The 144,179-nt window shown below is 40.6% G+C and overlaps 1 protein-coding gene and 1 long non-coding RNA gene across 3 annotated transcripts in view; one reads left to right on the top strand and one right to left on the bottom strand.

The window, feature by feature from the left end:
- LOC141961936 (uncharacterized) overlaps window positions 1–10,295 on the top strand; it is a 22,056-nt gene extending 11,761 nt beyond the window's left edge. The window contains exons 2-3 of the long non-coding RNA XR_012633844.1: window positions 7,789–7,913; window positions 10,204–10,295. This is a non-coding gene — a long non-coding RNA (uncharacterized LOC141961936). The remainder of the gene's footprint in view (window positions 1–7,788; window positions 7,914–10,203) is intronic.
- A 36,611-nt stretch (window positions 10,296–46,906) lies between these two features.
- Window positions 46,907–133,221, bottom strand: NCK2 (NCK adaptor protein 2). Of its 2 annotated transcripts, XM_074909306.1 has the most exons (6): window positions 132,936–133,221; window positions 128,123–128,204; window positions 100,442–100,513; window positions 79,227–79,468; window positions 58,029–58,750; window positions 46,907–48,280 (listed from the first exon to the last, which is right to left on the bottom strand). In XM_074909306.1, exons 4-6 carry the CDS (start codon window positions 79,450–79,452, stop codon window positions 48,086–48,088), a joined length of 1,143 nt encoding a protein of 380 aa, XP_074765407.1. In that variant the 5' UTR covers window positions 79,453–79,468; window positions 100,442–100,513; window positions 128,123–128,204; window positions 132,936–133,221; the 3' UTR covers window positions 46,907–48,085. The 2 variants fall into 2 exon arrangements, with proteins under 2 accessions (XP_074765407.1, XP_074765398.1); XM_074909297.1 differs by lacking the exon at window positions 128,123–128,204.
- Window positions 133,222–144,179: the final 10,958 nt, after the last annotated feature.

Raw genomic sequence — 144,179 nt, 5'->3', positions numbered from 1 at the left:
GAGAAGCAGCTGTATGCAGTCCATAAGGGCCCAGATACTCCACGCAGGGCTTACCTCCAGACAACTAGCCACACGTCCACATTCGGGTACTGAGAAGCGAGACTGTATTTACTGCCGCCACTTGGAAATAACATGATCATGCAGACCTCAGAAATACCACTACTGTGGTTTTCTGTTTACTGTGCAAAATTCAGTCCACCTAGCCTAGGCAATTAAGCCTAAAGGAACAGGAACCTGGAAGCCTCCAAAAGCTTTTCTTTTCCTTTGCTGACTCCACAGGAAATGTCAGTGCTTGCTCATCATAATAAGCATGTATGCAGCACTTACTCCCATGAATACAGCCACAGAGCGATCTAAATCAGGGAAGGGGGTTTGGCTGCAAGTACCCTATGGGAGAAAAGAGAAACAACTTCCCCATCACTTCATCTGATCTCCTGATCCACCCTGTAACTGACTGGATGAGCGGACAGGAGGGCACAAGGCAAGGATGAGGACCAAGTTAGATGAGATTGAGTCACCCTGATGTTTCACCACCACAAACACCCTCTCTTCTTCCTTCATCCCTTCCAGGAGCTGCTCTCACTAAGCAGTGACACACAGGTTCCAACAGCATGTCTCTTCACCCAGCCAGTTTAGCTCACTAAACCAGAAGAATAATCCAGCAGAATACTAACCCAGCAGCAACAGAGGTGGGCTGCTCTCCTAGCTGGCTTTGTGAGCCAAGCACAGTGACGTTTCCAACAAGCATATGACATGGGACTAGGGAGGTACCATGGAAATGGGCAGCTGAACTCATGTGACAGGGCTCTCCTTTGAACAACAGCAAGGGGTGAGATTGTTCCAGCTGCCCGGCAGAACATTATCCCGAGCAAAAGAGGCAACTGAGGAAACATTGCCACTCAGCATGGCGGTGTAGCTATGGCAGCAGCTAAGGACAGTGAAATCAGGCAGACTGTATTTATCCCTAATTTAATTGTGTGGTGCCAGCAGCCAGACACTTCATGATAAGGGCTGTACGAACACATAGGGAGGCATGATGCCTCTTGCTCATAGGTACTCCTTAAGCTCTCATGACTCTTCTGCCTGGTTTGCTGAAAAATGAAGTCTCTGCAGAGATACCTGCTCAAAAGCCATTTGATGCCAGCTTCTCCACTATTGTGTCCTGCAAGAGCTTTAAAATCTGTGTCCCTCTGTCCTGCCCAAATGTCTTGTCCCTTGTGAGTCACTTCCTTGCAGCAGGTGAAGGGCTGACAACCAGAGACATTTCAGGAGAAACATACAGTCCTCATGAAGCTTTTGGGCTGGGCGGAAAAGAGACAAATCTGCCACTAGCATCAGTGGGAACAAAAAGGGACTCCAGTGGCTTGGTTGCTTTTAATCATCTTGCTAACTCCGACTTTTGAGGCAAGAAGATAGTGCATGTCCCTGCATGTCCCCATGTGCTAATCTTCATGCAGGTTTCTGTCTTCGCGCACCTTGCTGGGTATTTAGAGAGTGAAGCATGTGCCAAGGGGTTCCCCTTGTGGTACCTTATGGCAACACGCAAGAGACACTGACCCTTATTGCCCGTGTGCCACAGAGCAGGGGATGCTGAGGGCACCCAACCCTTTGCCTCAGGCCCTCACAGATAACTGGTTATGCTGATGCGACTGAAGGCCTCTCCTGGGGGAGCTTCATGGCTCCCTCCTCCCAGCTGCCACGTCCTGCGGCACTGTCCCCTGGCCAGAAGAGCCTGACGGTGGGCACCTCGGTGTGCCACAGCCGAGGGGGGGTGGTGAAATGGCTTGCAGGGGCCAGCTGCATTGGAAAGACAGCACAGCGAACCTCGCAAGTGAGAATGGTCCCAGCGTATGGCCTGATCCAGGCTCCTTCCACAGGCTGCGTTCCCCAGCCTGAACATTAGGCACGTGGATGATACAATGAGTTGCCTATCAGACAGAAACCTAATTCCCTGCCTGTCTGGATAAAACACATGTAGGTAGCAACTCTGGGAGAAACCTTCCATAATACAGAAGCTGCAATTTCAGCTAAGCAAAAACTCTGCAGAGAATGATTTATGATTTTGTAGGCAGCCGACTTTCTTATTGTCTGTGACTATAACTGAATGTTTTGTAATCAAAACTTTCCTGCATAGGTCCAGAGTCCAGGAGAACAGCTCTTAAGCAATACTCCAATTTAGAAGTACAAATCTTTGAACAGTACAACCAGTTGCTCAGATGTTTTTTTCCTAATAACTAATAAAATAGGGATTATAAACCAGTCATGAGACAAATCAGGTAAGACTGGGTGAGAATTTTGCCTCAGTAGATAGCCTTGTGTTATTAAGCCAATAACTGGAGCAGAAAGCTACTTCTAGACAGATGCAAAAGGAAGAAAAAAAAAAAGGGGGGGTGGTGGGGGGTGGTGACTAGTCATTAGTCTGAATTACTGGAAAATGGGCAGCAAACTGACAGGTAGCTTCCAGCAAATTTCTACATAAAGGTTTAGTAGAACCTTCTCAACTAAAGCTTTGGGAGGAATTTCATTCCTAATCACTAAGAAAGGCTTAGACATTAGCCTGAGGAAGCTTCAATATTTAGAAATCTGATGATGCAACTGTGATGGGAAAATGTCAGCAGAAGGTGGCTGCTTTTAGCACCACAGGAGATGGACAAGAAAGGAAGGAAAACAAATCCTGTTCATGAAGATATTTTATTTCAGATTTCTTGACCCATATTATTTAAATAGCATGTCAGCCCAAATCAGAAAGAGAGACAGTTTCTTTTTTTACATTTGTGATTTTGCTTCATGTTGCCTATAATAGTGGTAAACAAATCCTGCAGTTACTGAACTACACAGTAATTAAATCAGATATTTTGGGGAAATTCTTCCTGTTCTCCTGTGTACTCTGTCTCTTTTGGCAGCTCCCCCTGCCTTCTCACATTCCAGCCACAGCTCTGTTTATATGCCTGTATTTCACAGTACCAGAAACTCAGATTGGAACACATTTGTACCTCTCTCCCTTTCACTAACGGACCACAATATGAACAGCCCCTTCTGTGGGGACATGCGCGAGCTCTCAGACCCGAGCAGCATTTTGTTGAAGGCATCAGCACACAGGTACCTTGCTGCCAGCTTTATTCCATAAATAACTACAGCAGTGTTGGTTTTTTTTTTTCAGGGGGAGAAACCCACAGTACCCCCTTGTCCCAGTTAAATGAGTAAATTCCATCAAAATCCTCCTCCCCTTCAGACTTCAACACTTGTCTAAAGCAGATGGCCACATAAATAATACATCCTAGGAAACATGATCAGCCACCTCTGGGATATGCTTGAGCTCCTGTCTCTCATCATATCATCACTAGATTAGCCCTGGGAATTCTTTTAATTTAATCCTTTTAACAGGTCATGCGCACAAGAAGCAATGACTGGGAAATTAGACACGTTTAGTTGGGCTACATTGTCAGTAGTCTGGAGCTGGCAGGTCCCTGCTCACTGTTTTTGGGGGCTTTCACCATCACGCTCAGCTGCTGAGCCTGAGGCCAGGGAGCCCAGGCTGATGTGGCTGAACGTGGAGAGGCTGGAAAAGAGGGGCCAGGGGACAGAGTATCTGAGCAGCACTGTCACATGCGGCCAGAGCACTCGGCAAGGAATACCGTCCTTTGAGCAGGGAGGTACTTGCTGCCTTCTCTGGGAGTGAAAAACGTCACATTTATTTTAGAATGTAAGACAGAAATCTATAAATTCCATTTTCTTTGTCTTTAGTATCCCCTGCTTTTTTCAACTGACTGGATTTTAGCAGGTGCTCAGAGAGGTCCCACAGGATTTATTCCCATCAATCTCACTCCAGGCACCTGGGCAGAAATACCAAGTACCAGTGATGAGGTGGGTTCTTCTCACAGTTCCCCCCACGGTGATGCCAGCCTCAGGGCTTCCCATCCACCTCCCCTCCCTCCCCTGCTACAGCCTGAACTCCAGGCACCTTGGCAAAATGGGCATCAGGGCAGCCCCAGCTTGGCCAGTCAGGTCCTCTGTAAGCTGAATGTCACCTCCCCAACATCCACTGTGCTGGGAAACATGTTTACAGCACTGCTCTGTGAACAGATTCACCAAAATGACCCCAAGTAAAACACCCCAAACCTTCCTCAAAGCAAAGCAAGCAAAGAAAACCCTCCATTTACTATTTTTAAGCTAGAGCTTCCCAAGGACTCAGTGGACAGAGCTGCTGCCCAGTTTTATCCGCAGAATTCAGGCAGCAGCAAACTGTGATGCAGATGGAGAAACGGGACCCTTCTGAATTATTTTCTTGCCAACAAAATTGCATTACAGACCTACACCCTGACACTGCACTCCAGGCACGCAGTTTATGCTTCTAGCATGGGAAACACAAAACAGCCCCCTCCCCTCAACTTCCCCTACCACTCATTCCCTGCCTCCTGGTTCCTCCCAGGCACCAGGGAACGGACACAGCTGAAGCCCTGGCCAAGTTTGAGCCACTTCATTGCACGCATCTGCAAGGATGAATGTGCAGGATGAAGGCAGGGGAGGAAGCACGTCTGTAGGTGCAGGGAGGAGAGGCGAGCTCAGGGACTGCTTTTCATACCTCCGTGTCTGTGGGGCCACAGCCCGGTCCCTGCAGTCACTCAGGCTGCAGCGGGCGACATCATAGACCCATTTCCAAAGAAAGGGTTTAGAAGCCACTCTGCTTCTTTAAAATATGGGACCGGAAAACAAAAGTTGAGCTTGAGTCCTATGGAAATGCCTGCAGGGTGCAAATATTTGAAAGTAGCACTGCTAAACCAGAATGGCTTTTAAATCATAACAAATCATATCTTGCCTTTCTGTAATGTCTTTCATCCTATGTTCTCTTCACAAACATAAACACATGAAGTTCAACAACGCATCTGGCGAAGTATTGTGTTGTGTGGGAACTTTCACATCCCAGTTCAGTAGAAGAGCAGACATGTGGGGTCGGTAGTGACCCTCCACCCCGTGTCAGACAGGATGTATGCGGCAGTAGTTGGAACGTGACCATGATCTCCTGACCACCAGCCCTGTGTTCATGTTGGGAGATATCTTGCCCTGATACCCCTGCAAATTTATTTGTCAAGAGACTGGGTCACAGATCCAGAAAATAAAATTTTGAGGGGGTTAGGCTGCAAGGGATGAAACAAACTCAACTTTTCCTCTTACCATTTTTGAGATATTTAGTGTCTACCCAATGCATTGGCAATGCAGAGATGTCACCCCATTTATGTTTCTGTCTCCTGCATGCCCGGGTGGTATTCTACTGGAAACCAATTATCAAGAGACACATTACTGTGTGGCGAATCAGAATTTGTTATTATCACCACCCCATTAATTTCCACACACATCTGCTGGAGTACTTGTTTCTGCCTGTGTCTCACATTTATCTTCATCTAATCCACTTTTTACTGCCCTTGTCTTAGTGCCAGCAACTATCATGAGGCACTGTAAGCACTTGTTAGTTAACTATTTGCAATCGCCAGCTCTTCAAACTCCACATTACACTAGTCGTTGGAGTTTAGCAAGTTTAAGTTCTGTGATATTCCACTTATTTAACTACATTATGAAATAAGTCACAAGCAAGCACCCTGAGTTGGTCCCAGCCCCCCAGGGGCAGGAGGGGGAGGAAGTTTGGGAGGTTCAGGAGCTAAGGAGCTCAGTTCCTCCTAGATGTCAGAGGGGCTGTGCTGTGCTCAGCCTGTGCCAGCTTCTTCTAGAAAGCTCGGCCAAAATCCTTTGATAAGGAAATAAGTCAAGACATGCATGTCCTAAGCCTCCTTCTGGTCCAACACCAACCTAAATGTGCCCCAGCAGACTGCTGCCACCCCTTTGATGCAGCAGGAAGGTGGAGTGCTGCTAGCTGGTACAAAACCTCAGCCTCAGCAGCCTTTCATCTCCTGCCTTTTGGCCACTGTCCAAATAGGGCACATCCCAAGTGGAGGAGAAATGTTGCTGAAAAGACAACGCATCCCGCTCTCAGTCATGCTGGCTTCCTATCTGCACCTACTGCCTACAGGACACCTCAGGTTAACATGTTTTCTGCTGAATCAAAAGGAGTTTCTCCCATACTACTTGACAGACTCTTTTTCTCTGTCATATGTAATGAGTTTCCTCTAATTAAAGGGCTGCAGACAGGCTCAGCAGGAAGCCGGAAGAGCTCAGTCCCCAACCAACAGCTTCTCATTTCTGCTCAGTGTTCAGGCAGCCGAAGGCCAGGAAGCTCATGCTGACCCCTCCATGGCACCACATCACGTTGGCCATCTCCTCTTTGGAGACACAAGCAAAGCCTGAGCTCCAGCAGCCAAGGGAGGAGGCTGTGCTTCTGCCAGGCAGGGGTGGCTGGCAGGAGATGGCATGGCCTGGAGCCTGTGGAACACCATGCTGGCAGGCGGTCTGTGCTCACCATGGTGGACACTAGCAGATGTTACCCAAAGGTTTCTTCTGATCTAATTCTGCATCTGGTAATAGGCTAAATAAAAGGTAAAAGAGGTCTAGATACCGTCTCCCAGCACCAAATGATTGCCTTGGTGTGCTGTGATCTATCCTGTTCCAATTTATTGTGCCCAGTTGGAGTTAAATTTCTTCTTTCTGCCTTTGTCTGAAATGCATATCCAATAGGCATGCATTGACAGGACAAACATATTCCCCCAGAGCCCCTCGGACAGCTGCACGAAGCCTGTATGCAGGAAGGTTGGTTGTACTAATGGCCTCAGCAGTACAGGCTAGCACTACCCAGCCACAGAGGCCCAGCTTCTCTGTGGAGCAAAGAGACAACAGACAGGGGAAACACCATCTTTTCATCTGTGCAACCATCCGCAGCAGTGCAAATAATATGAATGTGTCTGTGCCAGAATCTCCTCTGCCTCAAATTCACTTCTGCACCTGATATCCTGCAGCTTGCACCCTCTTGCCTCCTGGCCCCTCCATGACTTTGTACAGATTATGTGCAGTTGATTTTAAGAGAGCAGCATTTTGTAAAGAGCATGTGTTATCATAAACTGACAGAGGTGCCTAGTGTAGTTGTGAATGGACCTGACTTCCTTCCCTGTTCAGGCACTCCAACATCCCATTAACTTTAGCAGTAGGAAATTACATCTTGTGTCAAGGTTGAAATCATCTGACTTCAATTTCTACTCGCCAGATCTTGTTATTCTCTTGTCTGCAACTTCATAACACCCCACTGTTCTCTTATCAGATAGGTTTTTCTGTGTCTAAAAACATAAGTCACCATCCAGCTTCCTCCTTGGTAAGAAAACCAGCCTGTCTACCTGAAGTCACACCTGGGAAGGCTTGGTGTCCAGGCTGAGGAGGGTCACCTGACTGTCCTCCCGTGGACTCTCCACAGTACTTCCGCATCCTCTGTGCAGCATGGACCCCATAACTGGGCATCTCACCCCAGAAGTAGTTTTGCACGTGCTGCATAGAGGCATGGCAACATGCCTACTTCTATTTGATGCCCCTCTTCTCGTGCAGCATTGCCCTGGAAAGTCATGTCGACAAGCTTATTCATAACCACAGACTCTTCTGCCTTATAGGTACTCCCGATATTTTCCAAGCTACGATTTGACTCTATTTTAGAAATATGTAAACATATTTTGGATGGTGATTATTAACCATACATTATCCATTCTCAGTCAGTTGTCATTATCACCATAGTTTTGTCCACTAACTTTCCCACAGTGCATTTTATTTTACAGCACATGTTGATCATAACACTTAATGATTTAAATATTAGATGAAATTTTGCTGGTTAAAATTCTTGAATTGTTTTTTCTTCTACAGGTCTTCGTGACTATAGTCTTCAAATCTTTCTGGTGGTGCCTTGAACTATAATTCTGGCTGTCATAATGATGCCCCAGGCTCTTGCAGTGTAGAAGACAAGAACACTGTTGATCTCCATGCCAAAGGTAAATCCCAGCAGCATATTCAGAAGCAATTTAGCTTCTAAAGTTAAAGTTTAATTACTGAAGTACCTGAACATTTACCAGGTTAATTAGACAGGATCAGCAAAATCTCATTCAGATATAGTGGTTTCCTTATTTCCATTTAGATATAGATCTGTTTCGGCTTCAGTGGAGTCTGCTGTGAACCTTCATATCCAAGTCAGCAAAAATACGTGCAGCCTTTCTTCTCTTCTCGCTTCCCCTTTTTCTTTCCAGTTTTTGTCAGTGTTGATTACACAGTGGCACTCTGCTTCACTCCAAATGTATAGTTCTATCTGCAACTCACCAAAGCTGATGAAAGTCCTCCACTGGTCTCAGAAGGCCCTATCCAAGGCTCATAATCTACGCCTTACCTCAGCTGTAAGCATCTGAGGTACAAAAAAGAATATAATCTCTTTCTATCATGTCTTCTTTTTGTTCTTTTCTTTCAAACATGCCATACAAGCTGTTAATGGAGCAAATGACATGGAAACATAATCTGTATTCCTGCAGGTTTTGTGGCGGTGCTTGCTGCTTATTCCTTATCACCCAAAGCGATAAAACCATGTTGGTGATACCATAATTGAGTTTAGTGGAAGTGATTTATCAGGTTGCTAACAGAATGAAAACTTCAGGGGGGAGAACAAGCAGCAGGAGAATATGAACTTTTCAGAAGCAAGAATCTTGTTTTTTATGCAAATGGTTGTGTTAATGAAAACCAAGGGGAAAAAAATATAGTCACAACAATTTTGCTTAGAGAGCAGGTGAGAGCTTACCTAAGGAAAAAGGATTTCAAAGTTCTTCCTGAAATGTCATCTGGGTTTCATTATCTCCCCAATAACACCTAGTGTGTAGGATCTGTTCTTCACTCCTCGCTGTTAACTGGTTAGGAATAAGTCTATAATTACTCATTATGCAGAGAAAGTGTGGAAGAGTCTCATACTTGAACGCAGGAACAACAAACATACTTCTAGTGTTTTTTTCATGGGAAAGAATAATTTTTCTCAAGAGCCAAATCAAAGTCCTAACGGGTCCAAAAGAAAAACTTCACTGATTTCAACAGAGTTTGAACCAAGCTTTTGTTTAGTTTATTTTCCTGTTCTTATTTTTATGAATCTAATATTTGCATTGTAGGAGTACTCAAAAGCCCCAGACTTGGGGTCCCATAGTGCTGAGCTCCAGATAAGCATCCATGAATATATCAGGTTTTGTAAGTGAATATGCACCTAGTGGCTGCTGGAGCTTGTGAAATGGCAGAGCCCTGTAGTCATCCTCGGTAGCCTCAGGCCCAGTGGCTCCACTTTGCTGGGGTAGGGAAGGAGAAAAGTCACATCTCCCAGCAGGGGCTGCTGCGGGGACCATGACCTCCTGAGGGTGACATCAACGTTCAAAGGGGGCAGCTGGTCAGATGTCCAATACCTGCTGCCACATGTTTGGTGAAACTGCACTTCAGCTGTTAATCAGTGAGCCAACAAGTTCAAAATTAAGCTGGTGCTTCAAGGTGTTGCTGAACGTTTAGGAAAAAGTGCTAAGACCTGGCACTGATAATTTAGCAACGCTCCAGATTGAGAGCTGATACATTTTCTGGGCACTGATATCTGTGTATGCTGCCTACCTTTTGAGCTCACCAACTTCCTCACCAAGCCCAAAATAAATCCATTACCACGATAGGTTCAATCTTATTTGTTTGGGGAGTCATCATTTTGGAGAAATTCTCCCTTTTGTTTAATTTGTTGTTTTGTTTTTCTCTCTAAAGGTAGAGGAACTGTGAAACAGCCCTATCAAGAATTTCTAATTTTGATAAATTAATCATCTCCCTGTAGAGTGATCAATTACAGGAGATGCTGGAAAATGCGCTTGCACATTTCAGAATGTCTCAAATTCATTAGCTATTCCACTTGCGTTATGAATTAGTGAGCAAGATGAAAAAAATGCCTTTGGAATAACTCTTTGCAGCTCCTGTGTTTTTAAATAGGCAGCTAACAATTTATCATTCCCTGCTTCTCAGTTGTTTGTTTTACTTTTCATACAAAAGAGAATGTAATCAGCTATTTTATTAAATAAAAAGATGAGGATAAAATTCCTATTGTTAAATCATGTCTACCATCATCTCCTTATCTCTACATAACAATTGTTATTTTCTAGATCTTCTATTTCCCATTATCCTGTGTGCATTTAGTTGCTGCTTTTTCTACCAAGATTTCTCTAAGGCAGGCCTCTAAAATTGCTGTAACAACATTTTGCCTCATATTTTCTTCTCTTGTTTTGTATGCAGGGGTGGCTTCCTTGCTTATAACAACTCATTCCAGAAGTTAAGCAGGGCTCATTACCATGGGACCAGTGTGGATCATTCCATCTTCTGTAGACCGTCCATGGAGCTGCCTTGAGAAGCCTGTACCAGAGTCACCTGTGTTGTCCCCTTCAGAAAAGCCACTGAGGTGCTCAGAGGCACTGGGGGTGCCATGCAGTAGGCACATCTGGTCTGTCATAGTTAATGCTGCATTCAGACCCTTAGGCCATGTGAATCCATGATGATGTCTTGAAGAGCTGCTTGGATACCTTTGCTTCAGCCCCTGCATCTACCCTGATCATTTGCTCTCCATTTCCCGTGCCAGGGTAATACCTCCTGGCTGGGATGGTAATGCAGCCATGCAGATTCATTAAATGTCTGTGGGGTGAGGATGCTACACCCATAGCCTCTACACGTCCACTGTCTGAGAGACTGTATGATCCCACTTGATGAAAGAGACGTGACAAACAGATGAGCAGGAGCAAGGAGGTGGAGATAAGAACAACTGTGCAGAGGCGTCCAAAAGCCCAGAAGAAAAGGCGTGAAGGAGTCATCCTGCAACAAGTTCAGCAGCAAACTGGTACACTGAATAAGGAGGGGACTGGGTCTGCAGGATTGCTGTGTCTGTCAAAAGTCTTTCCTCTTGGTTCTTGAACTATTGTTTCATGATTAAGGCATCCAGAGCCCTCAGGCAAGTTTAGGACTGTGATATGCAAGGAGACTCCATTGCTGCATGGCGAATGAGAAAGCCTTTCTCTAAAAAAGCAACTTCAGAAGAAGAGTACGGGATTCAAAGTCAAAGGGCTTCAAATCAATGAAGGCTGTGGACTTCAAGCAGTAGACTGCTCCCCTAAGCTCCTTCCTCTGGGTAACTCGTGACTTTCAGAGTTCATTACAAGAGTACTACTTCCAACCCAAGCCTGAATGCAAGCAAAGCATGGTCAGGACAATAGTCCAGATTCTCCTATGAGCTCAGCCTGAACAACTAGTATAAGTAACGCAACTGAAAGAAGCCTGTTGAGTTATTAAATCCAATCTTTGGCAGTCATAGGCAACCATATAATGGAAGGATCCACACCCCTTCTTTGCTTCGCTGCAAAACACTTCATTAATCCATGACAAACTTAATTCTTCTTTGATGCAGAAATAAAGCACACAACAGCTACCTCGAAGGACCAGAGGAATGTAGCAAAAAGGGTCCTAATGTCCTAGGACCATGACAGAGTAAGAAGTCTGTCAGAGGGAAAAGCCCAGGTGATCTTCCAGGGTGGACTGCACCCTGTGTTACCTCAGGAGGCAAAATCCCCATTAACTCTTGATTTGACTCTCGTTACTAACCTGGAGATCATCTCAGTTCTGAGTCTGAGGACCAGGGAGATGACCCCAACACTCACGAGGTTGCTCAGTTCTACACAGATCAGCTTTGCCTCTTGTCCACCTTTTTCTGTCCTGCTGTAGCCAATTTCTGACCTCCAGAAGGAGGAGTAATACCAAGCATGGCATCTTCTCCAAACCTTCCCTATTCCCCACAGCTAAACTAAGCATCAAGAGAAGACATGATGTGCCCTGGGTGCTCCAAAGGACCATCAGCAGCATGGAATTAATAAATCTTTATCCCAACTTGGCAGGGGTCACAATCAACAGAGGATGTTGCCAGCGAATCTGTGGCTGAGAATCTAGTTATATTTTCATGATTAACCCTTATTTGGAAGTTTAAATCTTGAGCCATTGCTGATCATCTCATATTGAAACATGAAAGTTCTAGGAAGTTATACCATGCTAGCAAGGGACATGATAGGTAGGAGGCCTATTGCCTGCCAAATTAATTTATTCAGGGAAACACAGTTCAAATCAGAATTTAAGAAAATAAAAAATAAAAATCAGAGCACCTTTAAAAGTTCCTCAGCTCCTGCTGTTATTTTCCTGAATGACGTAATGTTCTTCTATTTTTGAGATGATAAACACTTCCACAGCAACAATTTTGATGTCACAAACAGAAAATAATTATTCGAGGAGAGAGACGAATGAGGAGCAGATGACCTCTTTAAAGTTAATAATAATCCTCTTTTCCTGCAAGCACCATTGGTGACAAAAAGCTAGAAGAAAAGAAATACAAAAATGAAGTGATACACAAGCCCCAGAACTGTCACTGAAGATATGGTTTGTTTTAAAGCCTCCAGACAAGACATAACTGGGTCTTTTACCCTGTAGCTATTGCTGCCCCCTCCCCTCAAAGCCAAAACAAAATAAAAATGCTCTTTTTTCTATTGTGGAATTATATCTAGAACATGGTCTTAAGCACCACAGCAGTGCAGTTCCCACAGAAGACAAGGTCAGAGTTTGACCTTTCACTTTATTTTTAAACACAATTTTGCATTTGAACATGTAAGTAGCAGCAGTTTAAGAGAAAAAAAAAAAAAAGTTCAGATTCTTGATGAAATGTCAGCAAGGAATCAGTTGATTCTGCTTCCAGTTGATACTTTTAATGTCCTTATTGCAGTGGTAGACCACCATAGTTTACTTTCAGAGGGATGAACATAACCCAGTAGATGCTTTATATAGTTACTTTAGGGTGAAATAAATGTCTCAGAAAATGGCAGAATTGAAAGAAAAGGAAAAACACCAGATCGTAAATTAGGGCAAATTTATGATCTGCTTCTAGTCAAGAGAATACCTCAGGGAGAATAGAAGGATGCTAAGTGCAGTTCTGAAGGTGGGCAAGAGATGACTTCCATTGAAGTGCCTTGAAAGAAAGGGAGACTTTGGAAAGGAAAGCTTCTTAAACATCAAAAGATAAAGGACATCAATCAAGCTTAGCAAGTTAGTCTTTGAAATGCAGTACCAACTTCCAAGTCAGCAAAACGTGTATGATTTAAGTGTAACAGCACAATGTTCTCTCGTACTTCTGAAAAGTTACTTTCACAAATGAGATTGCATGTCTCTATTAACAAAATTCCCTTTTCTGCAGTCTGTGTGTTCAAAAATAAACCAGTAGAGCAGAAAATCCTCATGTTGAGAGAAATCGAGAGGACTGCCTAAGCTGACTATTTAAAATCTTTCCCAAAGTAGGGTGCATCCACTCGCTGACATATGCCAGTGCACATCTAACCACTGCAGATGACAATCCAATTGCAGTACGTTATTCAGACACTTTTGCAGCCCAGATTGAGTACATCAGATTGAATGCGGAGCACCTTCCCGCAGTTGCTTTCAGTCTCCTGTTGGGAGGATATTTGAGCACTAAAATGGCAGAGCCAGGTTAAAGGAGAAAGCAGGGGACAGCTGCAGTGCTGGTTTTCTAGCTCAGCCGCTGAGTATATAGCAACCAAAGAGGCGACATTTAAAACAACCACACCCATCCAGGCACACACACATCTGTATTATTGGCTTCCATGAGATAAAATGAGACATAGAAAGTACAGTTTCATTTCCAGCTTGCAAAAGATGATTGCAGACAACTTGGAGAACAACAGGACCACTGAAGTGTTGAAGCTTATTTTCCAAAGGTGCTGCAATACAGCCAGCAGAAAGAAAAAACACACTGAACTTTGTAAGAGCTGGACATAAGCAACATATGTATATTACTGGATAAATGCAATTTCTGAGGGACTTTCCCCCCACTTCAGCAGGGAAGTTTGCCATCATCCCTGTGCTGCATACAAGGCAGTGAAGAGCAGTGCTTCCTCAAGCTGCCCCATGGGATGGGACAAGCACGGCCGCTTCCCCTTCTGGGGAGACTTCTCAAGGAAAAACTTCCACAAATTCAAGGGACCAAGACAGCAAGGCCCATTCTCTATTTTAAAAAAATATTATTATCATTTTGTTCTGGTCCTGCAAAGGAAGCCTGAATAAAGGAGACAGAAGGCAGATATTTACCTATTAAAAATAAATGTTTCAGACATTAATTTTTGAGACTTGCACCATATGGCTGGCAAATTTCTCAGGGAAAAAAAAATCCTCCTGAGATTGAAATTCCTTTTGATAGGAACTTGAGCAAGGGTGTGCTCACTGGGGGCCTTTAAACACTTCTTGTTAAAGCAGATGCCTGGCTGCTTACCTGTGGCAGCGACACATGGCTCTTCCTTTCATCAGGGGTTTGGTTTATCTTTGAGCAGTTGGGTTTACAGTGCTTCAAGGACTTTAAAAAAATATGACTCGTCGATTCTCTTCCTATATACTGCTCCTTCAAGCAAAGACTAGACAGCATGCAAACCACATGTTAAATAATATTTAAATGCATGTGCTCTTTAGCACCACTGGTTTTGGGTGGCAGCTCTGTGCTGGGCTGACCTCCTCAAAGTGCACTGGGCAGACTGGGGAGGGGCTGGGGGAGATTTGGGCCAGTTTATAGTGAGCTTGAGACTGAAATTATTAGGGTAAAACACAGACAGGCCAGGTAGGCTGCATCCTGGGATTCAGGATCAGACAGGGAGAGCCTCAACCTTTCTCTCACCTGCACACTGGGGATCAGGCAGTACATTGACTGCAGTGTCCCTTTTACTCCATCCTTTGGATGTGGAGGGCTGTGCAGGATGCACCAAGGGAGATGGGAGGAACAAAAACTCGGACCTGTGTGGGATTTTGGCTCGGACATCACACTGGTGTTTTATCACCTCTATGATGAGGTGGGGAGTGAAGAAGGCAAAGCTCTTTGTCTCCCAGACAAGGGATAAGACCTGCTGAGGAGAGACAGGTTCTGCCACTCACTCCTTGCAAAGAACAGGTTAACATCATGTGATAGACAAGGTCAATATACTTTTTTTGTCATTTATTGCTTGAATCCTGAAGTGTCAAGGTGCTGGTCAGACAGAGGGACTGCAGAATAACAGGGGAAAACATCTTTGGGAGAAAGCTGTAGGGCTTTGCTGGGACTAGTGCCAGGGAAGAGGCTATGGCCCCTGTATGTCAGTGATACAGGAGGTGAGGGGCCACAGGAGCACCCCAGCAGCTGTAACACAGCTGATGCAGATCTGGCAGTTGATGGAGAGACCAGCTACCATGCGGTAGCTGCTTTGACCTCTGGAGGGCTGTACACATCCTGTGCAGTGCTCTTTGGCCTTCTGGCTCTCATGCCTAGAGTGGCTCATGGAGCTGAGAGCAAGTTAATGATTTTTCAAAGACAGCGAAGCCTGGGGTGAAGGAGGGCAGTATGAAGCCCTCTGGCCACACGATGTTGTTATGCCCCGATTCTTTACAAAGCAAAGATAGATGAGGGGTCTTAGCCCAGGTCAAACTATCATAATGCGGTCTCTTGGGGATTGCAATTAATCAGTAATTGGCACACATGCACAAAAAAAGGCCAGAGGAGGAGGGGGAGTGAAGAGCATCCCTGCAGACTTAGATCTAGCCCTGGTTTATGTTGCCCCTCCCTGGATGCAGGCCTTGCAGCTATGCCAGATCTCCCACTGCTGCCCTGACACCCAGACAAGATGGGGGCTGCACTTCCTGGCCTCTGGCCACACTCACCAGCTTTTGTTTCACAGGAGCAGCTCCCCGCTGCTCCCCTGCTTGCTGCAGGAGCCTGGAGGATTTTGGTGCAGCATTACATCTTTTGGCTGCTTTCCCTGCCCCTAGCCCACTGCTGCTTTTTAAGGCAGTTTCTGAAAGGAGGGTCCATCTCCCAGGATGGCCAGTACATTCCCAGGAGCCCAGGAGAATTGATGTGACTGCTTGGCTGGTGAGCTGCCGTGTCCTGGGGGTACAGGCACAACCCCGCAGTTCAAGGACATGCAGAGAGTTGTGGAGCCTGGATTTGTTTACATACCTTATATGAAGCTGTACATACAGCACTAGGGCCCTCACAAGGGTGGACACGTCCCGCCATGCAATGCTTAGCTCTCTCCTGCTGCCCCCAAAGCCTGATCTTGTTGCTATTTTCAGCATTAGGACAACAGCGCCTTTTGTCTGGGTTTGCTTTGGTCAGCCGGGCCTCTGCAATATGAATGCACGTATTTTCCCCCTTCCTTCTCCTTCTCCCCTTCTCAACAGGCTCAGATGAAGTGCTCGTGTAACAGATTGTGCCTCTGGAAGTTGGGTGCTTTCCTTTTCTTTTCTTGTAATACCACTTCATTCCTCCCGCCATACCAAGGCACCTCTGCTTTGTTGTCACAGAGCTACAGGCAGAACAGGACTCTTTCAGACAGTAATTGCAGGTTATGAAGTAATATCTGCATTGCGTCGTTGTTTTGATGAACACATGGTGATTGGGTCACTGTTGCCATCTCTCTTTCTCTCCCTGTGGCAGGTGACAGCGGTATCCGTGTCCCCAGCGCAGTCAGGCCTTGCCAGTGCCTGTAACCACCACTGAGAGTCCCTCAGGTGACACTTTCCATTTTCTTCTGCTTCTGTCAGCAAAAACATGAACGTTGCTTTTGCTGCTCCTTCCTTTCACTCAGCTCTGCCTTTCTGCCAATGTGTTTTTGTCACGCAGGACTCCCCCCGCTCCCCCAAATGGCAAACTTTGTTAGTACAGATTGAGCTGCAAGCAAACCTCAGCACTGCCGAACCTGTAACGGGGCCTTTTGCACTTACCTAGGTTGCTACAAGCTATTAGTTGGGTACCTGAATGTATTGGGCTACGCAGAAAGATCATCGCTTCATTTTCTATTTGCTTCTTCTCCTCTGCCAGCTTTCTGTCATAGCAGTCAGACACCAAACTCCTACCCATCACTTAATTTTCAGTATGGATGCCTAGCAAGCAAGAAGCTAGATTGGAAACCCTTCTTCACTGCTGCATGTGGTAAACATTATCAGCTAGGGGTCTGCGAGCTTTGATTCAGGTCAGCTGGCATCAAAGGAGACTCAGGAGTGTTTGCTTTCAATTCCAAGAGTGAACAAAATAATCTGTTCTAAAGCTCAGGCCTCCACCTCCCCTTCATCAGGGGTCTTGTTATATGGGGGGAAACAGGAGAGAGGAAAAATGGTGTGCTGAGCAAAAGTCTCCGCTTTGTTCTTCTGTGTTATGGCCGACGTCAGCAGACCTCTGAAAGAGGGAGGTAACCGTGCTACCACTTGTTCAAATATTTTGAATAATAAAGTCATTAGTTCAATAAAACTCCCAGAGGAGGAAGAGTTGCCCTAGTTCAGCATTTTCCCCTTTGAGCCTGAAGTAGCTGTGACCAATGGTTAGTGATCTGAGAGTGGGGACAAAAGGGAGATGAAGATCAAGATTTAGCTTTTGTAAGAGGTTTCTTTTGGTTTTGATTTTGGACACGACAGTCACTACTGCCATTTCTTCTCCATCTGCTGCCTCCTTAAATCCAGAGTGGTGATGGGCAAAGCTGGAAAAACATTAATTTCCCCAGCTCAGTCTCCACCTTTGCCCCAGCCATTTACCTTCCTGATTAGGCAAATTCTTCATCTGTAAATATGAATAATTTTCAGCACCTTTGCATATTCTTTCCTTCTGGTCATTTCCTTACATTTTAAATTTATTTTGTGCAAAAGGAATTATTCGTCCTGATTTCTGAGCATCAGCTGCAGTCCCTCTCAGACAGAGCTGTAACCCTTCACTCCTGGTTCTGATGGAGAGGAAAAAGAAGTGTTTTGCAGGCACAGCAGTCTGCGACTCCAGTGATCCAGATTTGCTTCCTCTGTGTCCTTCTGCGTCACCTGTGGAGAACAGGGCCAGCAAATCTCCTGCCCCCTCAGAGGCACAAGAAGAAAAAACTGATCAGAAAAACGGTCAGATTCCAATGTGATCCATGCACCTGTCAACAGCAAATCATTATTATTATTACTACTACTACTACTATTATTTTTATTATTGCAATTGCCTTATATTTGCTCTTTTTTTTCTCTAGCCAAGTGATTACTGAAGTGGAGCAGCTTCAAGAGGAAGGTGTGAGAGATACGTCCTGGGAGCCTGAGGGAGAGAGGAGGAAGCTAACCTGTATCTACCACATCCTGCACTAATGCTGGTGCTTTCTGAGGGGAGGGGGGCCTCTTTTTCCTCCTGCTGTATTTTTGAGAAAGGCTTGGTAAATGCATTTAATCCAGTGCATAGCCCTCAGGCATTGCAAAGGGACTCCGAGCTGGGGAACAGGGCATGCAACAAGGCACTTCCCCAACATTGAATGCAAACCCCCTCAGAGGAGCCATGGGAAGCAACGGTCACATACTCCTGGAAGAATAAAATACCTCCATGCAGCCAGCCATTTCCCAGGCTCAAGAGATTTCCTTGGGCTTTCTGGATGTCATCCCAAATCCTGTGAGCAGAGATGACCATCATATAAAGCATGTTTTCAGCTTGCTGCGTGAATGGTGGTCATATAAGTCCTTCATGCCTCCTGCTGAAAGGGCATTTTCGAAGCTTCCTAACAATTAAAAGTAATGCAGCAGGACAACAAGACCTCTGGGCATACTCCTGATTTCTGTACTGAGAATGAGCATGTTGCTTGTTGTGGATACACAATTGAATAAACTCAACCTCTCTTCTATTCTAGAAAAAATATTCCTCAGATTAATTTGGTCCTGTGAGCAGGTTGTGATCTTCTGTAAGCTTTTGAGAATGCTGTTAACCAAAATACGTCACAACAACTGTTGGCAAACTGTTGTTTCTGCTGCTTCCTCATCTATTTCTCTCTGCTCTGCATGACCTCTGACTCAGGTTTGATGACACTGTGGGAAGACCAGCTGAAGCCTCAGCTGAAGCACAGCTGAGGCATCCCCTCCTGCCCATTCACACTACCTCAACACCCATTCAAAAAAATGCTCTTTTTAGCTCTTTTTATGTTTTATTTTCTCCCCTAGCTGCTTCTTTCAAGCTCTGATCTGGTGGCACAGCCCCATCCCCAGGGACAGGGGAACTCTGTCCTGTAGCACTGCTGTAGAATTTACTGCTTCATCAGATCACAGCCTACTTGTTAATTCACTTAAATCACATGAAAAAGGGTTCTGGCTGTGGTGAAAGGATTTGGAATAAATAATATATCTTCCTCCAAAGTGTTATTTCTTCTAAAACGCAGTACATTTCAGGACACAACAGTTTGATGAATAAGCCTTCCGTCATTGACCTAGCAAGCAAATTAAATGGTCAGATACGCGCCAGGGCTGAAGATTTACAGCTTTCCAATACCCTGCCAACTGCTTACCCGTGAGCCCACTCCACCATTAATTTCTCCCCTCAGCACCTTGCCTGACACCATCTCTTACAGCTGGAGAGTCCTTTGGCAACTCCAGACTCATCAACTCCCCCCTTAGACCCTGCTCCTTTTGTGCTGCCTGTTAAATTGCATGACAGCAGCCCTGTGGTGGGCAAGGCATGGTTTCAGTGTGCTGTGCCAAGGGCAGCTCTTCCATCCTTAGTTCACCCTGCCTTTCCCCTCTTCTCTTACCTGAATATCCATGTATCCCTCTGGCTCTTAGCTTCAAGGAGCTGGAAAGGTGAACATCCAGCAAAACAAATTTTGTCTTTTATTTTTTAAATTACGACACATAGATTGGTTTGGTTTTTTTTTTTTTTTTAGTGATTTGCTCTACTTTTGGGTAGAGAGTTACTGCCAGCATCACCACAACAATCTTTTGTGTGGGTCGTGGCTGTATCAGCTTGGAGTTGTTCACATCCATGTAACCTTTTCTGCTAGATGTGTGGGGATCCAGTCCCACTGATGCAACTACATCCATGCAGCAGGCTGTCCCGATTTAATTGTTACAGATGGAGCTAAAGCACTACCGAAACCACATAGGTAAGCTCTTGTACATCATGTGAAAGTACAGCAGGGCTCTCGCTGCTGAATGAGGATGCTCAATGTAGTCTATTACTTTCCACCCTACAATAACCCATGAGTAAGGTTTGGGCAGTTATCATTCATCAGCACTTGACCTGGTATTCACCTACAGAAATCCTTAATACAGCAATTTTCTTTCATATCAGTGACTCTTTCCATTTTCCCAACAATTTTCAGTCATCCTCCCTTCCTGGCCTCGCACTCTTAAGCTTTCTGAAAACACAATTGCACGTGCACGTTGACCTTGATTTCCACTGCACTAGACTAAATTAGATCCTAAAACTTTGAGTTGTGGTTCGGATTAGGGACTCAGAGCCTTAGATGCAGTTGAGCTGATCTCAAAGATCAGGTTTCCGTTTTGCTAAGGATCTGAGAAGCTGCAGGAGATAACCCTCATTGGGGGCTATCTGAAATATTAATCACCAGAGGGCACACCACTGGGCAAGGATCTGTTAACATTCACTGTTTCATTTTTCCAGACACATGGCTCATTTCTTTTCCCAATGGAAAATATTTCTCTGCCTGCTTGCTTTCTCCTTTTGGCTACCCAACACCATCTCCCTGGGTCTCTTTATTCAGGATGATAGGTATCCCCTCACAGCCCCAGAGTTTGAGCCTGGGAATATATGACATTGCTTGCAGAGGTGCATAAGATTTTGTGATTTGTTTGTATGGGAGAGGAGCACTCTGGTTGCGGGGAACATCGTGGAGAAATGGTCTCCTGAGCTGGCATGGATGACAACTCACAAACAGACCTGCTGGGGCTGACAGCTCCTGCCTACCAGCGTGCTCTACCTCAGAAAGGCCCAAACTCCTTCACAGCCCAGCTACCTATGAGCACGGGGGTGATTTTGGTCTGTGTTTAAAAATAACCTACTAGTGCATTATGCTTTGAGCCCTCCCATGTGGATGTGGTGGCTATAGTTCTGGGGCAGATGGGTGCTGAGGCTTCTGTACATGCCCTGGGGGTGGATGCCCCAGACTTCCTAGAATTATACAGAGGAGATCTAGAGGCCCCCAGCTGGACTCCTGTGACTTGAACATATGAGAACATGTTGTACCAGGAGATACAGAAAATAACCTCTCTCATAATATGGGAAGCCTTTTATTTTATTAAGTTACTTTCCAGCATGGGCACACACAAGAGGGGGAAAGGGAAATTTCTTGCAGGATTCAGATGGCAGGGATCCATGGCTTGCTCCAGCTGATGGGTGGGAGACACTATGTGAAAATAAACACGTGGTCTTCCTCTCAGCTCCGCTGGCAGGAACAGCAAGAGCCGGATGCAAAAGAACAGGGAGCTGGCTTGATCCTTCTGTTCTGTCCAGCTGGATGCCAGGGGAGAGACTTTGAAGGGCGGGGGGGAAACGGTGCTTGGCCTGCACCAGAACAGGCAGGAAGATACTTGGTGTCTGAATAGTCCGTGTTGACATCACTTCATCACGCAGCCGTACCAGTCCACACATGCTAGCGGACAAATGCACTCATTTCACAAGGATGTTGTCTGGTCTTCCATCCTCCCCATAATTAATCACAGACACGACAGTGCTACCTAGCAGAGGATTTTATTTTTTTTTTTAATTAGAGAGGAAGAACTATAAATAGTGCTTACAAACACACTAGCAACTCATGGCTCTGTTAATCTTTAATTGTGCTGTGCCTAGCTGTGGCACTAAAAAAAGAGTCAAAAGGAACACAGGCCTTAAAAAGTGAGTCACTATAGCTAGAAGGAAGGCTAGACATTGTCAGCATCTCACCACTGGAACAACCCAGTTATCCCTTGAATACTCCAGTTTAGGGATAGGATTAAAATTAAAATTCAGGATACAGTAACATTAATGGTTGGGAACAGGACAAAGCCTAAAGCTCCAGTTGGCACTGGACTGCCAAAGCAATGCGTAAGCCGAAAAAAAATGTATCCTTTGACAACTTTTTCCTCTGGGCCATGGATGTAGGACTTCGGCCGTAGATGAGCTGAGGTAAGAGTCAGGGGTAGGGTTAGAGTTGGGACAGGAACAGGGAGAGAGTTGGAAGAAGCTTCCAAAGTAAGGAGGAGGCAGCAAAAATATTTCTCCCCAACAACATTTTCATTTAAATGGTGGCTGGGGGTCTGGGCCCAAGGGTCATTCCATGCTTAGGATTAGGGTTAAGGTATGGGTTACCTGAAAGATTGTTCCTCCAACATCTTCATTGGGACCATGGCTGGCTGTCCCTAGTTGTAGTTACTCAAGGCCAGGCTTCTGCTTCAAAACGGAGAGAAACCCTGAAGCTTCAGTTGATGTTTTGTTTCCCACAGGCTGCCAAAAGAAGTAGCAGTCTCCTAAAAGATCATTCCTTTGACAATGCTTGATTTAGGCTTTGGGCCCTCGGCAAAGGGTTCATCCCATGCACAGTGTCAGAGTTGGGTTTAGTGTTGGGAAAGGGACAAAGCCTAAAGCTCCAGTTAGTGTGGCACTGGTGATGGGCTTCTGTAGGAAAGTGTGGGCCACTGAAAGATTTCTCCTCTGATTGCTTTTTCATCTGGACCATTGCTCTGCGTGTCTGGCTAAGGATCAGCTGTGCTCAGACTTTAGGGCTAGGGATGGACAAGAGACAAAGCCTAGAGCTTCAGCTGGCATGAGTCTGAAAAGGGCTTGGAAAAGGCTGGAATGAAGAGCAAAAAACTTACCCCCTGCTAAATTCTGTCTCAGCCAGTGGGTGAGTGTTCCCATCTATGGAGCAGCCCACACCTCACTTCAGGGTTACAGTGAGGACACTTACAGGTCCTATAGCTCCAGCTGGCATGGGGTTGTTAATGCACTGCCAAAGGAAAGGAGAGGCTGCAAAGAACTTTCTCTCCTCAAAACTTCTTTATTTTGGCCATGGCTTGGCCTCTATTGGCAGATGCTCAGCTCACACACAGGGTTTAAGGTTAGGTTCAGGAGAATGTCAAAGCCTAGAGCTCCATGTGATGTGGAGCTGCCAAGGAACTCCGTCCGAGGGAGGGACTGGCTTCCTTAGGATTTTGCCTCTGAAAACTTCCTCACTGGTGTGGCTTGTGCTACTTGGTGATAGTCCAGCCAAGGCCAGTGTTTAGAGTTAGCATTAGAAGAGGAAAAATCCTCAAACTCCAGTCAGGTTGTGACTGAAAAGGGAGAACGCAAAAATATTTCTTCCCTGATAGCTTCTTGATTTCTGCTATAGCTTGCAGTCCTTGGAAAAGGGCTTAGCCCATGCCTAGGCTTAGGGTTTGAGTTGGGAGAGGAGCAAAGCTTAGAGTTTCCATCAGCTTGGGGCTGTCAAAAGACAGGACAGGCTGCAAAAATACTTCTCTGGGAACTTCTTCATCTGGGTCCATGGCTTCATGTCCTTGGTTAAGCCTCAGTCAAGTCAATTTGTCAAGGGATGTCAGCAGATATTTTTCTAAGTCAGTGGGAGTGAAAATCAAGCCTTATTTAGATGTTACATAGAAGTCCTTTGAAATAATGATCCCACCCAAATCTCACAATCATTGGGCTGCATCCAATGATTGCCCACAGTGCTCAAAAGGAGGAAAATATCACTGACGTGATATAGACACCATAAATAACTCCATGGGGGACACACTTCTTGTCTGTTCAAACCAGAGGATATGATCTTCAGACGAATTCATAATTTTCTTAAGGTGGATAGAAATCTACCAGAACTTGCTCATGAGCAGATTCTGGTCATAACTTCATACGTGCAAGCCTGTTGACATTTCCACTTAAGTAGCACCAAGTAAGTCCTTCCTAGGACATGGCCAATTCAACACTGTATTACTACAACAATTGAGCTCTTCAGTGGGCAGTCATACGTGAACAGTTTCAGCCAAACAGGTCACAGTATGCATCAAGAAAATTTCTAGCCTTCAATTTTTCTCTTTTGCTCAACAGGATCAGTGGGAGGGTTCACTAGCTCCAAAACCTGAACAATACCTACTAAATGTGTTCTTCAACCAGAGACTGGAAGGAATTAAAGTAATGGTATACTTTTACAACCTGCTTCTGCTAAGAAGATGATGGGAAGGGCAGGGCTTACTTTGGGGAACTGCAATTTGAGTACAGCAAAGAAACAGAAAAGCACTTGAAGCTAAATAAATTCTTCCTGGCAGAAAAACTTGGATTAATGAGAAATGGGGAAATAATAAGAAGCGTGAAATTATGAGGAAAGGAATCAGTGGGTAAAGAAAAGGCCAAGGGCTCCTGTTAAGCGGAAAGAGTAGTGATTAGAGTGGGTGTCATATACAGGAGACCCTTCAGAGCTAATTCTCACCTACATTTGCAACAGTAAAGGGGCCAAGCAGCAAGTCTCTCAAGCTAACAGTCAATGGCTCAGGAGTGTGAGTGGCCTAGTGGGATAAGAAAGGATGCTTATGTACTGGCACTCATGCCTGGCACTCATCTGATGCAGGATGGAGGCAGAAATAGACCTGACATCTCATGTAAGTGGTTCAGCTTTTTCTGTTACTTAGATGTGGCTATTAGCCACCAGCTAATAGCCAGACATAAGTAACAGGGAAAAAAAAAAAAAAAAAAGTGATTCATAGGAAACCCTGTGGAAAAATATTCAACATCCTCTAGTGTTTCATGGATGGCAATCTCCATGACACCGCCACCTGCACCTGCCACCGACTACTTGCACAGCGTGGATCACTGATGGTGCAAGTGTTGCGGGTGGCCTTGCATGACCAGCCAACCTGTGCTCAGACAACTGCATTCATGGAACAACGAGACACAGGAGGGTCTGCCACGCTGCCCAGCTGACACATCAAGCCCAGCAAAACTGCTCTCAAAGTGCCGCAGGTTAACTCCCAGCATCTATACCCATCTTTGGAGGTCAGAGAAAGCAATTAAGGTCTTGTATTTAATATGGTATTTCTTGGTTTGCCACCCTGAGCTTGGTGCTATGGAAAGATTTTCATACTTGGCACTAACAAAGTCTGGGACTGGCAGGGGCAGGTGGGTGCAGAGGTTGTCTTGTGTTTTTTTATTCATTGAAAATACAGTTTAGCACACAGTGAGACGTGCTAGTAGGTCCCACCACGTGCCTGCACCTGCATGCAGTTAAACAGCTTGTTGGATCAAGGCCACAAGGAAAACATTTGCTGGGATGGAAGAAGAGAAGGACAAACCCCACAAGATCAAAACAACGCACTTGGCACTAGTATCAAGGACCTGATTTGGTGCCACAAGGATCTCGGCTCCTCCCAAAGGCATACAGGGATCAGGGCACAACCTGTTTCAGGTCGCGCTGCAATCTCAGCCGTGTTACAGGTCTGCAAGCGCCAGACGAAGCGTCAGTTTTTAGAAGCATGGATGCAAAGCTAACATGAACTGAAAGTAAGTTGTTTATGCCCTAGCTCAAAAACATGACATTCAAATCCTATTCAGAATTAGCCCTGCAAAATTCAAGCAAACTTAATAGCTCATATCAAAGTTGGCCTCACTTCAGGAAAATTTCTGTTGCCTTTGTAAACACAGCTGAGTCTCCATTTTTCTCTTTCCTATTGGCAACGTACTTCACTTGCTAAATAAAGATATCTAAACAATCTCTCTTTGTACAATAATTTTTATGCTTTCCCCATCAGTTTATTTCAGTCAGCTGCCCCTACTCTGTGCACTACAGTGCAAAGCAGCATTCACAGTATGCATTAAAAACGTCTGGGGTTTTGGTCAAGATACTAACAGGAAAAACCAAAATTTTCTGGATGTAAATAGAGGGTGACAGAAAGTCCCTCTTTCATCACATTCCTCTACAAGACAATGCCCTACTACTGTTCCCATTAAGAAAATTTCATTTTTCTGGACAGAACTAATGGTACAAATTTATTCCAGTGTAAAATCTAGTATTCAGAATCTACCCAAAAATCTTTTCCATGTATAAAATATTTAATTCATCCGTTATATATCCTAAAATCACTATTGCTCAAAAACCATTAGTTATCTCTGCAACATAAACACTTACTTTATAATGCAACTGCTTTTATTTTTGCCTTCCCTTGGAACTCCCTATAACTAATTTCCATTTATCCTCACCCCCAGGGGGGAGTTATCCTGAGCAGAAGTATCTGCTCAAAGAGAACTAGAAACCGATAGCTTTTTCTATCCAGTCATTTTAGACTTTATGCCAATGAGCAGAAATCACTGTTCAGCAGACTACCACTGACTTTAACAGCCTTTTGGGTTGAGGGCAATCCCAGCAGCAGTTACTCAAAAATACCCCACCCAGGCGGTTATCTGAAACAACTTACCAGCTTCCCCAGCAACCCAGCAGCCAATGATGGTGCATACTGGAGCAGCAAACCTCCCTGCACCTTCGGCTGCAAACAGCAGCATTGCTGCACCCAGCCTGAATTTCTGCCAGATATTAATCCTAAAAAGCAAGAGCAGCATTAGCTTTGAATGCAGATGGGCCACGCCAGACTCTCCATGCACTCCAGCCTTAGCCTAGTGACTTCCCACATGTCAATCCAACCCCAGTGTTTTTCTAAAGATCATCCTTAGAGGAGGAGGAACCCCTGGGAAACAAACTGTTATGCTGGTGGCGTAGTCTGGTCCCTATTAAAATAAAATAGGGGATGCTGATGATGATGAGAGGTCACACACATTACTAGGTCAAGAGGGAAGAAAACTGTGTGCTTACCAGTGGCATCATCTGGACAGCGGTGTGGTCTCTGTAACTGATACATGACATTTTAAGCACGCGTGAGTCCTCCTCACATGCTGCAGGGAAAAAGCAACTCCCCCGAGATTGGGAAGAAGAATTTACTTGCCTCTCTATGTCTCAGCTTATGAGTGGGCTCCATTAATTTGGTTTTAAATGACTCTGAAGACAGTGCACAGTTATCATCCAATCTACTCAAATAAATTATTTGGTTAAAAAAAAAAAAAAAAAGCCGTTGTCATCTCCATCTGAGAGCGAGCGCTTCTCACTTACCAGCTGCACAGGCAGAGCTTTGTTCAATAACCCCTACGCGCATTTCACAGAGGGACAGATTGTGCCTGGCAGAGAGAGAATGGGTGTGGAGAGCGTCCCACCGGTGTGCCGGCCTGGTGGCTAACCACAGCTGGGATGGGGGGCAGAGAAACTGTGCCAGTCTGTTCGAGCTGCCAGATTTCCTTAAAGGAGATGGTTTTCCTTAACTCCTGTTAGGAAGTTTTGGTCCCTTGAGAATGTGCCCTGTGGCCACTTGTTGCCCAGCTGTTGCAGGGCTTATAATTTAGCTCCATGCCTCGATCACTGTGAAAGAGGTGAGAGAGAAGAGACGCACAGAGAGGAACATTGATTTTTAAATGGCATTTTGTTTCAGAGTAACACTCAATCAGAAGAGATTGAAACATCTCCCATTAGGCTTCTGGAAAATAAACCTCCCCTGGGTTTTGATCACAACAGGCACAGGCGAGGGCCATTCGCCCTGGCACTGCATGTTGTGCTCATGTGAGGGGCAGCCTGCACCAGCTCCCGCCTGGGACCGGTGCAAGACGGGGACCCAGCCCTGCCATAGGGATGAGCACAGATCCTCATGGAAACTGCTTGTTCCACAGGCTGGGGCTGGGATAAGCCCCTTCTTGGGGTCCTGCATAGAAAAGACAGCTATCGTCTGTCTCCAGCCCTGCACATAGGAGCCTCGATCCCAGTGTTACACATTTGGCATCCTACACATGCCACTGTCCCCACAGAGAAGATGGCGAGTGTCAGGATAGAGGAAGATGAAAGGCCTGCCTAATTTTTGCATCATGCTCAGCTTCAAAAGGGCATCAGAAAGACTTTTTTCCCCCATGAGAAGACAGAGCCTAGAAATAAGCACCAATTTTTGGCTCCATCTGCACTCATATTGCTGGAAATAATTTTGAACTACAAAAGTATGAAAGGCACCTTGTGCTTGTATAGAAGCAGCACCATCCATGGAGTGATTCAAAAGGAAAAGGTTTGGTTTAGCCTCCAAGTTGCACTCATCGCTTAATCTGTCATGATCCAAGCTTCCCGCTCACTTTTTTTTTTTTTTTTAATGCAAATAAAAGAAAATAAAACTGCACAAGGTTTAAGATTAGACAACAGGATTTTTTCTCAGCACAGATGTTACTGAAGTCCAGTGGATCCGTAAAATAGGAAACTTGCTATGAACAGGGGTGAGGAGGCAAGGTTTTATAACCAGTGAGGACAGGGATGGAAGACCAGCAATACCACCAGTCAGTTCAGTCAGCTGCGTGCTTCTGCACCATAAAAGTTCATGCTTGTACTGAAAACACAATTGCTAACTTTCTCTGCTGGCATGAAGGTTTCTTCAGATCAGATCAGAGGTGCTCAAGCAAAATTAAAGTGGCAGTTTAATTCTGCTGCTGTACAGCACCTGCTTTATGAACAGACAGCATCTACATCTGGAACTGTCAATCCAAACCCTTTAATTTACTTCAGAACTGAAAGCATAAAATTTTATAAAGAAGGAAAAAAAGAAGGGGTGTAAGAATACCACATGGCAATGCCTCACGTTACAAACACGTATCTGCAAAATTATAATAAGAATGCCTCAATCACAACGCTGATTTTACACAAAAGTAGAATGGCTCCAGAAATGAAACAGAACAACCTCCTTTTTTGGTCTTTGTCTGGCTCTTCTAGTTGCATTAGACATGCAAACTACATATATTTGCTTTTTCAGACAAACACATGGGAGACAATGAAGCAATCTTGTCCGTGGCAGGAGCTGGATGCCTGCTTAACACATTTTACTAAACTTCCCAAGTCAGCGTTTCAGCTGAGCCAGGAGAGTAAACATGGTATCAAGCCCGGGTTCATGAACTTTGGTTGATGCCACCTCGCCAGACACTCTGTAACACCGGAACCTTGGTGCTCACTGCTCACCTCTTCTCTCAGCCAGAGCAGGGACAATGTTGAGCACTGACAACTGTCTGCTTGGGTGAAAAGCCCTGGAAGGAGTGAGTGGCTGCCAGCAGAGGCAGATCCTCCAGTTCTTGCCGTGCCTCCAGTACAGAAACTTGGGGTGTGTGGAGTAAGATGTGCTTTTGCAGCACCATGAGAAGGGGCTGTTCAGCTGCAGCATTGGTTAAAAACTTTAGAGTAGGATGAGACACAGAGAGATTGAGGCTGTTTGTAGCCTGGGTAAGAGCTGGAGTCAGGGAAGAGAGGAAGATCTGAGACTTCCCAAAGCATCTCAGACCCCAGACTAAAGAAAGGACAATCAATAAAAGGAAATTCTTATAAGCACATCAACTCAACAGTTTCTGCCTTAGACTGTATGTTTCAAGAGCCTGCCAAGTAATAAAAATGAGCTGGTTTTAGAATCCCTTCCCAAGTGGCTGGTTAATAACTCAACAAACAACCCTGCATTTGTGAGGTCACCCCTGGCTGTGCACGGAGTGGCTCCACACACAGCTACAAGAAAGCCCCACGCTTTCAGCTTTGTTTGGTGTTAAGAGACACTAAACTGATTACGCCTGTTTGTACTTCCAAAACGTGCTCATAGAGTGACTTAATTCCTGTTATTAGCACTTGACATGACAGACTGGTTCTCTGGACACAATGGCAGCTCCACTCAGTGCTCAGGCAATCCCCTGAAGAGGAATCCCGAGGCGTTCCTGCAGCTCAGCCACACCTGGGTGAGCTGGGTCTCACCTCTGGAAGGATCAATACCAATGACTGAAAGACGTACAGCACTCTCAGCTGTGCAAGTACCGTGCAGCATCCCCGATGCTAGCCAGCTCATGAAATTGTTGGCATTTATCTGCTCACCCGTCACTTGCATTAGCTTTCTCACTGCCAACTGCTAGGACGATCCAGTTCTAAAAGGCTCCACCGCTGCATTGTACATCCTAAATTATACATACAGTGCATTGCCATAGGAGAAGAGCAATCAAAGTGACTTATTTCTGGGTGAACAGAAAATGTCCCCTTTCTCTCAAAACAGTAATTACCACAGGCCACATTCCGATGCTAGCCTTAGTCACAGCAGAAGTTATGAGAACAGAGATTATTTGTGAACTAAGGTATTTCTCAGCAGGTATCAGGATGTTCGGTTTTCAGCCCTAAAGCATCTACGTTAAATACCACACCTTTAATTATTTCAATTTATCTTTAATCAAACGATGTGTAACTCCAGCGCCTCCCTTTCTCTTTGCTGATAGCTGCTTCCATAGATACACAGAAAAGCATTTAATTAGTGCAAATTTTAGACCAGAAATAGCCATGCAGATATCTGTGAAGATGCTAAAAATGTCAGGAGAAAAGCAAGATAAATGTCAATGTTATTAAAAAGAAATGCCTGCTTAATGTAACATTTACCTAAATGTTTTCCAGGAAAACAGTAAATACAGAATTTAAATCCTGATGTAGCACAATTACATACAGACTCAAAGGGTAAACTCCACCCCTACACTGAAAGGCAGCCGGAGATGAAAATCTCATTCCAAGCCTTGATATCATCTGTGCTACTCCTCTGCACAAAAGTGGATTTTATCCAACATACTTTGTAAACAACCCACTTCCTTTTACCAATAATGAATTTAGTTTTCTAGTGTTTCCTTCCACATCCACAACGGTGCCTTATCAAACCCCACACCCTGGCAGAGTGTCAGGATTTATACTCCCTCTTCCATCCATTGGGGCCTCTCAGTCGCTGCTCTGCAGGACCAAAGCCTCAGGCCCCTGCAAGACCTCCTGCCTTGAGCTCTAAAGCCCCAGTATTGGGCAAATAATAAATGAATGTTTCTTACATTCTCCCAGTTTATCAAATAATGCAGATGGCTATTCCAGTGAGCTGACTTATCAATCACCTCAGCAGTCTCCAGTCTGCATACACATCTGCAAACATTATCAGTAATGATTTTATGTTTTCTAGCAAGCTACTGAAACAAGTGTTAAACAGTGAAAGGCCAGCATAGAATCCGCCAGGAACCCCGCTATACACACACCAGCTCAGAGATGATTCCCTCCATTCATCTCCATTTAGAGATCTGTCGGTGTCAAAAACATTTTCTCTTGGACATTGTTCATTTTGTCTCTGGATCAAGATGTGAGGGAGGCCTGCTCAGAAGACTACTGCATCTTTTATCAGACAAGCTTGTAATCTTGGTAAGGTAAAATACATCAAGCTGATTTGACAAGATCTGTTTTCTTTAGGCTCATAGATAGATAGATGCTAACAAAGTGGTCCTTCCTTAATCCATTATTAAAGGATTCCTATTTCAGTTGTTCTATTATTTTGCTTTGGATCAGTGTCAAGGTGACAGACCTATACTTACCACCAGCACTCGATTTTCATAGCTTGTTAACAATACGCTTTTTTCCACTCACTAAAAAGCAACATATAGAGGTCAACAGAGCTCCTCTCTTCAGCTCTTTAAAAATTCTCAGATATGAATATCTTAGATTTAATGATTCTAAAATGTTCAGAGTCAGCAGCTGTCCTATGTAACCTTCTCTAGCTGCTGTCTCAATGGAAAATACTTCAATTTCATATTCTGTGATAAAGCTACATCTCCTGTTTGCTAGGCCAGGCAAAACTCTGTGCATTAATACTGGCTTGAACACCAATCTCAACAGAAACCTTCAAAACTGAGCCAGTCTCCAGGTTGAACATTCAAAGCTTCCACCTGAAAATATCCTGGAAGCCAGTTTGAGCTCTACGCAAGCTTATCCTCTCAGCTTCATAAGTTCTTTTTTAGAACACTGAAACAAAAAAATTGACTCAGCAGTAAAGTTTTTTTACTCTTAAGCAGGTATTCTTTATTAGCAGTTCTGGGGTTGCCCTGGGGATTCCCCACCATAAGGGCTCCCAAGAATTAGCAAGGGACATCAGTTTATATATAAACAAATTTTATATATATATATTTATTAGATTTTCTGGAAAGGGGTGTCTTATGATAATGAGTTCCTGGAATTCATTTACATAGTCCGAGCATACGTAGTAAAAGCAGAGTGAGGGTCTTCAGTGGCTGAAGGAAGAAGTAGTCTTCTTCACGGTGTTCACTAGTTGACTTTTCTGGAGCATGCACTGTGAAGTAAAGTCTGGGTACCTTCTTCCTAAATCAGCAAAATCATCCCCCCTATAATAGGGTCTCTGTGTCCTTTTATTCAAGTCCCCCTTATCTTAGTTTTCCCATTCTGGGAGTTGTCCAAGTGTCCACTGAAGGTCTTGAGTCTCTGCTATCAGTGATTTAAGTAGGGAGAGTTTTAATCTTGTCTAAACAGACAAAGAGCCCTAGGGAAACAGTTAAGGAGTCAGGCAGGAGTCCTTGGGAAACAAATGAAGCAAAACACAAGCAAAACTTAGAAACAAACAAAGCAAAACACAAGCAAAGCTTTCATGCATCATAGTTTAGTCTTAATCAATAATTGTCAGAAATTCATTTGCTTGAGCCCTTTCAACATATTTAAACATTTCTGGTTGAGCTATAACAATTCCTTTGACACTTGTGTGATGGATTAGGAGGGAGTATAGAGGGCTTCATACTGAAGAGTTAAACCTTTTCTAAACTAGAATAAAATAAAAGCTTTGTTCTACTTAGTGCGGGTTATGAGCAAGACCTTGGATCTCTTCCTAATTTGACCAGACTGACCTATTCCCCCCAAAAAGCCATGCTGGAAGGATCACCCTAACATCAGGGTAACACTCAACTTCATACACATGACAAGAACAGTGACAGAAATCAGCACACATCCTCACGTGCACTGGCAGCTCCTAAACCTGCAGGAGCTGGACTGCCTGACGGGGAGAAAGCTGGGTCCTTGACACTGTTCAGACTAATAAGCACATGCTTGAGAAAGATCTGAACAGCGGTTGTAATTTCCATTTGCATTATTTGCCTCTGTCGCATATAAACAGTGGCTGCCCCACATTTCTCAAGTATTCAAGGAGGAAATTCAAGATGTTAGTATGTGCTTCCCCCTCACAGGCTGGGGGTCAGAGTACACAAGTTATCTGCTTCTTCACACACCACCCCCTTGGCTCTGTTGGATCACTTCTGACAACGTAACGCTGCAGCTTGAATGTCTGTGAAGTTTTGAGCAAGCTGTAAAAAATTATCTTCCTCGTGGAGGGCAGAAGGAGGTATTTGCAGACTATAAAAATTGCATTTGCATTGCCCAGATATTATCAGTTAATATAGAAACATAATACTACTTCTTAGTAACCCAGTAATACCTAACTCATCCTAATTTCCTGTTGTTTCTTTCAGGAGACAGCACGTCAGAACAGCTGTGGCAGCAAATACACCCTTCAACAAGCTGGAGATGTCGCACAGAGTGCTCCTTGCACTCACACCACAGGAGTTTTCGTGGAATGGCACCCATTAGATGCCTGTTATCAATCCTTTCCATTGCTTCAGCTTACTCCAGCTGCTTGATGCACAACAGCAGCCACAGTCTACGGCCAGACAAAGTGAACAACGTAGTTCTGCTTAAGAAGTACGTACCGTCAAAGATACAGCTCTTCATCTCCCTCAGAGAAAAACTGCCCCCTCCCCAATAATATTTTAAAATATCCATTGCAGAATTTACTGGAACTGCTTTCAGTGACAGAAACCATGCTGTCGGTATGAAAGACAAAACTGCAACGTAACGAAGAATGAATGCCCACTTTTGTGCAAAAGCGCAATCCTAGAAAGCTATGAAAACATTTGAAAACAACAGCTCTTTTATTTGGCCATAATACTGCCCTCGTGTTCAATTCAGTTCACCAAATAAGACAACCCCGTATCATCAAAGATGATCTCATCGAAAAGCAGATCTTAGGAAGTTTTCTTGCATAGGAGGCTTTAACCGCCAGCCCTGATGCAGCCCAAGTAGAAGCGGTGTTTGCTCAGCACATTCTGGTGGTTTCAGAGACAAAGCCAGCATTCCCAAGGCTCAAGATAATCAAGCAGATGAAGTCATGCACTCTGGCTGCTCCAGAAAGAGAAATGGATTTGGAGGGGGAGGGGGGAGGTGTGGAGGGAAACGGGACGGACCACATTTAGCATTACCACATGGAAAAGGAGAGGGGAAAAAATGTTCCCCTTTTAATGATATTCTACACGCATAACACGCTGGCATTACCAAGAAATAGTATTAGAAGGGATGAACAATTTAGTCCCAGTAGAAGTCAGACTCCTAGGCAGCTTGTCTAAACACAGGCACTGCAATGGAGCATCTATGTCTATGTGCTGCTCCCAAGGACAAAGATCTCCAGTGGCTACAGAGGGAGCTTAAGGACAGTGACTTATTTTATGGATCTCAATTAAGCATCACCTTGTTATCTTCCCCATCTCTGGAGGAAGACACTGCTAATGCCAGTCAACAACACAGAGAAACAAAAGTTGAACCACGTGCTTACAATAAACCCTTCAATTTTGAAGCCTGCTTAGGAAGCAGGCTAGGGCAGAGGAGGAGCACAGAGCAGCTCTCGGTAGCAATATTTAAAGGCAGCTGAAGGTTGGGAAGCAGGCAGAGATTAGATATTGATAACCACAAACATTTTTGAAAGCACCTGGGGTTTTAAGAGCCCTTGGGTTTTGGAGTTCAACTCCAACTGCTTAAGGGAAATAGATTTTCAGTCCTTTCTAGAAAATCCTGTACTGGCTGCTTAAAAACTGAAATAATTGTATTGACCTATCCCTGAACTCCTGTGCCTTCCTTTTATATTCATCTCTGCCTGCAAGCCCTCCAGGGAGGGATCTGGCCTCACACTGCAGCATACTTCTGGGGCTTACATTGCTATTATTATAATGGACAGGTTTCTTCTTAGACTGGGGGAAGAGTTTGGTGAAAATCCTTTCCATTCACGTGTTTTCAATCATTTTTTCCTCCTTACTACACACACATATCTTTCCAATTCAAAAATACGTAATTTCCCTGCAGATAGCACAGCTGGATGGGTACAGCTCATTACTTTCTTAGAAGCTTCTTTTCTTCCAAATTCTTTATTTTTATCTTAACTCACTTTATTCTTTCTTCCACCTGGATACAGATTGTAAGCACGGTGTCTGCTGCTGGATGGAAGTGTACTATATTCCAGTTATCCACTGCATATTAGATACAGACACCTCAGGGCAAACTGGAAAACTCCTGAAGGAGCATCTTTGGAAGGAAAGCCCATGCCAGGTACCATGCCGGAATTTCTCTTTGTACGAGACAGGCAGCTGCAGTCGGGCTCAATTCACTCCGACTGCCACTGAAATGGCAGCATCAAACTTTAACAGTGAAAACAGTTTACACTTAGGCATTCCAGCCATGGATAAAACATAGTTAGCATCTCTGTTGTCAAACATCCCGCCGTCTCTCGCCACATTGATTTCACTTCATGCTGAGTCTAGTGGCAAAATCCCAACACTAATGAAGTTAATGGGAGCTGCACCACTGGATTCAAGAGGGCTGGGATTTCACACAGACTCTTCAGTCACAAAATTCCTTCCGTTCACCTCTGAGCTTAAAGACACTGCCGGTTAGACCCAGCATGGAGGATCTGGGGCTGATCCAATATCCTTTTAAGTTAATGGAAAGGCTCCCACTAACTTTAATGAGGACTGAGATAGATGATTAGAGGATGAGAGAGGAAGATATTGTTCTACAGCCACTTACATTGTCTTTTTAACCCCTCATGTACTTTTTTTGTGCTTCTCTTATCCCCCATGTTGATCTCAGTTGCTCCCAATAACGATTTTGCAAGAGTCGGGGAAAGGAGCCTCCCATTATAGTTGTTCAGGTTTTTACTCTTCCCTCCTCCTCCTATTTAATGTGAGCAGTAACTATTGAGGAAGTCTAAATATCAACAGAAGCATTCTGGAGAAAATATATAGCTGTAAGAATACATTAGAAAAATAAAAATCTGCGTAACTGTGGTTGAGACTATGGCATGGCCTCAGTTATGCCTGCAGCTTACAGCAACCTCTCTGCATTAAGGTAATGTCTTTTGTTGGGAGGAGACATTAGTAAGCAAACAGCTGTTGTGCTTAAGGGAAAAGTATTACTTTTGTACCGATGCCAATCAACAGATCTAAGTTAATGCTCTTCCCTTTCTGTGTGAGTATCAGTGGAGACTCATTCCTCCTCCTGATCTTTCTTGTCACCCCCTTATCCTTCTTGCTGAATCAAAAACTCACACTTGGGTACCTCGGCTTTCTCTTGTTCTACCCCACGCTCAGTTTTTCTTCAAACACCATTCTACAGGGCACCTCCTTAAAAAAGGGTTACTTACATCTCTTACTACTGCCCATTTGTTTTAAATCCCAGTCCTACAACTGGGAAGCAGTTTCTTTTATCCTAGATGAAGTAAGACACACGAGAAGAGGTTGTGCTGATAATCCAGGTAAACTAGGTCTGATCCAAGTCTCTGAGCCTGTAAGAGGACTCCAGATGTCGGTGAGAGCTGGGTGACACAAATGCCCATGTAAACACTGTGCAAACCTTCACTGTATTTTCGCCAAACCACTGGTATGAAACAGGGCTTTTTGTGGTATTTCACACGTTTATTTTCATTGCTCTCTTTAAGCCCTACCCTCGGTATTACGGCATGCTTGAAAGCTAAGCATAAATTTGGAGTGTCACGTGCAGGGCTGAAATGAGTCACAGGTACCCGAAGCATCAGCCAAGGGGTCTTAATTCTGTGCCACTGGAGGGAAACACATTTCAGTCCTGGCTTTCCCACTCTCAAGCACTCACATATTTTTGGATCCCAAGTGTATTCTCAGAGCAATGTATTCAAATGGAAATGAATAATCACCAGCTTAACAAAAGTCATTAATCCCCTGTAAGCACGCTTCTGCATGAATCTATTAATTCTCATTTCCAGGTTTTCAGAATTAAAATAAGTGTTTGATATAGTACATGCTACCTATTCTTTTTAATTAAACAACCTCCCACTCTTGAAGTGGGTGAAATATTTCATCAGTCAACAGCATGTACAGCCATCAAGAAGAAAGTTTCCAGGCTTGCCTGACACACAATAAAACACTGAACATCACCTGAAGCTTCTCGGCTCACGTTAAATCCCATTTGTGGCAGAAGCAGCAAGTGAATTAATTCCCTGACATCTTTACAGCATGTACCTTAAAAGAGAATTGCACAGTTCAGATCTATATTGAATATCCTCTGCACCCTTCTTGATCTAAGCGTGGCTTAGATCAACAGCAAAAATAAATGATTAATAACATTGCTAATCACCTGAATGACAATAAATCAGTGACCTATAGGAAAGTTTTGCAGCATCAATGCAATTTCAAGTGAATGAACATCCATTCACTAGTGTGATCCGCCACTTGGCAACTCTGGCAAGGAATCTGAGTGGCAGAGGGATACACTGTCTAAGCAGCGCTGAAAAAGGAAGAGACTAACTCTATATTTCTCAGTGCTGCTAAGCATGTGGAAGAAATGGGAGCTCTAACAAAGTGATGGCAGAAAAATATACAGTACCATTTATTCTTCTAATTCATTTTTTAATTATCTCTGTTCTGGGGTGATGGGTGGTGTCTACAAAGAGCGTGTACGGTGTACAGAAATAAACTTGTGGTATTTTGTGATTTGTTATAGTTCTCAAACAGAAAATGGAAACACAGCACTCTGTCAAGATGGACTTCCACACATCTGAGACAAGCAGAAGTCTATCGAGGCTTTTTAATGGTGTTTCATAAGCAGGCCCCAAGGTTGTGCCTTTGTTCTATGCTTTTAGTTCTAGATTTTAGAAATCTCACGCACTAAGCACAAAGCTACAAGAGAAGGACACAACAGTGAAAGCACTGAGGCAGTATAGACATGGTGGGTAATTTGACATGTGTGCCTCATGTCCATGTGGGACTGTGACCCTGCTTGCACAAAGGAGTTTAGGACTAGTGAGCAGGAGAGCTGAGCAAATAGCAGACTCACCCAAAAGAGCACAGGCACTGCAGTAACTCATGTTTTGGGGCCCAGAACTGATTGCTTTGAGACTTTTAAGCTTTTAGGTCACTTTGAACAAGTTTCCTTTAAGTGTGTGCAATGCAAGCCATTCCCCAAAGTCCCAGAGGCCTAACACCATCCCCTTGACAGAATCAGATTACAAGGAAAACTTGGGTCAACCAAGAAACATCATCTAATAACAAAGTCATCTCTAGCAGTCCCAGTGGACTGCAGTGTAGGAGGCTGTGAATCACTGAAGACGTGGGAAAATGGCAGCAAGAGAAAGAAAAAAAGACCAGCTTGCAACAGATAAACAGGTGTAACCTTGCTAAATCCTTCCGCAAGCAGTTGTCAGAACCTGATCCCTGCTTGGAAACTCACTTCTCTTTTCTTTAAATAGCCAAGCACTGATACTAAACATCTTATTATGAATTCCAGAGTAATTACTGCAATGTTAAGCTTGTGAATCCAGTCAGCTCCAGCCAGTAAAGAAAGGAACATCACTAAGCAGCAAGAACTGAGAAGCTGAAACAATGAGAACCCAAGAGGGATAAACTGCCAAACTTTATCTAAAGTTTGTGTTATATCACTCTACCATCACAAAGATAAACATCAGAACCCATGAGATGAACGAACTGAAAACAACCATTCATAATCTATGCTTTGAGCTCGTTCACATACTGATAAAGTTTTCACTACAATGATGCAATAAGTGACTATCTCAAAAACAAGTCCTGAAACTGGGAATATGCCGGGGGACTGTCTGCTCTATAATTCCAGAGGACTGAGGGAAAGCATGTTTCCACACCCAGAGTTTATTTCTCAATGCTGGCTTCTAATAGATGAACAAAACATGCAAAAACCCTATGGGTTGGGAATGTAAGGTCCAAGAGCACAGGCACAGTAATGCCATAGCATTCATTAGAGAAATGGAACGTTATTTGAAAGGTGAAATAGAACCAAACAAGAAAGCAATAGCACCCTTTTCTTCTCCAATCTGAGGCTTCTAAGTCCAGAAGAAGTATAATATTTAAATTCTTAGTAGTAAGAAGGTTTTGTCTATTAAAAATGTATCTATCAGTTAAACCACTTTCCTCTAGCTAGGATAAAATGACATTAAGAAAGGGAACTCTGGAGTTGGAGGGCTGAATTTTAATAACTAGAAAATCTGGGAAAAGCCATATTCTATAGCAGAAAACTTAGGACGTCAGGTTCAGTTAAAGAACAGTGCAATAGCTCATATCAAAGTAAGCATGAAATCCTCTTTCATATGACAGTTTCTTTGCAGATTTGGCACCATCTCCACTTTTTATCGTTTTTGCAAGATTGGTAAAGTAAGTATGCTTTGCCTATAATAGTTTACAAAACACAGATGTATAATTCAGTCAGCTGCTCTAGAACAGAAGTTAACATTTCTGATCCCCTCTATCCTCTAAAATCAGGTCTCTTAAAATCATAAGGGCAAGTGCGTTAATACTTTGAGATATCAAACAAAAGCCAGTAAGAAATGAATTGTATTAGAGTTTGATCCAAATCCAAGTCTAGTCACTTTGATCTTTCCATTAAATTTCTGCCTGCCTTGGTATAAGCCCTTAGAAAACATGCAGAGTAAATGCTGATGCTCTTTGTGGTTATTGTGCAATGTTGTAAGGATCTTTGCAAATGATTTTCTCTTTCTGCACCTCAGTTCATGGCCACTGCCCATTAAAAACTGAAGCATTATCAATCAGGGTGCCAGATAAAGGACATGAATCTGCATGCAGTATCTAGTGATAGAAAGCAGCCGTGTACACAAGGGATCAACTATAAGTCTACAAAAACATGTAAAAAAATAAGTAAGCACTATCATGTTCTAAAACCTAAAAAAAAAATGTGAAAAAAAAATATATATGCAGCAACATATGTGGGGTTACCAGTACAGGCAGCATCACAGCAGCTCAGGGATTTTATGTCTGTGCTTGCATAATTACCTAAGAACTTTGCTGAATTATGCTAAAAAGTCTGTATATTCAACATGTGGAAAGTCTAAACTGTAAGCATTTACCAGAAGCCACTACCAAGACTGGCCAGTTTGCTGAGTTCTAGGGCAAGAAATTAGGAGGGGAGGAAGCAGTGTCACACTCTATCAGCTGGAAAGGCCAAGGCTTACAGGAGGGGTGAACGACATTCAGAGAAAGAAGCATCTTCATTAACTCTGCCTATTTTTGCAGTACCTGACTATCTGTCATCTTAGATGAGCATGAAAATCTCTAGCTGTCTAGATCACATTTTATCATAGCTTAATTTCAAAAGACTTCTTCCTTGTTTCTGCTGGCACAGATCTAAGCTTTTGGGAAAATATCTTTGCTTTCTTTTTCAGGCCAGTAAATTATGGATGTGGTTTTCATCATCGGGAAGCATGGCAGTTCAAAGCCCAGGGAAGGATTAGTTCAGGGCACTATGCTAAAAGTTCATAACTCACTTCTATCTATCCTGCCTGGGAGGAGATGAGTCCCATCCAGAAGTGCTGCTGGGTCCCCCCAAGAACTGGTGGGAAACCAGCAAAGAAACTAGGTCAGTCAATACCACTAACAAGAAAGGTCTATTTTAGTCTAGATTCACTGCTTTTGCAACAATTATGCTCTCCTGCTTTAGAAACTGAAGCACCACAGTGTATTTCAGTGCTTCTCAGGCCTTGCATCACCCTAACATATGTGTACTAGTAAGTCTACTATCATAACTGTATGGTTATAGGAGGGTCAGCACAGCCATGAAGACCTCTGCACTGAAAAGAACCAATTCAGAACAGACACACACCATATTTCACCTCTTCTCATCAAGTTTTACACATCATCAGCTTCTGATCCAACTCATATCTATGCGGATGTGGAATGACAGGCTTGACATAGAGCCCTGTACTGCTCTTCCACTGGTGATGAAGCAATCCTTGATTTTCTGGATGATGATGACAGGCAACACGTTATGGCAGTGGACAACCAGGTTCCCTGGCTGGCATATGTACAACTATACAAGTGCAGTCATTCTTCATATTCAGTGGGAAAGGCTGGTGTGAGGAGAAGCAGGCTCAAGAGAATTTTAAGTATCCGATTTAAAATTGGAATGAACTTGAACAAGTATTGGGGCTGCAAAAAACAGACTGCAGAAGCCAAAGGGATATGCATCCCCAAGCAATCAGCATGGTGGGGAAGGTGGAAGAGTAGAGAACTTCTAATGCAATTGTGGGCAAAACTAAAATTGTTCAAACACGGGCTCTCCCTTCAGAGAACACTGAGCTCATCAAGGATTAGTCACCCATGTACAGTCTAGGGCAAGTCTGCACTCATGTTCAAATGTAATCAAACCTTTCCCCAGCCATCACCCTGCTATGGAAAGGTGTGCACCGACTCTGAAAGGATAAGCAAGCTAGTTCTGGAACAAATCAAATTTGAAGAAGTCTTTTAAATGGAGGGACAGTAAACACATGCACACACGCATCTGTCTGGGACAAAGGGGGTTTCTTAGATGTCTTCATTTCCTGCCGCAGAAGCAGAAGCTGACTGCTTATTCTAGTTCATTGCTGTTTATACCCTGTCTCTGCATCTTGAGAGAAAAAGAACTGCTTCAGAATGAAACTGAAGTTCCTCTGGCCCAGGCCTGCCAAGCCTGGGCCTTTAGCAAACGCCTTGTGCAATCATTCTGAACTTCCCTCCTACTCACTGGTGCCAACATATGTATCATCACATTCATGTGGGTGAGCACGCTCCTAATAGCAGTATCTGTCACCAGTCCTTTTATGATGCTTCATTTCCATGGCTCCTTGGTGTATGCTCTTTGTCTGCTCTCCGTCAGCATTGTACAGTACACAGAAATTACTTTGGCTGCTCTCTTCAGTTTGAGCTGTTCCTTCCTTTTGTATGTGGGCTGGAGGAGGTTGGGTTTTTTTGTTTTTTTTTTTTTTTTAATTAAAGGGCTTTGTTTACAGTATCAGGTTTTTGAATGAAGATTTATAGCAGACCCCATAATTATAACAGTCCCAATAAACAGTACGAACTGTCATTTCCAGCTACAACCTGTTATAATTATATGCCAGCATAACATCTCTGAGATGTCAGCCTAACTATATATCAACTCTGTGCTTAGCCCAAGCCACATGCACAAGAGCCTTGACTATGTTATGGAAACGTCTTCTAACACAGTCACAGTTACCCTGTCTTCAGTAGACACAGGCTATGCCAGCACAAAGACAGGCTGATGGCAGTGCAAAATCAAGTAACATGGAGGAGTATCCCACTTTTCACTGGGATATAAACCTCGAAGGATTTTTCAGTAGGAAAGCTGCCACAAACACCAGTACTCTTCACTTTTCTTAGGGCCTCAACTCCCACTTTCCCTCCTGCAGTGGTAATTCCGGGAATTTATTTCTGAATAAACAGACTGCACAACAAAAAAGGGTTAAGTTTCACTCTACAAATTAGCTATGCCTATTAAAATGAAAATAAACATCCTAATTCTCCAGAGAAACCATCAGATACTTGCTTCATGATCCCAGGAGCCTGTTCTCTCTGCCTGTCTGCTGGTGCCCTTACCCACGATACTTTATGGCTGTATTATCATCATCATCTATGGACTTAGTATTCCAAACATACCAGCTGCCCACAACTGAAGGGCTTCTTTGCATTACAAATTATAATTGCACTGAATGCACTACTGGTTCTGTGACATAAAAAGGAAAAAAAAAAAAAAAATCATCAAGCTTACTTTAACTTGACAGAGTTGAACCCAGGTGAAAAGCTAAGTCAGTAACCCACAGAACCCACTAATTAATTACCATATAGATGTATGTATCCAATCTAATGAAGATCAAAATTGGAAAAAAAAAAGAAAAAAGTAACCCATTATTCACCACCACAGTTTCAATTACAGCTGGGAGAATAATTACAGTTAACATATTCTCTGTGGCCTGGCTCACACCCAAAGCGGTGCTTCTCAAGGAGAAGCTCTGAAGTAAAATTTGGCTTGAAAACTGGAGCAAGACACCTCTTCTGAAATCTTCCCTAAAAAATCAAAACAAAAAAACCCACCACCAACAAAGTAGTCCCCAAAAATCACAGTTCTCCCCTTTTGAAGGTGACTACTATTTTCTAGAGTAGGACTCTGAGGTTAACAATTTTATCCATCCATTCTTCCATTAAGCCAGACCAAGTCAGCATTAATTTGTAACCTATGTAATACTTAACACACTAGTGCCATATGTCAAGCTAAATACCAAACTAAATTCAGTTAAGAAAATAGAAATGAACATTTCTTACCTGTTACTTTCCTCATAACTGTGGACTCCCACTGCTGAATATAATCTGTCAAGTGCCTTCTTTTTTCTTTTTTTTTTAACTTCCACTCCTAAAACATTTAGTATTACTACATATGAAAGAAAATGCAAGGAAAAACTCGTCTAATCTGTCAATGGTTATGTGGAACTTCTGTTAGTCAGCTTCCATATGAGCTTGGGTAGATATTTCAAATAACTGGGGAAACAAGCTGTTTTATAACAAGAAAAGAAATGCCAAGAATATGCCAGGAAAACTTGCATTTTAAAATTCCAGAGGCATGCAAAGGACCACAAAATATTACAGTTTTAAGTATACTATATATAGGTTATATTTCACGTTAAGCCAATTTAGGTCAAAAAACATTCTGTGTGTTAGATTTTTCAACAAACTGTAACTATACCAACAGCTATGGATATGAATACCCATGTAAAAAAAAAAGAGTAAGCTACTGGTTCTGCAAGGCACGAACATACACATATTAAGCGCTGTTATTATATACTAAAGTTGGTGCACATTTGGGTTGCAATTGCAGTAAGTTTTCTAGAATAGTATTGCACAACTGATTTATTTGTTACTTAAAAGCCTACCCCACCTAGGAGCAACTAGTGAATGAACAGCAGCATTTACCTGCATCCTCCTTTTACCCTCAAACCTTTCATTCATATGGCCCAGGTGATCAACAACACTGTTCAGGACTGCATCCTGTACTCTTGCTCATTTAAACTGTTCCATTTCTTAAAAAAGGCACTGAATATTGGATGTACTGAAGAGAAAGGAATAAAAGATTCACAGTTTCAAGTGCATTTTAAGAGGTGAGAGTTCCTTTAGCAATGCACCTTTCATAGCTTATCAGTATAAATATGTTCACAAGTTTCCATTTAAAAATGAGTCATCCCATCCCACTGGAGTAAGAAAACAGAACTCACCAAATGTAGATTCTGTACAGGTTTCATTTACTTCTGAATCACTGAATTAAACTAGTTTAAGACCAAGAAGGAACAAAAGTCCTTGCAGTTATCTTGCCAAGTAAATTGCCAGACCTAATCCAAAAGAAGTGTGATCCTTTTTCTAGTTTTTGATTTATAATTAAGTCGAAATCTGACTCATTTTTATATGTAAAATTGTACAGGGGCATTCTAAAAGTACTTCAACTTTGTGTTATAACAAAAGTTATCATTCTAAGTGTGGAAGATCTCTATTTCCCTTTAGTGAAACCACTGAACCAGGCAGCAAACTACAGGATAGAAAAGCTACAATAAAGGCTTGGAAGAACAGCTGTAAACTTTAAGGATTTAATATAAATTTATGAGATAAAAGTATCTGAATAGAGAACACTAAACAGAATCATTCAAGAGTGGGACTTTACAGTCCATTCATATAGTCCATACTCATGTTAATTACCCAACTGCACATCTTTATTGCCTCTTCTCTCCCCAAAAGCAAAGACTAAGCAACCCCCTTTTTTTTATAATACAGTAGATCTATGTGAGTTTCCCTGGCATGTTCTTGGTTCACTCTTAGATTAATCCTTTAACAATTTGTCCCCACCTAATACATGACTACCCTCAATACTAGATCAGGTCAGCTGTGACTACTTGGTACCCAACTGTGCGGTATTTTGCTGACAGACACTCCAAGCCAGCTGAACACTGCACAGCTGTGTTAAGAGTTTCTGCTGTACTTTTCTGTCTTTTTTGTGCCTACTCAAGGTAGGGCTATTTGGTGATACCACAAACGGTTAGATAACTGAAAGAGGGAGCTCGTGAACAAGCTCCCAGAGTTAGAATTGAAAACACAGATCTCAAATTCCTGACTGCACGGAAAGTACAGCAACTGCTATGGTTTCAGACAACTCATTCGCATTCCTGTGTAAACACCAGCAAGGCAAGAAAACATTAACAGCTGTACAGGAATAATACTTAAAAGTACAACTTATGCACCTATATGAACCAGGTATGATGGGAAAAAAAAAAGAAAAATCACCACTTCTACTACATCAGAAATTATGAGAATCTTTAATAAAAACTGCAGGTGAACTCTGGTCACCGCAATCCTTCTCATCTTAAAAACCCCCCATACTCCCAAAACTCCAAGGTTTGACAAAGAAGCTTTAAATAAAGCCTCAAAGAGGCTCAAAAAAATACGGGTGAGGTTTTGTCAAACAACAGAAAGGTATGTATAAAATAGGAAAATAAAAATAAAATCTGTGTCTATTGCCTCTTTATTAAGCAGTTAGTACTGAAGACTGTTAATGCTTAGGCCCAATCCAGCAAATGAGGTCAAAAAAGCAACAAAACTTGCATAAACTTATCTCAGTTGGTAAAGATGGGAAGAACTAAAGAACTATTAATGAGCTTGTTGAGTGGAGAGCATCTTGATTAAATACAGTGTGGGCAAAACCAAGATGAGGCTTGTTTCAAAAAAAACCAAACCACCCCACAAAAAACTTGAGCTACTCATTCACACTGCTCGGTCATAAATTAACTGCTTCCAAAACAAAATACTTTAACAATTCACACCTCAATACACAGAAGCTGTCTATGGAGGATGACGTAATGAAAAAAAAATATTTATAAATCCATTAACAAAAAGCATACGGTAAAAATGTCACTCGTATGTCTATTTGATTTAGTTCTAAGCTACTAAGACTAGAAAGGGGTTAGGAACTAACAGAGCTTGTAAAAAGGGACTATTAAAAAAAAGTGAAAAAAAGGATTGCAAGAGGCATATGAAGGCCCCTGGAACAGGAAACATGGGGAACATTTCAGCAAAATGAACAAGGGGCATGAAAGAGTAATTGCAGTAATCAGTTTATGAAAGGAAAACCATCCCCATATATCATTTTTCCAAATGCTACAAAGAGTCAATGAGACTGAAAAGCAATTCAATCAAACCTGAAAACACTCATAGAACATATAGTTGACTTTCTTAACGTCACTGCCACACTTGGTACACACTTAGACTCACCTAAAGAAAGAACTAGGTATTATAAGGCAAAAACCTACATTCTCTGCAGAATTCACATATGAAGTTTAAGAAGCAGCCCACTGTGGAGTCCTTCTGTAGGTAGATTGTAAACAACTGGTACTTCTCACCAACTTCCTAAGGAAAGCTTATATTCTTAGAAGACAGTCATGGATCGGTGCTCTTCAGGGTAATGCATGACCATTCTGGATTGCCCTGAATCACTGCCTTCCACCAGTAAGCTGGATCAAGCAGAAGTGTCACTGCCCAATTTTTAGTTAATGCAGATACAGAAACCACAGTTGATAATTCAAATACAGTTGTCAATTCAGATAACTGTATAGAAATAAGATTTCAAGAGTGGTGGGAAAATAGCACATGCCTCTTGGGTGTGAGCAAGACTGCAATTCATTCACAGATGTACCAGTGCAGTCTCCAGGCAGTGGTATGATTTACACCAAAGCAAGTCAGACAGCACTGGTGTCTACTTAACCTACACTAGAGTTACACACAGAGGTAGTTTTACTACTACTGGCTGGAATACAGAATAAATAGGTAAGGAACATGCTTTAATAGCAAAAAGGTACCAGGAAACAGCTCCATCTTGAAGTTTTCATTAAAGCTATGAACAGACTTACTTATCACAGAAACAAGTAAATCGGAGCTCATGAGACACTGTTCATATCTAACTGGCCTCTGCAGTCACAGAAGTTTTCTTTTTAGGCCAAATAAATTCCAAGACAAACAAATTAATTATTCACTCTATTTCACCTTGCTAAAGCAACACCAGGATTACCACCCAAGGATAAATCCAGTACTCCATCATGACATAATACCTTTTTTATTACAATATCCAAAAAACCAAGTATGCAAGATTTTGAGATCTCATGATCTCTTCTTCAATCTCAGGAATGTGCCATCTAAAGACTGTATATTTAAACCATAAAGGAGTTTAAATGTAAAGAAAAGAGAAAAATGCATTTTCTTCATAAACATTCTGTGTGTCTCTTCCTACCAACCACACCATCCTCTGTAAAACCCGAAGATTTCTTTCTGTAAAGCAAATATATATATAGTGTTGGTAGCCCACCCCACCCCATCCCAAGATCAGTTTTTATTAATCTTCTGTATTAGTGTCAACAATCAGCTACAGATACATATTACTTTGAGAATTAAATACATAATCGTTTAATTCAAACAAGCAGAAGGGCAAGAGGAAAAAGCATTATGTGGATGGCACATTTGGTTGTAGATTACCAAAACATTCAGCCTTTACAATTCAATGATTCTTTCTCTAGTAATCAACTTTCAAATAAAATTTCTCTTTGTTGCAATTACAGACCAAAATACACTAGATAGTTTTCTTTACTACAATCTTACCATAGTAGTTTAAGAAGTACTATTACAAAATGCTTTTAATTAGTGTACTCTTTACAAAGAGTCAGAGAGGCAATGTAATAGCAGAGTACAGTGTAAAGAGTGCTTCTAGGAACTAGGAGTTTTTGTCATATACTACTCGGTAAGCGATATAGCTACAGAACTCACAGCCACAACTGTTATGTCTACTCTCTCTCACTTAAGTAGCTGCAGTTTCAGTGCATTCAAACTGTGCCCGATGTCTCTGAATGGAGAGTTCTGCCTGCATGAGCAATCTGAACAGATTAACACTGGTTTGAATTGAAAACACCCCTCTTTGATCTGAGCTAACTATGTAAACGTACACAGGAGAGGGGAGTTTTGAACTCATCCAGGAAGGTGAGTGCTCACCATGGCCACTCAAGGGAAACTCTCAACCTGAAGAGAGGTGGTCAGAGATTAACAGAACTGGAACACAAAAAGAGGCAAACAAAAAAAAAGGACAAACAGCAACCAACAGAGCAAACACTTTAGAAAGAGCCTATTCCTTAAGCCTGCTTCAGATATTGCTCTGCTCTATAAAAGTGAATTTAGGACCTAAGGCTTGTAAGTTATAAGAGGCCCAGGCGGCCAAGTCCATCTTCAACGTCACTGAAGTGCTTTCACAAGATATAGCTTTTCCCCGTGTTCACTGGTGAAGATGGGAGCCTTTTTGTAGTGTTCCACCAACTCATCCATAGTATTAAAGCGACGCTGCCCAATACAATAGACATTGTCCACGAGCTGCACCTTGAAATGTTTGTTCTTCCCCGATGCCTTTAGAGATACTGAGAAGTCACTGGGCTGTTGAGAAGAATTCAAAAAGAAAAAAAAAAGAATTACATAAAAGTGAACACAATGAAGGCGTAATTTTGCGGTTTCAGGAACAAGCTGTGTCATACAGTTGATGGTAATTTATGCTAGTCTTTGTTCCACAGCTCAGTGCTTTAGCTACTTAAGAAACCCAATAGTCTATTATTCAATAAATAATTGCCATCATTATTAATGTGCACAGTTAAGTCAGTTAAGTGAAAGCTCCCCAAATCCACAGTCTGAAGTTGCCAATTACATGACTAAATTGCAAATATTATCTTAGTTGCTCAATCTAGAAGCACCAGAATGTCAAGAAGAAGGGAAAAACTTTCAGAATGTACAGTCTCCTTGCTAGAGAGTCCTGGAGAAAGCAATTATTGCAATATTGCTTGGGTAAGATGAAGAAAATTCTCCATATGGCTTTTTTTTAGATCCGTGACCACTAGAGGGCCGTTCTTGCTTTGCATTGCAAAAGACAAAAAAAACATTCACCTTTTATCTTCATTACCACGTGTGTGGGGAGTAATTCCTCCTATTGAGAACACCTTTTTTGTAAAAAATGATAAAGCTATGGAATAAAAACACAGTACAAATCTCACCATCAAACCACCACCCACAAAAGACAAAATATAAACACTAATTAAGTTATTCAGGATAGAAAAATTTCACATGATAAATCTCTTCATCTTGGCAATCAGAAGAGACCGTTGCCATCCAAACAGCCAGAATGAGACCATTCCACTTTCTGCACCACATGTCGCCTGCCGTAGGAGGGTAGAAAGGACACACTGTCTCTCGCTTCCAGCTGAACTCTGTCTCTAGCCATTCACCACTCCTAGCTGGCCGTAGAGATGGGAGTACAGGCTTTTGTGGGTGTCACCAGCCAGAAGGAAAATGGAAAAATAGAACAATAAAAAGCACACACCAGAGTTTGTAGCAAGCACTTAACCGAAATAAGTAACCCCTGATGTGACTCTGGAGGTACTGCTGCAGGGACTCTGCCTGCTGAAGGCATAACTTCAGGCAGAAACCATTGAAGGTACGTGCCAGACTTCAGACACAGCCATCCTGCAGTCCCTTGATGCTCCCTCCACCACTGCTGCTTCGGTCAGGCCAGCGCTGTGAACCTGAACTCGTCCAGGCTAAACAAAACCACAAGGGACTATCTGGTTCACAGCATCACCTTACAAACAACCACGAACAGAGCTGCGGCACAGCACAGGACCAAGCAGCGGGGAGAGGGAGACCTTAGCTATTACTGCTGTCATCAGACTGCAGTTCATGAAACCACAGGCTTCCTGCAGTCCTCTACACTGCGTTGCGGGGTCAGATGCGTACCCAAGTAAGCTGAAGAACAGCATTTTTTCAGCCATGCTGTCTTTTCTTGCAATGATGTGGGTCTCTGCCCCATGTATCCCCCATGTTCTGCCTATTCCCAAATCTCATCCGTTGCATCAACCTCTCACCTGTTTTAGCATCAATGCCTTCTCTGCCTTCCCTTCTGACTAGATGTGTCCTACCCAGACCAAAGCAAGCTCTGGCCATGCTTGTTGAACTGGCTCTGACCCAACTCCCCAGGCTTGCACCTTAGCTTTGGGGAGCAGCTCTTCCCCTCTTGCGCTGCTTAAGCCAGCAGCTAGCTCCCTACACCCCTGGACTAACCCTCTTCTACCTCAAGCCACTACGTTTCAGGCCCACAAGCATCACTTCTTTAAAAATTAATTTCTGTAACACCCATAGGAGAATTAATTCTTCCATCTACAATCCAGTGCCACCGGACCTTAGCCAGGTCAGTGCAGGCTGGATCAGGAAGGCTGCTTCTGGTATCAAACAGCTCCAAAGCCACCAGCTCAAAATACATGCAGCACCCCCTGTAACTGCCAAGGAGAGAGCTGGGAAGGGTGGGGGAAATGTATGGAAAGAAATGTGTGTAAGAGTATATCTTCGGGGTTTCCAGTGCTCCACCCAAGATACATTTTGTGCGCTGTCATCCATCCCTAGCTCCAAGTTTGAAAACCACTATTTTAAGCCAGCTAGCTCTGGTATTAAACCCCTGCCTCAGGAGCACTGCAAACTGGCTGCACAGAGCTCACATCAAGACTGACCTATCTCCAACACCCACCCCACTAGGTTAAAGCTAACCTGGCTGCACCAACACTGTGCTGTGGTTAAGGCCCTGAATGCAGTGTGGACAAACCCTCCGGCAGCCATAACCATGCAGGCCTAGGACCTGTTTCAGTAGGTATCTCCACAGCCCGATGCAGCAGCCATTGAACAGTAACAAAGGGCAGGCGCGCACGGAGCTCTGCAGAACCTCTGGGACTCTGGGCTTACGGAGCAGAAATTCAGGGTATGGGCTGTGGGCGGCACACTTATCGCTGTGCTCTAAACACAGGCTACCCAGGCAAGCCCACAAGGTCTCTTCAAGGACGGCACTGAGGGAAGCACTTACAGACTAGCTGCTTAGGATTCCAAAACACAACATCAAGTCTTGCTGACTAAGTTCTGCTGCTTCCATGGGCAATGCCTACACCAAATAAAAACCAGTAACCAAGAGGCCCTCATTTAAAATAGAAGACCTACGAACGGGAAGTTCATAATCTGAACCAAACATATTTTTTTTGCTTTAGGAACAGGAACAGGTTTCGAAATAAGTGAAATAATCACTTTGTGCTTAGGAAATTTTTAATATTTTCTGACAAAGCACAGTTGTTTTTTGCACATCAAAACTATTGAGTTTTCAAAGCTCCTTGTATCTGCTAAGAATCTTTAAATTATCTTTAGACCAGAAAGGATGTGCTAATGACACACAGAACGGTGCTGAAATGGATCTTCAGACCTCTGGTCTCCTGACCTGTGTCCCAGGCACTGGCCAGACTTAGATCTTTGTGAGGTGATCTACACAATATCTACAAATAAATACTCTTCCCTGCCGTTTTAATTACAACTTTAATGAATGAACATTCTCCTGAATTATTCTTCTTCCATCTATTCTTCCCTGCCTCAGAGCTGCTAATTAGATTAACGCATAAATAGAAGGCATTATCGCTTATTTTCTCCAGAATATGTTATAAAGTTTATTCTTTTTGTGATCTGATTTAATTAAAAAAAAAATAGCGGAAAGGCTGATCTAACTCTTTTGAGAGCCATCATCCGGTGTGAAGAAATGGAAGAGCTTGAACAGCTGTTGCAAAAATCCTGAAACCCTTTATTGGCCTCAGCATAGCAACTTCTACAGGATTTAAGAAGAAATAGCAAAAGCAACTGAACTTGCATTTGTTTTTATTTTGGTTCTTTCCCACTCTAATCAACACATAAAATTGTTAAAAGGACTATTTAAAAAAAAAAATCTCTAGATAAACTACTGCTCTTAACATTACCATTTCAAAGTATGTTGGTTCGATGCAGCTTGAATTGGTTCCCTGCTGTCCTCCTTGGATTTGCTCCAAATCTGTTTATTTTATTTACTGTTCAAGCTATTTTGTTTCAACTGCTGGCCAATTTTTCTCCCTTCGCCCTCTTAAATTAATTGCTACATTTGGATGTTTGCACACTAACTTTTCCAGGAATAAAAGCCTCGCATACACCAAATAAAGGCACATCGGAAGTAAGCTTTAATCCCTAAAATCTATAGACAAGTTGATGACTCTGCAACAGAATTTCAGAGCATAGCTTCATGGTAGGGAACCTGTGAATATTTCTGTACTATCATAACTGGGAAAACCTAAACCTGAAGTTAAATCAATTCCAAAGACAGAAAATTGAGGATGAGCTGTTATGCATCCACAGGTCTTCAGTCCTGCTGTAGCATTTCTTTGAATTGTTTCAGATTCCTTTAACTGATGATTATGACTAAGATGACCACAGGCTAGCCGGTGCCTACAGCATGTGAAAGACAACAAGTAGGGAAGACATTCCTTTAATTCTACTACTTTGGTAAGGAACTTCACAGTTGTTTCAAAAAAGATGGAAAACTTCATCATGAAGACAAGTTAAAGTGATATAGGGGAAAACAACTGAAATCGGGAAAGAAGGTTCCCTCATTACAATCCCCATTTGAGAATGGAAGAAGACAATTTTATCATAAATGGCAATGTTGGGAAAAATAACTCCCCTCTGAAAGCCTTTTAACTTGATGCTGTAACTTAGGTTTTTTCCTTTCAATCCACTTCCACTTGGCAATGCCTTTCCTCCATGGAAGATATTCTCATGCACTCATTCTTCAGACTATTCTAGAACCTTCAAGCTCCCATCCTGTGAGCCTGCCCTGGAGCTCCACAACTCCTTCCACTCCCATACCCAAGTTCTCGCTCACTCCTCCTCGTACTGAGTCACCTAGCCAAAAAAACAAGTCATAGCTTGAAGGTCTAAGGTCAGGCTGGACAGAACATCTGGGAGGGTTGAAAATTCCTTTTTCTACCCCTTACACCTCATTTAGATATAAACAAATGCCCTTCCTCTCTATGTAATGTTCATCATGTTCCAAAATCAGCATCATGCAGGTCAGAAACATGAATTGGCTCCATTGATCTTCAAATACAGCTCTAATAAGATTTCTATTCTTCCATTTAAAATAAACCACCAGGATATTTCCTTAAGCTCATTTTTAAAGATAAACTTTCTCCTCCTCTCTGCTGTACTCAATCACAGCATGTCAGAGAACATGACAAATACTTCAGTTTTTGAACAGTTGCCACATTTCATTGCTTCTATCCAACACTTGCAGGATTAAAACCCCAGAAAAATATAGGACACCCTGAATGCTGCAGAATTAGCACCTCAAAAAGCACACAAACTCTCTCAGTCTGTGCGTCCTCTCTCTCTGCTATCGCTATTGCTGGACAAAGAGCACAGAAGTTAAACACCATCTCAAAGAACTGATGCAAATCCAGTCATGTCTACAATCCTCAATATCATCTCAATACATCTGCAATCATCAGTATCATCTTAATACTATACCCTGCAACCCCATTTAGGATCAGATATTATAATTTGATAACTGTGACTATTGTCAGAAGGTAGCCATCACTTTCTAATGAATAATTGCACCTGAAATTGTTCAAAAAATTGCATAGTTCATTCATGCTAATAAACAGAATTGGTATGAGAAAAATAACATCATCTCTGCTTCACTGGAAGACACTGTAGGGTTATGAAGCAGTGGTGTTTGTCTGATAAAAGTTTTGCACCCACACACACAGCAAAGTGCAAGGCGACTGAAAGTCCTGACAGAAGCTCCCGTTGAAGCCTAAGGGTGTCCGTGGCAGAGACTACTCAGAAGCTAGAGCTGTGGCGTGGTTGTCCTCTCTCGTCACCGGTCACAACCTATTACTTCCTGTTAGCTACAGCACTAGCAAGCACAGTTTCCTGGGGTGAAACTGAACAGAAACTCCTCTTCCTTCCAAATTTTCTCCTCTCTTCAGTGGAATCTTAGATCTTCAAAGCATGATGATCACCCACCCAATCCAGGCCAAAGATGTCAGACAAGACTTGTTTGTCTTGTGTTAGGTACTACACAGAGAGGAAGAAAAATCTGACTGCTGAAGAGCCTGCAATTCAAAAAGGGCAAGAAGTGGCTGTACAGAGACTGCATAGATTAAATCTGCATTATTTGTTCAGGAGTGCTACTTAAATGAGACCACAAACTTCAGTTTTTATCAACTGAGCAGCCTGCAACAAAAGACAAATCAAGCAGTGCTCCTAACTAGGTATGTTCCACTTCAATCTCCTCTACATCTCTGAAACTAAGGTGACATTACCTAGGTATAACAGAGTTGGCAAAAATGTTACGAGTAAGTAACTCAGCTTGTTACCTATACTATGGGCTTAAATGGTTCAAACAAGTTTATGGTTCTAATAACGTATTCCACAATTAATGAAGATAATCAGGCTCCTAGCTACCTGACTGAGCTCATCTCAGGATATTCTCCACTATGGCAGCATCCCTTAGATCTAAATGTAACTGAAGAGAATATTTTTGGCTAAAGGAATCTAGCTGTGAGACAAACATCTGGTAAGTTAAAACTAGAGAAACATTTTAAAATCTTGCAACTACTAAAATTTGAAATGGAAAAACATGACAGTCTCATCAAGTCAATACAGAGTAATACAAACCTTCATCTTTCCAAGGAGAGCTTTTCATAGCTCAGTAAGAAGAGCAAAACTCAAAGAAATCTAAGGAAAAAATTTATACAGATTACTTTTCTAACTATGGTGATGGAAGGCTATAGAAAATCCTAACACAGGTCAAAAATCAGGCATGGGATTAGCAGGATGACTCACAGTTTTATCTATGGGATTTTTTAGAAAGGAATAACCCCTGGATCCACAGCTTTAATAGGTGGGTCATAGAACAACGTAATGGGAAGGGTTGGTCTGGTGGAAAGATGAGCAAACTGGAGAGTTGACAACTTCGTTCTGTTCAGTCTGGTCTCTCTAATCAAGATCTTTCACTCTGATCGTGAGCACACTCCTGGTGACTTTTTGCCACAGCGTGCACAGCCTCTGTAGTCACACATGTGAAAAGTGGCAACTGTCAAGAATTTAAGAGTTATTTCTAAAATCTTTTTTTGTTCTATACATAGTGAACTTGAAATAAATCTTTTATGATCTTTTTCCCAATGCTATCAAGCATGCCCATTTGTTTATTATATATATCACTCCTGGCACTTTAGAAAAAACAAACCCAACCAAACACCAAACCAAACTAGCAATCCCAACGTTTTTATAATTCACACAACACAAACAAATTATATGATGGTATGATATATAAAGACTAGGACAGACAAAAGTTTGAGATGTAATAAAATATTTCTTTAAACCTAATAAAAACTAAAACTCTTAAGTAGTTCTAAGACAAAGGAGGCATTTACATGCATAACCATAGTTTTTCTCACTGCTCAAAAAAAAACCCCAAATACAGGATCTGAGAGACCAGATCAGGATTAGAAAGAGAGAAAAAAAAAAAGTTCCTCAATTCAGCACTTTTTTTTTTAAATGTTTTCAAAAAACTTGCTGCAATATGAATTGAGTAAATTTTCTGGGATTCCAGTAGAAGTGTTAGATGCTGGAAACGACCTGAAAACCACATTCTGAATGAATCTTTTTGTGCTCCACAAGCAACAATTTCCCCAGCAACAATGCAGGCAGCAAATCTGAAACTGCTTTGAATACAAGTGTGTTTAGTGTTGCAATGTCATATTAAATTAAAAGGTTACTGTGTCCTGTCAAGGAAATTAGTTTACTCCAGAGGCAGACTCTTAAGAGTAAAGAAATGAGCTGTAGCACAGTGGTCACTGTGACATGGCATGCGCTGAGAAATGGCTGCGCATTTTTGTATTTTAAGTAACATATTTATTTTCAAACTCTCCTTCTGGCACTTTCTCAAAAGACGGAAGGAAATTGATAGCTGTCTCAGGATAACCCAAAATACAGCATCAATCTCTGAAAGTGAGCTTCTATCTGCTGGAGGGACACACCAAGGGTATGCTGCACCCAGTACACCTGCCTGCCCCTGTCAGAAAGGATGCCACCTTGAAGAGACAGCTGAACTACTGTAATTTAATGATTACCATAATCCTCTAGAAGACTGTATACCCCACCCTCAGTCTTTTCTTCTGTTGACCAAACAAACTTGATTCCTCCCAGCCTCTGTAAGTCAGTCATGTTTTCTACATCTCTTTTTCTTCCTGTTCTCCTCTGGTTTATTTGCATTTGCCTTAGTTTAGTGCAAAACCAGCACAGAGCTTCAGAGAAAAGGTAGTTTGACAGCTTTTGTGCCTTCTGCAAAAAAAGATTCATCAAGGGAAGATGCCTGAAATTTAATCAGACAATACTACATTCAGCAAAAAAAAAATATTCGGGACTACTACAGAACTATATTTTGTCAGTAACGTTACACAAAATGTAAAAATTTCAGGGAATAGCAAGAGTCCTAACTTCAATAATAGTAATAATAAGCTACTAATGTTTTCCAAAAATTAGAATGCAAATTTTTATTTGGATTTAGAAAATCATATAGAATAGCAATTGCCTTGTCTTTCAGCTGTTGTGCTGCTGTCACTAGACGCCTCTGTTCATCTCCCTCACCAAGAGCCAACATGCCATCTAATCCCAAATTTTAGTACTGCCTATGAGGAACACATGAAAAGTCAAACTGAAGGCTGAAATATTTAGTGCTTGTTCACTAAAGAGTATCCTTTAGTATGCACTACCGAGCAAATCTGCCTCAATACTACTTCAGATTTTGACTTCATTTTGGGACCTCTTCTGAGTAGCTGAAATTGTAATTTAAGAAGAATAGAATCAGCAAGTGAAATGTGAAACATACTTCCAAAAAAGTATCAGGAGCTAAAAGGATCTTACTTCCAGATTTGAGCTCAAGCATAATTCTCCTCCTTACTGAAAGCAAGTTCTTTGTTTTCCAGCACACAGTCATGTCAATACCTACTACTGACTAGTTACTGAAATCCTTTACACGAGGAATAGTATATGGGAAAAGTTTCCCCCCAGTTTAGAGATAATTATGATAACACATATAACAAGTTCTAACCAGAAGTGATATATGCAATCAACACAGCTTTCTGAAGACATTAGTTAGAGTCAAGGAATCTTTTAAAAACCATATTATGGCTCAACCTATATGCAGTTGATACTGCTTTAGTTTTTATTTGCAATCTGCTATAAACCAGGATAGCCCACAATACAGGCACAGTGAAACCTTATACAAATATGGCATATAGACAGATGTCTGTAGCTGTATAAGGTGTACTTATTTTAGTAGTACCGTATGCTCAAATTAGAAGACTGAGCTAATATAACTATATTAATTTTGAATTTATACATGAAGTAACAAAATACTCAGATAGAGACATTTACTAAACAACAATTTGTCTTCATGAAATGGCCCTACAACTTAAGCAATAATTGCAGAAAAGCCCTAATCACAAATTCAGATTTTTTTTTTTAATGGTATCTTTTGAATGAAGTATTAGGGAATTATGAAAATCTGCCATCTTTCAAAAAAATCACAGTCAAGGGATAATTAAATTTTGAGTGCTTTAACTATGAATTCTCTGGCCTCGGCACACATGAAAGGCCTTTCAGTGTAATTTTAAATTTGGACTTTCAGAATTACAACGATCCCTAATCAGCATTACTCATATCCCTCTGACATCATCAACACTCAATTTACAAAGCATATGAGCTGCTGATTTGACCCTCTTTGTCAAGCTAAATAATCTAAGTAGAGCATAAATACATTAAAATGGGATTTTAACCTGTAGTTTAAAGAACCTATGTTGTTATTCAATTAAAAGCAGAATAAAACTGACCAATGCAGAGATCCCATTTTAAATTAGCTTTAAAATCAACGTAACAACTGAATTTGCAATTCACAAGAATTATTTCATCTTGTAGTGCTGTACATTTGAGGAGGATCGCATATGAGGAACACATAAAAAGTCAAATTGAAACCTGAAATATTTACTTGCTTGTCCACTAATTAAAAAACCCTGGATAACACAGACCACAGCAGTTAAACTTCAGTGTAAATGTCACTGCATTTCAGTAGCAGACCAATTCTCACAAGCAGTAAGCGTCTGGGTGGGTAACACTGAAGCGCTGCTTGCTTCTTTAAGGGTGAAAAGCCCTTTACTACAGTTAGGGAAGCTATTAACTGTCACGCTTGCTAACCCAAGCATCAGGAATTACAAAGCCTGCCGGGCTAAGAACCACTTACCGAAGATTCACTATCTCTAACAAGGAAGTCTCCTTCCACTCCCCTTTCGTTCAGGGCACATTCTGCTTGGTGTCGGGTAACATTCCCATAATACCACTCTCTTCCAGCAAACCGTCCGGTAGAAGAAGGTCCCGTGTAGCTTATCTGGGGCGGATGGGAAGTGTTAATGGTAGGACCATCGCTCATGATTACTACATAGTTTTTAGGAACAAGACCAATTTGCCCTCTGGAATTTTTACATTTCCACCACTCTGGGTCATTCTCTGGCTTTTCAATGACTTCCATTGTTTCCCCTTTTTCAAAATTGAGCTCTTCTTCTGTGACGGAGCTGAATGGGTACAGTGTCTGAACAACATGGAGTACTTTGGTGACCTGGCCGTTACTCATGGAAGCACCTTTCCTTAAGCTGAGAAAGCTGGGTGAATCGGCAGTTGCCTCCTCAACCTCCTCTACCACATAGTTCGAAGGAAACCAGCCGATCTGTCCATTGTAGCTACCTCTCCACCAGCCGTCGCTGCACTTCTCCATGACAATCACTCGGGATCCTTTAACGAGGGACAGTTCATCCTCCCTCTCCGCAACGTAGGCAAATTTCACGTAGGCTGGAATGTTAAGATCGTAAATCCGGTCAGCGCTGCTGCCGTTGGACGGGTATTCTGCGTCTGTGCTAGGAGTGGGTGAGGCGTCTCTCGCGCTCGTCTTTCTCTTGGTTTTTCCCAAACCTGTTAAAGAGAGAAACACGAAGTGGTCACTCGGAATGCTTGTCCGCAGACTGCAAACGCTGTTATTTAACAACACTGCTAAATGGAAATCTCTTCTGTAACACTACGTTGTCAGGAAACATAACACCTTTAAGAGATTATCCTTAACATCCAACTAATGCACCATTAGGTAAGGAGCAATTTGCATTATAATGGCTCTCTTCCCTTCCCAGAAGTACCAGAGTTTTAACACACTTAAAAATAGTGGTTTCTTCACTGTGAGAACAGCTAACCACTGGAACGGTTGCACAGCTTGCTGTTATGTCTCTTAAAAATCCAGCCAAACGATCATGCCTTTTAATTTTAGTGATGACTTTAATTTAGCTCAAGCAAAACATAAAAGAAAATCTACAAAAATAAACGAGCACAGCAATAAAAGCTTAAGTTTCCCTGCAGATTACGTTTTGCTCTCTTCATTCTTCAGTCAGTCCCCAGGCAGCTACAGCTGCAACTCCTTCCAACTACAAACCGTCTTTTGAAATGCACACCTCTCATCTACATTACATCACGTCAACCTGACAGTGAGGAAGACTATTTGCATACATTCCCCTATAATCTGTAAATTCTGATGTACTGTTGTGGCTTTAATTATAGCATGAAATACAATGTACAGAAGAAACAACAATAACATTAAAGAGGTAAGTTGGTTTTTTTTTTCTTAATTAGAAGAACCATGATAATGTCTGTTTTAAATATAGAAGAAAAACCGCACAACACAGTGTGCTTTTCAAACTTTTGCAGCAAGGACTGCTTAAGCTTTATATATAAACAGAAAGCTAAAGTGAACAAGTAGCCCTCTCTTGTGAAATTCATTTAGAAAAGTACTGAAGAGAAAACAAAGTGAAGTCTCAGTATAGCACAAACCAAGCAACATGCAGAATGTCATGCGGGGGACAGAAAGCAAAAACCAACAGAGAAATAGGAGACTGTACTTTTCTCCATGATAGAGCCTTGCTGGCAGGTGAGAGATTCCTTGAGAAACAATGAGTGCATGCCGATTATGGCAGATTGAATGGAACAAAACATTAAATAGGACTTCGGTTTTGTTTCTTTAGATAATCGGATAGGAGACGCATGCTATTTCATTTTTAACAATTCAGGACTATTTAATCTGGCTGCTACACTGCTGAAGAGTGTGTTCATTTTTTAAATATATATGTACACACATATACAATTAATATAATACAATACAGCAAACCTGTTTGTTCAGTGCAAAAATACCAGGTTTATTTCACAGGGTTAGCTGTACAGCATAGGCAAACAACACACACATGACCACGCAGGAATTGCTAACTATAAGGGTTAAATACAAAATACAGTCTTAAGGTCTCAGAAGACAGCAGAAAATTCCAATGATCCTAAAGTGTTTCCTGACCTTCCTCAGGAGCTCCTTGCTTCCTGCTGAAACCTGCTTACATCCTAATGTCATTCTAACTACATCATTTCAGCCAAGGGCTGGTGACTACACTTTCAGGCAAAATGAGGGAGAGCAGTTTACTGTACTAAAGGAGACAATTGCAGGAAAAGCGCTATTCAGAATCTGGCCAGGCTCTGATCTCTGCCAAGACTGGAAATTTTCATCAGTTTAGAGAGCATTTTCAACCAAAAGACAAAGATGCATCAGAACTAAGGAGCATTAAATCAAGGTGATATAAACAAACTCAACTTAAGGGTCATTCTGTTATGAAAGGGGAGGAATTACCTGTTATAACTTCATGGAAAACAAACAACTGTATTTCAGTAGATTCACTCTACACTGAGATGAACCTTCCAGATTAAAATCTTAGGTTTTGATGTGCTTTGTAATGGAGATATGCAGCATCACTTCTTAGAGTTACAGCAGAAAAAAATAATAAAAAAAGTCAACAGATGATGAAGCAGCTGGCCAGGAGGAAACTAGTTGAAAATCAGAGTGCAGAGATAACTGTGAGATATGGGGATGTAGTGTGATAAGAGAATGCCATAAACAAGTATCTACAGAAAAAATTGTTGACAAACAGGTAAAGGAAACAAATCTAAAAAAAATAATTCTGAAGTCTGATAATAGTGTCTAAACATTTAGCAAAAGGTTATCATCCAAGCACTTTCTTTCATTTGGAGTTTCAGTAAGTTGCATCTTCTTCCATAAGCCTTCCAATGCTGTGTCTGACGTTTTAAATGTTCCTTTCTATCCTCCCCATTCAACATAACCATAACAACATAGGAAAAAACTGGAAACTTAATTTTATTTTTTCTTCATCAATAAAGGCACTCAGAGCTCTTCAGTTTAAACAACATTTAATGTATCAAAATTTTTTAAGGCGGATAGCATGGTAATGATTAGCCTTTTGCAATAGCAGTGGTGTACACCAAAGACTGTGTTTCCAGCTGGTTTGACCAAGGTAACTATGCAGAGACCCATCTGCAGCCAAGCACAGTGAAGGGCATGCACAACATTATCTAACACTCATTTTTTTTCTGTGAGGTTACAATATTCATAACTGTGTCTATGACAGAAGAGGAAACAAGTTGTTCCATGAGCAGAACGAAGGAAATCTGTTCCTGTTTTTCTCCTTATACCTCCTGCCACATTACTCCTCCTCTGCCTCCCCCATCTCCTGCAGGATCCACAATAAGCCCCCTTACCATATGACTGCCTTTACATCACCAGGTCCTTCTCATACCTCCATCTCCCCACTGCAATCTCCAAACTGCCTTCAAAGTATACTCCATCTCCCCTGGTGTTGTCCTCCCTACCTTTGTTGGGCTGGCCAGCCAAGCACAGTGCCTGGCACCCCGCTGTCTTTCAGCCCTTCCTGGACTGAGCAAAGATCTGGGATTGCTCTGGCTTCTCCTCCAGTGAGGGACAACAGCAATGACCCTCCCAGGCACTGAGTTGGACAAAACTACTTCGTTTATCTCTGCCAGTCTGTCAAGTTTGCTTAAAATTGGCTGAGTTATCAAGAGTGGACAGATGGACGGACGATGACAGCTGACTGTGACAGCATGACTAGTGTAAGCTTCACTTCCTTAGGAAACAAGTGTAAAAAGATAATTTAGTAGGATGGCTGGTTACAGCTAAGCAAGAATAAAGTTAGGATGATTATAAGCTTCATATGCATCTATGACAAAAATCACAACTCTGTTTAAAAAAAGTACATTCTACATGAGTCATCTCTGGAAAAATAAACACTGCCATTACTCGCTACTAACAGAAATGTTCACTTACTACTATTTGCAAGGGTATCCCCATTCTTATATCCAAATGGAATCAAAGCCACGCAAGGAACTCCAGGGAAAGTGAAACATGCAAGCACTTTGGGAGCCACATTTGGACGAGTCAAATATACTTGTCATTGTGGTCATAATTTTGGCATTTTTACTGCCTTCGTTTTAATGAAATCTGCTAGTGAAATACAGCTATATTTTCCCATTCTGACTCATTGGTTACAGTTCACCTGAAGCTGTAATCCTTTGTAATACAACTAGTTGTTGTAAGGAGGAGCCTAAAGCAATGGATTAGCTTTCAAGAACAGGGGAAAAGAGTGGGAGCAAAACCACTGCAAAGCAAGAGAAAGCCTGTTTTATGTTATGGCATCTCATAGGAAGTAACACTGTTTACGACCTACAACTGACCCACACTAAACCAGTTCTCATACAAACAAGTTACCAAGTGATGTGAGTAGGTTTAATTTTTTAGGTGGATATATTGCTGAGATAAAAAATAAATGGTTAGCATAAATTCCAGAGAAGGGATCCACTGCAAATCCTCCTCTCCAGAGTGAAAGAAATCTTCTGGCCCCGAGGTTAGTCCGAGGGAGACTTTAATGTGCCTTCAATGGTATTTTGTGCTCTCTTCCTTTCCTCACTCAGTTGAGACTCTAAAGAATAGCTTGTTTTGCGAGCAGCAGGCCGAAGGAAGACCAGTTTCCTATGAATTTGCTTCCTGCCTCTTAAGTCTCCATTGTGCAAACCCCAGCTTTGCACCCTTTCGTAACCAGCTTGTCCCCACGATGGCCTTCCTAGTGTATCCCCAGGTGCTCTGGCTCACGCCTCCAACTCACTCTCCCTGCAGCACTTCCAGCCTTCCCACCTCATGCTTCTCCAAGTTCCCCCAGAAAACATCTTGATCTCCCCCCAACCCCAAATCTCAAAGTGGTGGAATTTTCTTTTGGTCACTCCCCTTTGGCGTGATGCTGTGACAGTGCCAGTTCCCCTACCCATACCTATGTATTCTGCCATGCTGGCCATGCTCCTGGCCCAAAGACTGGCCACCTGTCAGCACAGATGCCCCAACTGCCCAGCCTTCTCCTACTAAATCCAAAAGAAGGATTTCTCTCTTCTTCTGTCTCCAGTGAAGGCACTGAAACAAAGCTGCAGAGCTACGATCTTTATGAAAATTGGTGCTTAGGATAAACAAGTTTAATTATCTTTAAAACTTTATCTTAATATATACATAACACTTGTATAGAAAAGGATTTTTTTGCCACTAGTAAAAATTCATATTCCATTACTAATTATGATTTATATTACATACCACCTTTACTAGAAAAAGCCCATTAACAAACCAGGTATCTTTTCCTAAGTTTAGGAAAATTTATTTGATGAGTCCTTCCATGCTTCTGCGAGCTTGTGTCCTTGCCTGAAACTGATGAGTGACCACATTTTATATTCTAACCAATTTTGCTCATCCCCAGAGGTGAAAGGACAGATTCACCGATGTGGCTATACAATGCATCTCCGCAGGCTTATCCATACTCATATGTGTTCTATTCAAAAATAACTTTCACTAAACACTGAAGATATTTGAGCCAAATTGTCTAGCAACCCTGTCTCAAGACTGCTCCCTAAATTTATTACATCTCATATGTAATTTGAATAGACTAAATACAGTTGCATTTCTTTTCTAAAGGAATTTTAAGTTTGTGTGATACAGGTTACTGACTTTTCTGTTTTCCCATCTTCTATATATATAAAAAAGTCAGTCAATACCCAAAGCCAATTTCTGAGAAACAGTTGGCAAGTGAAACTAGTGTCATCTGAATTCTTCCAACTTATCTGTTCTAAAACCCTCTCTGATTTTAACACATAAATCAGGAGCAAAAATATTTTCTGTAGCACAGCTGCACATCAAATCAAATTCACAGAACGAAATAAAAAGGCTTTTCAGAAGGAACAACACAAGAAAACTGTATTGCTTTGAGAAATCATAAAGGCAACACTAAATAATTTCCAAAAGAGAATTCCTCTATCCAGAACCAATGAAAGAGACTATGCCACTAAATATGCCAGATACAACGGCTTAAGAAGCCTCCAACAACTTGTTATTAAACTATTGAGAGCAATTAAGGAAGGACACCCCCCCACCCCACCTCCCCGAAAGTGACCTTTAAACTATAAAAAACACTGCAAAACCGACAACAAAAGTGTCTCAATATAACCGAGTTCTTGGAAACTACTTCCTCTTTAAGGGATTAGATTCTACTAACTGGTGTCCTTCAAATATCCTATATCAGTTTTGGAGTAGCTAGTTTTAACCCTAAATATAAGCTGGAAATATAAGAAGAAATGCTGCTGAGTAATGCTATTACTTTCCCTCTCCCTGTGGTGATTAGAAAAATCAACTTTTTAAATATTTTTTCTTTTACTGTTGTATTTACATATCTTAAGAGATTCCATTTCATAACAAGTCAGAACTGATTTTTGTTTCATGTATTCAATCTTTTATGTTTGAAATTAGTTTTCCATCAGTTATTATGTATTATTACAAAGCTGTAAATCAGAAAAAAATTAACTCAAGTATGATAAAGGCCATCAAATAGATATATTGAATTAATAGTATATCAAATACGTGCAGCTGCTTTCTTTCATAGTCTATTTACAAATATAACAAGCTTTTTCTCAATTAAAAAACTAAATCATCACCTAGTCAAAATACAGGAACTGATACTAATGCTGAATTAGAAGCACACTTATGTACAGTCAAAACCAAAGGTGGATAAAAAATGATGTATTTAATTTTTATGTCTCTAAACTACGTTTTGTAGATTTTTTATTTGTTAAATCCTGCAGAAACAGAAACATGATGCTCTGCCCACTTGGAAAAGCAGGCAGGGCTAGTGAGGATCACTGCCTTCCCACCTCCTGGCACCCCACCAGCCCCAAGCTGCCAGAACTAGCCATGCCTTCCCCAAAGAAACTTGCTCTGCAATCAGGTTAGTACTCAAAAATGAACCCATGATGCACAGTTCAGTCAAAAGATGACTAATTGGCATGATTTTAGTGAGACAAACACGATGCCAGGCTGATTTTGATGGGTTAACAGGAGCGCCGTGGTGCTGGGGTTGTGGTTTGTGGGGCCGAGCATTTCCCTCCTTGCATGTGATAACACTCTTGCCCAACTTCCCAGTTTGCACTAGATGTCAACACCTTTCAGCACAATGCTCAACTGCAACACTGGAGTTTGCAGCTAACCGGTATCAAACTAATATATAAAAGCAAAGGTATCGAAAAGGGGAGGAGAAAGGGAGAAAATTCTAGGAGACAGTTCCTTCAGCCTATGCCTTAAATCTTACCCATGCTGCCGCAACTCTCACGCAGGCTGTCAAAGCATGAGTTTTAAGCATAACATGAATAGTTGAAAATTTATTTATGGGAAAAAATAATTTTTAAAAGGATCTTTCACTAGCATTGCAAATGACCCAGTAACTGAAATTTCTTTACATTACTGGTCATTCTCTGAATTAAAAAAAAAAAACAAACAACAAAGCAGTTACTTGTAAAATTTTTCATACAAATTTTAATGCATCTCAATTTGTGTACCCTCCTTCTAGACTAAAATGCTTTACACAATACTTGCTTTATGGTAAAAAAAAAAAGAAAAAAAAAAGATCATAGAAGCCACCACACAAAGACCAGTATGTTTTTTATTAAAATGTTTTCATCTTAATCAGATTTTTAAAAAATTGTTTTTCTTCTTTAAAAATAAACCCATTATAATTAAAATTGAAACAAGGCACTCCAGAGCTGAAAAAGTTAACATTATTATAATCTATTAAGACAACTTCCATTAAACAGCTGAAACATTCAAGCAAAACAAGTTTGAGGCTGATAAATTTAAGGAAGTCAAACAAATGATCTGGGAGAACTCCTACTATAAATACCTAGAGCAAGAGCTTGTTCAAATACTAAATAATACTCCTCATCTCTGAAATAGTTAGAAAAGTATTGTAAAAATAATTTCTGGTTAGGGACTTACATAAAAAGTTAAGAAATCAATTTCAGCTGAGATGGAAATGTTTTAGTTCCCCAAATATAAAAAAAATCTTACAGAACAGCTCTCCTAGTTCTAAAAAACTTCAAAGACAAGGTTACTAGAAATTGTAATTCAATTTACTAATCAAGTATTTTGTGCTAGATGCAGTACAAACAAGCAAGTTGCCGAGACCCATTTTTATTTAGAAGTAACATTTATTCAACATTTTGGCTAATTTTTATTTAGGATACTTAAAAATCATTATTTCTTTTGTGCATTTTAATAGAATAGCAATTCCATCTGGCTTCACACATATGCAGTTAAAAAAATATCCTTTTCTGCTTACCAAGTTATTCATCTCCTAATACTAAGGCTCTGAATTATATTGCATATTAATACATACAGTTAATAAGTATGCAAAGTGCACAGTGTTTTTTAAAACAAAAAAAAATTATGTTAAGAAAAGTAATTAACTTTTCAGGAAAATTCTTAAGAAAAAAACATTAAACTATGTAAATTAAGTAATTCATTTGCCCAATACAGAGATAAACACATAACTTCTTGATAGCTAGAACATCCAGATCAGGCATTCATTTAGCTTTACATTATTTAGTATTATTATTATTTTTATATTTTTAAATTAACTTGTCTTTGCTTCTTTATTAAAAAAGAATTAAGCAGACGGAAGATTTTTTCTGTTACAGAGAAAGAAAACCAAGCATTTCTGCACATTTTTAGTCTGCAACCTCCCACATCTCCTCCCCTCCCACCCACATGTCCAGTTTCCAAGTGAACATTCAAAGGCCAAGATCCATATGGGATAGTCAGTATTTTAGAAGCAACACCTCCAATCAACAGCACTCTTTAAAGGACACTACTACAAATGCCAGAAATCTTCAACTGCATTCGTGATACAGAAATGAAACCTTACAATCTCTATTAATGACTTTTTGTATCTTCAAGAAGCTCAATATCAAAAAAGCCACACTAGAACAAATCAGAAAATGGAAACTGTTCTTTAAATGTCAAAGTGAAATTCTGACATTTCGACAACCAGGCTGCTTTACCACTGTGTTTTTCAAACACAGGAAAAAGTAGTGTCAAACTTTCCCATACGTCAATCACTATTTGGTATGGCGGCTTCCATAAAGAAACCAACTCAACAACTGTACTAAAAAAACCTACTTAATTTTTGTAACTTAAAGTGTGTTAAACATGCTTATCTGTTACCAGGAAAAGTATGTTCAAATTCCAGATAATGAGTTTCCTGCATCCAGAGCACTTTAGACAAAGAGGTTAAAACAAAAGATGTAATACAGGGATGTATGTGGACAGAGTTTTCCAAAGGCATCAAACACATGGTCCAAAGGCTTCCATCAACTTCCTCGTGTAAGTGAAGCAGATGAAGTCTTACTAGGCAAATTTAAAATGGCCTTGAATTTTAAATCCTCTGCGGAATAGAAAAAGAGCTGTCTCAGTCTCAAAATAGAAGGCATATAAAATGATTGGGGTTTCTCAACATCTATGGTTCCAATTTCTGTCTACAAATTTAAATTGAAGACAGCTTGCTTTAAATACTTAGTCTTTGCTTTCAAACAGAGATAATAAAAAGATATTTCAATCTACTTTGTAATCTTATTAATGATGCTGTCTTGATTTTGTAGGATGCCCTGATAAGAAAAACATAACCAGGACTACCTTAAACCTAAGGCAGCCCTATCATTCTAAGAACAGATCTGTGAGGTATGGAGAGAAGGCACAGTAGCCCTGTAGGACTTAGCAGTGCTTTCTGTTCCCTTGATGTACAGAAGGAAAGCTATACGCTGTGCTTTGCCTCTCCCTCACAAACACTAACAGAATATTGACAAAGAAATCTCTAATATGCATGAGGTGCTCCAAACTGTCTATGCTAATAGATGCTCCTGTCCCTCAGTAAGTACGCAACAGCTTATGTTCCCTTTCCTCCTCTAGCATTTGATGGAAAGACAGCTCACATTTATATGAAGTAAGAGAGGTGTAAGGGACAGCTCAGGATACAAATCCAACTTGCTAACAGGAAGCCACTCATTGTTTTATTTTTTAAAAAATAAATAATAGAGCAAGTACAAAGTGGACTACCCCAAATGTAAGATGATGACCTGCTGGTTTAAAGACTCTTCAAGATAACTGAGATGGAATCATTCCATTTTGTATATGGGCAATTGTAGTACTAACTTGGTCTTTTCACTTCTTGTTTGCTCAAATTCGCTCTCACTTCTGTACATGAAAATGAAAACTTAATAGGTGTTACAAATACAGATTGAAGTTCAGATCATCAAGCCCAAACCTGAACAGATAAATTACAAAGCAGTAATTACACAGCCCCTCAGCTCAAAGAAATGCATTAGAGGACAATGATACAAATACTGACTCTAAAGGACAATCTCTCAGCATCAAAAAGCTCAAGATAGTCCCCCCTGAATGTAACATGGTCAGCTACTCTTTGAGGTTATAGTGTTTTATTCCAGTTGACCCATACCAACACCAAGCATGGTGTAAAGCCTTAGTAATTCTATTGTAAGGTCAGAATGACAATGCTATACATACTAATGTTTTCAAACATTAAATATAATGTTACAAGAAAATCCAAAGTGTTTATTACTTTTTTCTTTGTAAACCTCAGAACTCCTTGGAAGCTTGTCATAGACACTGCAACTTCATTCAAATGTTCTTTCAGGAAAGGAAAGCAAAGTAAATACCACCTTTTCTTTACTAACTTCCTCTCTGAATTGCAATGCCCATAGCTTCATTAATCGAGGGCTCTCAGGTTATTTGCAACTACATATGCAAAACCAGACTCCCTGTCACTGAAGTGGAAGCAACAGAGGAAAATGGCTTGCTTACAAAACAGCCTGTCTCCTCTGAGGTTTGGCCCTCACAGCCAAAATGTAAAACCCCACAACTTACACACAAACTAAAACAATTTATTCTCTAGATTAAAACTCAGGAATTAATTAGTAAATAATATAGTAGTAAATTTAGCTCCTGTTCTGGAGAACAGCTTCCTGAATGAACAATTAAAAAGTATCTTACAGGTTTGTAAATTGGTAGAGCCTACATACAAGAACAACGGCATTTTGGCTACATCCGAATACAGTTTCCCTCTTTTTCTTTCACTTTCCATTTTCTTTCATTTACAAGGTTCCAAAGAGTGCTAAACAGGAATGATGGCAATCATTGTGTATAGTTTAGAAAGGTCTACAGACAAAGACATAAATCAATTGTTCTGGTAGAAAATACAGCCACAAATAGTCACCTAGTATAGAAAGATCACACCTGAACATCCACGTAGCCAACCTGACCACCCATTCACGTTAAGAGCAGTGTCTGTCCAAATATGTTTGCTAAGACCACAAAAACTACTTGTCAGTAAGCAATCACATTTACCGCTGAAGTGACTCTCAAAGAAAGCCATCTCTGCCACCGGAACCCTCCTTAAAAACCACAGTGGTGGTGGGCATTTTCTCTCACATAGCATGTTTATGCAGTCTGTCTGTATACATTGCACACCTCTTGATTCCTGCTTTATGGATGCACTCCACAAAACAAAGCCAAACATTTTTGAGACTCAGAGAAAGGAAGGAAATCTCCTCTTGTACATTCTAAGACAAAGACCATTTTTTTTGGCATGAATGATAATATACAAATTTTGTTTGCATGATATGAAAACATGTCACAGAATATCCACCTGTTGTTCAGGTCTTCAAAAAACCTGAGAAACAGAAAGCAGTGGGACCACACAGGGAAAAAGAAGCAAATTAATATTCCAAAAGACCCTGGAAGATTAAATGTTAAGACAGCCCAAGGCCTCAATAAAAGAGAGACCCAGTAATACTGAAATAATTATTTAGGGATGCATATTGAAGGAAATACCCACATCTAAATGAGAAGAATTCCCCAATGATGCTAAAACGGTAGAAAGAGCAGCTGCTGTTACTTCAATGTAGAAAAATCACTTGTCCTTTGAGTCACTGGAATTCTTCAGAAAATGGTGTCCCCAAGAGTACATACACAGGATACTGATTTTTGCCAGCCATCTTAGTTTGGTCTTTAGAAGGGTGACCCAGCTATACACACCAAACAAAACTTCAAAATCAAATATTGTCAACTGTTTCTTCTCTGATACCACGTCCATGTACTAGGACGTGAAGCTAAAGGAGAGGACAGTACACAGAGACCACATTTTCTGAAGAACTGTGGTCACCCCATCCCCCCATAAGCACATGCTTATGGGAAGGGTCCAACCCAGGCAGCAAAGTGCAGTGTGGAGACCCACACTATGGCCCCAGTTCCACTGCTCCAGCGGACATCGGTCCTCCCAGGAACCTGAGGGAAAGGAGAACAGAAGAGAACACAGGGCAAGAAATCCAGTACAAAAAACTACTTGGAAAAAAAAAAACAAAACACCATACTCTGTTTTCACTGTCTCAGAAGAAGAGACATAATTAGCAGATTGCTTAAAGGATTTTATTCTATGGAAAAAATGAAACATCAAGAGAGTTGAGGGTTCAGACAAACTTTTAATGCTAAGAGAGCAAAAGGCTCTGCCTCTACAGCTGGAACAGGGTGTAGGAAGAGCTGCTGGCAATGGGGTGACTCCTTAATAGGGAACAATGTAAGTACCTTGGGAGCTCATTTTTAGGCTTGCTCTAAGGCCAAACATGATTACATGTTGAAACATAACTGGCTCAGAGAGGGGCAAAACCAAGGGTCCTCGAGGCAACAGCTGAGGGAAGTAATACCACCAAAGACACCAGTACACGATGCCACATTGAGCTAAGGCAATCCTTTTATCTTTTCAGAACATAATTATGACTAAAATAAAGGTTCGTTCTGCAATCTGTAAATGTCAAATTGTACCTCCAAGCACACAACACACTCTGCATGGGGAGTGGGGGGAGAGAAGTATCTATTACACAAAGCTTCTAATACAATACAAAGAACAAATTTATTCTCTCAACATGGACTAAAACCAGCAAGATTTCTCTACGCCTTCGGCCTTGCAACATTCTACTGTAACATTAGAAAAATCTGCTGAAAGGTAGGACACATCATGGTTTCCGTTATATGTTTGTTTCAAACTCTTGAAGCAGAAAATCCTTTAAATAATCCACCCTAATAAATTATTCACAAAAGACAAACTTTCATCAGAATATAATACATGCAACTGTAAACTAAAAAAAGTGCAAACTTCTGCTCCCACCACCAGCTAGCACTGGAGCTCAGGGGCACTGCAACAAGCTGCAGGTTCTGCTTTTACTGCTGCTTTTGGCTTTTCACCTCGGATCAGATCAAGGGCCTAATGCATACATCCAGCAGAGAAAGTCTTTCATCAAGCAGTAAAAGAAGCATTACTCTCTACCTTGAGTTCTCCTGCATATTTACCAATTTTCTTTGTTTTCAAGTCTTTTTGCTGCCAGTAACAAAAAAGCATGAAGTTTGTGTTTTGTTTTGTTCTGGGGTCTGGGTTTTTTTTGCATTAGTCTGCTCTGCCATTTCAGATTTTTTTCCTTCTTAAGCACATGTTCCTTTAGAAATCTTAACACAGCATTTTTTAGAAAGTCTGATTTTAGTTCCATGGAGAATTTGTGCTAAACTCCTTTAAAATTGCTTTCTCTGGACATAGTTGATACGCATAAATTTATTTAAATTTTTACAAGAGTACAACAGGTCCATAACCATAAATTTGTGAATTTGTTTTGCATTCTGTGTTACTATTCTAACATGCATAATAGTAACACTAATTCAAAATTAATAAATTCTTCTGCCGTTATGTGTATATATATATATATCAAACTGACAGTAAGATAGCAGAACCTATCATGTCAGCAGTATCTTCTTGTACCATTTTGCATATGCAGAGCTACTGCTATTATGTCTCTAGATCTTTAAAGACAATCAATGAACTGATAATAGCCACTTAAGTCTAGGTTTTGATGATAATCCTGAGGCAGATATGTTTCCAGAAAGTAGTAAAGCATTTGAATTCCTTATTATACAAATCATCTACCACACCAGTGCTATCAGCACTGCCAGCTCCTAACTCCACGTGCTCTACATGGGAATGGAAGAAATGTCTTCCCTGTGTTTTGAAATCATAGTGAGCACCTCCCATTTCTCCCTTCTCAGCATCTAATGACAGTAATCTAACCATCAGCAACCAGACTGATCTATTATTACTGTGAAGATGGAAGAAATGCAATTGTTCCAGCTTTTTTTTTTCTTCCCCAAACTACCAAAGTCACCACACCCAAACAGAGTTCCTATCAGCTTCTGTCACTACCGTAAAACCATGTCCCTCAATTTCACCATCCATTAAGAGTCACCACTGTTGCCACCCTGTCCCACAAACATGCTTATTTTGAGAAATGCAGTTAAAAAGCAGGATGGAGCACAGAAAGTGCTTTTTCTGAACAAACTGAACCATGGAATAAGCTATTTCAACATACAGATTCTAGGAAACTGAGCAACAATTTGTGCTGCATAAAAAAATTTCAGCTACATCCTCTCTGTAAAGATGAGCTTAAATTCCTGTATACAGACTGCTTAAAAGTGCCAATACAGATGATTTACCCTCATCCAGTCCTCCAAGAGTCACAACAGATATGCCACTACTGTCATGCTCACATTTTCTGACAAGCTAGAAAGCTTCAAAGCAACAAAGTGAAACAGGAAAAATACTTTTATTCGTATTGAATTCCTATGAGGGTATTTTACTGCTAATTTCAACTAGAGATGTTTGGCTAAAGACTTCATACCATTCCTTCTTAGAAATCTTAATGTATGATAAATAATTTGACAAGTAGCTACATACTGTCGAGAGTTCTGAAGGTTTGCTGGTGATCTATCTTTTTAAAATCAAATTTATTAAATGCCTGCTCTTGAGGAGAAAGACCAGAATTTCTTACAGATCTGTGAAAAGGAAGTCCAACAGCCTTTGGAACTCAAGTTTTAAAGAGATTAAAATAACTTCTACTTGTCTTATCAAGCAGCTCTGTTTTTATTAACAGGAGCTCTACAATGCTTAAGAGGCTATACAACAGCGTACTTACTATACCATGATACCATATTTATTCTTATTTCCACCACTCTTTCATTCTATAGTAAATTTTACACCCACATGGTGTCCAGAAAATACTAAAATTGAAGACAACTAATTAAGAACCAATAGAAATATTTTCAAACTAGTACTTGGTCATATTAGCGATTTAATGTGTTTTCTGTGATCTTGCAGCTAATATGGCTAAGGCAATTCGCCGATACACAAACACAAATTCATCAAGCAAAGAGTACCGAAGACTGAATTTATAGCTACACTATACTGTGTATGCTTCTCAATTTACACTTTAAAAAAAACTAGTGCTGAAGAACTGGGAAAAGTTCAATTAAAAACCACAACAACTAGAGTAACAGAAGTAATTTTCACTAGTGAAAGACTTAAGTAGTAATCAAATTTCAGTACTCAGGACAAGATTTAGAAGCGATGTGATAAATGTCAAAATACCACCTGGTACAATTAAACCTACTAGACATACCACATCAGAACTACTGAAATTGGGCGGCTAAAATATTTTTAAAAAGAAAAAAATCCTCAAAAGCAAAACAAAAAATAAAGACCACTAGCCCACACACAAGAAGTTAAAAGGTTGATAACCTACCCAGAGCATGAGGTTTCATAACCATGCTATGCTGAACTATGATGGCAATAATTTAAAATTTGAGTTGAAGTATTTGCATCTAAAAAGGAAGAACACCAAACCTTTTAACCAACAATGTTCGCCAACATTGTTACACTGCATTAAAAAATGACCTGTCCCCCATTTCTGCTTGTTACTAAGCAGTGACTGTCTAAAGAAAAGCTAACTTCCATAGCAATTTCCAGAAAGACATGGTGAAGATGGTAGCCCTCAGGTAGGAAAATGTCAAGTTATAAAGGTGAAAAAACCCTTTTTTTAATAAATAAATAAAAATAAGCAGGGGAGAAGGGGAGAGGTGTAAAACCATTGTTTCCTGGAAGCGACAGCATACATAGCACTCAGGAACTGCTGCACAGATCTACAGATTGACCCAGGTAGACACCGTGGAGGCTGACAAACACAGGAAATATTCCTGGACGCTCACGACACTTCTGAAATAACATACTAGGCACATTGATGCAAGTAAGGACGGGTTTCTGTACTTTACATCTCACTTAGCGATTTTTATTTCCATGTGAAAATTTGGCATGCTGAGTGAATTAAGACTAAGAAATTACTGAAATGTTTTGCTGACTTACATAAGCTTAATAAAGAAGTCATTTGAAGGGCCTCTCACGCAACCTAAACTTCTCTGTGAAATGTTATTAAGATTACTGTTATTTGCCATCATGCCAACACTCACGTCTAGTGTTTCTATTGTTCCTCCACATTTCTGAAAACATATCTCCAGTATTCTTGGTGTCCCATCTCCCTTTCAATACCTTTTAATAAACCTTCTTTCTTTTGCTAGGCATCTGTTCAAAAACCCACACCAAGAACCAAGTGGAAATGTCTTCAAGGTTTCTTATGTGGTTGTTCACTAAAGGGAGCAAGACCAGACACCTTTGAAATCCCTATTATGCAGTGCTGGTTGTGAAGCAAAAGCAGTTAACATTCAGAAAATCATGGATTCTCATGAAAACGGCACCCTGCTGCTGGATCATACGCATCAGTCACCCATGGCACACTGCTGCCTGGGGAGTTGTGCAGTTGCCAGGGAAGTGACTTGCAAAGGGATGGAAAAAATGCAGAAGTTTTGTTTTGCTTACACAAACAACTGACTTAATTATTTTTGCTTCCTTCAAATAAGGTTTCTGTTCAGTGTGACAGACATGAGCCAGCAAGCATAGATTGTCATTGCTGCAGAAGGTGAAACCAGTGGAGCCACGCTCAGAGGCAGCTTTGGGTGGTGCTGGCAAACAGCCGCTCCATCCAAATGGGTATGGGAATTCTTTCCCACCCCCAGTGCATGGGAAGAATTATACTACAGAAAACTGCAGTTTGGAAAATGCATGCTGGAGGTCTCTTGCTTAGTAAGACTTAATCAAAATGTATAAAAAATACCCTCCCCACTAAAGAAATACTGTACAAGGAAACTATTTTAAACTTCATTATAATGAATGAAGATGAAATTTTAATCACAGGGCTAGAAGTTGGATTTTGCCTTAAGAATAGTAATAATTACCAGATTTCATTCAATATGAGCAAACAGAAGACAGTAATTTGAAATGGCTAAATTGCCATTAACTTTTTACTCGCAGTATCACTCAGTTAAGACAAAAAAGGGAATGAGAAGATGAATCATTTAAAATACTTAATAGGTGGCCTATACACCACATTTCCGTAATTAAAACTGGGCCATTGTAGCTAAGTATCCATTACAGTTCAGTCAAAAAGAGATTTAAGAACACAGAAGTAATGCATATCAAACAGAAAAATGATAAAAAGACAGTCATCAACAGAAAAGTTACAAGTCTCAAAATGTCTCCAAGTCACTTAAGGAAAGCTAAAAGTTTTCAAAAAAATTTCCTGATGATAGGACAAGATAGAGTAAAACAAGAGTAAGTCCTCAGAAGGGGAGAGACAGAGTGAATGGTTCAGAAATGGATATTGTTTTGTAAAAAGATACAGGATGAACCAAAAGTATCTCTTCAGAAATTACTGGGGGTCATCTGATTTGAGGTGAGCTGTTTTTCAGTCCACCAGTAATTGATTTAATGAACATATGCTAAACAAGTGTTAATTGGCATTTTAATATGCACCTGACACATTTAAAAGAGCTGGCTCTAAACACATTTTATTTGCAGATATTCTTTTCCAAAAATGCTGAAATATATTGGAAATTCCAGAATCCTTTTCTGACAACAGGTTGATGTTTTAAACCATTGAGCTGTGTGTTCTAGGTAACCACATGCCCATTAAACCTCCACCAACCCCAAGCCAAACAACGATAAAGCTGATGGGATTCTATTAATAAAGTATTCTAAGGCTGAGATTCAATTAATGATAGTCAACACAGTTCCAGGAAAATTAGTTTTCAGCTTCAAACAGGCATGACTTCACTCTCTGATGATATTAGAAATTTCCCTGGTAAAGCCAACTTCGTAAAGGTAGTAAACCTTTACTGTGGTGCATTTGGTTTTTTATGTATGAGACACCGATGTATTAACTGGTCGCATAAACTCTCATTAGAATGCAGACTACTTCGATTAAGAACTATTTAGATGATACAACTTCAACAGCCAGCTATGGGGACTATTAATTAAATAGTAATAGCTTTTATGGGGTCTGCCACAATTTGAACTATGGCTGGCACTTTTCATATTTATTGAATATCTGGAAGTATAAATCAACCACTGGTAATTACTGTGGATAAGCATAAGAGTGGCAGGTAGCTATGGGCAATCACACAGACAACACACTACATCATTTGGGCAATTTGGGCAATGCTTTCAGATGAAATATGTTTGATCCAGGAAATGTAATTGATTAAGGAAGAGGTAGGGAAAAGTGCATCTCCATGAGAACAACCATTTGATGGAGTGGCGCAAGTATGAAAGGTGTGTCCAGGTACATCAGAGAGTCCCTCTAGAAAGCCTGCTAGCCTTCTCACTGGGAGCAGCTGTTTCTGTCCTGAGATTTCAAGGATTTAGGATTCATTACTGACTGATTATTAAATGACTTTTTTTCTTTTAGTTCAGTACCTGATATTTTGGTAATAGCTTTAAGATCAAAGCTGGAAACAGATTTGGTTTAAGTACTAATACTTATGACTGCCGTTCCCATCTGTGTGGGGTTAGCGAGTATTTTAATGAAAATTTTCTTGTGATCTTAGAAGCATGTTTGTTGAGACATGAGACATATTTCTATAAGAAGAACTTAAGAAACTGTTTCACTGAGCACAGCAAAACTTTCAAAAGCTCTTTGACTAGATCAAGCATCAGCCTTGCAATTTTCAAGTCTTTGTTTAAAAAAAAAAAAAAAAAGGTGCATTCTTGATGGAAGGAAGGACACATGCTCTCCTTGTTCTGAATGGGAAATTACTGTACAGTAAGACAAGCCAGGCTTAAAGACTACAGTTTACCTGAGGACTCCAATTCAGGAAAGGCAAAAAGAAAATTGTACATCTATGTGGTGCACAGCACAGACCTAAGTTTCATTATGCTAAGCCATTTACAGCTCTTAAACTATAAAAAAAGAATACTTTTAAGAACCAACTTTTTTGGGGGTGTGTTAAGAAGATCCTGAGCCAATTGGCTGAGGGTTAGGTATGGCTTAGGCAGCTTCTTACTCTCACAAGATGTATGCTTAGCAGGTACATGTGGTCAGTGCAAGAGAAAAGGCCAAGCTCTACCACGTGGTATTTTCTGCCTCAGCTCAACAACAACACAGAGAGAAAACTATTAGAAAAGTTACAGGAGAATCAGTAGATTGTAACAGCGGTCCTTCAGAGCTTAAAAACCTATGTATGTGGGTGCAAAGGGCTGAGGTTTGGAAGCTGCGACACTAGCGAAGGCTCATCCGTGAAACCACCAAGCTTTGTTCTCACACCATTTCATCAGTCACCACACAGTGAAGCGAAGATACCTGCAGCATACAGATTTGTTATGATCAAGGAGGTAAACAAGCATATATGCTGGGACATATCTCTGTCCTTTCACTTAAACGCATTTCTGTTGAATATAAATAAAAATGCGTTTATTTACATCAAATAAATACTGTCCACATTTTACACAAACACTTGATGTATTATCACAACAGAAACACAATCCTTTCATAAAGTAGCTCTTAGACAAAATATATTTTTTTAAACCAACATAAATCCATATATGAGGTGCTTAAAGTCACAACTGGGATTTTGATCTTAACGAGTTAATTGATGTTGGAGCTTATGCCTTTTCAAAGATTTGTGTAAAGAACAATCACATTTGCTAGCACTGTAATGTATATTCCAAGAGTATCTGTGGAAAGGCCTATGGTTTTAAATATTACCATGGTAAATACTGTGATAACCTTGTTCGCCTGCCACACACCCTGTAGTCCTCACCCCACCTACTTTACGGAAGCTCAGCAATGGAAGTACTAATGAAGTAGTGACCAAGAAACCCAACCTGTTAGACACAACACTAGCACAGGACACCTGTCATAAACCTACGTGAGCTACTACTGTCGTGTTATTTTTAAGTGAACCTTTCTGCTTTCTAACAAGTCCAATCCCAAATTCTAATTTTTCTGTGAAGAGTCAGTATTTTCTACTGCTAACTGCAACACATTAAGTGCTCCCTACATAAGACTTCACAAAACACAGGCAAAAACCAAAACACAAGTGGAAAATAACCTCGACACACCTCCAGGTGCATATCTGTTTCTGTTTTATTCATTACATCCTAGTAGGAGGGTTTTTTTGACCTCTATATGAAACAATCACTTGTTGGTATGTTTAACCTTTTCTAGCCACATGCAAAGCCCTTTATTTTTTAATAATTTAATCCGTCATTAAAAATCACTGCAAATACAAAGAAAAAAAATAAATTCACCTGATTTCCAAATATATTTCTTCAAACCACACTGAAAATTTTTCAAAGGTGTATTATTTTATATGTATGACACACTGTTGTGAAGAATTTATACTCAACTATAAAACAGAGTACATTTTAAGGACTTGGAAGCAGAAGGAACATCTCTGACCACAGAAACTTAACCCCTGACATTGCACACAGACACATCATATAATCCTATTCATAGAGTGATTTGGCTTTGCTACGATAGCTATGCTGAACAATCCAGTTTATATCCTTCTATTTCTGTGTGAGAGAACTTGGCATGAGAGGAGAAGATTCAGTAGTTTATATCTCAATGAAAACACAGTTCTTCAGCCACTGAAAATACACAACCTCTGACAAACTGGAACAAAAATAACATCTTATTCTCCTGGATGCAATGTGAGAAAACCTGTTACAGATTTTTCCACATGATTCTCCCCCCACCCCCACTCTCTCCCTCCCTCCCTCAATCATCCACCATGTCACCTCAAACAAAGGATTAAGAAAATCCAAACAAGCATGTTAAAATATTTATATGCACACTACATTCCCAATCTGAAACCCATCAAGTCTACTAAACTCTTCCAAAATACAAAAGGACTTACCCAATGTGTCTTTTAGATTTTTAACCAGAGAACCTTTCTTCAAGCTGTTTTTTCGCTCCACATAATTTGATGGCACATATCCCGTTTTGTTGGCCGCGTTTCTTACCCTCCACCACGTCTTGGAATCATCTAATAGCCAAAGACGCTCATTTTTCTTGATGTCAAGTTCTTGGTCCTGCTGTGCAGTGTAATCCCACTTTGCAATAACAATAACTTCTTCTGTCATCTTTCATGGAGTCCTTCTGCAGAAAAAATATTAAAACATGCTCATCAGTAAATTATATCATGTAGTTCTTACACAATTTTTTTTTTCTTCAAGTTCTTCTGAAATAAACAAGAAAAGGGTAGGGAAAAAATGAGAAAGCCATACAGAGTAAAACCTCATGGACTCAAACGCTACTTTCAAAAAATAAGGGAAGTCATACTGACCTTTCTTGCTTTTTTCTGCCCCTAAAATATGACAACACCATGATAGCAAATGCTAGTCTTAATATATTACATATGCTTCCTCTGAATGTATTATTCAGATATACATACAGATATATTCAGATGAATATATTATTCAGATATACATAACAGAGGCTAATTTATAAAACCCGTTTAGTTTTTGCATGTGGCAAAAACTATCCTACACCTGGCATTCACAGTTCTGATCTGAGAAAAGAAAATAAATATAGCAACATTCCAATAATCTATTTTTCTTCTGCCCTACTTCCTCATCCCAACATATTATTTATAAGTTTTCTTCAATTAAACAAAGTTATCCATCTTTTTTTTTTAGTAGGAAGTTAAAAATACCTTAAAAATTAATGTAACTCAGCAAGGAAACCTGCCATCAAGAGGGTACTGTCTTTACTAAGCCTTTGTTAACTATGTTTCGTGCAAGCAGCACAAAACTGCATTTCAGGAGAAGCCTTCGCTCCCCCTTTACTCCAGGGAAGATCCCAGCTCACCACAGTCCTGCACCGGGCACAAGTCAGCAGGGTGGAAAAGAGTACCCACTGCGCTTCCCTCAATTACATTTCATTTCTTCCCTACCTGAAACTTACCCAGACTTCTGTTAAGACTGAATGAGTTGCCTTTTTTTACTTACCTGTAACAAGAACCATCTTTTCCAAAGCTGTTTGTCAGCTGCATAAAGACAGCTGCATGCCTCCACATTTTCCTACACATCCCAGTAATTACCAGGAACAATGCGAGGGAGCACAACAGTGTGCAAGGAAAAGTCCCATGCCAGTACCAGTGACATTCAAACACATTATAATGCCAACCAAAACATGTTGATTTTTTCCTCTAAATTCTCAGAAGTTACCTAAAATCTTCCAATCACTGCTGGCGGTTTTTGGGGGAAAGGGAAGTGGAGGAGGACAGGAGGGAGTGGGAAGTGAGAATATATTTGAAAATCAGTGTCCCAGATTTTTTTTTTTTTAAAGTAAAAGCGGCAGATTTTCTTTAAATCACAGATTAGTTGAAACAGGTCCCAGAGTACTTCAAAATACTAATGCCCAAGGATCTTTTTAACATGATCTGACTTTGTTGCCTAGTTCTTAGCAGTCCACAACCCTATGAACTCTGATACCTAATAGTTTACATGACATAAAGGTAATTAAAAAACCCCCAAACCTCCAGCATGTAAATTGTATCACCTATAGTCAGAAACGGTTCCTTCTGCAGTCTGTAAACACATGCACACAGACTTTCTTTCTTTAGTTACAGTACAAACTGTGAAATCCACATGCTAGACAGCCCAGCAGTCTACTCCTTCAAAGAAAAAGAAGTATTTTCCTTGTTTAAAGTTAACCTATAAACATAAGACACAACAGTGGACTCTATTATAGCTTCCTCTGATCATCATTTTTATTTCCAGGAGAGCATCATACAGCGTTGAGCTATGATTGCTAAACCATTTGACAGCAAAGCTCTGGAAAGCACCAGCAACGACACCCCTCATGGCCAAGGTGGGACAACATTTTTGAAAATGAGAAGCTAAAAATCAACAGTCTTAAGTCTTAATTTTCCAATTAGAAAACACAAAGGAACATACAACAATTAAAACATTATTCAAATATGCGTTTGCATAGATGAGAGTGTCCAGATGAATTAAAAAAGAAGTTACCATGTTTTGAACAACTGAGAAGAAACACAACTCTTACAGTTTCAAACTGGCTGTGACTTAGGCAGGTTGAATTGATGGTTTTACAAGAAACAATTTTTTTTTTCCCCAAAAAAGTTATAATCCCATCTGACAGTCCTATAGGAGAGCCTGAGCTCTGGACTGCAGTCTTCAATAAACTGCCCTGGTTTCTGACTCACATAGAACAGACAGATAGCCTACAGGTCGATAAGCTGATGTAGCCACAGGGGGATTGCAATCAAGCATGTTCGGGAGGCCAGTGTTGTCAATATAATCTCTCTCTCCAATTTAGATCCATTTATTTTATCTCAGCAATTGTAAAATGGTCAATTCTTACTATTCCTGGGGACACAGAGAATATAAAGACATAGGACACCATCAGCACAGTTGGGTGATGTTGCCACCACACAGGCTCCACTTCTAAAAAAGGTTCTTTTCACAACACAGGCAAGTTAAAATAATCTATCTATATTACAGTATATTAATAATAAAAAAAACACATTCAGTATAATATTTGACTAGTGACTGATGAAAAATTATTAAACTCTTCCTATCCCTCTGAAGAAAAAAAAAATATTATTGGTCACTGTTATAAGTCACCAAATGTTTCTCTAAGGTGTTGTGCAAGGACAGAAGAACAGGAAGAGACCACATGTCAGGGATGACGACATCAACTATACAGTCCTCTGAAATTTACTCAGGAAAGTGAGTCCCAAGCTACCCGATTTCTACAATTCCAGTTTATTGTCGACACGTAAAACTGCCACTCTGCCTGAGAAACAATGTAATTCACACGCAGATCTCTTGCATGATGCAATTCTGGCAGAAGTGTAGAGAAGCTGTTTCTTAAGTGGCATGCTCACACAAAACCCATTTCAGTAAAGCACTCCAAGATTTTGCTGAATGTTTAATGGCACAAGCATTCCTATCCAAGTGGGGACAGGATTTATAAAGACTCGAAATGCATCATGTAATTACAGCTAAACATTTGTCCATTTAAAGCTGCATGCATGTGTGTGGAGGCGCAAAGGAGTTCAGTTGTGCAGTTTAAGGGTTTGGGGTTTTTTCCTTTTTTTTTTTTTTTTTAATATGTTTGGTGGCTGGCTTTTTTGTTTGTTTGGCTTTTTTTTTTAGGTTTTTCTTGTTGTTTTGTTTTTGTTTTTTAAACTGTGGGGAACTAGTATTAAAGATCTTAAAATTACTTTCTTACAAATACATCATTAGAGTGGCTCCATCAAGGACAATAAGGTTCTTCCTGTGATATTTACAGAGCTAAGATTTCATTGTATGTGAATAAGGACACATTTGTTCCCCAGAAGGGGGGCTGTAGAATTAATGGTTTTGAAATGCTTCTGCAGCACAGCTGTGTGCCAAACAAAAGATTAGAAGCAAATGACATAACTAGATTTGGGGAAAAACATAAGGATAAAACAATAATACAGCGTTCCAAATCATCCGAGGGTCCCATAAAAATTTGACATGCACTCAAAATGTGAAATTTCTTTAGTATATTGCTTATAGACTGAATAACAAAAAATACCACAGTCCCCAATAGATTCTAATGTTAACATGAAACTCCCTTCACATCAAGAAAATGAAAATCCATTAATGTTAAAGAGTGTACAACCTTCTGGAATGTTCCTCCTCAAAAAGCTCAGAATTCGTAGTGCTGAAATACAGAGTGTTCTCATACCCAACAGGATAACACCTGCCACTTTAAAAAGCACCAGTGAAAAGCTTTGAAATACCTATGCAAGGAACTGTAAACTTATGAAATGAAACAGTCATTTCTCAGTACAAGACTTTCACTTAAAAAAGTGTATGTATGTCCTTGCTTTTTAGCTTACCACATCAAACAGTCATTTGCTTTACTTTTACGGTAATCCACCTTCCAACTGCCGTTTTTAAAATGGCCCCAAAACGAAGACACCATAGTAAACGAGCAAACAAACAAAACTCCACAACCCAGACATTCAAGAGGTAATTCTTGTATCAGCTATGGGACCAATCCACACTTCCAACCCTTTTCAACCCAGCATTTCCTGCGTTGCTAGGCCACGGTAGTAAACTAATTTATTTACCAACACTGTATTTGCTGAAATGTTACAACTAATTAGATTGTGCTCAGGTATTTTCAGCCGCTTTGTTTCTTCCCTCTAGGTTTTGTTAGGAGAGAAGTTCTGTCTTCGGTGGCAGCTGCCCTACTGCAGAAGCACACCTGAAAATTTTCCTACACAAGAAAACCCTTGGGAGAGAGGGGAAAAACTGAAAAATCTGCCAGGCTAGGAAAATAGCGAACAAAAACACAGCCAAGGTAAAGTTAGTTATAAGACAACTGTTCTGAAAGCCTGCTCAGTCACGTGAAGAACATTTAGCTAACCCTAAGGCAGAACAAAGGCAGACAAAGAATAGCTAGTACTGTAGCTCCTGTATAGACTTTATCAGAAAAAATTCCAGAAAGGAAAAGGTTATGTTCAATAAACTATCAATGATTCAAGAATTTAGCAATGACAGGAAAAAACAAAGACAAACAACCACCTATGCCATTTTGAACCAATACCTGAAACTGAACCATGCAAGCAATATTTGAGATTATGGAAACTTAAATGTAGAGGAATTTAAGAGAATCTGCTCCCACAGACTTATAAATCTGCTAGTGATTTTTCACATGAAAGATCTGCTAAGGTGATGTTATTTTAAATATCAAACTACATATAATTGTTACACAGATCTCATTATCTTCCAATCAGACCTGGATTTCCCACCCATCCCCCACCCTTCCACCATATCGGGCTAATGTGTTTGTCCCACAATGATTAATAAGAAAGGATCCATTCTAGCATGCCTCCTGAACTGAAATCTTCTCCTATAGACCTACACAAGTTAACACTCCCACTAGTTTAATGCCCTGGCCTAATGGGCAGAAAAGCAGCATCTTTTCTTGCCCTCAGGAGGAAGGTTCAGGGTTACATGAGCGATAGGGTTAGTTAGAAAAATGCGAACAGGACGTATGTTTGAGCTCTAAAGATGCAGTGAGAAAGAAAGCAGTTGCTCTCCTTGTTCACAATTTATTTTGCAAAAAGGAACATGGCTGAAAAATGACTGACAGTAATGCTTGAAATTTAATCCCTCACCAAGGGAACAAGCAAAAATTCTATTAATAGGAAGTGACAATTGATATAACAGACTGTTCTGGAATTGGTTGTCCTCCTAAGACACACTGAAAGAAAGGGACTAAATTGCCATGGAGGCTTTTACATGACACTGATGTACATATAACATGTAATTGCTATACACTATTACATAAGATATAATTACTATACAATATTTAGTTAATTGTCTTGGAAGAATGAAAAGCTAACTGATGATATATCACATTTTTCTCTAAACAAATCTCCTTCTCCTGACCCCAAACTCTGAAAATCAAAATGGGTTTTGAACTCTGTAGCACGTGTAGCTGACAGGTCAGCTATCTGTGTCTCCTTGATTAATCTTTCATAAGCTATAGCAAATAGGCAACATTTGGTCCTCCAAGGTAATACAGTTGTGGAAAATAAAGTCTCTTTCCATCAAGGCCTCTTTCATAGTAAGCAGATGTCCTTACTGTATTCTGTAATTAATAAACTAACTTGTATTAGATCACTTATCTGAAGTATGCTCTAAGTCTTATTTACGAAGATGCAATCTCTGGTTAGCCTGCCTACTGCTTCAGGAGATTTGAAGCTTTGTTTTCACTTACAGTTGTTTTCTTTATTGTGTGTGTAGGTGTGTGATTAGTTGTTTTAAAGTCAGGCTGGATGAGTAGTTTTGACATATCAAAAGATTTCAAAAAAGTGCATCTTTACATTTCAGATTGTTTCACTTAGTTCATGGGGATCAGCAAAGCACCAAACTCAAAGACAGAACTCAGAAGGCATTAAAAAGAACAGAAATGTTAACTCAAATGAAAACTTGAGAAAAATACACCTTTTGTACATACTTTTAGTTATTTCCAGTTAGAACACAGCATTTTTGACACTTAAAGTACGTATATTTGAAAAAATCAGGAGAATATAATCTCCTTCATGTGAAGGCCACAGTTAACCTAAACCACGCAAAATATCTTTCTAAGGATTGCTTAGAAAATCTCAAAATGCAGAGGTTTAAAAAGAGTAAAAAAGCTGACCCAAATTATGGTGAATTGCAGTCCTTTGTTAAAACCAGTAAAACCCTTTCCATGCTTGGTTACATGGGCTGTTTGCTGGTGCTTAGATAAATAGAGATGGATCACATAAAGGCCACCTTGTCTAACTGCTTCTGCAGTTTAACACTTTAATACTGCATATAATGTGTGTCAATCCACCCCAAGGGACAGACTTCTTTGGAAAGAGGTTACCGCACCAAAAATTATTGGAAGAATACTGCCCCCCCTCTTTTAAAGAAAGTTAACCAAATAGCTGTAGTGACCAAACATTCATCATCTGGCTATGCAGTTCTGAGGTCTCAAACAGATACTTGAGCAGAAAGAAACCCACATACCCAGGCTGCCTAAAAATTGCCGACTATTTTAACACAAGCTTGACAATTAATTTGGGGTATTTCACTATTAGGCCTCATTAGGATGCATTGACTACAGAACTAAAAGTGATAGCTGAGTAAGTGCAAGTGATTACTATCTAATTTACTTTGATGTGCAAACTGAAGACACTATCACAATCAATAGAAGCCACTGTCAGTACTTTAGGAAGATCAGTTTTCCAAAGCTGAAAGCAAGGATGAGTGGAAGCTGTAAGCAATAAACATCACCAAAGATGTAAACTGATCCCATTGTGAAGGAGGAATGTTTTATTACATTTCCCAAACTACTCTCACAATTTAACTTTTATGAAAGTAGTATTATATGGTTAAAAGAATATACAGTTTGAAAAGTGAAGCAAAAAGCTCTAGATGTTTTCTGCGCTCCCCTCTCTGGTCCTTTCTTTGAAAAGGAAAAAACTGATAGCAACAAGCTCAAGTCAGGAAATGCAAACTGAAAGTTATCAAAAGAAGTGCAGTTTGGCTCATTAAGAACAATAAAAAGTTACTAAACTGCATCTGCAATAAACTAAATATTAGCAATAGAGTAAGTACAGAATTAGACAGAACATTAAGTTTCCTGCACATGATGTAGGGAAAAAAATGTTTAATACTTATTTCTACGCTATGGGATTCTTTTAGCGACAACCATTTTCTTCTTTGTCATTAACTAGGGTGTAAAAACAGTAAGGAAAGTTAAATACTTCTAATCTTCAAATGTACCTCACGATAGCAGAATGGTCCACAAAGCTTTTACAGTTTTAGTGTTAACTCTGACAAAAAATTGGAGCAATTAAGCAGTTCTAGAGAGTTACGGTTGAGCCACTAATTTGAAAGCATAAATTGGATGATCCTTGATAACACCACCAAGTAGTCAGATGAACTCCTAAAGAAGAAGAAAGGAAAGAGACAAAGGACCACCCCAAAAACCCACACAGCGTAACAGCAGATTATGGATGTGCAAACAGTACTTACTAAAGGGACTGTTTTTTCTGTACATTTTTCAGTTCATCTGAGCTCCTGATTTAGATCCACCCATCCACCCCAACCTGTATCCATGCTGGACTGATTAGCAATCAGCCAAGACACACACCCAGCCACAGGGGTGACTTCAAAGGCAGGCTCAACAGACAGCATAAACCTTTCTTGCAGGTCCCAAGACATTTGTTTTTAGGTGCAAAAGTACTTGGTTTCCTTGTGAGCCACTTAGGGGGGGAAAAAAAAAAAAAAAAGAAAAGAATGATTATAGATAAAACTGCGGAGGCGATACAGCCCAGTAGAACGGTTAATCACATTGGAGGTGCTGCGGCCCACTTCTACGTGCGCCAAAAGTGTGCTTTTTTTAGATGATATTTCTTGCTAAAATATAAGCGGGCTGTATATCTTCAAAAAAAGTGAAGGATCACTCTTAATGAACCAGTAATTTAGAACTATACTAAGTAACTTCATCTTGATGCTACCCAACAGCTTGCCCCTGCACACCTCAAACCCTCTTCCCCTCAGTATCTCCTGCCATTGTTTTAGGGCACAATGCTGAGAGGTTTGGGGTTTTGTTTCTTCAACCGGATGGCTCTGACAGCTTCTGAGTAATGTTTGCTTCTCTTGGCCCCACAACATATCTGATATCCCAATCTCTAATACAACTGCAGCTACACTCTGGCGCCTTACATCTTGCATTACAGAACAACTGCAAACAGGAAACCTCAAGACTAGTTTAGCGGTAACGAATTTCTGCATAACTCCAATAGAGCACAAAAGTTAAGCTTGTTTTTTGTCTTGTAAGTAGCTTAGAAGTCTTTGAAAAAGACACACAAAGAAATAAAGGAGAATACAGATTAGGAACACCCAGAAATACATCCTTCCTGCTAAGAAGGCAGTAACAGCACTTTACCATTCAACAAAAAAGAATTCTCACTTCATGTATGTTTATATAATAACATATAAAAGGATGTTTGTAAAAAAATTTCCCACCCAATGTTTTCATGAAGCCTATCACACAAATCAGTCTGCCCAGATGACATCATCAGGGACTGCTTCAAACGATCTTTTAAAACATAAACTTGTCATTTAAGGAATAGTTTTAATCACAAAGTCTCAATCTCCTCAGCAAAACCCACCTATGGTTTGCATGCATCCCAGAGTCTTAGCAATGACCATCTCTGATGGCTGTAGATGATGCCTAGGCCCTTCCCAGCTCGCCAGACCCCACTCTGGCACGTAGGTGTAGCACCAGCATCTACCAGGCAAGAAGCAGCAGGGATGCCCTCGAAGGTAGAGGCTGCCAAGCACAGTGAATGTAGTGAGGGCAAACCCCCAACTCACATCTTTCCTCCTTTCACATAAACCTAAACCACCTCAGTCATGGTTGCCCACTATTTAGATTATACAGCTTCATAGTTTGAGGCATATGGTCTCAGAAAAAGTTGCGGTTGAAAGAAGAGGACATAACGCCATCACAACAGTAAGACTCCGGAAAAATATTATAAGAATAAAACTGCTAACATTTCTATGTAGAAAGTATCAGATACTTTAGCCTGCTACCTCTCTAGAGGCAGGAAGAGAAAGCCATCTGAGCTGTACAAGGTAGGCTGCTGCAGCACTAAAAGAACACAGATATGAGTTCTGGCCTTCTATTAATTCATACAATACCACCCTAATTCTATACAATTTTCACTCTGTTTCACATTGTGACCTTCACAGAAGCTAACCTTCCCAACGCCTTTTTTTTTTTTTTTTTTTTTTTTCTCCTCATTTCATTAGTAATACTGCTATGCCATAAAATTCCCTGGTCTGGGGCAGTTCAAGATACAACTGCTTAATCAATATGACAGTCTTTAAAACACAATACTAAGTACTATCTTTCCTGTTTATGTGATAAGCACTCTGCTGTTTTGGGAAGCTAAGTTTTTAAAAATCTTTTGATGTCTTACTTAAAAAGAAAAGGGTATTTCTATACCCTTTTTGGAACAGCATGCCTATTATAAAGCAGGCAGTGTTCATTTTTAGCTACTGACAGATGATTTAAATTTAAAATTCTATTTCAAAGGACAAAAAGCTGGCATTCTATGGGAACAAACTAGTATTGTAGCAACATATGTTAAAGTTTTGCAATATTAGTTAGGAGCCTTATAACTTACCAATGCTTAGAAGACAAATAACAACAGTAATAGAAGTTACAGAGAAAACACTCTAATAGGTCTTAGCTGAACTGAAGCAGAGTATTGTCACTATCACACAGGGCAAAGGGCTTATAATAAAAATCTGGCTCAAGCCTTTTCATAAATATGAGATGTCTGTTAAGAAGTTGAAATTGGCTAAGGACAACCTTAAGGGATTAAAAACCACCCGAACATACTGGGGGGGGGATTGTGGTGTTTTTAAGAAATTTGTCTTTTTATTTCATTCAGAAATCAGGACAAAGATTTACAGACAGTACTGGCCACCTTCTAGAGACTAGGCAAAAACACTGAGAGAGAGGATTTCTGTAGTTAAATTACTTTATTACTGCTTCATCCAACACAGATGGTATTTTTGGAAGAATGCATTCCCCCATATCTTAAGGGCTATACAAAACTGCATCTTTTCATGCCCTTTTATTATATATTTATCAGAAAACACAAGGAGCATGAATTATTACGTTACCATTGCTGGTGTTAGTCTGTTTGAAGAGGGGAAAAAAAACCCAAAATGCCTGAATATAATAAAGCAGCTCCAACCACAGAGAGCCAGCTGACACCCCTTCCTCCAGCCTTTAGCCTTCATGTGCTCATGCCATCTGCCCTCAACCTCCTTTTCCTGCATCTGTCGCTGCGAGCTCCACCAGAAGGCAGGGCTCAGGCAGGTGTCAGCAGTGGCTGCAGGTTCTCAATCTGCCTCCATCAGCAGTCTACACAGATGCCAACTACTGTCGATGACCCTACCTACGGTGACTTTTTCCACCATTAGTGCAAAAGGCTTCTTGCTTTATTTTGAAGGCACTGATCAAGAGCAATGGTTTTCCACATTCTAGACAGCAGTGGTAAAACTCAGACTGCACGGAGAGGACATCTTCAGATCCTTCAGCTGCAAATATCAAGAGACAAACAGGGAGGAGGCAGCTTTTTCAACTTATGTTTCTTGGCTGCAGAGTAAACACGGCAGAAGCCCAAACACTGCCTCACATTTAGATAAGTACAGCAAGAAAGAGGGTCAGAAAAGAGCATCAGCTCACCTCTTCCTGAATTCTTTTAAAAGTAGTTTCTGAAAAGCCACACAGCTAACGAACAGCTCAACTGCACTAAAGGAAACTTTGGTGAAAAAAAGAGACCTCATCTCACCTCTAAAACGGCAGCAATGATTAATGGACACATCACCACATTGGTTTATGGGTGTTTCTACTAAGTCAGAGACACAGATAAGCTTAATGTTTGTTGGTACAGCTCTGGACTGTTATCTCTCCATTCCTCCCAGCAGACAACATTTAAGCTTACCTGTACATTTGGAAATACATGAAAAAAAAATAAATCCCAAGATAGAAGAGAGGGGAAAGTCCAGGAACAATACAACGTACATTAGGTGTCTATACAAGACAAAATTACAAATCACTTTACACCTACAAACCTCCACATTCCCTTACAAAAAGGGAGTAGGAGGGAGCCAAGCACACAAGATCATAGAAAAATAATAGATACTCTGCTGAGAGGACATTTATGTAATATTACCTACATCATAAGACTGGTGAAACATGCTCTGTGGAAGAACGAATTAAGTGTACCGCTGCCCATGCACTTTCATCCTCACTATCAATAAACCTTCCTTCTTGCCTTGAAATTAAAAGAGCCAGCCACTCAGGATACGGTGAACACCATGAAATTTTATAAAGAAGACATCCTTGAATTTCTTTCATAATTAAAAAAAAAAAGGTGTTTGAATGATTTGCTTCCATTGCTGCTTCTTTTCCCCTAGTTCAAACATTCAGTGGTCTGCAGGAATTATACTTCACTAGAAGTGTTAGTACATTTATGTATTGTATAAACAAAGAACAGTCCTCAGACATAAGAAGTTTAACCTTGATCTTTCACGGAAGGACAAAGCTCAGAATCACTGTGGATTGCTACATTTTACTGCTAATCCCTTGAAACACTGCTACCTACTTTTCAAGGGATTTCACTTTAAACTGTCTATAAAACGATGAAAATAAAATTGAACTGCTGACCTTCTGTTCCCCAATAGAAAAATCATATATTCACTTTTTAACTAGGAAGAGGAAGAGATGTTTGTTCAGTTCAAAACCACATTTATTCCCAACCAAAGCTGTTTAAGGAAAAAAAACCAACCAACATTGTCCATTTCTAGACAATATTCACTTTATTAAGTAATTTATCAACCTCTTTACAAAAAAATCCCATTCAATCTACCTCATGACAGTAGGAAAATGTGAAAAATACATATATTAGAACAATTTTTAACCTTCTAGCTCACAGAGTACTAAGTGATTTAAGGGCCCTGTTCAGACTCTGTTCCTGTGAGCTTTCTAGTTTACTGAGACTTCTGGATTTTTTATTTTTTTAAATCAGGTCACCTGGACTAGAATTTTTATCCAATATAAAAAGGTGCATGTAGCAGCAAAAAGAAAAAATATTAAGATACTCCTCAATTTAACTCTCAATGTAAAATTCCACAGATTTTTAGTTGAATTTGGGCTTACTGAACACCTGTTTCTCATATCCAAGAGAGTTTCTCAGGCAAAAAGCTATCTTCTAGAAGTAAGGTTTTTGAATAGTACAGGTAAAAATAATCACCGGATGTAAGATATCATTCTTGATTCTGTGCTTATGTACGTAACCAAAGAGGCAGCTTGAAAGATAGTGTTAGATTTCATTAAGAAACAGCTAATACCATTAAATTTATTCCTGTATAAATCTGAACATCTTCCTGAAGAAGACTGGACCACGAGATAGTTACTCAGAGAGCTATCTTTTTAATTTCCTGATAGGACACGTACCAAGAGAAAGCACAATTTATCCAAAAAGTCACTCTTGGATCTTGTACAAGATGAGAGTGAATGCTGCAGTCTCTTGTTGGTCACGCTGACTCCTGTGTGAATGGTACACAACCAGGAAAGTATCGGTCTAGGCAAGAAAGGGCCATCCCAGTCTCCCCCTCAAGTTATCTGTTCTTCTTCCATCTAACATCTCTTCAGAGTCAAGACAGGAATACTCTCTTACAGCTCCCAAAACACAAGTGCAGAGGAGACACTATCCTTCACACTTTTCCAAATATAACAGGTTTCAAAGCAACCTGTCCTACAGCTCTTAAAAATGCTTTAAAGTCAAGACTGCATTTTTGATCTGGAATGTTGGCAGCATTCATTTATTTCAACCAAATTATTTTTCACGTATCTTCCTCCAGTTCAAAGGAGTTTCTCCTCCAAAAAATAGTACTTGTGAGTGCTCTGTCACATGATTACAGCAGCAAGTCATTGTTAATTCCTCCGTCAAAGGAGAGGGACACAAAACCAAGAGAGAAACACCATTCACCAGAGGGGGAAAAGGATGGGAGGGTATTTACTGCAACCCAGACATGCTCCAGAGAACACAGAGAAGCATGTTACAAAGATGCTCCTTTTTCTGAACTCTTACCTTGTGGTTCATGTGTCAGCTACTCTAAGACAGCTTACACAGACAACCTAAAAATTTATTGCACTACCGTTACCCCAATACAATTTTCCACCACACCAGAACTGCTGTTCAAAAAGATAAAAAAAAGCTTCTGAAAGTAAACTTTTACTGAATAAATACTAGGAGTATCTGACTTCTTCCATAGAAATGGTTACCCCAAACCAAGAATAAGCAATTAGAAGAGTCTATATTCCTATGAACAAAATATGCATTGAGCAGAGACCAACACTGCCTGGAGACACCAGACTCTCATCCTCCTTTATTCCTACTCTCAGCTCCAGTGCTCAAACAAAACTGAATCTTTCCAAACTCCTCTAAATCTCCTCCTACTGTTCTATCTTCTGCCAGAAATTTCTCCACAGCTTACTCTTCTGAATAAAACCTGCCTGCAATAAACAAATTGGTTAAAAATTAAACATTTGGCTTTGGCTGCTACATCACATTCCCTTTCATCCAGAAATGTTATGTACTCTTACACTAATGAGATGTTCTATCCTCACACACTCATTGACACATTTTCTTCCTTACTCGCACCAGATAACAATAAAATGCATCAAGAAATGTGAAAGGGGAATAACAGGAGCCAAATAATTTCCAAACATGGAGAGAGACAGTGAGGATTAATATCTGTACTAGAACCAAGATTAAATAAAGGAAAAACAGGTTCTAAGCCGCAGATCTGGAATTTGGATGTTTAGCCAGAGTTCTCTTTCCTGCATCACAGAACATCTGAATGCTTCAAGTGACTAATACCAAGCATTTTTATTTTATTTGTTCTTGTTCTTAAGCTTCTCATTGAAAATTAAACTCGGGAGGAAGAGGTCTTTGACTGAAGTGTTATTTGATGCCTTGTTCCTGCTCCTCTAGTGTGTCATACATTTAGGTTCAAAAACTCAACCCTAAAACCAAGATTTAGTTCCATAAAGGTAAGCAACACAATGTCACCACATCAATCGCTACCCCAATTTTTGTTTGTCTTACTTTCTGCAGAATTAGTGACTCGGGATGCAGAAATGCCCAGCCAGCACTTACAGGCCAGAATCCTCAGTCTGACCAGTGGCCTGCTTTGTGCCACCACAGTCCTCTACTTCTCCTAAACCACAGCCAGGGAGCAGGTCACAATCACCTACTGATCCCTCTGCTGCCCCTTCTTCCTGAAGAATACACATTAGCAGCCGCTCCTCACACAACTAGACATAAGCCCAGCACACATGTGGAACACACTCATCTTGGCCACATGGTGATGTGTTACTAGTTACATGGGAGAGCGCTCACAGGTTGAGCTTCAGCTTCCTGAAGTTTCAGTGACTTACTGCAGTCAGAATGCATGTTATAGCAGCCATGTGTTCTAAGAGTGCCTGAAGCACAAGTCAGAAGTTGAGAATGGAACTATCTTATAAGCAAGGTTTTGACAGTTGTACTCCTTAGAAAATGAACTTACTGTCAGAGGGATAATGGAGAGTTTCAAAGTCATTTTTATAAACATACATATATATATATAAACACACACAGGTTTGTAGTTCTAGTCAAAACATTTAAGTAAACTCTGGGATGTCATACCCTTTTCTTCTGAGATAAATGCTTTAGCTTACCAAGCGCCCTGATCTTCACCATCGTATACCAGCACTGTCTCCAGAAGTAATGGAACAGACCTTTCCAGGTCCTATACAAACGCAGGGCTGCCAGAAAATGCCATTCAGTAATATTCAGGGAGAACTAAGAAAGGAAAATTAATACTCTATTTAATCTTGAAAAACAAACTCGGAGATCAAATATAAAGAGAGGTCTAACCCTCATTCAACAGCATTTCTGGGTCTGGTATGCGATAACTTGAGAACTAATGGTATGACACAACCCAGCTTATCAGGGAATGTGCTAAGCAACGGACAAAGAGCTACTGATTTTGTTGCAAGATAGAGAATGCAAAATCAGTCTCCTGGGAAAATTTGGAATCCCCAACTACCTACTGCTTCGGGGAAAGAATCTTTCTGACATCACCTGCCATAGCCTGATTGCATGAGAGGCAGATATTTAACTTGTGTATAGGAACACGTCTGTTAAGATACCTGTATTTCACATTAAAAAAGAATCTCAGGCTACAGGTAAATTTTAAAGGTTAGTAGGAAGAGGTGGAACAAGTGGTCACAAGGAAAAGACGTGCTGAAAATAAATGCGAAGACTCAAACTAGTAAGGAAAAAAAACAATGTAAGTAGCAGTGATAGTAGCAGGGGACCTGCTGGAAGAATTATGCATACAGCTGCTGAATCAAAAAGCAGGGAGTAAGATCATTTAAAAGAAAGGAGGGGAGAAAAGAGGGCAATGGAACAGGTAGAAAATAAGCTGGACAGGGAGAGGCTGTATTATGGGTAACAACTAGGAGCAGCTGCGGCAGACAACAGCCTTCAAAATAAGGAGGGATGAGAGCTGCGGGGGATCCCTGAAACAAAAGGGTGTGAGGAGACAGCACAAAGGAAAGTGGGAGTTAAACCCAGGAGACTGCAAGGAGACTGTGATGTCTCAAAATTAGACTCTAAAACTTCAAATCAGGGAAAGAAAGACTGTAAAAGGTCTATATGCATGGTATTCTATGTTTTGTGTTACTACTGCCTTAAAAAATAAACCACGGGACAAGCTCATTTTCTCAGTCCTCTCTGCTTAGTACAATTTGAGCTTTGTTACTACAGTGCAAACAGTAACCGTAATCCAGGATTAATTAACCAAGTTATTAGAAACAGAATTCCACAGCAAATATACCACACTAACCCTTAAATATTTTTCCATTCTGTGAAATTCACCAATTTCAGCAGTTATCCAGCATGTCCCTGGGTAATACACACAAAACCATTTGCCAGATATGAAACAAGATGAATGCATGTACAATTTCTTCCTATTCATTAAAAGGCAGTATTTCCGCAAGCTGAACTGTTTTTTAATATCATAATGCATTTGATGTAATACATACCATTTGAATGTTATATGGAATACACAGAGCACTACTGAAAATACATGTTCACAGTTTTAGCTATATTTTTACTACACATCAATTCTAACATGAACAATGAATCATTTAAAGTTCCCTCAAAGCCTCTACACAAGAGCTGCCTTCCAGCCATTATCAAATGAAGGAACAAGCCTTCAACTGATTTTATAAGTGACCTACGCCAACACTGCTGCATACTCGCTTCCAGAAAACACTAGCTCAAGCAGCCAGCCCTGAAGAGCTATGAAACAGGCATGGCACCCCTCAGAAACCTGAGGGGAGGGGATCTCCAGGTGGTGTTTGTAAGCCAAAGGTTACAACAGCTCCTTTATGGGGCAGTTAGATCTTGGAGTAGCTCAGTGACATGGGCCTCAGCTGCTAATCTGCTTCCTCCTTCAGGAGAGTTTGGGATCACCAACCCACCCCTGTGACAATACAGCCCTGTCACACTAGGCAGTGCTGGCACAGACTGCTCTAAGTGCTTGCATCTCAGAAGCCTCAGGCTGACTTTCCCCGATGTATGTCTCCATGTACAATACTCACCCAAGTCATGAACGCTTTCATCATCTCAGGATACCTGCCCTGTGATCTAGCTTAACTGCATAAACTATCTTGAAGAGTTTCTCAAAATCATATATCTGAAGCCACATCAGTTGTCCCTCAAAAGTGCAGTGCATATTCCAATCTTCTAACTGAACCTGGTGTAACACAGGGATATGTTTATTCAGAAACCACAGAACTGAGGGCTCAGTAACTAGTTCTGCCAGTGGCATTCCTCTGAACAACACTGGTTGAGACACCGAGGTTGGTCACTGCGTGTTTTGTGCTCAGTTCACAAATACACTCAGGCACAAGCTCAAACTTAGCTTACCCATATATATTTATTTTATATATATATAAGCTAACCCATAGCTATATTCATGAGCAATATGCTAGATTCTTTTCAGCAGGCAAAGCTTTTTTTGGCTCAGAAAAACTGACATGCTGGAGAAGACAGCTGAAGTCCATACTGGCTATCAAACCACAAAACTACTTCCACCAAGAAAAATCTGGTCATAGTTTTATTTTTACTAAACTGAATTTTCACGTGATGAAACCTGTACAGCGTTCTCTGATAAGGAATCCATATGGATTGTGGTGAAAATATACTGCAAAGGCCATTTGTGGGCCATAACAGGTACCACGGACGTCTACAAACCTGAGTTCCACCCGAAGCTATCAAATCTGGAAGACAATTATAGACCAGTGATTCTTAATAATCTGATATTATTAATAAATAAAGGCATTCCTGTATTTTCATGCCAAAACCTATAATTACTACAGAGCAAAAATGTTGGAAAAAATCTAAAAAAAAGTACCAAAATTACCTAATACAGGGAAGATCAATTTATTTGGGGGTTATATCTGCAGTTATGGGGGTGCCATAGTGGGAAGAAAGTGTTCTTCCTTCCTATCCACAATTACAGGTTAGAAAGTATTATGACACTAGCATAACCTAACAGGCAGAATTCTATAAAGTCATTTATTATAATAAATGTCTGTAAATATTATATATTTAAGTAATGCTAAAGTTGCATTCAAAGGCTTAAAATCAACAATTTAGGTACCTGGGAAAATTGACATAATCACAGGAATTATTTTTTTTTTTAAGGAAAAGGAATCCAGACATCCAATCAATACCTACATTTCATCCTCTAAATTACTGTCAGAATCAAAATTTCCCATAACTAACTTATATGAAATGCTACGAATAGGTATTGTTTTCCTTAGGTTTAAACTCCTCAAAAAACAACTACAAACATGCTGATCCACAGAAAAACACCGTCTTCCGATACAGCATCGTAGACAGTTCCATGAAGTTGAATGTCTGCGGTGCTTTTTCCTCTTTAAACGAGGAGGATCAGTCTTTCAGAAGCTGTGAGCAGGTCCCCAGTCTCGCAGATGAGGAGCACATTTGTGTCATGGTTGTTCTTGAGTACCTTTACAGACTAGGCTTTTCACCAAGTGTTGTGGCACTGTAGCCACTGACATCTGATCACAGCTTGGCAAATCTCCTGAGTACTAATGCACTGATAATTTTTGCTTGTACCTGTTTGCTTCTGAGCTCATCAAACAATCTCCCTCCTGCATAAAGGGGTATCCCTGAAGAATCAGACTGTACATTCCATAAAGTTCAAAAGTACAGAATAACACTATACACAATATGATGTTCTAAAAAAGGTTAAATGCTTTTCAGATAGTTTCAGATTTATACCAACTGAATAACTGCAATAAATGGCCGGAACATTATTCATCTGCAACTTCATGTTAATTTAACTGCAGAAATGACAGATGTATTTATTTTTTTAAAGGGGTGCTTTTCATGTACTTCTCTTTCTAAAAAAAAAAAAAAAAAAAAAAAAAAAAAAAGAGAAAAACCCAAAAATAACCAACTGAAAAAGCCAGCTTGCCCAGCTAGATAAAAGATGAGCTGGCAGAGCTGGCAGGTCTTGACAGCCACATACTAATTACACTGTAGTTCTGACTCAAAAAAATCCTATGAGGACACATTATTTTCCACAGTTCGGTGAAGTCTAAAAACATTTTGAGTGTAATTTGTGAATATTTACTTTGTTGTCAATTGCATTTCCTCTTCAAAGGGTGAAAGGTTTGCTATGTTCTGGTTCAACAAAGCATTTCAAGTGCAGACTTTACTGAACCTACATGTCTGCATTCATTTCCTTTCAGAAAAGGTATTCGAATGCTCCAGGTTTTGCAGAATCACATCTTTACCAAACTATATAGCCTCTTACCAGAAACATGCACACATAGAAAAAGACACAAAACATTAATACAGAAGTTAGATTTCATTTTATTACAAAAATTGTGTCCTCTAATTGGACACAGAAAGTATTCTGGGTATCCATACTTTAAAAACAGAAAAAAAAAAAACAACCACCAAACCACAAGTCACACCCTTACACACAACCCTGCCAACTGAGTTGTCCAAGTAGTTCCCTCCTCCTTTCAGTGAACTATTATGTATTTATTGCCTTTTGGGGAAGTATATATAAACCTTCATCTGCTGTAAACACCTTCACTTTGGTTATGTTTGGTACCCCTCCTCTCTTTTTGTTTTAAAGAGAGAAGAAAAAATTATTCAACAAACCAAATACCACAGAAATATATTCAACTAATAAAGATGACTCCAAATACCCATTTCCTTTAACAAAGCAGTGGATTAAAAAAAAAATAATAAATAAATCATTGAATATTTAATTGAAAACTATTATAAAAAAGGACAAGAGAGATTCCAAAGATAAATACAAAATTTGGGCTATAGTCAGTACGATACAAGCTTAATTTTGAGTAGAAATTTTAGCAGAAATATTAGAATAATTTTACCATGATTAAGTCTACAGTTTGATGAATCACTGGATTTAGGACTGTGTATCTGTTTTGTTTTTGCATCAATGGCCCTTTCAATAATATTACAATTTTGCTACCTACACAACACACAAAAAGTATAAAGAAAACTTACCAGAGTTTCTACTCCAGAAAAATTATTACAAAATATTTCTCACTATTAGTCTTTAAACACAAATACAAAATGTTCAAGGCTATATTCTGATCAGTTGGAAAGGCTGGGGTTATAAATCTGTCCATTTAAAGACATTTTTCAGATAATTTGAACATGCAGTTCAGAAGCCAATTGCGGCATCTCAGAGTTTTTTCAGAATTTCATCTGCAGAATTTCCTTCTCAGTCTGAAGGAAACTTAAACATTTGCAAAAACAGATGTAGATGTTATACTTAAGACGGGATTGCACTTTTAATTCTAACTGGTTCACCTGCACTTTATTAAATAAATTAGGTCTAATTTCAATATCTGATAACACTTCACTGAACAAGTATTTAACAGAACTCACACAAATATCAAGGCACAGAGGGACTTCATACACTGCTGTCAATTTGAAGGTTCCAAAATGTCAATAATTAGCCTTCATAACCTTGTTCTGAAGAAGGTAGCATTATTTTTATTTTAGAAACAGAGGATTTGAGTAAGAAATAATAAATCCACCTGGTAAAATAATGAATGAAACTAACATTTCTAGTTTTCTGCTCCATGCTGCAGCCACTACAATGCTGAAAGTTCATTCAGTGTTCTGCTTTTCTGCTTTTATTCTTCAGTACAGTTGTAATGAGATTTCATTTTACTAAAGGTTTCTGTTGGTAATCTCTACTATGCCACAGAGATCAACTATAGTTACTAGAAACAGACAACAGGGTGCATGAATTAACAGAAAAAAGAAAGCCAGACTCTACCACTACAAAATTAATCCTATGGAAAACATCAGCTTCATTAGGTTACTTCAGGTCTTCAAAACCAGCCCAGGAAGATACTCCATATATATGGAATGCAATTCTGTTCTACTCTCACAGAAAACCCACAAACCTTCTTTCCTCTCAATAATTTGCAAGCTAGCACTTAGTTTTTAGAATTCAAAGAACAGTATTAAGTCTGCTTCACCACGGGCTATGGATGGCCACTACTTCTCCGTATCTCCCATACCACCACATACTGCCTACAGCACCTTCAGGAAAAAGTGTTCCAAGTCAAAGCAGTAGGTAACGTGAAGCAGGAGCTAAAAAACAGTGGTAGCAATATCTAATGGTTAATTAATAGTCTGAGTCTATCCTTTTTTCTTGTCTCTTTTTGGAAAGGAAGAGCTAAAATGGATTTGTCTCAGATCACTTAAGGAAAAAGACTTGCTATTTAATCATCCATCTAGCAGTTAAAAAAAAAAAAATCAGAAGTACTACACTACATAAAAGGAAAACCCAAGCAATACATCCAGTTCACTCTATCTTTAGTTACGAAAATAACCACTGAACTTGAACCACTCACCTTTGGCACACTGTTAAAAGGATCCAGGCAGTGAAAGGCAGGACTCTCCAACAAAGTTAGGTACACCGCTATCTGAAACGAAAAACAACACATATTTTAGTTTCAGCATTAAACTTACAAGACCTTCAGCTAGGTAATTTACTTTTCATACTATCAAAATATCCTAAGAGTTGCTGAAGAGCAGGCAGAATGGCTCTAACTTCATCCATCTGTTTAGCCTGAATAGAGTCTCTGTCTTACTTAACCTTTCTTGATGAATACAAGGTCAATTGAACCACAGACAATCCAAACCATCTAGGAAAGAAAGCAACTACAAACCCAGCCATCACACTAGAGAAAAATCAGTCAAGAAATGGAATTAAAAATTAAGACCAGTTTTAGAAAGATTACATTTTTAAAAGCATTGTTATTTACTCCTGCCTTCAGTTTTATATTAGCCAGTTTAAATTGCCTGTACTTCCTAAGAAAAAGGAAACACTGTTACACACGGAAAACTGAGGTACATCAGCAAAACCATAGCCAGTAGTTTTGTGGGACATGACTATTTCCACCCAGGATGCACTCACACACATTTGGATGTGTAATCCCACTGGATTACCATGGCCCTTGGTTTGGGGCCCTGTGGCACGGGATATACTGACACAACAAGAGTGAGATCTCACAGAGCTGGCCACAGGGCTGGAGAACTCCATTATGGGAAATTCTGGCTGGACATAAAGAAGTCATGAGGGTGGATAAGCACAGCCACATGCTCCCTCAAGAGTGCTGGACCTTCTTCCTGGGGAAGTCTTTAATTGCCCTGGACATGACCCAGCTGCGGCCTTAGTCTGCCAGGAGCTGGATGGCACCAGAGCTTCCAGAGGTCCCTCCCAGCCTCCATTGTTCTCTAAGTATATCTAGCCACAAGAGTAACCTTTCAGAAGAGACTTTGAAGTATTGAAACATTTGTTTCTGTTTTGTAATGTGGCTTCTAACTCCACAGGATGTATGCCAAATTCAGGCAGTGCAAACCCATCAAGATCCAATCCAAAGAAAAGGAAAAAATTTTGAGCATCTTCCTGTGCTGCAGCTCCTAGCTCATAAGGATGATATTAAGTCCTACTCAACCTTGCACAACTTGTTCTAAGTCTTCTCCAAACAAGATTCCAACCAGTTGTCACTCTACAAAAGCATCCTATGAAGAAATTAAAAAGAGAAATTCATCCAACGATCCCGTGCATCATAATAAAGAGGGGGGAAAAAAGCGTTGACAAAAGTATTATAAATAAATACCTTACACAGATGTTTAAAAGTGATATTTAGCCTCCTACCCACTAGTAAGTGGGGTAATTAAGCTACTAAAAATCACAGTTTGACAAACATATTGCTAAGGGGTAAAAATGTGAGAGAGTCCCTGTCCCTCAGCTCCCCAACAGCTGCAAGGGGAGCCAGAGCATTGCTACACCTTCTGAAAAACACACAAGGAAAAAAAAAATGGAAGAGAGCAAATCACGAGGAAGTGTTATTCAAACAGAAGAGCCTCCTGATCCAGTTCAGTGCCTGGATGAAGATATGCCTGTGACAGCAGAGAGCAGACAAGACTGGAGGGTGACTACCCCCTTCTCTGCCAGGGTGCTGACTGGAACGTCTGCTGCCCCACCACCCCAACAGGGTTTTGAGCTTTCTGCAGACACAGACCATGGCAACCACACCTTGCTGTATCAATTTTCCTAGCCAGTTACAGACCTTAGCTGGGCCTCACTGAAAGCTGCTCTGTATTTGAAATTGTAGGACGGGTATCAAGTAAATGGTAGATATCTTAATAAATGAAGCAACATTAAAACCATGAGGCAGGGCAGATCTATTTGCCTGCTTTCTGAATGTGTTGTAGCACATGTTTTTCTCCTGTCAATAATGCAAGAATATTTTTAATATTCAGGGGGAAAAACTGAGAAAATAAAAGTCCCTTCATTTTTTTAACAAGATCTAAACAGCACTATCTTTCCCCTTCCTATCTCACAAGTCATCCATTGTCCATCACCATCCACCACTGAAGTACTGCACCAAGGTTCTGATTTTGTTTTTTTTGTTTTGTTCCTTAAAGAAAAACCCAATACCCGTCTCTTATTGCTTCCACATCCACAAATGCACAGTTGCATATAAAACTTGAATTTGAAAGTGAGCTAAAAACCAGTACTGTTAATCATCAGTACCTGAAAAACTAACATATTTATTTGTCAACTGGAAAGGAAGTACAGTAAGGGAAAATAAAGAGTCCAAATTCCATCTAAACTCATGAGTCATGCGTTTATCTCAATATAACAATACTGAGTTCCTGCTATACAGCAAGAATGGTTCTATTTTCACAGCTCAATTAAAAGTAGCTAAGAATGTTAACAGTGATAGTGCAAAGAAAGAACACGCACGACAAAACCTCATTCCTACCAACACTTTGAAATAAAACTCTTGTTAATCTAACAGACATGTGAGCACAAGATGCAGACTAGTCTGTCCTCTGGCTCAAATCCACAGCACTGAGAACTCTTTTTCTGTTTTTCTCCTCGTAAAAATCTTCACTTTGCTATGGCAGAGCCAGAGGAAGTTTTCTGCTACAAGTCACACTAAGAGTCAGTTCCTCAGAAGAGTAACCAATTTCCCATCACACACCTCTGCAGCCCAAAGCTTCGCCTGCAACGCAGTGACTTGGACAGTGATTCAAACCACAAATCATTCGCTTATACTTTAAATATGTTCCTTGAAACAATCTTTACGTTGTAGAAGTTCAAGTTCTTTCTTCTCAAAGAGCAGTAAATGGAAACAGTGGTTAGGGTTTGGGACTACCTGCCCCGAGGCAGGGGGTTTGCACTGCACATGGGGTTTTCTGATTCTGCTTGCTGTGTCCTGCCAGCCAGGACTCTAGACAACTGTATTTGATAGCAAAGTCAGGCTGGGGGAATGGTTAAAGCTTTGAGAGTACAAAATAATCTCCATCAACCTGCAAAAGCCTTAGAGTACACATGGCAAATGCTTACTGTCCACTCAAACAACAAACTGGCACAACATTAGAAAACCTGGGGGATGAAGTCAACAACTTTTGTTAAAGACAGTGAGGCAAATGGAGGCACAGAGCCAGGCAGTTGTGTCCCGTGGTATCACCAGTGCCCAACATTTCTGTATCACCTAGTGAGACATCCATTTGTCTCAATCCTACCACCAATACCACTGCTGTAACTCAGCCCTACTGCATGCAAAATGCCATGGTTCCTTACTGCTCGTGACTGCCTTCATATCCTACACTTACTATGAGGCCCAGAGGAGAGGAACAGAAGACAACAACAAGGAGCAGGAATGGCAGAGTACAGGAAATGGATGAACACGCGATTACAAATATGCATGGTAGAAAGACAAATCTGTCTATGCTTGAGCAGCAACATCAATCACTTTTGTTTTCTAGACCAAGGTTTTCCAAACACAAGGACTATACAAGTCCACAGTTAACAGCACTTTTGAATAGTCAGAAATAAAAGTTTAAACTCGATGCTTGCAAACAAGCACCAGAAGACAAATATCAGTAACTTCCAATATAATAAGCACCTTATATTTAACTTTGTAATCTTTAAAGATTACAACCTTAAGAAAAAAATAGTGCTCTTGTAATGATTATATTACAAGTAACATTCAAAGTTATTAAACACCTTTCCTTTCACTAATAGCTTTAATGTGCCCCATTTTCTTTATCCCCATGGCTAAAAGCCAGATTCAGACTTACAACAACTATTTCAATGATAATTCTCTCAGGCTTTCTTCCCAATACCCAACTTCCTATTTAAATTCTGACGTGAAATAGCTAAAATAATCTCTTTGGTACTTAATATGCTAATACACAAGAATGACCTGACCATAAACCTGTACTGCACAGAGTGGGAATTTTAACTCCAGAGGTAAGGCATTCAAGTGACTCTGATAACTAGAATGGAATTCAACGATTGACATATTACTGGTGACCTTCTGGAGAACAAATGAAAAGCATCACATTAATACAAATTCTCCTGTGAAGATCAAGCTGGCAATCTGCCAGTTCATTACACCATCTAGCTACACTCCAACATTAAATATTGCCTTCCTTTGTAATTGACTGAAATACGCTGGAGCAATTGCAGGTAACCACTTTGGGCTATTAAAGTATTCCATTAAGACTTCTCCATTAGGCAGCTATTTCAAATGAAGTTACATCAAAATAGGCTATGTTCAAAATATTTTAACTATGCAGGCAATTGAGAAAGCACAACCTAGTCCCACAAAGCAGCAGACAGATCAGCCTAAATACTCAAAAGCTCGATGCTTGAATTTGCTTAAAAGGAAAAGAAACCCACCAAGTTTATTCAAGACTCTAGTATATGCTTAGTATTTTAACCTCCTAGTCATACATACTCACAAAACCCACTTAATATTACCTTCTTCTAAAGCTAAGAAAATAGCAATGTTAAAATACACAACTATTCTTTAACTCTGATAAGTTAAGGCATTCACTGAATACTACATTTTAAAGCTAAGTATGAAACAAAGGGAGAAAACAGAAAGCAAGGCTGGATTCACATTGTACTTAAGGTTTCAAAAAGGCAGGAAATTGCAATGTTGCATTACAATATGTGTAACATTCTGAAAACAAACAAACGAAAATTCTTTCATGCTATGTACTGTACAGAACTAAGATTTTCTTTTCTTAAGATTGTGGTTCCTTAACGGCAAGGAAGCAAGTGAAATGGGGCACAAGAACAGGTTCACTGCCTTGCATGCAGAAAAGATTGCCAGATACTTAAAACCCTGGAAAAGATTAAAGCCTGTATGCCAGCTGTGAAAATGAGACTAGCCCTTGTAGTAAAGACAAACTTCTGAGTTTAAGTAGGCTTTTTAAGCAGTCCAGGTTTGGAGTCATCTCCAGAGGCTATAAGGGCTAACCCTAAGAAATTTAGGTCTCTTCTGAACCGTGCACAAGCAGGAGGTTGTGTATCTTTTCTCTGTGCTCCTATCTGGCATGCAATAGCTGTAGTACACCTCCCAACCATGCTGTCTGTATGAAAGAAGCGATTAGACATCTATCATTGGTCACTCAAACAATTCTTTTTTTTTTTTTTTTTTTTTTAAATAAACATATACTTGGGGGGGGTAGGGAGAGGAATGAAGCTAGAGAAAGCATGCAATGGCTCACACTTTAACCACATGCAATCAAAGAGGCTACACTGACCTATATTCTTATTTAACTCCTGCAGTCAAATGCATATCCTCCGCAGACTCTGGTGTATACATGATATGTTTTCAAAAAAACAGAAAATTTTGCACAACCATCAACTCCTAATCTACTCATGAAATGCAAGTAGTTGATGATTTAAATAATATGTGTTTAAAATAAATACTGTATTTCAAAAACCAACTTCCATTACTAGCTTCCTCTGTAGCTGCAATCTAAATACATGCATGACTAGCATCTTTTTAATTTGGAAAGAAATGAGGAGGGTTACGCTGGCAGTGACTGCATCTGCTAAGAATTCTACAGTATATATTGTACAGATTCACACTGTTCTATTAAGAGGAATTACATGCTTCTTATAGTCTCTCAGCTAGAAGTTTCCCCCAAAAGTCTGAGCTACTAAAAACCCTAATACTGATACCAAATTACTACCTAAACTCACTGTAATATGCAAATTTTTTAATTCCTGGCTTAAGCAGAATTTTCCATCTTCATACTTACTAATATTGACCTAATTCAAATGTTATTATGCTGAGCTTCAAACTTCCAGGGCAGTCCCTGCATGAGAAGAAGAAAACACCCATAAAGCAGAGTAGAGAAATCATGAATGAGAGGCCAGGAAGCCTCCCCCTGCAGCAAGGCTACAAATTCTGTGAGAGGACATGTAATATTGCAGTCTCAAAACCAAAAAACCCCACAACCAACAAAAATTCCCAAACACCTCTTTTTCAGACTAATAATTGAGCATTAAAATAAATGCAAGCCATGTCTATCACTCTCTGCAAGCTGAAGGAAGCACACAACAAAGGTACCATGCCACCAAAATAGCCCCAGGTTTTTTAAGCATTCCTTATTCAAAAGCAATTTGTGAAAGGTGAAGTATTCAAACTCCATTTTATCTCAACTGTCCTATTTTCTCTTTTCTATTATATTTGCAATAGGAACTCACAACTTTTCTAGTTTTACATATTTAAGCATTTATTACCTGGCTACATTGACACATATATAAATATCCCTAAAGCCCACACAGAGGAAGCGACAAAGGTCTTGATTTATGCTTAGGACAGCTCTAAGTACGTCAAGAACCCTTACAAATGTATGCTGAAAGACCTGAATAACCAATTATAATTGCAGACAGGCAAGCAGAAACAGAACTATACCTACCAAGGCTGTTCTTAAACTTTGTCTCACAGTATCTTTAAGGAAATGAAAGGATTGGACTTCAACCTTATGTAGGGCTTAACTAAGCAAGCTTCTCAGGCCATGATTTGAACACAGGGTAATTATTTTGGTTTCTTTAACAGGATACCTTATTATTCAAATTACAGATCTGGTTTTTAGACACATCTTAGCATTTATACATAACTTTTTTCAGCACTTCACAAAGCGGTATTTTGTACATATAGTTTTACAATTTGTTCCAGTGGAACCTCAGCCTTTTTCTGACTGATACTTTTAATAATTTTTAAAAAAAAAAAAAACTACACAATGACAGTCTTTTCCATTAAGTAAAATCAGCTCAAAATCTTTGAGGACCTGAGTGGTTAACAACTCATCAGCCCAAGAAGCTCCTTTATAAATCTGTTCTTCCTATTGCATCTTTGCCATAAAAAGTTTTACATAAAGACATATACGACCCACCAAATCACAACTAGTTCTTCTAAGCCCCTTTATTTGAGTCATAGTTTTTATTTCTATTCTTGGGGATTTCAGGGCTGTGAAAGATGACTACAAACAGCATATATTAATATACTCTTTACAGTAATCTAGTAATCTGCACATGCAAATTATGAAAATGCACACCTCCACTGGAAAAAGGCATTCACAGATGCCTTTTAGAGAAGTGAAAACCACAGATTCCGATGAATTACCTACCACAGAAGGATAAAACGCTAACTCACTATCAGAAAAACACTAAGCAGAGACACCCAGTCTCCTTGGCTAAGGAGACAAATGTTTAAAATAAGCAAATAAATCTCATATCTACACAGTTAGATAAGCTTTGCTTTGGGGTGACATGTAACAGAAAATGTACTGTAATGGGGGCTCCAGAGAGACTACAGGTCACTGATACAGTAGAGTCAAGTAAGGCAGACTTGGGCCACTGGCAATTCACAGTTAAAGGCTGACTGCAACGCTTACTAGAGCTCCTGTTCTGGAAAATTATTCATTCTTTCCTAGTGCAAAGAAAATCTTTCCAATGTGTACGTTCAGCACAGCACTGTCTGAATTTGAAGTAGTGCCACTAATGTTTCAGTGCTAAAATATACGGATAAGGTGATGTTAAGAGGTCAGTGGTTGTCTCTGAAACCACTAGGCAGATACAGGGAATTGGATGAAATGCACAGAACAGATCCTGACTGACATCTTCAAGGAAAACATTGTCGGAAACTTCTTGGTAACTCTCAAACTGCAAAGTGACAACTTGATACGCTATGCTGATAGCACGAGGCCTGGTCTGGGTACTCCCCACCTGCTGTAAAAGCTGACAGTGCCAACAGCTGCAGCCACCACTCCCTGCACCTAAGCCTGTTTGCTGAGGGTGTCTGGGTTTTACCCTTCCGCCAGGTGCACAGCCACCAGGTATATAACGATGCTGAAGGTATTACTGTCCAAGTAGAGTATCTTTTTCTGAAGAGTATGAAAGCTCTGTCCTATTCTGTTCAGACAAACTGTATCTGAAGTGCTGTCAGCATAAACGAGAGCTGTTTCACTTTGAAGTGATGACAGAAAAAAAATCTATAATTACTTCAGCTGAGGGAGCAAGTTGAAGAAATCGCTCTCCACCATCACCACCAGAAAGACTAGAAAGATTTATTGTTTATTCAAACTCAGTAATTCATTTACAATGTTGAAAAGGACAGGGCTCCAGAATTGACATAAACAGACATTAAACTGGAGCCCACTAGTAAAATTGAGGAAGGGGAGAAAAAACAAAGACCACAACACAAAATCCCTTACTGAAACTAGAATATGCTCAAATAGTACCCAGGGGTTAGAATTCAGTAATGCACTGATTATAATTATCTTCCCTGGGAGAGGCAAGACTTTTTTTCCCCAATATATCTGTCTATCAAAGACTGGTAAAAACTGGCATTCCAGATTAAAAGTTTTTGAGTCTCCCCTGATGACCCAACTCAAGAAAAACAATGAACTTGATATGGTTCACGTACGAAACTACCATAACTAGGGAGGTTCACAACTAAGAGCCAAGGGTAAGTGGAAGACAAACACTTGGAATGTAGAAGTGGCTTTGGTTCCTACATGACTTGCTGGTACATGCTAGTCAGTGGTGTGCGGTACCATGACCATTCTCTTTGGACATGGCAGCATGGCAGTCCCCAAACTCAGCACCTTCAACGTGCAGGTCAAAACAAAACTGCTAGGATCCTCAGATCCACAGAAAGGAACCAACGTCTGAGTCGTTAGGATCACTACTTCCTAAAAACACAGTCCCCCCAAACACCTGCTTTTTCTTCCAAGTCAATCATCAGAAACTGCTGAAGCAGTTTTTGCTTGAACTGCCCCAGAAACTCTGCATTAGGTCAACAAGAAAAGAAATGTTAACACAGCTTTGGTTCCATCACAGCATACAGCAGCCCTAGCCGCAGGCGCTGCTATTATTGCTGTTTGAAAGATAACTAGATATTACAAAATCTCGTAATACCCAAATAAAATTTGGCAACAGCCTACCTTCTGAGGTTTTCAGCACTGATTTTCTCCCTTTCATGTCTTGTACACAACTGATGGTGTCTTATTCTACTCCTTTTAATCACACCAATTCAGTGGCAGACTACAAATGAAAATGTAATAGAAACATTGCAGGCCCTGTAACAATAGTCAAAACAAAGATTTCCTATGGCAGCTGTCAAATTAATGACATCTCCAAACCTATCTAAATACAGTATCTGGGCAGAAATCCAATTATGTCAATTCTGTCTGAATACCCCAAAAGAGAGTCCTACTGGGGTTAGAAGTGGAAATAATTTTAAACACAGATTAGCTACATAAGCAGCTCCACACTTGAAACCAGAACAAGGGAACAAAAACCTCAAGGCATGACATTTATCTGGACACAAGGGAGAGGGAAAAAAGAACTGTTAGACATCTGGCAAAAGGTCAAAGCCAATTGCCTTGTCCAAATTTGCCCCCAAGATAATAGCTTCCAGGTATTGACTCCAGTAATTAAAAAGATTTCTGCTAACCTCTACATCCTTCACTACCACTTTGGCTTTTCCAAAACTTCTTTTTCCCAACAAAATACTAACAGCAGTAGTAGAATGTGCCAACTTCCCAGAAGCATGAACTAAATTTATCTAAAACTTACATAAAAGAAAATAATATTCTCCCTCATTTAAATATTAGGCAGCAGTGACAAATGGTATTCAGGGCTTTTAATTCAAGAATATGATTTCTTGCTGCTTTCCTTAAATCATTGTAACCGCTGATTTCCCTTTTGTCTTGGAAGTGTCTGTTACTGCTTAATTATGTGGCAAATTCAGTTTTCTGAACCTTGCCACAGGATTCTGTTTATTTGTGGTTTTCAAATAGAAAACAATCGAGGTGGGGGGAAAATAGCCTTTTAATTCAGCAAAGAAAAAAAATACAAGGATTTTTGTTTTCTTTCTTTAAAGGCATATTAAAATAACTGCTTTTAAAACCATAGATAAATATAAGTTTATCTGTTTAAGTGAAACTATCCAAGGGACTGCTATGAAACCAAAGAAAAAACTGCACGTGCCAAACAACTGAAGCAATATATAATGGTTAGTACAATATACTGTAATGAGAAACCTTTGTGTCTATTATGAATAGATAAATAAACCTTTAAATAAGTGTAAGTGAATGATGATGAAAAATAGCAGACTTTGATTTAGACAAAGTTCCTAACCCTGATCTGTCTGTATACTGAACACTTAAAAGTAAGGACAGAACTCACTGTATATACATTGAGAGTCCTTCTGCTATCAACATGGTATCAAATTCAGGAGAGAGTGAAGCATTCATTATGAATGGGCCTATATTTAGAACTGCACATTCCAGGCTATGCTTCTTACACCAAGACTCACACAGTTAGAGGTGGGGATATTTTTGTTGCTGTGGGGTTGTTTGGTTTTTTTCCTGAGCACAGTCATTAGGGGCATTAAGCCTGAAAATAAAAAGCTTTTTTGGTCAAAATCTGGTAAATTCTAGAGTGTGCAGCTAATTCAAAAAGTAATTCAAAGAAATGGGTAATACACAAATGCAGGGTTGCAGTCCACAACTCAAGATAGCCTTAATTCAAAGCAGTGCCAATGAAGACCAGCTACCATCTTCACCCACTCAGGGCATTTAGTATCAAAATAATTTTTAGAAGCATGCACAGAGATCCCTTTGCAAGCCAGCAATTTTGCAAATTACCAGTTTGGACCAAATTTAAATCAGTAACTCATGTTACTGTTAAAGCATAACTTAAAATATCAGACACAATAATTTTAACTAACCTTCTTAATAATATACTTCACTCTTACTTCCTTACAATGAAAAAATACAGTTTATTTAAAATAGCTTCCAATTGAACCATGTAGCCAAACAGGTTGTTGGAAACATTTCGGCAAATACTAAAACAAAATTCTTCAGCTTCAAATTTTATTTTTTATTAAGAATACATGCAAGGAACCCATTTGTTGCTAGTTTTTTATTAGAAGAGATTTCATTTCTGCATTTGCTCTCTAGAACACACCAAGCACAGTACCATGAATCCTCCTTTGTGTCATACAGGCACTGCAAATCCAATTACTACTCTATTAGGTCTCATTTAAATCCCATACGGTGTGACAATAAACTGAACAAAATGAGCATCAGCACGTTTTTCAACCATCTTTACAGTATGACATAGATGGCAATCACAGCTTAATAAAATTTCATTTACAAGGAAGGTAGTTTGAATTTTCTCTTTCTCTGTCAGGCATTCCAGAGAGACTTGGGAAACACTGCTTTGTATCACCCTTCCTTGAAGAAGCCAGTTGGCCTTCGCTACCTCATGCTTCTCAAACACCTGAGCCTTCTGCTTGTGGCACGGAAGTTTGCCCTGGTGCAGAGCCTACCAACAAACAACCTCAACATTTACTCCAAAGGTGTTGTGGTTCCTTCCCCCCCCATCCCCCCCCAAGATTTCCTGGGTAAGGGACCCTTTGACACAGAGTAACATCCAGTTGGGAAGCAGGGAAGGGGGAGCAAAACAAAACCCCACCAATTTGAAGGGTACTGAAAAGGTGATGGTGTTTTTAAGTAAGCTCTTATCCCATCTGGATGTAAAAAACTATAACTTCTAAATATTGCAATGTAAATCTGCACAACTTTCAGAAGCTCTGAATACTTCACCACTTCAGTCCAGTAAATTTATGGGTATATTATAATCATGTGCCCCTCTACTTTCATTACAGTATTTCCCAAATTTGTGTCACTACCCAGCGACTACTGTTTATAGATGTCCAGGTCTGCCCTTTCTTCTGGGAATGCAAACCAACACCAAGAAAACAAACAAACAAAAAATCCCTCGTTTGTAGTAAGCAGTCACCACAGTCAAAGCTCTCTCAGAAGGATGCCCAAGAGCTTTGTTGAATGGTGGTTTCTTATAGCTGACCTGACTAAATCATCTTCCTCATGCAGACTAGAAATCAAAATGTCATGCTGACGTTTAAACACATGATCTGCTGTTATAAAACAAAGGCCAGGAAAACATATGCTGCCCACTTTCAAACGTATTCCCCAGAAACTTTGTTGCTAGGACAGAAAGGTTCAAAGTTTCAAGAACAGACTTTTAAAACATTTCAGTCATTCCATTACATAGTTTTAGTTATAATTTTATTATATTTTGTCCTTTACATGCCTACCACCAGTAGTCAGTAAAACCATGAGAAACAGGTAAGTTCCAGGTTGACCAAGAGAGGATGCTGATGGGGAAAGGGAGGGTAATTAAGTAATTTCAAGGTTTGTGCTCCACTTCTGCGATTAGCATGGGAAGATCTGGGCCAGAGCTTTCTCTGTGAGGAGGAGATTATAAAGACAGCAACATTATTGACTTTTTTTTTTCTTTTTGCTAGAAAAGGAACAAAATGCAGAGACATTTTTCCATGTATATTACTCAATCACATGGTCTTTTCCAATGGATTTCCATGGGGTTTTTCTGCATGTTCCTTAAAATGCCTTCCCCACTGCTTTGCCTATCTTGTGCTCCAAACTAAGTCCTTTCCATTTATCTCATCTTTTATCTAAAATTATGGGCAGGCTCCATTAGAGGACAACAAAAGCCAAAGATCACAGACCGTGAATTAACTCTGCCTGTAACTTTGAGCAATATAACAGACCTTAAGGAACATAAGCTTCATTTACAAATATGTGAAATGCCAGCTTCATGATACAAATGTCATTGCCTGAAAATGAAGCTAACGTCTTAATTTTCAAAGCTAATAAAGAACTGAAAACAGTAGGTTGTACTTGTATACTTAAATAATTTTGAAAATGGTTTACTTTCAAGGAGGCAGAACAATTTCCCTCATTTCTACAGAATTTTAATTAAATTTCCTTTCACGTTATTTTACCAGTCTTTCAGTAGGCTATGATGGCAAATACAGATCCTATAACAAGAACTTATGCCCTAGGGAAGTTATACCTCTCAAGCTGCAAATGAGCACAAACATCCCACATACACACAAAGCCTATTGCTGTGAAACGTAATAGTAACAGTCCCAGAAACCCACTGTCAATTGCTAAGGCATACACAGAATTTTTCTTTGAAAACTCAGTTATAGCAACCTTCCATTTAAATCAGTAATATCACAGATGCCATGAGTGCTTTCTTCTTGACAAATATAAAGTAACAGTTCCCAGTAAAAATCAAGAATTTTCAAAACTAGAGCCTAAATACAGACTACAAGCATATCAAGTGCTTAAATTATAGCTACTGTATTTTCAGAAGCACTAGCTACCTTAGGAAAGCAGTGCAACAAGCTTCAAGTTCTTAGCACATTTGACATATGGTAGAAAAAAAAATATAAAAAAAAATTTAAAAATCAGCCCAGGAACAGACATCCTGTGAGAACAGGATTCAGAATTCTGGTGATGGTCCAACAGTTAGAAATAAACATACCACAGTGAAGCAATACCGTACCAAGGACAAAAAGCATGATGTACCATCTAGTACAAGTTCTGCCCCCTTATGGGGTACATCATTAATTGTTTCCTTTGACAAAAAATGACTCTCACATTACATTTTACTAACTTGTAACTTTACATGCGCAAACTTACTTGTTCAGCTAGAATTACCTTACACTTCCTGCTGATGTCGGGCATTAATGATCTCAAGAAGAGTCAATCAATATTCAGCATTTCAAAATATACATGGAACAAAGCAACTCAGGCCTACTTATTTTTCTTAGAGACGGATTACTACATCACTTTGTGAGATGCAAAGGAAACAGAGGCCAGGGAAAAAAGCAACCCTCCAGAACGCACACTCACCAGAATTCCCTATAATGGGTTTCTATGACCATTATTGATCAGTAATGAAGTTTTGAAGAAGATAGTGTTGCACTTAAAAACTCTAAAGTTAAACATGACACACTTTGCATAACTTATGCTTCAGAAGCCAGTTTTAGCTTTGCCACCTAAAAAAGCTGCCTGGCTTCACCACAGAAACATGACTCCTCTTTTCTGCAGAATACAACTTGATGGGAGCTTCTAATGAGCACATTGGGTCTGAGAACCAAACTCAAAGCTTTCACAGAGTGAAAATACCTCCTGTTTGAATAAAGCTTCAGATTACTGAAGGAAGGATCACCTCAAAGAAGGGCAATACTGTTTCTTCATGCAGCCTTTTAATATACCCCCTGGCAAAAAACTTCTCTTTCCTATCAGCACTCTCCCCAGAGCTGAGAGGCAGGAGGACTGACTTGAAGAAGAATTACGCTGGCAAGCAGAAGAGTAAGTAAATCCACATAAACATTAGCTTTAAAAAGTTCTCGGCACGCGTTACCAAGTCAAATTTACAATGTCAAATTAAAGAATGAGCCATCAGACTAATACATACACATCTGCAAACTTTGAAGGTATCTTGTGTACCTACACTGAAAAACAAAATTAGACTGTGGGGTCCTCAAAAATCAACCACAGGACTTCTGTAATCCTCAGCAGGGCAAGATTTCTCCCACAACTCTAAAGCCTGTCTCAGGCTAATTACCACCAAATGTTACAGAACAATTCTTCACTCAAAGAAAACCCAACCCAAAACAAAACAAAAAACCCCCAGTCATCTCTGGCTACAAAGAAAACTTGCAGAACTAAGGGCAGCATGAGTTCTGCTGCAGGTCTAGAGAGCTTCTCTAAGGAGTACCAACATGTAAATGAAAATACAAATCTACCTGGGATATATCCTGGTTGCTAGACCATGCTATCACATCTTCATTACCATTACCAGCAATATCTAGATTAAAGTTTGGATGGGCACGCAATCATGACTTGATTTTATCGCAGAGAAATCTGCCAAACTGCTCCTCACTGGTGTCTTCAAAACAAGAGCTTGGATAGCAGATGTAGTCTTTTAGTAAATGGCTGGTAAAGACTCCATGTCTTGCATACAATACGGAGTGGGAGGCTGGTGTGATAACTCACATGAGAAGGTTGAGCAGTGCAAAAACGGAGGAAGAAACAGGACAAGAGCAGCCAAAACGTAAGAGGAACAACACTGAAAAAGATGCAGGAAGATTTTATGCAATTAGGAATACGCTGCACAGACAGGAGAAGAAAAATACACACAGAAGAGCTGTGTGGAGTTTAATTTTCTTAATTAAGCTGATGACAAACGATCTTTAATTGTAACAGGTTTTTTTAAAGTATTCAGATCAATTTGACAGAAAATAAGGGTTGGCTGTTAATAGCCTAGGTGCAGACATACTTTTTGATACTCTGAAATTTCAGAGATAATAAATTTAAGGAAATGTATAAACAATAAAGGAAACGCAGACCATTTACGCCAAGTATTACACCAAAAGATCTCAGGTTTCAGTTAAGGTTTTGTAATTGACAGCTCAAACTCTAATCCCGAAAGATAAAATAAAATACTAATGAATTCAAGTCAGTCTTTCAGTATGGGAAGAATTGTAGAGATTTTTTTTGGTGTTAATTCCATTCCAAGTCAAATATACAAGACAAAAAGATTCAGTATACACGGATTCTTCAAATCTCTGACTACATACTCGTTTTGTGATTTTTCTGTTTCTTTTGAGGCATGAATACACACAGCATTTCTAGAAAAAGTGGGAGAAGAGTTTTCAAATGAAGATATGAAGAAATAGGCCTAACTAATAAATCCACTATGTACTAATACTCCCCTCAAACTATTTCAACACCAGTTTCTATATGGATGGAAATTTGAGATATGTATTAACGTTCTGACACAGATCACTGCTTAAAAATTGTTTTGTGCGTAAAACAGGTAAAGCTAAAGAATCTAAAATGTCTTTTATTCCTACCAAAAAACTAGAAGTTGCATTTCAGAAATGTCAAATTCTTGATCACAAATAAACATTACATTGAGTGCATGCTTAATACTACATAAGGTGTTACAGAATTTCAAGAGCAAAGTACAATGTCGTCTCATTGTTGTGGTTTTTTATACTTCAGAAGTCTTTCAGTGGAGTACAGATATGAAATGAGATTCTGTATTTTAAAAAAAGTTTAAATTATAAAAAAAACCCTTTCACCTCATAAAGAAGATCATTTGAAGATGGATTTCACAAAAGAAAAGAAAAGCGCATTCAGAGAGAAAGAAAGGATATAGTCTTTCCTCCCTAGAAATCTCTGAATTTTCAGAGTTACCCACTGACCCCCACAAAAGAACATGCTCTCAGCATTAGGAACCCCCCCCACCCTGTGACCAGTTCACAGTCCTGACCACAACCTCTAACCAGGTGGAAAGATGTCCTGTTGTCTGGAGCAGGAACAGCCAGACCCCAAGCGCAGCTCCTGGCCTTCCTGCCTGTCGCTGGTGAGAACCACAGCTTCCTGCTTCTTGACTCTCACCAGAAGATCCATCCTCATCAAACTGATTTATGAATTAACATAGGCTTAATGAATCTGTATTTTCCAGGAGGAAGGAAAACATCTTTCCACCAGAAGGCTGTGTGACTAAGAACATCAGAACTGTTGATAATTATAAACACATGTAAAACTGCTGCTTTACATCCCTGAATACCATCTCTTTGCCATCACATTTTTATTGCAACTGGAGTGCACAATGCATGCTTTCACTCAAGGTCACAAATGGCAATTAACTAGCACACGACGATATGAAATGAACCATGGAGATGTTCTAACATGGAGGAAACTCACAATCTTATCAAAAGCCTTTGGGTTTCATAAAAATCAAAAAGCATGAGGGCTGTGGGTTGCAAGAGGTTATGAACAATTACTGTATCAAGATACAACACTTTTTTAAAGAAAAATTTGGGGAAGGGATTTAGTGGAGTAACATGATTTCCCTTGTGAACTCCCTCTTATTGCTACAGGAAGACAGAATTAATTTTAACAAATTCTACCAGCTAAGCAACCGCTGTGGCAATATATTACTCATTCACATTACCTATCTCACAAGTAAGTTCTTTCCACCACTTTATATATAAAGAAAACTTCAAAATTCATTGTCTTTCCTTCTGAAGAAAATTTCACAGAATTAGGTTTACATGTGTAAGTTTACATGAACACAACTATCTTAATAAGGAACTACCTTAATAGTTTGCCCTTTGCAAGGAGGAGAGTTTTTTTCTAACCAAAACCTGACACAAATTCCCCAAACATCTTTTCTGCATTTAAAAAGTTTTCAGAGTCTCCAGGATTAAAAATAACCCTGGTACAAATATCCCCAGTAATGCTTCCTCAGCTTTTACTAACCAACAACAGCTTAAGAAATCTACTCATGAAGTACAATCAATACAGAACCTTTTAAGGAGACACAGCATATATAAAAGTAACAGTTCAACAATATGTAAGAATTAAGTTCAGGCATTAAAGCCTGAAAGAGATGTTTAGGCACAAAAAGGGTTGGAAATGAAAGACTGAAAACAGTAACAGAGTTGCCGGTAGCAAAAGGAGGCTCAGTATTTCTTAGCATCTCCCAGAAAAAAAAAAAAAAAAAAACAACACATAGCAGCACATAAACTGACAGTCCTGCTGAAATTAGTGTGTATTTTGAAACATAAATTACGTCTACACCTTGCTGCATTAGGATGGCAATTCAGAAATAAGCATGCAATCCCTCCAGCAGAATTTACTTCAAAGCTTCCCCCTCCTCTGCTCAGAGAGCTCAGCAATAGATAAAATTGAGAATGTGGTTTTCATTCATTTCTTCCAGGCACTCTAAAATTCACACATGCACCTCAGAGCGGCTTGAAATCTGGTGTGCCATATGGCAGTGCATTTGTCATTTCCAGAAATATGTTGAATATGGGTTCCAGAGATATAAAGCACCAATAAAAAACCTCCTGAAGCCAACAGATTCTGCTCAAACGCCACCAACTTTGTACTATGTGCAACTGGAGAGCCTGGGCTTTGATCAGGCTTCAAAGAACCTCCTCATTTGCCCCAGAAAATAATTTGATGCCTTAGCTTGTAGAGGCTCATTTCCCTACTGTTTTGCAACTCTGTAAAGTTATTTACAATTGCCTTAAGTGAGACTGAAGTAGAAATAATACATCAACATCAATACTAGAATTATACAAACACATTGCACTTGGAGCATAAAATAAATGATTTACAATCTGCAAAACAGTGTAGAATCAGGATCAAGAGTTTTATGGCTATTTCAGTGTGAACCAGCTGAAGAAATAATTCTTCCCATTCCTGGATACAAAGTTTAGTGGTCCACATTATGAAGTAACTTTCAAAAAAAATAACAGAACAATTAGCAAACAGATTTTTAAAAAAAAATCTGAAAAAGAAGTAAGGTTCTCCTGCTGACTGAAATAATCACAGTGTCTCCAAACTCGGCAAATTAGAGTGAGCTTTCAAAAAAAAAAAAAGGTAGAGCCAAGCTAAACACCTTGCTGTTGGCAAAATGAGCAAGTCCTATGCTGTAAGTAGAAAGCGACTAATGCATCCTTCTACTACAAGTTCTACTTTCCAAAAACATTTACTTCCCACTATTTGCAATTTGCGATGAAGTAATCCTTTTTCCTTTTCTAAGGAAGAAAATGCAGATTAGCGAGCTGCAATCAAATGACGTTACATGACCAAAACAACTTGCTTTTTTCTTTTCAAGGCTGGAATCACAGATCATGGTATTTTCCGACACAGATACAGAGAAACAGAGAATCATTCACCCTTTTGCTGGCACACTCAGTTTTACCTTCCTCTCTTCTCTCCTCATGTTCCCTCTTGAAATGAAGTTATCTTGGCCCACATTTTCTTACCCCAAGGGTGAAAATTAACAGCGAGTACTAACAGTTGACAAGAACAGCTCTGGGGGTGGTACTTTGCTTTGAAACATACAATCAAATCAAGAAAAATCTTACTCCAGAAGGGTAGATCCTAGAGTCTCTGAAGAACTTCCCATGTGCATATTCCATAGTAAAATTTTTTTTGAGACAGTGTATGTATACAGTTTATCCAGAATGGGGAGGTGACTGGAAAGACTGCAAGAAAGTACAGGTGATTCCGTAATCAAGAGTCTAAGCCAGACTGACTGCAAGGTTTCTGTGTATAAGGAAGAAAATTAAGACCATTTCAACCTTAACTGGAAGAGAATACTTGCAAGCACCTAAAAAAAAACCCCACCCAATAAACAACTTACAGCAGCAGCAACTGGGATATTTAACATAGCACAGACATTGTTCCACTACACTAATCAATCACGTTCACCCAAGACCAGGATCCATTCAGCTGCTCCAGTTAAGTGTTTGAGCCATCCAGAGACAAGACTACTACATATCTGCCACTCACATCTCCTAATGATGACAGTATATCTGCTCGCTGCTGCTAGAGGCAGTAGGCTTTGAGAAAGCCAGGGCTTTTTCCCCAGGCGTAACAAGCACAGAGCTGCCAGCCGCTGGTGTTGCCATCTAGGGAAGCTATTCCTAGAAAAGCAAGAAAAAAATGTGTGGGCTGAGCTGGAAAGACAATGTAGAAACTAAAGCAAGTAGAAGAGTCCTCTGTAACAAAAGAGAAGAAGAAAATCCCCATGTCTGCTAAGATTTAGGTTGATGAGCTGACCTTCCCCCGCAGCCAATACCTGGGCTTTTTAGGCATACCGAGCTTGTGGGTGGGATGAAAAGCTACTTTCACATGCTACAGAAAAATCTTACTGTGCCCAGCAGCCAAGTAAAGTATGCTAAATTTCCTGGACATTTTAGTATTAATTGAAAGGCAGAACAGAAAGAAACAAAACCCCTAGAAAGTCTGCGCTTTACAGAACTTTCTATATGTTTTGCAGGTTGCATGGAAACCACCTGCTGATGCTGCCAGAACAATTCAAGTCTGTGTTTGACAGGTCCAGACCTACTGCAAAGAAAGGAAAATCCCGAATGGGAAGCCTAAGTGAGACAATACTCCAGTGTAATAGATGGAGCTGTTCCTGGGTAATACAGAATATTTTTTTTTTTTTTTTTTTAAACAAAAACCATATTGGCCATCAGTTTGAAATTTAACTTTTACCATATTCTTAAATCTAACTCTATAAAAGAGAAAAACAGTCAGCTACTGAAGTTGCACACACTCTACCATCCTCACACTGCTATTATTACGCTAGCAACAGTAATAGGTGTAACTATATGTGCCTGTATAGGAACATCCACGTAGCTGGGATGTCACGTTTTACCCCTACCATAACCCGGCTTAGCTCCTGGTGAGACAACAGGTCAGCAGTAATTGTCCACATCCTAAGACTCCGAAGTAACTGCATAAGAATAGCAAGACAAAAGTTTTATAAAATCATGTTTTAGAAGTTTGACTGTAGTATTAACGTTTAATGAATACATTTGTATAGTAACCCTGCACAGCATGTAGATTATTGTCTTCCTGTTACAATAGTGTTTTAGTCTGTAGGGTTTCCTCCCTTTGAAGCAGAAGTGAACAAGCACTGTCAATGACAGGATACTAGCCTAGCTAGATCTAAGATAGCAATCATGGATTTGCCTAGATCCTAACACACTTAGATGGACAAAAGCATCCAGCACAGCAATTCTCACACTGTCACAACTAAAAGGCTAAAGAGACAGAAGAACTAATTCTCAACTATGCACAGACCTTTAATCACGATATTCTTCACATACGTGTTTTTCCTGACAAAGTCCAAAACCTAAGCCTCAGAAAAGTTAACTAAACATATTTATAAGTGGCTTGAGTATAACAACACAATTGATTAAATATTTGGAAGAGTCTACCTGGTGGCTTTGAAGTGGAGCATAAGACCAAACCACAGCTCCGCAAATGGTAATATATTCCTTGGGGATCTATCAATAAAATGGTAACAATCCTCTAGCTGAAGCAAAGCCAAAAGATTCAAGATAGGAAATGAAGCTATAAACATCAAGAACGCAAAAGTTTACTTCCTGTACCCAAGGTTAGCAAACTATTACAATTTTAAGGTACATGACAGTAAAGCTATTTTCCTTTCTTACTTACAGATTTAGCCCTGAAGGTGTTCTATGCACTTTTTCAAGCTCTCGCTGAATATTTTAATGTTATACTTAAAGATCTTCCTACATTCTGAGACAATTCTTATTATTTTGCTTTGATGCTTTTTTCCCTTGGATGTTTTCCAGATGAAGCTCTAAATTGAAGTTCAGCAGAAAAATGATCAGAGCAGTACATTTCAATAACAGAAGCATTGAAAATGTGGCCTTCAGTGTATTAAACTCATTGCTGGGAGCTACATATGAAAATATATTACCCACCTCAGAAAACTCTCCATTGTTATAATTTGGTCATTTCACACACCAGTGATCAATCTCAGCTGAGCACATTCTGTAAGTCCACACATAATGATAAAAAATTAGATATACCAGAGAAAAATTAAAGCCCTTCCTTTGTGAACAAGTTTATTCACCTAGTGATTTTATTAAAAAAAAAAATAATAATTTAAAAAAAAAAATCACTTTTCCACTGCTTCTTGGTGTGATGCTAAACAAGCTGAAGATATATAAATTGTTGATTACAAGGGTCAATGACTCAACAACCTGCATTATGTCCACTTTGCAGCAAAAGCAGCTAGGCACAAAGAATCAACTTTAAAAAAACAATCTTAGAAGCATGCTCAAATGAAGCTTTCTTCTTTTGAAAAAGCTACATACACATTAAATACTACTAGCTGTGAAACATGCGTCCCTTGTCTAACTCTCCTTAAACTCAGGATTTCTACTCTACAACTCACTTTCCTTTCTATACCCTTAGAAATTTAGAAGTTTCAGATTGCTGTTGCATATAAAAGCCTCAGAATCAGTGATTGTCACAAATTGTATTACACACACATCTACAAGCTGAAAACCCCAGGCTACACTTCAGTACAGAACAGAGACTTTTCATAACAGCAATGCTCTGGAGAAATATAACTAAAAAGAGACTCTCCAGCTACTGGAAAGCAGAAAAAGTAAGATTGCTTCCGCTGCCCCCCAACTCCCTATCACACTGACATTCAGTGCTGAGCCTCATCACATATTTCTCACTACAGCAGATCTCCCTCTCCCACAATAAAGAGTGGGCAAACAGGGGGAAGATGGTGCATACGGAAGGAAAGTACAGTGTTCTTTTTATAATTCATTTCAGTCCAAAGGTAGTTCACACTAGTAAATCCTACTCCAATTTGGACCACAGTGGTGTTCTTCATAAATTCAGTTCCGATTTAACGAATCATTCCCAAATACCAGGCTGCAGGCATAGACATATGTAGGTAGAAAAGACGATATTCAACAGAACAACCTGTAAGGCACCACGTACTTACTCCCAGCCTGAGCAGATAAAGCAAACAGACAACCTCATTTCTGTGACTGGTGTGCAACTACATGCTTAGAATAGAACAAAAATATCTTCATCCAAGTCCTATTCACAGCTGTTAGTTTAACGGAAAGACTCTTTCAACACAAATAATACATGAATAATAGCCTCCGCGGCAACTTTAACAGCACATTGTTAGACAAGGGGCTTCGTAACACAGCAGCTGGATGTCATTCAGCTCTAAGTTGCTTGGAAAAAGTGAATTAACCATACTTGTATTTCTAAGGCAATGACCAGTGCCCCCGGTACTGCAAAGGGAAAAGAATTGGGGAAAGGAGGCGGATTCAGATGCTTTGAAAGGATTAGAGCAAGGGGCTGCGTGATTCAAGACAACGTATGATGATGACTCTCACACAGCGGCTGCAGGAACATACAAGACTTCTCCACAGGACAGTTACAGACATTCATTTTAGCATTCTGTAAATTTATAGTATTTTAAAAATTGCATTGAAAACAAAATAAAGACAATGTAAAGCATTCGCTCACAACTTTTCTCAATGTGAAAACACTTCTTTTTATTTAGCAAAAGGCATTTACTGACTGAAACGTGGGAGCCCACCCCAATATCCTAATGCAATGCTGGAACACAGTCATGGAAGAAAGTTTAAAACAATTATACAAAAAATTGTATGAGAGAGCTCAAAAGTGTGGATAATCTGTCCTCATGTCCAAAACCTTATCAACTGTATTTCTAAACATCACTTTTAACTGCAATACTTCAGTCAAATTTTGGTCATTTTACTCCCAAATGAGTGTAATCGTACTAGACAGGATACAGGGCATTTTAGTTTTATCTAGTGATTTTGATTTTTTATTTGCTGAAATATTTCTGCCACATGAACAGATTGCAGACAACCCAAAACCACATCCCCTCACAGTCAAGGCTATCTGCAATCCTAACTGTGTACAAAGCACTGCAAAATGAAAAAGGAGGAAGAAGATGACTAGCAAAGCCACAAAGCAGAGGTGATCAGTGTCTGTTTAGATAACACAACAATCAAGGTATGTGCCAACTAAAGTTTTTTTAGAATGAAAATCAAATATAGACTTTGTAAAATAAAAGGGTATTTTTGTAAGAAAAGCTAAAGGTGCATCTACACAACCACCAAAACTATAAATTATATTGATACTAGATGCAAGCATTCTTACTGAGCTTTGGGATTTTGATTGCTGTTGAATTTTTGGGGGCTGGGTTTGTTGGGGTCTTACATCTAGTAGGCACCACAACTGTAGAAGGACAGTGTCACCAATTTAAACAACCCATTGAAATCCGGCTGCTAAACACCAGTTGGGGTGTCTTGCAAGCACATCCCCTGTGTTCAAATAGCCAGTCCCAGGAAAATAGCAGAAACAAGAGCCAAGGGCTACTGCCAGTCAGCTGCTAGTTTAACTCCACCTTGACTCACCTGCATTGATGATTCACTGGCATCAGACTCAGGATTGCTATCTTCGAAGAATAAAACATTTCAAATTTACTACCTGCTTAGGAAGCACAGTATAATCTACTGAATACCAAGCTAATTCTAATGCTATGTACACTTAGTAGTGGTATGTATGTCATTGCTGCCCAAGAGTACGGCAATGTCCATTAATTCTGACTGCAGTATTGTATGGTATCTTCCTTTCACCACAAGTATGTCACATTATCTCAAAGGAATCCATATGATCAACTAAACTGCTAAAACTGTCTATTCAGAAAGAATAAAAATTTTAAAAAACCCCAAAGAACGGTAGAGAAATACCACAAGAACAAGCTAGAAAGACTTTTATCATAGAAAATTGAAACTAAGTCTAGCTGTACCATTAACCAATGTATTGTAGTTAAAACATGGGGGGGAGTTTTAAAATTATTTATTTCAATGATCTGCATTAATATAACTATCTGCAAACCTCAATTCCTCCAAAACAGATATTATACCCCTCAATGCATTTAAGGGCTTTTCTTGCATCACATTATAATTTTTCTTTTTTTTCTCCTTTCATACAATCTGCTTTTCTGCTTTAAATTTGAGGTTTCCATATTTTAAAATTAAACTCCAGACTAAACCATTCCTTACTTTCCCCATAAGAAACTAACTTTTCCCCATCAACTTAAGTAGGCATTACATCAAGCACTGTCTGATCCATCCCTTTTCCTTAACACATCAGTATTATCATTCATTAAACAACGCTAAACTACTAGCAGTCCCACTGACTTTATGGGACTGCTGACAGAGTAACCTAATACACAATGCATAGGTGTAAAGTCTGTCTGTGAAAAAAAAAAAAAAGCTGGCTATGTGACACTGCATGCAGAAGTTCAGCATGTAATTTAACACACATGTCGTGACAAGTTAAAGAATGTGTAACTACAAAAGAATTGACCTGCAATGTAATTGTGGTTGTTGTCTTGAAAAGACGTACTTATGGCTCAGCTTCGTTGTTTAAATAAGAGACATTCACTCCAATAGGACCACTCAGGGTACTAAGCACATGTTTGCATTTTCACGGGGACACAGCAACAGCAGGAAAAGTCAGGATACAAAACAAAGAACGAACGTTTTGGCAAAGCCACAACATTGCATCTTTCTGACGTTCCAGAGACACGAAAGCAGTTATCTGAACAAAATAAACATCCAGGATCTCCAGTTAGCAAAACCGGAAAAAGTTCCCAAACGAATACAGCCATCAGTATTACAAGACAGGACTAACAGCAGAAGACACACATTGCTGCAGTAACAACATTGCACAGACTTTAACAGTTCTCTGTCACAGGAGGTCTGTAACATTTCTGTTTGTTACAATTCCCCATGCATCCCTTAAGAGCCTCAGAGTTCATAAAAATGATGTGTCATAGTTTGATACTTGTGCTAAACACAAGCTTTATTATTACCGGTGTTAAAACGCAATACAATCCACACAGTCCTTACTAAGATATCTGATTAAATTTCTAATATTCATGAACTAGATTTTTAATAGTGAATGCTCAAAATGATTTAAGTCTTTTGATGTAACGGAACATAAGTCATTCAGTGTCAAGTGGAAGGCAGATCCTTTATGATAGCATTAATTATTTGGGATATTAGCATTAATTTCTTTCTCTATTTGAATTAAATGGAATTCAAAACAGTGTGAATTTATGAATAGTCCACAATATAATTATTTCTATATTATCCCTGCAGCACTAGCAGAAGACTGCCTACAGACCTGAAAATGTAAAGAAAGGAGACTGATCATCAATTTTTCTTTTAATCTTTTTTTCTGAAAGACAGGAAAGGTGAAGCTCAATATGTGAATACTCCCAATGACTTACACTTTTTTATGTAAAAATACACATCTTTATACCTATAAACACCATCTACATATTTTTGCATCCAACACGAAATGATTAAAGGAAGACACATTTAAGCAAGATATACCATAGCCAGTTTCTTTTACAACTGGAACAAAACCATTCTTAATTAAAACCATAAAGACGCAAAAATAGCAGGAACTTTCACAAAATTTCAGTACTCACTGGGAAAAATGCTACTTCTTAACTTAGTGATTTCCAAAGTTGCTACGTCTACAGGATTTCAAGTTCTGGTATGAAGGGACTAATTAAAGATACAAACATGGCACTTTTTTTTTCCAGAACCTGAAGGGTACCCATTTTTAATTCACTTACGTTACAGGTATAGTCAGACAATATTGCTACAAAAACAATTCACAACTCTAAATAAATAAATACAACACCACTCATGTACAAATGCACGTTTGCAGATCGTATTATTAGCTACCAGTCCACTAGATACTGAAGAATCATAACCCAGCATAATATTCCCATACAAAAATCAGTATATACAGGTTTTTATCCAACTTTACAAGACACTTGAAGTCTGGTTAAATCAGAAACAGCTGTCCAACTGAAACTGCAACTTCACAAATAAACAACAGCCAAGGCTAAAAATAAGCCAAACAAACCATCTGTGCCACTGCCCCTGTTTGCAGCCCATCTACACAGGTGGCAGCTCCCATCGCTGCACTCCACAGCAGAACTAGCATGGGGTGTTTAGATCATCACTGACTGATAGCACTAACACAAAATGAAAAATCAGTGAATAAAGTGCCCACTTCCGAAGTAAAAAACACTCAACACTTATCCTTCTGGTCTTCCTGAAATTACTAAACACCAAAAGCATCTAAAACATACACATCTTTAAAGTGACTGGATGAAGTCCAATTACCTTTTTTTTTCTTCTACTAATCTAGCAAACAAATTTCCAATCTAGAATTGCCAATTAAATTTTCAACAAACGCTAAATCTATTTAAAACAACACAAACAAAACCCCAAAGGGCACTTGTTTTTCTACCTGAACTCAAAATCAAGAAAAAGCCTACAGTAAGTATTGGTAAGCCAGGTGGAAGTGTGCATTTGCTGCAGCCCAAGTCTCCTGTGGTGGATGGAATCCAGAATCCTTGACATGTCATCATTCAAGATCTGTCAAATTTGATAACACTCTGTGTGTGTCTGGAGGGACACCATCCATTCAGGGAAATGAACATATGATTTGTTGTCATGACAGCTATCAAAATTCAGCCCGAGAGCACATCACACAGCCACGTAGCTCTCCTGCATTAAAAGGTTGAAAAATACTTTCCTCGTCATCATCTGAAACATCATTAGGATGTCAACTAAGAAGTCAACTCCCTTGGAACAGCCATAGCCCAGGACAGCACTGGGAGCCAAGTCTGACACACAATGGATGTGGGAGAAAACAAGTGTGATGAATACACTGCTATTGTAAGAACAGGAAAGAAAAACCTTGCAGCCATGCTATGCTGAGGGTGTTCCTATTGCATTAAAACCAAGAGGTCAGTCCGATCGATGCATGGGACTCCTCTCCTCCAGTATCAGTGCCAGGCTCTGCTAAACAGGAGGCTTAATTTATTGCTGTTCCTTGAAAGTTTTATTAGTCCAGAAAGCCCTAAAGAAATTTAGAGTAATACACTGATTTAACTCTCCTAGAGTAGAGGAAGTTTTAACAGGATTAAGTGTTCCTTTTCTCTCCTAAACCTGTGAAAGGACTACTCACAAACTGCTTTATTTTACTATATACTTAACTAAAAACTTAATTGGTGTACAAAAAGGATTAAATTTGACAAGAACAAATTAGAAAAATCACAATATATTTAATCTATATTTTGTATGCTTAATGAACACGACCATTCCTTTCTAAACCTTTCCATCCTGCGAGGTTCTATCTCACTTTGAAGGAAAGGTTTTAAAAGTGCTTAATGACTTTTGAAAAATAACATAAATAAGGACAATATAGTTATATCAGAAGAGAAATGGACTAATTCCTTTTAAGCAGCTTACTTTGATTTTCTTAAAAATAAAAGCATAATTTTTTTTTAAATGCTGCACTGCTAGCAGAATCCAGAATCTCACCCCAACATGATCACAAAGCACCTGCTTTTGATAACCTTCCTCCCATTCTCCTGCAGGGTCTCACAGCTCCTCCGTATTTGCATGGAGTTGATCCAGTTGTAACCTGTAGGGAAAGACAGCCGAGGGAATGCACTCAACTAAAAGCAGCTTCTCATGCCATAACAGGACGTATCCCTGCATCAGGAAGAGTGCCCGCAGCCTCCAGCCTCTTGATAAATTTCAGCATCTGCTTTCACACCCCTGTTACTTCTCCTTCTTAAGGCCCTCACAAGTGCTCTCATCATTTCTAGAACTCTGAAACTTTAAATGGCTCAGAAGGCTAAACTCTGCCTTTCTACCAAAGAAGGAATAATCTGAAGGCCTGCTCATTTACTTTTAGTTATGGATCCATTTCAGCTAAACAGTCCAGCCCTGGTACAGCAAACACTATCCACATCCACACTGCTTCCAAGGACCACGCGTTAAGATACCTGCTGCAGCGACAGAGGAAGAAAAGAGCCCTACCTATCATAAGAGCACAACCTGCTGAAACATGACAGTAATGACTTAACATCTAACTATACTTGTTTGGGTTTTTTTTAATTAAAAATCTTCTTGGAAACAAAGTTGTTGGTGTTTGTCTGTTTGTTTTTAAAAATAAAAAAAACTAGGCTGCCTGAGAAGGTTACTACCTGATTTTGCAAACATATACTAGGTTTTGTCTAATAAGGTTTCAGCTCTATCTGTGGTGTATCTCACTACCTGTTTTCACATCTATTTCTACAGTTGTCTGTACTCTGCAGTCAGTAACCCAGATGAGCTGAGGAAAACTGGATCAAGTTTCTTCAGCCTAGATTAAACATACACCTGTACTTCATACATTTTGCATCTGTATTTTGTCATGACAGTAAGAGAGAAGCACATTTTTGAGAATTCAGGTATCTACCAAGTAGAGTCCCAGCATGTCTACCCCACTGTCTGCTTCACAGGATAATCAATATTAGTTGCTTGTCACCATATTGATACTTTTTAATGAGATCAGGGCCAAAACCAGCACAACAGACCTACAGAGCAAAAAAAGCCTCTAAACCACAAAGTTTGCTTCTACAGCTCTGAACAAATGCTGGCTATACCGGTACATCTGAGTTTCCACTCTAACAGATGTTTTTCTCAGCACAAGTATTTCTAAAACTTTACTGTCATCAGGTTATTGTGCATAGCTGCAATAATTTAAAATGCTATGGGTTGCTATTCTTAAATCAAGATTTATTCCTCTGCACCTGAATTCTTAAAATTTACAATACTCTACTAAAGCTTAAAAACATACACTGCCAGGCCACCTCACTGCACACAAAGTTATTTATGCTGGGTTTAAAATATGACCTCACTTCGTTAACGGTGAGAAACAAATTAATTTGTTGTGTCACATATTTAATGGAATATAAAAATATATATTTCATATTTCAATGCACTTCCAATTTACCCATTTTCTTAGCATTTATGAAACAATTAAGAATCCTTATGATGGGGAAGAAAAGATTACTCCAAGAAAACAACAACTTAACACTTGAAAGAATTACTTTACCCACCACTGAACAGAGCAACGGTTTAATTTGGCAGAACAGAGACAACTACATTATTACGAGGAAACTAATGGGCCTAATTGAATCTGCAAGAAAAATTTAAACAGAACTACCTAAAACAGAAATGAGCTTAGGATACCTGAGCCAACATTCATAAATCTGCAAAGCAAAACAAACAGAAATGTAATTTTCAAAAGGTGTAAGTCACCAGGATCTCATATAGTACATTCTTCAGAAGACTGGACAATGGCGCAGCAGTTAAACGCATAGCATGGGCCTCACATATACACTTTAGGGGGAAGAAACAACGCTATTTCCCACATTACAAACACCATCTAAATTCTCCCCGAAGGTCTTCCACTCCAGGAACTAATTAAGGATTCCTGACCTTCACTCTGTGAAAACTATTGTTCTCCAACATTTCTGTATACCTAGTAAATACAAGGATAAAGTGTATTGCCTTTAAGTTTGTTATTTCAGCAGAAGTAGAAAGCAGCTTTCCTGCAGAGCGCCTCAACTCTGCCTCTTCAACATGCCAGAGGACCTACTTCAGGGTAGCAGGGTGTCCAGCGATGAGCATCCAGCACCTTATCCCAGGTCTGGCTAAAGTAACCAAAACATGGTAGCATCTGGTTTCACAGACAGTTCTCAGCTCTCTAAAAACTCCTTCAAACATCACTAATAAATGCCCACCAGCAATCCCCCTTCCTCAAAAGGGTTTGGGGTTAGTACCCATGGCTTAGAAACCATCAGTCCCTCGATGTAAACAGGAAATATTTTCTAGAACTACACTTCAGATTCAAAAGATGCCTTGGTTTTGATTTCAAACCTGCAGCAAGTAAATTGATACAGCACCTGTCTCCATGAGTCCGGAAGCAGCTTTTATGCTCAAGGAGCATGAAAAACACAGATACTCCAGGTAGTTTTGCTGCTGCTCAAGACCGTGAACAGCAAACAAAGCTATCTGGGCATCACTTTTTGAGTTGCTACTTCTGTGGCTTCTACCGAGGAAAGCCACGAGCGCCGCAAAGGAGCAACATACCACCAACAACAAAAGGTATGAAAAAACAAAAAGACTCAGACACTGCTGACCTTGTCCCTCCTCTTCAGCCGACAGTAGACATGAGGTGACACAAAAGACAGTAAATACCTCTCCTTACGCCCCTACACAGCTAGCCAAGAAACTATAGATAAAAAGAGAGGAAGGGGAGATACTAAGTCCTCTTTCCTTATTGCAGTAACAAGCCAAAGGCTGAAGTTTTGAATTTATTATGTATTCAAGTAGAAAGGACGTAATAAAAAGGGTCATCCAGACAATCAAGGACTAACTCTGCTGTTGGTTTTAGAAAAACATAGCAAAAGAGATTTTGTGTATTATTATATCACAACAGGCACGTCATCTTGTAGAAGTCAAATACCAACACAATAGCTAATGTTGCAATGACAGAACGACGGCAATGACAGCTAACATCATAATGAGTCTGTATCTGTTTCATGGCCTATATAAAAAATATTTGCTAATTACAGTCTTGATCTTTGTGGTACAGGTGCGGTCTATCTCTACACTTATACACTGTTCCCAAAAGTGACATCTTCTGTCAAAGTCTGAAGAAGCAAATCAGCTGTGAAGACAAAGCAATCTGCTTAACTGTTTAAACTGACTTGGATCAGAGGATTTGGATTTCCGGAGTTGTGAAATCAGTACTTCTAAGAAGCAACAACATTATTTTACTTCAGAAGTTATAATCCTAAAAATGAAAACACAGTACCATTATCATCTACGTCGTGCTGACTGCTTCAGATTCCTAAAAAGCAGTGGCAAAACAACTACTTCCAAACAGAAATTCTTCATAAGCTCCTACCCAGTGAGCCCTTTGAAATTCCTCCATATTAAGTTACCAGTCCAAACTCCTGATGATACAAACCACGCGTGGTTAGGCCATGAAAATTTGTTTTTACAAAGGCCACTACAGCGTTTCATGAAAGAGAAGTCTAACTCTCCTACGTTGAGCTACTACAACAGTAGCAGTATGTTCCTCAGAAACAAATATTGCTTCGCAGCATGGGGAAGAAAAGCGACTCAGCTAAAGAACACTTTAAATTCTTGCCGAGGTTCGGTCACCATTCAGGTTTTAAAGTAACAAAAGAACAAGACAGTTTCGAGTTAAATGCTACATGGAAATCACGGAATAACCCCGATACATGCAGAGGGCCGCATGCACTGTAAAAAAAACGAACAGTGGAGGTTGTTAACATAGGCACTAGAGTCGAGAAGCCTTCACGATTTGCCGGTTGCCGGACCGACCTGAATTACAAACCTCAATCCCGATCCGACAACTTTTATCTGAGGTGGGCCACCAGCCTGCCAGCAAGGGGCATCTGTTAGTGTGGGCGCGTTTTTAATTTAAAACGGGATGAAAAGACTTAGAAACTTAAGAAATTTTCCTCCCAAAAGACCCAGGGGTGCGCTTTACTAAAGAGACGACACTACACGAGGTATAATTTAACCTTGGGGTTTTTTGTTTTAGCCTCACATCCTTTACCTACATCAGCATCGACTGGGCATGTATCGCCCCGCGCTCTTCAAGAAAACCCCCGCCTTCAGCTCCCGTAAAGCCCAAAGCCGGGAACGGAAAGAAAGGAGAAGCAAGCAGTGGGGGCCCAGGAGACCGTGTCCGCGGCCGCAGCCCTGCGTGACCGACGGCCGGTCCCCGCGCGGGGCGGCGGCGCTTCGCACCGCGGCCGCTCCCGCCCGGGAAACTTTCCGGTTGCGCCGCGCTCCGGCCGGGAGGCGCTGCCCGCCTGCCCCCGCCGCCGGGCTCGCCGGATACCCCGCCTCCATTCGCCAGCCGGGCCCGGCCGGGCGCGGAGCTCCGCGGGGGAGCGGGCCGGGAAAGGCGGGGGGGGGGTGTCCCGGCCCGCCGCTGCCCGCCGGCAGAACGGCGGGTGGCACAAAGCAGCGGCTGTCACACGCGCACACACACACTCACAAGCAGCAACTCGGGAGGATGAGGAGGAGCCGCCCCCGAGTCCCCCCCACCCCCCCCCCCCCGCAGCTGGACGTGGCACACAAACGCTTCCCCCCCCCAGCCCCCCCGTGCCGCCCCCGGCAGGTACCGGCCACCCCCTCCCGGGGCGGCGACGGGGCCTCCGCCGCCCAGGTGACACCCGCCCCTCCCCCCGCTCCCGGCGGCCCTCCCCACCCCCCCCGCCGCCCCCCGCGGCCGCCACAAGTTTACGGCGGGCCCCGGCCCGCCCGCGGCCGCGCTTACCTCCGACCGGCCGGCCGGCGGGCAGCGGGGCGGGCGGCGGCGGGGAGGCTCCCAGCCCAGGCGGGCTCCGCTTCTTTGTCTCCTCGGCGGCGGCGCCCGCTCGCTCCCCCCTCCGCTTCCCTCTGCCCTTCCCCGGGCGGATGCGGGCCGCGTCCTCCGAGAGGGGCCAGCCGGCTCCCCCCCTTCCCCTTCCTCCTCCTCCTCCGCTCCGCGCCGGACGCGTCCAAGGCCCCGGCCCTCGGCGGCGGCTCCGCTCCCTGCCTCCCCTCAGCCTGCTGCGCCCGGCGGCGGCGGCGGCGGCCCCTCCCCCGCCAACCGCCCGCCCCCCCCGGCACAGGCACAGCCCCCGCCCCCGCCCTGCCCTTCCTGCCGCTGCCGCTGCCGGGATCGCGCGGGCGGGAGGAGCTCCCCGGACTCCCCCTCGCCTGCCGGGAGGGACGCCGCTCCCCCGCCCCGGCGCAGGAAGGCCGGGCCGGGCCGGGCCGCTCCCTCCCCTCTGCGCCGCCGGGGCCGGGGGGCGGGGCAAACGGGGCCCTGCCCGGCGGGAGCGCCCGGACACCCCCGCGCCGCCCCCTTCCAGCCCCGGGATACCCGGCCCTCCCGGTGAGGCTCCCCCGCTGGGAGCGGAACCGCCCGCCGAGCGCCTGAAGAAACGGGGACCGGGGGGGCCGCGCACTTCGGGACCGGGCCGGGAGAAGACCGCGGAGGGGGGGGGGGGGGGCGCGGAGTCGCCACCGCCGCCGGGGAACTTCCAGCCGTGGCATCAGGGCGCCTCGGCCGCCCATTGGCCGCGGGCCGTGACGTCACGCCGGGGCGCGCGGGGCGGCTGCGGCCCCGGCCCCGACCCCAGCCCCAGCCGCGCGGCGGTGGCGGCCGGGCCGTGCCCGCGCCGGCCCCTCCTCGCCTGTCCGGCGGCTGCCCGCTCCCCTCCCGCCCCGGGCCGCAGCGCCCTGTGTGTTAACCGGGTCGGGCCGTGGTGTTTATTAGGGGGCTCGGTGTGTGCCTGCCCAGGTGGTGTTCCCTCAGGAGAGGGCACTGGGCATGGGAACCACCCCAAGCCGCCCTTTCCGTCCATAGCAGCGCCTTGTCCCCGGTGCGCGGTTGCGCCGGGCCGCCTCCCGCGCCCCTCCACCTGTGGGCAAGGTGGGCTTCCCCACGAGTGGCTGAAGACGGGGTTTCTCGTGGGAAGGGCCAACCCCCCGGCCTGGCCACCAGCCACGAGCAGTCACTGCCCGCTGGCCCCGGTGCCTTCCCTGGGGCGCAGTCCCTCTGCGGGGGTAACTGTGCCTGGGCTGTGGGAAACGGAAAGGCCGTTCCCCTGGAGTAACACGGGGAGTTCTGAGTAAAAACCAGCTTCCAGGGGGAAGCTGCTGTGAAACGTTGTAAAACCGTTGACGCTTCCCAACATGGCGCCCAAAGAGAGGAGGCTGGTGTGTTGCCTGTACTGGTGCAGCCCCTCCTCAGGACACGTTTCGTGGCTTGGAAGGCAAGACTATGTATCGCTACCTCTTCCAAGTCTGAAATAAAGTTAGTAGCCCCGCTGTCTTGTTTTCTCTGACCAAGCCAAAAGTAGCAGGGAGAACTCCAGAAAAAGATTTTCAACTCTTTTAAATACAATGATTTAAAAATGCATACTTGGAGATTTTTCAGTGCATAGTTTAGAAATCCTCAAATAACTCCCTCTTCCCCTTGTTAACTTTTACTAATTCTCTTAGCATTTAATTGATGGTTTGGGAAGCCCCAAGTGCCTTTCACGAGCCTGTGAGATAAACCTGAAAGGAAAATGCGGCCTCTTCTTTCTTCCGAGAAAGACTTTGCATGCACTTCAGGGAGGAACAGAAAGCCCCTTTCCTTTCCAGGCTTTTTGTGCATGCATTTGACTTGCATTCGGAGAGGTGTTAATCTTCCTTTTGAAATAATAATCTGACCGTGCTTTTTTAGAGCTAGAAAATATTTGGGGTCCCTGCTGCCTCGGCCTCACCACATGCGGTCAGGCCTCACTTCAGCCTGCAGAGGCTTAGGCTGAATTTAAACGGGATCGGTCATCCAAGGACTTTGAGATAGAAGTCTCTGTTGTTCCTGGAACAAAATGCACCATGGGAGCGATAAAGGAGAGGTGAATTATCCTTGCTCTCCTTTGCATTTATAATACACAGTTAGGCTTGCAAGTCTCAATTTTGTCCCTTCTTACCACACCCTTGCTAATGCCATCCTACAGAAACCTTCCACTTCGTTGTTTTCCCTACAATGCTGTTGAGTCGAGGATGTCCAAGGGAAGGTGACATGATGCCACAAGGTTTCCAGGCTAAATTAGACCTCTGTAAGATGCTGAGTGAGCAGTAGATCCCAAAGCCTTCCAGGTATCTGAAAAAAATGATAAAGCACACCTAGCTTTAGCAGATTAATGCTAATAGGATTTACGGAAGAAGAATGTTTTAGGGAGGGATTTGGATTAATACATTGTCTTCAGGCAAAGGACTAATTTAAGGAGTCTGAAGCATACTGTTGCTAAATATATTTAATTACATTAAGAAATGATCCATTAAAGCTGGTTTTTTCTGAACTGTGGCTTATGACGAGCAGAAGATGCTGTAGAAAGGGTTTGCAAGAGTATGTTGAAGGGTGTTTTAACTGCCTGTCTGCTGAGCAGATCCTTAACGTTTCACCAGAAAAAAAGACCAAGATGTTGCCGTGAGTAGTATTTCAAAACATTGAGCCTACTGAAATATTAATGTACATTTTTTGAAATACCATAATTAGCTGTTATCTCTCAAATAGCTGTTATTAAGAAGGGCTGGCTGCTTGTGATTTGAGTGAGTATTACATTCTAAATATGAGAAGATGATAAATTTGGGGGAATCTGCACAAGTGAAAGCAGTACATGACGTAGTGGGCATGCTATTTTGTATCAAGAAAGTAAATATGCAAACCATGCACTTTTGCATATGCATAAAGACAGTGCAGTCCTTGGAAAATAAATACACAGGAGAGAAGAGCATTAATATTGCTCCCTGCCTAAGGCTGTAACTGTATAGTAAAAATAAAAGGAGAAATGGTTAACCAATAGAAAGATGCCTATCCGTCTTCAGTAGAGAAACATCCTGCCTCATGCTGCTATGTCGAACAGGGTTATGTGCAAGCAACAAACCCAGAGGTTATGTGATGGATTTATTTCACAATTACATAATGGCAGTCAATTTGTCTTGACATCCGTGTCTTGCACAAGAGGCTAAAAAATATTATTGTGTCTTATGGCTTGTATTTATTTTTCCTCACCTTTCTTTTTTTATGACTACCCATCTTCTGTCCCCTGTGTGATGCTGCTTGTTCTTTACCACTCACCCAGAGGAGCAGTGACTTCCTCAGGACAGGTGCACGGCTGTAATCTCTGCCACGGATCACAGTCATACAGATCCAAACTACGCTAACGTATTTACAGCCCGTTGTGGTGAGGACATAACTGCCACTTCCTAGATAGACTCCTTCCACCTTCTGCACAAATACCTGATCCTTTTGACAGGTGCAACGGGTTTTCTCACCAGTAGCTCTATGTAGAGTATGAGCTAATACCCACTCCACTAGACCACTGGGAGATGTTTTAGCAGAGATGTGAGAAGATGTGAGAGGAAGGGACTGGAAAGTTGTTTGAAAATCTGGAAAATGGCATTGTCCAGTACAGAGGTGGACAGCAAAGGTGTTATGTCATTCTGTGTTAATCCACTGGGGAGAAAATATACCTAAATCTAAACTATCCTGTTTTAAAAATAGTTACTTCTCCTTTTCAAAACTGTCTTTTAAATGCATTGATATTGTAATAAACTCCATTTATATATGTGGGGGTTGTAATACTGTGTCACTAACAGATGGAGAGATAAAGAAACACTAGGTACTCTGGAAAAAAAGAGGTGATTTTTAATTCTCTCAGATCTGCAAAAAATGCTTATTTTAATAACACCTTTCAGAAAACTTCCCATCTTATGATTCAGTTAATTTTAAAATATTGAAAGCAGTGTCAGTGTCTTTTCTCTAAAAAAAAAAATAAAATCTCTAGGTGTTTACATCACTACACATCATCTATTTTCTGCTTAAAGCATATACTCGATTCCCATGTAGATGAAGGGGAATTACATGACTGCTACCAGGGGACAATGGATCCCAAATACTCAATTAGTTACTGCTGAGTCACTTAAGTATATTTGCAAATGATTCTAATTCAGCCCGATGGTAACGCAGCTGCTTTTCTCGCTTGCTGCATGGCCACTGCATCTTCAATGACATTTATGAAAAACATTGAGGGGGAAGAACGTGTCCTTAGAGCTCAAAATACATCTGAATTCTTCTCTTCAATGGACCAAAGCTACCCAAAGGTGCTGTAAAACTGCAAGCTAAATCTATCAGCAGATCGCATTTTATTATGACAAATTCTATCGTTATCTTTTGTAGACAGTTGCTAAGATTCAAAGTATTTATGTAAGGAAAACAAACTGGTGTTTTGGGCTTTGGAAATGTCAGGGCTCTTGATTCTCCTGTTTATTTAAAAGTGAAAGTGTACTGAGGGACATCTTTTGAACTCTGTTCAAAGGTTAAAACTGATCTTTCATACAGTTTTGAAATATTGCTGCAAAATGGTTTGACTCTGCAGTGTAATCTCCATTTTGCATTTAAATACCAAATTTTGTCCAGAGCAGGCTGTTCTGCACACTGCAGAGACCTGGACGTCGCATCTTCCAGCCAGGAGGTGCAGCTGTCTCAAGGGAGGAGCACAACCCCCCGTCACGTGGCAGAACTGTGCAAGAGCTCAGAGCGAGCGGTGCAGGATGTAGCATCCCACTGCCAAGGTAGGTTATGTTGGTAAAGTATAATTACCCACACTGGACTTTGCTCAGGACTTGCAAGCTGATACTCCTCTCTCACGGGGAAGAACATGGAGGGAGAGGTGACGGAAGAGAAACACAGGAGATTATTTCTTACTTGGAGATCCAGTAGTCTGCAAAACCAATTTATGGATTGCATAGCTGCAGAGACCAGTGTTTTCTTTGCTTGGAAGAAGCATTTTTCAAGTGTATGTAGTTGTTCATCTTTACTGAAGGAGAGGAGCTCAACCCGAGGGGGCCCTCAACCTGGTCAAGCCCCATGGCAGCTTACTTGGGGACCCACCAGCTGCAACCTTGCAGCACCTGTGTGCATGGGCAGGACTTCTCTGGCCCAGCCCAGCCCAGCATGGCCAGCCACAGTCTGGGGAGGTGGGCAAAAGGACTTGCTTCAGATCCATAGTTACACTGGTGGATCCTGTCAACCCAAGACCTGGGGCAAACAGAGGCAGAGGGACAGTGACACTGATTTGGACCAAGAGATAGGAAGCGCACCTGCAGATTGTGAGTGAAGGCAACACAACGATCCTGTAACATGATGGTGAGTTGGGTTTAAGTTCCTACTCAGCTCTGTACTGTGTGCCTACAGCCTTAATGACCTCATACACGAGAGGTGACTTCACCCTTCAGAACTCTAGCAGGTGTCAGTTTCACAAGCTAACAATACTGTAGTTCACTGCAGAGAAGGAAGCAAATGCTCATTAGCCTTCCCATTTCTTTTCTAATAACTGATGACTAATCATAGGCCTTGCTTTGAAAACTGTATTTCCAATTATAATATTGTCATTGATATACAAAATATTTTGTATCTCTCAAAGCACGGATTCCAAGAAGCATAAGGCTATGTGAGAAGCTCAACCTTCAAACAATGTTTTCATCCTTCATGACTGCCAGGGAAAGACTGGAAGCCTGTTCCCCATGAACTTAGAAACCTGTAGATAAAAGAAAAATCAATGTGCTTTTAAATCAGGATTTTACATTAGTTTCATGACTGGTGTCCTGATTGAATTTTTGAATGTCTGAGGTTGTCAATTCTGAATTAGGTCAGATACTGTAAGCAGTTTTCTGCTATTATATGCTGACAGGAAGTTTACCTTCATGCAACATTTCCTATTTGAATAGGTAATGCAGACTGTTACCGATCAGTACACAAGGTTTGAGTCTACAGGCTACACAGATGTACAGTCCACACAGATCAAATATCATGTGCAATCTACACATGTCATAGCCAAATCTGCTCTGTCTGGTTTAGAAAATAAGAAAGTATAGTCTGTATTTTACCTTTCAGTCTGGAGTTAAAAGACAAAAGGACCATAGCAGCAGAGTGATCACTAGATGATTTTCCCTGCACCTACATATTCTACAATAACAGGGGTAAAACACAAGGACGTACAATAACAAACCAAGACTGCAGCTGCTTCTGATGCAAAACTTCAAGATGTTTTGTATGGTCGGTTTTTTAAATTCCTTCCTGATGTTACAGAGCTTATATTCTCTACACTTAACAAGTGAAGTCATCTGTGTTTTCTAATGGAAAATAGATTTAGAAAGATGTAAATAGGTGTGACTTTAAAAACAGCATTTGGATATACAGATGATGGAAAACTGTTTGCAGTAGAAGTGGTATGTAATTATTGTAAAATACAGTATACTCTGGTATTTTGCTGTCACTCAGCAAATAACCTCAGTCACCACTGTGGAATTAATTGAATAGTACATCAGTACAATCAATTGCTGCTCTAACTAATTAAAATCAGAATTAGCTGAAAGAAAAATAGTATAAAGAACTAACATGATTGGAAGAGAAATTGTCCTGTGACTCCATCAGTTATAACTGAAATTGCTGAACAATTATACGTAATAGAAAAACAAGACAGCGATATAAAAATCATTGGTCAAATACAAGTATTACATAAAGAATTTGGAAACACTGAATTGTTAAATCGGAGATGGAGAAAATTTTAACTATACAAGGTTATATATATGGGTTAATGTAAATCGAGATAAAGTAAAATTTATTTTAAATATTGCTTGTGTTTTAAATAGAACTCATGTTCTCTACAGTTAATTATTTTAAGGAACACACTTCTTACTTGTGACAAAAGAGCTGGAAAAAACTAATCAGGTTGCAAAATACAGTTATGGGGTTTTTAGGTTTGGGTGGGTTTTTAGCTATAAAGCAATCTCTTTTTTAAGCAACTATTGCAAAGACAACAACCTGGCAATAGCAAATGATGGAGCGTATCTAACCTCAGATCTGCTCCACTACCATTCTTTTAGCTGATCTTTATTACATACAGATATTGTCTAGAGACAAGAAAATAATTCAGAAATCAGTGTTCACAGCCTTTGTTTTCTATCTGTCACTGTCACCCAAGTGCTATAAAGCTTTAGCTTAGTCGGTAAAGCTTTGGCAGTTTAGCATCCTTATCTTTTATATGATTATAGTAATCGTTCACTGGGATGATGGAGGGCTAATTTGTGGATGTAAAGCACGGAGGGCATCATATACAGGTGGTATATTTTGGTGTTATGACTCACAGCAGCGAAGTCAGTTCTTACTTAACTGAAAAATCCAGCATTCAGCTGAAACATATCAGGTGCTGTTTTTTTCTTCAAGAAATTTTGGGTGGATCCATTGTATTTATAGTTTTTAAACTCATTAGCCAAATACTTCTGTCATACTAACATAAGTCAAGACACGTTTATCTGTAGTCTGCGACCGTACACAGGCATATGAAGCAGAGGACTCTGGACGAGCATCTGAGTCAGTGCCATCTGCCAAAAGTGGGAGCAATTTCTACTCTTGGCAAGAAATAGGCTATTCCAGACCAAGGGTCTGCACAGTTCTCCAAATTCCCAGTTTAAAATATCGCAGCTCTTTCCATGCCAAACCTCTCTTGAGTGGAGATTGCTCGCCATGGCCATGAACGCATGCTCTGCCGCCAGGCAGGAGGCACGGGGACTGGGCAGCCACGTGCTGCTCAGCTGCTGGACGAAAATGTAGTGGTCCAATGCAATAAGTTATGTGACCTAATACTAACAAACAGGTCTATTCTAGGTCTGAAATTGCCTACACACTGATGTTTAAATGTCTGTGAAACGAGTTAATTCTCACAAACTTTTACATGGTGTTTTCCTCCTTGTCTCCTGGAGGGTTTTCTGCAGAGCTCACCATCGCAGCACCTTGCTGTTCTCCTGGGATTTTAAATTTGGTGGATGAGGTCCCTAGTTGACAGGGCAAATTGTGTAAGCAACCTTAATTGCAGCTCATTTACTCTGTGTTGATACTGGTATGTCCTGACTGTCCTTTTCCAGATCAGTCAGGAAAAAGACCCTTTCCTCTGCCCGCACTCCACAAAAGAGGTTCATCTACCATAGGAGTTTTCTAGCAGACCGCAGGGAACCCTGCAGAGGATCAAGGCTTGAGGTCCGTTGCCTGTACAGCCCCCCCCTCAAAGCCCCCACCAGCGCAGCTGTAGCTTGCTCTCCTCCCCTTGCCAGCTGCTGGTTTCGGAGTTCCTGCAAAAGCGTTGGGGTGGGAGAAAAGCTCCAAACCGTGGGAGGGTGGGTGGGAAAAATGATAACAGGGAGTGGTTGCATTCTCCCCATTCCTGTCCCAAACCTCCTAGTCACTGGGCCCTCTCCACTGAAATACCCCCCGGGAGGGGAATTCCTTGGAAGTATCCAAGCTAGAGGGAATGAATTGTGCCTTTAAGTCGAACTGTTGCTGTTCATGTAGGTCTAAAGCTGTTGCAAGCCAGGCTTTGTGCTGGTCCCCACACTGCTCTTTGCCCCATGCAGCATATCACACCGCAGTGCAGGGTGTTTTAATGGTATCCTCCCCTAACGGGTGCCTAACGCTGCGCTGTCTTGTGCTTTGGTGCCTGTAACTTTGAAACTGTTTACGGAAAAGCTCATGGCTCTCACTGATTTCATCTGCTCTTGCAATTTCACTGTGAGTCATCCAATACGGTGTGTACTTTGTTTTACTTACAGACCAAACTGCCCGAACTGCATCTTTAGTTAGGTCATCTACTCTCAGCTTTCTTCAGGCAAAAAAGCAAAGAAAAAGTTTCTTGCTCTCAAAGCTGTGGAGGCATACTTGAAAATGTGTACTCCTAAGCTCTTTTTTATTGGGAGGTAAATAAAAATAAGCCTACCATTGCACTTTTAGTAGTGCTTCTTTGAGGTCGTGAGTTATGCATACCAGTGGCTGGCAGTTCTGGGTGTTTGGAATCTCTGAAACTTCCACATATCTCTCCATGTGGGCACCCAGAAATCACATTACCCACTCTTGGGAAAGTAGCGATGTTGTAACACCTCACAGGGTGGTGGCGAGGCTCAATGAATGTTCATAAAGCGCTTTGAGATCCTCAAAGGGAAAGCATTGAAAGAATAGTAGTCCTATGGTTTTTTGAACAGCCTAGGTCTACTTTCAACTGCATTCAGAGGTTTTTTTCTCAACTGGGCTTGCACTTAGACTGTTTTGCATGTGAACCTTTATAATGGGGATGGCATCATTGCTCGAGCAGTGCTGCATCTACCCATTTATATTTCAGTCTCAGATCTTTCTTGATCCTTCCAGGGTGTTTAGTAAGAAGCAGCAGCACACAATGGAGCCCAAAAGAACTGCAGAGGGAATCTACTGAGATGGGTACAACTGCCCAGGCCACTTCTAGCCCAGACCTTCACTTGCTGCCTCTAACCTGTGGGATAGAAATAAAAGTCAATCTCACACTCTTCTGCAAAAGCTGAGCCTATTGAGAGCACCGATTACAGTGAAAATCCTTAAACTACACTTGCAGGGAGAATCCTTTTATGATTTGCTGAAGCCAGGAAGTCACTTAGTGAGTGCAGCCCTCTCCAAGTGTGGATGCTGCTAGCAAGCAACGTTAGTGTTGGTTTTAAGGATAACACATTTAGGTGCACCGGCCAGGCTAACAGAACAGAAAGGTTCTTTTCCCACAGTTTGGCTAAAAGTGGCATAATTATGTGCATTACTTTATCAGAGTTGTTACCTTTGCAGTTGTAAACAAGAAAGCCTTGCCAATTTTCCACTCAATGGAAAAAATCTGTATGCTTCGATAGCAATACACCAGAGACGGCACATAATGGAAATGTTGTCATGGAGTGCCAGCTCAAAAAGAGAGGAAAATGGCTGAAGAATTAACTCTCAAAATACTTTTTTCATTCCTCTTCCTTTTCCTTTTTTCCCTTCTTTATCTTTTTTCATTCATTTTATCTTTTTCTTTTCTTTCTCTTTAATAGAGAAGCATACAGAGAAATGGATTTCTCTCTCAAATAAGCCCGTATGTCTTTTTTGCTATATAATTTAAGATTTAGACCTATAGCAAATCCAAATTTTCAGCTGTAATTTCCCAGGCTCTTCCTGCTTATGTATTTTATCAGTGCTGGCTAAATACTGGAAAAGCAGACTTGTTGGCATGCAGATATCCTGGAGTTAGAGGTAACATTCTGCATAAGCAGAATAAAAAAGTTTGGGGAATATGTCTGCCAATGAATTTCTCTCAGTTAGATGAATGCTGTACTGTTTTATGTATCTCTGGGTCAAATTATTATCTGCTTATGTGCCCTCACCTGGCAGTTCCATGTCTTTTGAAGGGCAGGGTGGGCAGGAAGATCTTAGTAAGGTACAAATCTCCCTGTTCTCTGCTGTCTGCATACGTCAGCCGAGCTAACACCCAGAAGGAAGCAACCTGTTCCATTCAAAGCTATATTTTGGTCTCAGTTCTTTTCCTGCAGCAGTGCAGAAGTGTATGTATTTGACCTGTGTCGCCTGAGTCCTCTTTAATTCAGATTAATTATTTGCTGACCAAAACCAATTGATTATCTGAAACAAATGTAAATAGACATTTGTGGTTTCCCTAAGGTTAATTCCTAGATTAAATCATAAATACTCTATATTTATACTCTAGGAGAAAGCATCAATTCAAAGCTAGGAGAGCATGTATCTAGTACAAACATATCCCTGGCAGCCACCATTTAGGCTGTATGTGTCTATTTGGACAGCCGCCTATGTTCAGATGTATAATTAATGTATTAAGCATTTTCTAATGAAGTTCTTAATTCCTCAGGACTTTGCTAATATTTTCACCGATGGCGGGAGGTATTCTTTATGCACAAGCAGGACCCAAGCCTGGAGCTGGGCATGGTGCTCCCTGGAGAGCTCACACGGATCCTGGATCCTGTGCAATGCAGATACTGAAATGCTCATCTCAGAAAAAAGAGAGGCCATGCATCTCTCTCCTCCTTTCCAAATTCTGCGTCCTGCTTGCACCAGCTCAGGCCCTGACTGGACCCTCTCCTTTGACTCACTAGTGTGGCATAAAGCCATGTAGGTTTTGCTGTT

The sequence above is a fragment of the Athene noctua genome, chromosome 1, assembly GCF_965140245.1.
Source record: "Athene noctua chromosome 1, bAthNoc1.hap1.1, whole genome shotgun sequence".
Classification (NCBI taxonomy): domain Eukaryota; kingdom Metazoa; phylum Chordata; class Aves; order Strigiformes; family Strigidae; genus Athene; species Athene noctua.
Note: the sequence above shows the minus strand (reverse complement) of the source record. Positions and strands in the feature narration are given on the sequence as shown.

What these genes read in the sequence shown, in the direction of transcription:
- NCK2 (XM_074909306.1), bottom strand. Translation starts at nt 79,452, where the DNA reads ATGACAGAAGAAGTTATTGTTATTGCAAAGTGGGATTACACTGCACAG. An exon ending in AAATCTAAAAGACACATTGG is followed by an intron (nt 58,751 to 79,226) that starts GTAAGTCCTTTT and finishes TCTCTTTAACAG; the next exon opens with GTTTGGGAAAAACCAAGAGA. An exon ending in TTAGAGATAGTGAATCTTCG is followed by an intron (nt 48,281 to 58,028) that starts GTAAGTGGTTCT and finishes TCTTCTCAACAG; the next exon opens with CCCAGTGACTTCTCAGTATC.